Below are 144,179 nucleotides of genomic sequence, written 5' to 3' on the forward strand. Positions count from 1 at the left end.
ACAGAGCATGTCAAATCCAAAACACCAAATATCAGAAAAAAAAGGACTCCAAAACCTAAAATAAAATTGTTGGAGGAGAAGCGTAAACTTGCCAATATGCCATTTACGACACGGAGTGGAAAGGAACGGCTGAGGCCCTGGCCTATGTTCATGGCTAGTGGTTCAGCTTCACATGAGGATGGAAGCACTCAGCCTCTCGCTAGAAAAATGAAAAGACTCAAGCTGGCAAAAGCAGCACAGCAAAGAACTGTGCATTCTTCGAAATCCCAAATCCACAAGGAGAGTCCAATTGTGTCGGTTGCGATGCCTGACCTTCCCAACACTGGACGTGAAGAGCATGCGCCTTCCACCATTTGCACGCCCCCTGCAAGTGCTGGAAGGAGCACCCGCAGTCCAGTTCCTGATAGTCAGATTGAAGATGTCAGTGTTGAAGTACACCAGGATGAGGAGGATATGGGTGTTGCTGGCGCTGGGGAGGAAATTGACCAGGAGGATTCTGATGGTGAGGTGGTTTGTTTAAGTCAGGCACCCGGGGAGACACCTGTTGTCCGTGGGAGGAATATGGCCGTTGACATGCCAGGTGAAAATACCAAAAAAATCAGCTCTTCGGTGTGGAGGTATTTCACCAGAAATGCGGACAACAGGTGTCAAGCCGTGTGTTCCCTTTGTCAAGCTGTAATAAGTAGGGGTAAGGACGTTAACCACCTCGGAACATCCTCCCTTATACGTCACCTGCAGCGCATTCATAATAAGTCAGTGACAAGTTCAAAAACTTTGGGTGACAGCGGAAGCAGTCCACTGACCAGTTAATCCCTTCCTCTTGTAACCAAGCTCACGCAAACCACCCCACCAACTCCCTCAGTGTCAATTTCCTCCTTCCCCAGGAATGCCAATAGTCCTGCAGGCCATGTCACTGGCAATTCTGACGAGTCCTCTCCTGCCTGGGATTCCTCCGATGCATCCTTGCGTGTAACGCCTACTGCTGCTGGCGCTGCTGTTGTTGCCGCTGGGAGTCGATGGTCATCCCAGAGGGGAAGTCGTAAGCCCACTTGTACTACTTCCAGTAAGCAATTGACTGTTCAACAGTCCTTTGCGAGGAAGATGAAATATCACAGCAGTCATCCTACTGCAAAGCGGATAACTGAGGCCTTGACAACTATGTTGGTGTTAGACGTGCGTCCGGTATCCGCCGTTAGTTCACAGGGAACTAGACAATTTATTGAGGCAGTGTGCCCCCGTTACCAAATACCATCTAGGTTCCACTTCTCTAGGCAGGCGATACCGAGAATGTACACGGACGTCAGAAAAAGACTCACCAGTGTCCTAAAAAATGCAGTTGTACCCAATGTCCACTTAACCACGGACATGTGGACAAGTGGAGCAGGGCAGGGTCAGGACTATATGACTGTGACAGCCCACTGGGTAGATGTATGGACTCCCGCCGCAAGAACAGCAGCGGCGGCACCAGTAGCAGCATCTCGCAAACGCCAACTCTTTCCTAGGCAGGCTACGCTTTGTATCACCGCTTTCCAGAATACGCACACAGCTGAAAACCTCTTACGGCAACTGAGGAAGATCATCGCGGAATGGCTTACCCCAATTGGACTCTCCTGTGGATTTGTGGCATCGGACAACGCCAGCAATATTGTGTGTGCATTAAATATGGGCAAATTCCAGCACGTCCCATGTTTTGCACATACCTTGAATTTGGTGGTGCAGAATTTTTAAAAAAACGACAGGGGCGTGCAAGAGATGCTGTCGGTGGCCAGAAGAATTGCGGGACACTTTCGGCGTACAGGCACCACGTACAGAAGACTGGAGCACCACCAAAAACTACTGAACCTGCCCTGCCATCATCTGAAGCAAGAAGTGGTAACGAGGTGGAATTCAACCCTCTATATGCTTCAGAGGTTGGAGGAGCAGCAAAAGGCCATTCAAGCCTATACAATTGAGCACGATATAGTAGGTGGAATGCACCTGTCTCAAGCGCAGTGGAGAATGATTTCAACGTTGTGCAAGGTTCTGATGCCCTTTGAACTTGCCACACGTGAAGTCAGTTCAGACACTGCCAGCCTGAGTCAGGTCATTCCCCTCATCAGGCTTTTGCAGAAGAAGCTGGAGACATTGAAGGAGGAGCTAACACGGAGCGATTCCGCTAGGCATGTGGGACTTGTGGATGGAGCCCTTAATTCGCTTAACAAGGATTCACGGGTGGTCAATCTGTTGAAATCAGAGCACTACATTTTGGCCACCGTGCTCGATCCTAGATTTAAAGCCTACCTTGGATCTCTCTTTCCGGCAGACACAAGTCTGCTGGGGTTGAAAGACCTGCTGGTGACAAAATTGTCAAGTCAAGCGGAACGCGACCTGTCAACATCTCCTCCTTCACATTCTCCCGCAACTGGGGGTGCGAGGAAAAGGCTCAGAATTCCGAGCCCACCCGCTGGCGGTGATGCAGGGCAGTCTGGAGCGACTGCTGATGCTGACATCTGGTCCGGACTGAAGGACCTGACAACGATTACGGACATGTCGTCTACTGTCACTGCATATGATTCTCTCAACATTGATAGAATGGTGGAGGATTATATGAGTGACCGCATCCAAGTAGGCACGTCACACAGTCCGTACTTATACTGGCAGGAAAAAGAGGCAATTTGGAGGCCCTTGCACAAACTGGCTTTATTCTACCTAAGTTGCCCTCCCACAAGTGTGTACTCCGAAAGAGTGTTTAGTGCCGCCGCTCACCTTGTCAGCAATCGGCGTACGAGGTTACATCCAGAAAATGTGGAGAAGATGATGTTCATTAAAATGAATTATAATCAATTCCTCCGCGGAGACATTGACCAGCAGCAATTGCCTCCACAAAGTACACAGGGAGCTGAGATGGTGGATTCCAGTGGGGACGAATTGATAATCTGTGAGGAGGGGGATGTACACGGTGATATATCGGAGGGTGATGATGAGGTGGACATCTTGCCTCTGTAGAGCCAGTTTGTGCAAGGAGAGATTAATTGCTTCTTTTTTGGGGGGGGTCCAAACCAACCCGTCATATCAGTCACAGTCGTGTGGCAGACCCTGTCACTGAAATGATGGGTTGGTTAAAGTGTGCATGTCCTGTTTTGTTTATACAACATAAGGGTGGGTGGGAGGGCCCAAGGACAATTCCATCTTGCACCTCTTTTTTCTTTTCTTTTTCTTTGCATCATGTGCTGATTGGGGAGGGTTTTTTGGAAGGGACATCCTGCGTGACACTGCAGTGCCACTCCTAAATGGGCCCGGTGTTTGTGTCGGCCACTAGGGTCGCTAATCTTACTCACACAGTCAGCTACCTCATTGCGCCTCTTTTTTTCTTTGCGTCATGTGCTGTTTGGGGAGGGTTTTTTGGAAGGGACATCCTGCGTGACACTGCAGTGCCACTCCTAGATGGGCCCGGTGTTTGTGTCGGCCACTAGGGTCGCTAATCTTACTCACACAGCTACCTCATTGCGCCTCTTTTTTTCTTTGCGTCATGTGCTGTTTGGGGAGGGTTTTTTGGAAGGGACATCCTGCGTGACACTGCAGTGCCACTCCTAGATGGGCCCGGTGTTTGTGTCGGCCACTAGGGTCGCTAATCTTACTCACACAGCTACCTCATTGCGCCTCTTTTTTTCTTTGCGTCATGTGCTGTTTGGGGAGGGTTTTTTGGAAGGGCCATCCTGCGTGACACTGCAGTGCCACTCCTAGATGGGCCCGGTGTTTGTGTCGGCCACTAGGGTCGCTAATCATACTCACACAGCTACCTCATTGCGCCTCTTTTTTTCTTTGCGTCATGTGCTGTTTGGGGAGGGTTTTTTGGAAGGGACATCCTGCGTGACACTGCAGTGCCACTCCTAGATGGGCCCGGTGTTTGTGTCGGCCACTAGGGTCGCTTATCTTACTCACACAGCGACCTCGGTGCAAATTTTAGGACTAAAAATAATATTGTGAGGTGTGAGGTATTCAGAATAGACTGAAAATGAGTGTAAATTATGGTTTTTGAGGTTAATAATACTTTGGGATCAAAATGACCCCCAAATGCTATGATTTAAGCTGTTTTTTAGTGTTTTTTGAAAAAAACACCCGAATCCAAATCACACCCGAATCCGACAAAAAAAATTCGGTGAGGTTTTGCCAAAACGCGTTCGAACCCAAAACACGGCCGCGGAACCGAACCCAAAACCAAAACACAAAACCCGAAAAATTTCAGGCGCTCATCTCTATCATTTATACCCACCTGTCGACAGGACCCCCTACAGTGGAAAGCTGACAAATTCCGTTTGCATAGACAACTCAAGCTTAAAGAACACTTTGCTAAACATACGGGGCTACCTAAGGAAGATACTGAGATCCCAGCTAAATTACAAAAAATTCTGCCAAAATCGACGTTTGAGCCACAAACGCAGAATGCGTCCATACGGACATTTATGCGACTACTGGAAGATGAGACTGATGCATTTATAGCTTCTGCGCCTGTGCACAGATATAATCTGTCAAAAGTGGAAAAGCAAGCGCTGGATAAATTATCATCACAAAAGGATCTTATATTTAGGCCCGCCGATAAGGGCGGTGCCCTGGTTATACAAAATGTTATTGATTACAAATTTGAAATTGAGAGGCAGCTCTCAGATTTGAATACCTACTGTCGATTACCTGCTGATCCTACTAACAGATTTAAAGAGGAGTTAGTGTGTAAGCTTGATGATGCAGTAGCGTCAGGCTTAATTTCTAGTGAATTACGCAATGCATTGGTCCCGAAGTTTCCGGTTACCCCAGTGTTGTATACTACACCCAAGATACATAAAAGTATGGTTAATCCACCAGGCCGCCCTATAATTTCGGCTACCAATGCATTGTTTCAACCGTTAGCTATATATCTTGATTCTCTGCTGCAGCCTTGTATTCAGTCGCATCCGAGATTTTTACTAGATACTACCTCTTTGTTGCGTAAATTGTCAAGTTTGCCAAAATTTGAGCATGATGTTGTATTGTGCAGTGTAGATGTACAAAGCTTGTACACTGTCATTCCCCATGACCTTGGTTTGGATGCGATGTATCAATTTCTTTGTGGACACCCTGACTATAAGGGACCAGATGTATCACTGTGTGTAGAATTGTTACGATTAATCCTTACAAAAAATTTCTTTCTATACGATGGTCGTATTTATCTCCAGCAAACTGGGTGTGCGATGGGGTCCTCTGTGGCCCCATCGTACTCAAATATATACATGTTTTCGGTTGAACAACAAATCTTTTTTGAGGATCCTGCCATTACAGATAACATAGTTATGTATTGTCGGTATATCGACGATCTCTTGATATTGTGGAAAGGATCAGAGGATAGCTTGGCAGGGATCATTGACAATCATAACAAATGTGACCATCCTATCAAATTGACCTATACCATGAGTAAACAAGCAATTAACTATTTGGATGTGTGTATATCTATCATTAATGGTACTTTGCACACATCATTATTCAGTAAACCGACGGACCGCAACAATTTACTCCATTTTCAAAGTTTCCATCCTGCCCCCCTTAAATCTGGACTTCCGTATTCCCAATTATTGAGAATACGTAGAATTACGTCGGATCCAGAACAAGCAGAATTACAAATGAACAACATGGTGGCCAAATTTCAGGCACGGGGTTACCCCATAGACCTCCTTCTGGAAGCTAAGAGTAAAGCGCTTATGACGGAAAGGTCACATCTGGTATGTGGTCAATCTAAGAAATCAACACAACCTAATATTATCCCATGGGTAGGTCAATACAGCCCAGTAAGTGCTGGGATCAATCACATCTCTAAAAAACTGTGGCATATTGTACAGAGTGATCCCGATTTAAATTTGCAACAAACCAAACTTATGTCCTGTTACACACGACGTAAAAATCTTAGAGATTTCTTGGTGAAAACCGACATTACCTCCAATTCAGTGGTATCCTCTGGTGCTATCCCCAGGGGATGCATTAGATGTACGTGCACCACGTGTCAATTTCTTGTCGGTGGCAATACTTTTCAGCATCCCTTATCAGGGCGCACCATGTATATTAATCACACTTTAACATGCAATTCGAGGTATGTTGTGTACCAACTTATGTGCCCCTGTGGGCTGTCATACGTGGGCAAAACTGAACGTATGTTCAAGGAACGTATGGCAGCCCACAGGTCAGCTATAAAAATGGCTATTGCTAAGGGGTCTAGTGACCAACCGGTGGCCAGGCATTTTTCTCAGGCACGTCATCCACTAGTATCTGTTCGATACAGGATGATTGATCATGTCCCGGCACCGCTTAGAGGTGGGGACCGTGGCCTGAAATTGCGGCAGTTGGAGACACGCTGGATCCATCGACTTGGTACTATGTATCCAAGAGGCCTTAACGAGCAATTGGGCCTCAACTGCTTTATTTAATTATCTGACCCTCTAATGTAGGTCTGCCTGTCCATGCTTCATATTGAGTTATAAATTTTTTCCTTAGTGGTCCTTTATATTCTCAGCATATGATCGGTATTATTGTATGGTTCTATATTAGGATATATATCTTTTGGAATATTTATGGACCCATGCATAGATCCAGGATTCATTATGTTGTACTGTATGGTGTAAGCATTGATGTTAATTTGCACCGAATCATGTTTTATTATTAAGCGCTAGGTATAATACCCTGTGATGTCTTTGTTTGATGTACTATGGAGCTGCCGCTGTGTTAAGCAGGTTCATTGTTACTAAGGTTGTCATGGTGACGGGCACTGGTCGTTGACGCGGTATACGCTGACGTCAGCAAGATGCGCGTACGGAGCGGGCGGGTGTCCCGGCGTCCGGACGCTACTCCACACCTGGGTGATTGCACTTGGTATATAGGTAAGTCAGTTTATTTTACATGTTGACCTGATGAAAATGCCCAAATAAAGGCATTGAAACGTTGTTCTTCAACTATGCATTGACTCTGAGTTCTTTTGTCGCCTGGAGTGCCGCACCAAACATATGCCTATTTGAATCCATGTGAGGGCACCCGGCGCAGCATTTTTACTAATGGGAGAGACGGACCTTCTGTTGGCTATATATATATATATATATATATATATATATATATAAATATATATTTTTTTTTAGATTATATGCAGTATATATATATATATATATATATATATACACTGCTCAAAAAAATAAAGGGAACACTGAAACAACACATCCTAGGTCTGAATTAATGAAATACTCTTATTAAATACTTTGTTCTTTACATAGTTGAATGTGCTGACAACAAAGTCACACAAAAATTATCAATGGAAATCAAATTTATTAACCCATGGAGGTCTGGATTTGGAGTCACACTCAAAATTAAAGTGGAAAAACACACTACAGGCTGATCCAACTTTGATGTAATGTCCTTAAAACAAGTCAAAATGAGGCTCAGTAGTGTGTGTGGCCTCCACGTGCCTGTATGACCTCCCTACAATGCCTGGGCATGGTCCCGATGAGGTGGCGGATGGTCTCCTGAGGGATCTCCTCCCAGACCTTGACTAAAGCATCCGCCAACTCCAGGACAGTCTGTGGTGCAACGTGGCATTGGTGGATGGAGCGAGACATGATGTCCAAGATGTGCTCAATTGGATTCAGGTCTGGGGAACAGGCGGACCAGTCCATAGCATCAATGCCTTTGTCTTGCAGGAACTGCTGACACACTCCAGCCACATGAGATCTAGCATTGTCTTGCATTAGGAGGAACCCAGGGCCAACCGCACCAGCATATGGTCTCACAAGGGGTCTGAGGATCTCATCTCGGTACCTAATGGCAGTCAGGCTACCTCTGGTGAGCACATGGAGGGCTGTGCGGCCCCCCAAAGAAATGCCACCCCACACCATTACTGACCCACTGCCAAACCGGTCATGCTGGAGGATGTTGCAGGCAGCAGAACATTCTCCTTGGCATCTCCAGACTCTGTCACATCTGTCAAATGTGCTCAGTGAGAACCTGCTTTCATCTGTGAAGAGCACAGGGCGCCAGTGGCGAATTTGCCAATCTTGGTGTTCTCTGGCAAATGCCAAACGTCCTGCATGGTGTTGGGCTGTAAGCACAACCCCCACCTGGGGACGTCGGGCCCTCATACCACCCTCTTGGAGTCTGTTTCTGATCGTTTGAGTAGACACATGCACATTTGTGGCTTGCTGGAGGTCATTTTGCAGGGCTCTGGCAGTGCTCCTCCTGTTCCTCCTTGCACAGAGGCGGAGGTAGCGGTCCTGCTGCTGGGTTGTTGCCCTCCTACGGCCTCCTCCACATCTCCTGATGTACTGGCCTGTCTCCTGGTAGCGCCTCCATGCTCTGGACACTATGCTGACAGACACAGCAAACCTTATTGCCACAGCTCGCATTGATGTGCCATCCTGGATGAACTGCACTACCTGAGCCACTTGTGTGGTTTGTAGACTCCGTCTCATGCTACCACTAGAGTGAAAGCACTGCCAGCTTTCAAAAATGACCAAAACATCAGCCAGAAAGCATAGGAGCTGAGAAGTGGTCTGTGGTTACCACCTGCAGAACAACTCCTTTATTGGGGGTGTCTTGCTAATTGCCTATAATTTCCACCTGTTGTCTATTCCATTTGCATAACAGCATGTGAAATTGATTGTCAATCAGTGTTGCTTCCTAAGTGGACAGTTTGATTTCACAGAAGTATGATTGACTTGGAGTTACATTGTGTTGTTTAAGTGTTCCCTTTATTTTTTTGAGCAGTGTATATATATATATATATATATATATAGCAAAGAGAATTCGTCCGGCACTCCACTCCCAATGCTTACAGCTGCTGCGGTGCCCTCCCAGCCAGAGACAGAAAGTCCTTGGTTTACACAGCAAGTAGTAAGGGCGGCACTCAATCCAGGCTTTTTTACTTGATAAAGGTAAACTTTATTAGGCCAACATGTTTCGGGGAGTGCACCCCGTCCTCAGGGCCAGACAACCCACTAAACACATAATACAAGACTTATATAACAAAAGACAAGACACACACTAATGCTGATCGTACTCACCTGCTCCACGGCGCCGCCGCCCGCCAGCTCGTCCGGCCGCACTCCTGCGTCGCCTTCCGATGACGTCACGGCGCGCCGCGTCACAGGCAGAGTACCCATAGCAACCGAGCGATGCTCCGCTCGGCCACCTAACGGGGAGGCAATAAAAACAGATGTAACATGGATACATACATAGGATAAAAACAAGAGTGTACAAATCAATCCTAGGCAAATACAGGTAGTAAAGAACTAGATCATTGCAAATACTAGATTAGTTTATGCAATACTGGCAAAAACATATTCAAAATACTGTCATAAAATAGTAAATAGACTGCATGCAATGCTAGTATAGTTAAACATGCCTGTAATGCCTAATGTGGAGCTAGAGAATTAAGTTACAGATTTTATTAGAGATTTTTTGATATTCAGAGGAAACACTGCAAACCCAGATTCTCATTAAGACCACCGGGTGACAGTGTGCCCAATTTAAAGATCCACCTAGATTCTTTTTGTAACAGTAATCTGTCTCTATTCCCACCCCTGATCATACGGGGAACATGGTCTATCAAGATGGCTCTAATGCTGGCTATCCTATGGCCCAACAGTACACAATGGCGAGCAAAAGGTTGCTCGCTATCCTTATTTTCAAAGGCCTTTTTTATGGCACTTCTGTGGAGGGCCATCCTCTCACGAAACTGCCGAATGGTCTTGCCAACATAGGCAAGACCACATGGGCACGTGAGGAGATACACCACATGAGTAGTAGTACATGTTAAGCGGTGTTTAATGGGAATTTTACAACCCGTGGAGGGATGATTAAAGGAAGTGCCTACCATAAGTGTGTTACATGTGGCACATCCCAAACAGCGGTAACAACCCAACTTAGCTCGCAGGAAGTGGGATTCTCTATTAGTGGCCAGCTCAGTAATGTCTAGTTTAATTATGCGGTCACCTATGTTCCTACCTCTGGTGTGACTAGGTAATAACACCGTGTTCTCCATGGAAGACATGGCCCCATCAGTTTGTATTATGGGCCACATTTGTTTAGCTTTTCTTACTATTTGTCTGCTCTTGGTGGTGTATTTGTTAACCCAAGGGAACACTTCTCTACTACGTTGTATGCGAGCTTGACTGGACTGCAAAGCCTGCTGTCTGGTCATGTCTAAGACACGTTGTTTGGAGACCTCCAGGTCCCCCATGGGGTAACCCCTTTCCCCAAACCTGTGTTTACTATGAAACACAGGTTTGGGGAAAGGGGTTACCCCATGGGGGACCTGGAGGTCTCCAAACAACGTGTCTTAGACATGACCAGACAGCAGGCTTTGCAGTCCAGTCAAGCTCGCATACAACGTAGTAGAGAAGTGTTCCCTTGGGTTAACAAATACACCACCAAGAGCAGACAAATAGTAAGAAAAGCTAAACAAATGTGGCCCATAATACAAACTGATGGGGCCATGTCTTCCATGGAGAACACGGTGTTATTACCTAGTCACACCAGAGGTAGGAACATAGGTGACCGCATAATTAAACTAGACATTACTGAGCTGGCCACTAATAGAGAATCCCACTTCCTGCGAGCTAAGTTGGGTTGTTACCGCTGTTTGGGATGTGCCACATGTAACACACTTATGGTAGGCACTTCCTTTAATCATCCCTCCACGGGTTGTAAAATTCCCATTAAACACCGCTTAACATGTACTACTACTCATGTGGTGTATCTCCTCACGTGCCCATGTGGTCTTGCCTATGTTGGCAAGACCATTCGGCAGTTTCGTGAGAGGATGGCCCTCCACAGAAGTGCCATAAAAAAGGCCTTTGAAAATAAGGATAGCGAGCAACCTTTTGCTCGCCATTGTGTACTGTTGGGCCATAGGATAGCCAGCATTAGAGCCATCTTGATAGACCATGTTCCCCGTATGATCAGGGGTGGGAATAGAGACAGATTACTGTTACAAAAAGAATCTAGGTGGATCTTTAAATTGGGCACACTGTCACCCGGTGGTCTTAATGAGAATCTGGGTTTGCAGTGTTTCCTCTGAATATCAAAAAATCTCTAATAAAATCTGTAACTTAATTCTCTAGCTCCACATTAGGCATTACAGGCATGTTTAACTATACTAGCATTGCATGCAGTCTATTTACTATTTTATGACAGTATTTTGAATATGTTTTTGCCAGTATTGCATAAACTAATCTAGTATTTGCAATGATCTAGTTCTTTACTACCTGTATTTGCCTAGGATTGATTTGTACACTCTTGTTTTTATCCTATGTATGTATCCATGTTACATCTGTTTTTATTGCCTCCCCGTTAGGTGGCCGAGCGGAGCATCGCTCGGTTGCTATGGGTACTCTGCCTGTGACGCGGCGCGCCGTGACGTCATCGGAAGGCGACGCAGGAGTGCGGCCGGACGAGCTGGCGGGCGGCGGCGCCGTGGAGCAGGTGAGTACGATCAGCATTAGTGTGTGTCTTGTCTTTTGTTATATAAGTCTTGTATTATGTGTTTAGTGGGTTGTCTGGCCCTGAGGACGGGGTGCACTCCCCGAAACATGTTGGCCTAATAAAGTTTACCTTTATCAAGTAAAAAAGCCTGGATTGAGTGCCGCCCTTACTACTTGCTATATATATATATATATATATATATATATTAGAGATGAGCGGGTTCGGACCCCTGAGATCTGAACCCTACTGAACCTCCCTACCCGAGTCTGGATCCGAGGCAGGCTCGGGTTTTCCCGCCTGACTCGGAAACCAGAACGAGGCAAAACGTCATCAACCCGCTGTCGGATTCTCGCGGGATTTGGATTCCATACAAGGAGCCACGCGTCTTGTGCTGCTCAGTCCAGTGTAGTCAGTGTCTTATGCTGCATCAGTCCAGCCAGTCACAGTGTTGGTGTCCTCTGCTGCTATACTGTATGTCCCCAGTGCTGCTGTATAAGTACCTTGCAGTTTTGCTGTGTTGTCTTGCATCAGACCAGGGGTAGTGTCTCTTGTGCAGCATCATTTCAGTGACCAGTCACAGTGGTGGTGTCCTCTGCTGCCACCACTGTGACTGGTCACTGGACCAGTCACTGGCGTATAATACCAGTGATACTGCCGTATAATTCCTGTGATATTGCCGTATAATTCCTGTGATACTGGCGTATAATTCCTGTGATATTGCCGTATAATTCTCGGAATACTGGCGGATAATTCCTGTGATATTGCCATATAATTCCTGTGATATTGCCGTATAATTCTAGTGATATTGCCATATAATTCCCGTGATATTGGCGTATAATTCCTGTGATATTGCCATATAATTCTCGGAATACAGGCGTATAATTCCTGTGATATTGCCATATAATTCCAGTGATATTGCCATATAATTCCCGTGTTACTGGCGTATAATTCCTGTGATATTGCTGTATAATTCCTGTGATATTGCCGTATAATTCCAGTGATATTGCCATATAATTCCAGTAATCCTGCCATATAATTCCAGTGATCCTGCTGTATAATTCCATATAAATCCATATAATTCCGTATAAATCCAGTCCAGAGGTGCTGCCATACAAATTCAGTGGTGCTGTCCTGTGCTATATATTATTTACTCCAAATAAAGGAATTATTAATATTTAATCCAAATAATTTTGACAGGGTTTGCCCTGTGAGGTGTAGGGGTACGCTCTCCTGTGCCGCATATTGGGGGTGATTCCGAGTTGTTCGCTCGCTAGCTGCTTTTAGCAGCATTGCACACGCTAAGCCGCCGCCCTCTGGGAGTGTATCTTAGCTTAGCAGAATAGCGAACGAAAGATTAGCAGAATTGCGAATAGAAATTTCTTAGCAGTTTCTGAGTAGCTCGAGACTTACTCACAAATAGCGATCAGTTCAGTCAGTTTCATTCCTGGTTTGACGTCACACACACGCCAAGCGTTCAGCCATCCACTCCCCCGTTTCTACAGACACTCCCGCATTTTTCCCTGACACGCCTGCGTTTTTACGCACACTCCCTGAAAACGGCCAGTTTCCGCCCAGAAACACCCACTTCCTGTCATTCACACTCCGATTACTTCAACGATGAAAAATCTTAGTTCGGACGTGAGTAAATCTACTAAGTTTTGTGCTAAAATACTAACCGCATGCGCACTGCGAACCATGCGAATGCGCATTTTTTCCTTAATCGCTCTTTTGCGAAAATCGGCAACCAGCGAACAACTCAGAATGACATTGACCCCCATTGTGTTATATAGCTTCAGAAAAATAATGGAAAACAAAAATTTGGAGGATAAAATAGGGATAGATCAAGAACTACTTCCACCTAGTGCTGAAGCTGCTGCCACTAGTCATGACATAGATGATGAAATGTCATCAACGTCGTCTGCCAAGGCCGATGCCCAATGTGATAGTAGAGGGCATGTAAAATCCAAAAGGCCAAAGTTCAGTAAAAAGACCCAAAAAAAGAAATTGAAATGGACTGAGGAGAAACGTAAACTTGGCAATATGCCATTTATGACACGGAGTGGCAAGGAACGGCTAAGGCCCTGGCCTATGTTCATGACTAGTGGTTCAGCTTCACATGATGATGGAAGCCCTCATCCTCCCACTAGAAAAATGAAAAGAGTTAAGCTGGAAAAAGCACAGAAAAGAACTCTGCGTTCTAAGATGGTATCACAAATCCCCAAGGAGAGTCCAAGTGTGTTGGCGGTTGCGATGCCTGACCTTCCCAACATTGGATGGGAAGAGGTGGCTCCTTCAACCATTTGCACGCCCCCTGCAAGTGCTGGAAGGAGCACCCACAGTCCAGTTCCTGATATTGAAATTGAAGATGTCACTGTTGAAGTACACCAGGATGAGGATATGGGTGTTGTGGCGCTGAGGAGGAAGTTGACAATGAGGATTCTGATGGTGATGTGGTTTGTCAGGCACCGGGGTAGACACCTGTTGTCTGTGGGATGAAGAAGCCCATTGGGATGCCTGGGCAAAATACCAAAAAAGCAACCTCTTCGGTGTGGAATTATTTCTCCACAAATCCGGACAACAGGTGTCAAGCCGTGTGTTGCCTGTGTCAAACTGTAATATGTATGTCAGGTTCGGTTTTACTTGTGTCCCCGGAGGGGGCGCTAGTGGGTCAGTGGAGGTAGGATGGAAGAAGTGAGGAGGCTGGATTGGGTTTCTGCGCATCAGCGCAATGGTGTTTTATTAACATAAAAGTTCACACAATAAGGCAGCAGAATAACGTGCAGGAATAAACAATAAAAAGTATGCAATGGAAATGGTGCAGCTTGGAAGCTGAGAGTCTATGGAGGAAATGGTAATGATGGATAAGTTCACTGGTGTGAGAACCAGAATGGTTTAAAACGTGGAGCCAGCAGAGATGGTAATACATGTGTAGCAAACCTGGTAGCAGATGCAGGAGACTCAGGTGGAAGTCCACAGTGTAGTTCGTTAGGCACAGGCAGCTAGCAAGCTGCTTCACAGGTGAGGTGATGGAATGCACCTGGAGAGAGTCTCTACTGCTGAGGCTGAAGCACACAGTGGTTGTAGATAGGTGTGGAGCCAAATACAAATGCAGGGATTGCTGATGCTTGTAGTTCCACGGAAATGCAGGAAGGTAACCAGGAACACGGAGGAACAGGTAGGTAACCAGGAACATGGAGGAATCCAGGCACATGGGTCGCAGGAGTGACACAAAGTTCAGGACAACCACAGGCTCACCCTGCAGCTCCTGATATACCCCCTGGTGTGCAGACATTGGTTGGAGTGGGAAAAGGAGGTGCGGCCAAGCTCCGGATTGGCCGCCGTACTCTGACCGATGGAGACTGTCATGGCGGCGCCCATGCCGTGGCCCGGCGGGAACGCGGCACGCTCACACGCCCACCGTCACAGGAGCGCTCCTAGGCCCAGGATGACATCTGGCGGCAGAGGAGCGGACGACAGCAGAACGTAGGGACCCCGGACGGAGTCCGCACCGACGGACAGATGTGGCTGTGGTGAGTCGATTCCTGACAGTACCCCCTCCTTTATGGGTGGGCACTGAACACCCACGTGGCTTGGAAGGATGAGTTCTGTGGAAGACACGGACCAACCTTGGAGCATGGACATCTGACGAATTCACCCAACTTCTCTCCTCAGGACCATAACCGGACCAGTCGATAAGGTATTGTAGACGACCGTACCGGCAACGGGAATCCAGAATCTTCTCTATCTCGAACTCCACGCCCCGCTGAGTTCGCACTTTGGGGCCGACTGGAAGAGCTCTTTGGAAGCGATTCAGGACTAACAGTCTGAGGAGAGAGACATGAAAGGCATTAGGTATTCGTAGAGAAGGTGGTAACTTGAGCTTGTAGGCCACAGGACTGATGACTCTTTCGATGGAAAAGGGACCGATGAAACGTGGTGCAAATTTCATCAACGGGACTCTAAGACGGAGGTTCCGGGTGGAAAGCCAAACCTTGTCACCAGGTTTCAGGCTAGGAACTGCACGTCTTTTGCGGTCAGCAAAGAACTTATACCGGCTAGAAGCCTTCTTGAGAGAAGCATGAATCTTCCTCCAGGTTGAAGAGAACAGACTCAAGACAGCAGTGGCAGCAGGAACATCAATGTGAGGAAGTTCTTGAAAATCTGGAACACGGGGATGTTGTCCATATACAGCAAAGAACGGAGTTGTTTCTGTAGCAGTATGGTAGCGGAAATTGTGGGCAAATTCAGCCCATGGGAGCAGGTCCAACCAGTCATCTTGAGAAGACGAAACATAAAGTCTTAAAAAGGTTTCTAACTCTTGGTTTACCCTCTCCGTCTGCCCATTCGTCTGAGGGTGGTAGGCTGACGAAAACTTGAGGTTGACTTGCATGGCAGAACAAAGGGCTCTCCAAAATCTTGCCACAAACTGAACTCCACGGTCAGATATAATTTCAGTGGGTTGTCCATGTAAGCGGAAAATCTCCCGTAGGAAGATTTGGGCAAGCTTTGGTGCGGAAGGAAGACCCTGGAGTGGTACAAAATGGGCCATTTTGGTAAACCTATCAACCACAACCCAGATGGTATTGAATCCTTGAGAAGAGGGAAGGTCAGAGATGAAATCCATGGACAAGTGTGACCAGGGACGGCTAGGAACAGATAATGGTTGTAACTGACCTGCTGGAGATTGTCGAGGAGTCTTGTGCTGCGCACACTTCGGGCAGGATGCCACGAAATCTTTGATGTCAACTTTCATCTTCGGCCACCAGTATGTCTCAGAGAGGAACTTGAAAGTTTTCAGGACACCAGGATGCCCAGTGAATTTGGACTGATGAGCCCAAGACAGCAACTTGGAACGGAGTTCTGGGGAAACAAAAGTCTTACCAGGAGGTGGAGCAGGAGAAACTTGAGACGAAGCAAATACCACTGGACTCAGGATGGAATGCGGAACCGAGTCGGACGTCTTTTCTTCGGACTCCATAGATCGGGATAAAGCGTCTGCCTTGATATTCTGAGAACCTGGGCGGAAATGAAGCTTAAAGTTAAAACGAGAGAAGAACATAGCCCACCGGGACTGGCAAGGATTGAGGCACTGGGCTGCCTTCAAATAAAGCAGATTTTTATGATCCGTATAGATGTTGAACGGAAATTTGGCCCCTTCCAGGAGATACCTCCATTCCTCAAGGGCCAGCTTGATCGCTAGTAGTTCTTGATCTCCAATGGAATAGTTAGCTTCTGCAGGGAGGAATTTATGAGAATAAAATCCACAAGGGTGAATCTTCCCATCAGTTCCCTTCTGGGAGAGAACAGCTCCAACTCCTACTGTGGAGGCATCCACCTCCAACTCGAATGGCTTGTTTACATCCGGTTGAGACAGAACTGGAGCAGACATAAAGGCCAGCTTGATCTTTTGAAATGCCGCTAAAGCTTCTTCTGACCAGTTGGAATGATCTGCCCCTTTCCGAGTTAAGTTGGTAATAGGAGCGATGAGAGTTGAAAATCCTCGGATAAACTTCCTATAATAATTGGCGAATCCCAGGAATCGCTGAATAGACTTGAGACTACTTGGAATGGACCAATTGGCAATGGCTTCCAACTTTGTCGGGTCCATCTGGAGATCCGATCCGGAAATTATATACCCCAGGAAGGGTATGGAGGGAACTTCGAAGGTACACTTGGATAATTTGCCGTAGAGACGGTTCTCACGAAGACGTCGGAGGACCTCACGGACTTGCAGACGATGAGAAGAGAGATCTTGGGAGAAGATGAGGATATCATCCAGGTAAACTACGAGGTATTTGTACAGAACGTCACGGAAGATTTCATTAACAAAGTGCTGGAACACTGCTGGGGCATTGCTCAACCCGAATGGCATTACCAGGTACTCGTAATGACCATCTCGAGTATTAAAAGCTGTCTTCCATTCGTCACCACTACGGATTCTGATGAGGTTGTAGGCACCGCGGAGATCTAACTTGGTGAAGATGCGGGCTCCCTTAACTCTATCAAACAATTCAGTGATGAGTGGTAATGGATAACTGTTTTTGATGGTAATGTCATTGAGACCCCGGTAGTCAATGCATGGACGTAATTCTCCATCCTTTTTTTTAACAAAGAAGAAGCCCGCACCAGCGGGTGAAGATGAGGGACGGATAAATCCTTTCTGTAAGTTCTCCCTGATGTAGTCGCTCATCGCCTCAGTTTCAGGAACGGATAACGGATAGGTACGCCCCCTTGGTGGTTTCTTGCCGGGAATGAGGTCAATGGGACAAACCCACTCTCTATGGGGCGGCAGAACATCAGCGGCCTTTTCACTGAAGACGTCAGAGAAATCTTGGTAAGCTGCAGGAAGATTTGACTGGGTTTTGACTTCAGAAGACTTGATAGGACAAACTTGGGCTAAGCAGGACTGGCGACAATGCGAACCCCAGGAAGTGAGTTGTAACGTAGACCAATCAATCTGCGGATTATGTAGTTGGAGCCAGGGCATTCCCAACACGATCTCCTGGGTTGCCTGAGGAATAACTAAAAACTTTATTAATTCAGAATGCTTGAACCCGACTCCCAGAACCACTGGTCTGGTTTGGTGAGAGATATTCCCCTTGGAGATTCGGCTACCATCTACTGCAGTGATGTAGACTGGATATGAGAGTCCGCAGATAGGCAAACTAAACTTATCTACCGCAGCTTGAGTGATGAAGTTTCCTGCGGCTCCACAGTCCACTAACGCAGATGCAGACTGAAGACCATCTGTAGTCTCTAAAGTCACAGGAAGAATGAGGTCTTGGTTTGAAGGAGCTTGTCTAGAAGATCCCAACTCAAGGCAGAACCAGAGAGCAGTGAGATAATGTAGGCAACCTTGGATCTTGACGTGGGGAAATTGTGTGATAATAATTCAAACTGGATTTCACATTGGTTAAGGAACCCGCGACATAACTTCGGACTGCCATCATATTTGCTAGGCATGGGCAGGTGCAAGCGTGACACTGGAGCTGATGCAGCCGGCGTAGAAGAACTCACAGCACTTGCAGGTGCTGGGGTAACTGGAACTGGAGTAGCAAGTACACTAGGCAGGGTTTGCTGTAGTGTATCAATCCAGGAGGACATCCCTTGCAGAAACTGGAACATCTGCTGCTGCACAGCCTCTTGACCATCCAAGCGGGAGACCAGATTTTGTAAGGCCCCTGACCCCACACTCTGACCACCGTCTGAGTCCATCGGTCCTGAACTTACTGTCAGGTTCGGTTTTACTTGTGTCCCCGGAGGGGGCGCTAGTGGGTCAGTGGAGGTAGGATGGAAGAAGTGAGGAGGCTGGATTGGGTTTCTGCGCATCAGCGCAATGGTGTTTTATTAACATAAAAGTTCACACAATAAGGCAGCAGAATAACGTGCAGGAATAAACAATAAAAAGTATGCAATGGAAATGGTGCAGCTTGGAAGCTGAGAGTCTATGGAGGAAATGGTAATGATGGATAAGTTCACTGGTGTGAGAACCAGAATGGTTTAAAACGTGGAGCCAGCAGAGATGGTAATAAATGTGTAGCAAACCTGGTAGCAGATGCAGGAGACTCAGGTGGAAGTCCACAGTGTAGTTCGTTAGGCACAGGCAGCTAGCAAGCTGCTTCACAGGTGAGGTAATGGAATGCACCTGGAGAGAGTCTCTACTGCTGAGGCTGAAGCACACAGTGGTTGTAGATAGGTGTGGAGCCAAATACAAATGCAGGGATTGCTGATGCTTGTAGTTCCACGGAAATGCAGGAAGGTAACCAGGAACACGGAGGAACAGGTAGGTAACCAGGAACATGGAGGAATCCAGGCACATGGGTCGCAGGAGTGACACAAAGTTCAGGACAACCACAGGCTCACCCTGCAGCTCCTGATATACCCCCTGGTGTGCAGACATTGGTTGGAGTGGGAAAAGGAGGTGCGGCCAAGCTCCGGATTGGCCGCCGTACTCTGACCGATGGAGACTGTCATGGCGGCGCCCATGCCGTGGCCCGGCGGGAACGCGGCACGCTCACACGCCCACCGTCACAGGAGCGCTCCTAGGCCCAGGATGACATCTGGCGGCAGAGGAGCGGACGACAGCAGAACGTAGGGACCCCGGACGGAGTCCGCACCGACGGACAGATGTGGCTGTGGTGAGTCGATTCCTGACAATGTAGGGGTAACGACGTTAACCACCTAGGAACATCCTCCCTTATACGTCACCTGCTGCGCATTCATCAGAAGTCAGTGTCAAGATGTGAAACTTTGGGTAAGAGCGTAAGCAGTCCACTGACACCTAAATCCCTTCTTCCTATTGTACCCAAGCTCCTGCAAGCCACACCACCAACACACCATGTCCCTGGCAAGATTGACGAGTCCTCTCCTAAACAGGATTCCTCGGGAGGATCTTTGAGTGGTACGCCTGCTGTTGCTGTTGCTGCCGCCACTGCTGTTGTTGCTGCTGGGAGTCGATCGTCATCCAAGTGGGGAAGTCGGAAGACCACTTGTACTACTTCAACTAAGCAATTGACTGTCCAACAGTCCTTTGTGAGGAAGATGAAATATGACAGCAGTCATCCTGTTGCAAAGCGGATAACTGAGGCCTTGACACTTATGTTAGTGTTAGACGTGCATCCGGTATCCGCCATTAGTGCAGTGGGATTTAGACAATTGATGGAGGTATTGTGTCCCCATTACCAAATCCCATCTAGATTCCACATCACTAGGCAGGCGATACCGAGAATGTACAGAGACGTCAAAAAAAGTGTGGCCAGTGTCCTAAAAAATGTCGTTGTATCCAGTGTCCACTTATCCACAGACATGTGGACAAGTGGAACAGGGCAGACTAAGGACTATATGACTGTGACAGCCCACTGGGTAGATGTATTGCCTCCTGCAGCAACAACAGCAGCAGCGGCACCAGTAGCACCAACTCGTTTCTGAGCAGGCTACGCTGTGTATCACACCGCTGACAATCTCTTACAGAAACTGAGGGACATCATCGCGCATTGGCTTACCCCACTTAGACTCTCCTGGGGATTTGTGATATTGGACAATGCCACCAATATTGTGCGTACATTGCAACTGGGAAAAATTCCAGCACATCCCATGTTTTGCACATACAATTATTTTGACAGGGGTGTACAGGAGATGCTGTCGGTTCCCCGAAAAATTGCAGGGCCACTTTCAACATTCTGCCACTGCATGCCGAAGACTGGAGCACCAGAAAACACTCCTGAACCTGCCCTGACATCAACTGAAGCAAAAGGTGGTAACGAGGTGGAATTCAACACTCTACTGTATATGCTTCAGAGGATGGAGCAGCAGGAAAAGGCCATTAAAGCCTATACATCCACCTATGATATAGGCAAAGGAGGGGGAATGCACCTGACTCAAACGCAGTGGAGAATGATTTTCATCTTGTGCAAGGTTCTCCAACCCTTTAAACTTGCCACACGTAAAGTCAGTTCAGACACTGCCAGCTTGAGTTAGGTCATTCTTTTGCAGAGGCAGCTGGAGAAATTAAAGGAGGAGCTAAGACGGAGCGATTCCGCTAGGCATGTGGGACTTGTGGATGGAGCCCTTCATTTGCTTTGCCAGGATTCAAGGGTGGTCAATCTGTTGAAATCAGAGCACTACATTTTGACCACCGTGCTCGATCCTAGGTTTAAAGCCTTGTATCTCAGTTTTCCGGCAGACACAAGTGTGCAGAGGTACAAAGACCTACTGGTGAGTAAATTGTCAACTCAAGCGGAATGTGACCCGTCAACAGCTTCTCCTTCAATTCTCCCACCACTGGGGCTGCAAGGAAAAGGATAAGATTTCCTAGCCCACCCGCTGGCGGTGACACTTTCGTGTTTTGGTTTTGGCTTGGTATTGCCAAAACCACCCTTTCGTGTTTTGGTTTTGGATCTGGATGATTTAAAAAACAAACATACATAAAAACAGCTAAAATCACAGAATTTGGGGGTAATTTTGCTCCTACGGTATTATTAACTTCAATAACATTCATTTCCACTCATTTACAGTCTTTTCTGAACACCTCACAATATTGTTTTTAGGCCTAAAAGTTGCACCGAGGTGGCTGTATGACTAAGCTAAGCAACACAAGTGTGCGGAACAAACACCTGGTCCATCTAGAAGTGGCATTGCAGTTGCAGACAAGATGGCATTATTCAAAAACTAGTCCCCAAACAGCAAATGATGCAAACAAGATAAAGAGGTGCAATTATGTAGCTGGATGGCCAAGCTAAGCGACACAAGTGTGCAGCACAAACATCTTGCCCATCTAGGAGTGACACTGCAGTGTCAGACAGGATGGCACTTTTCAAAAACTAGGCCCCAAACAGCACCTCATGCAAAGATGTAGAAGAGGTGCAATGAGGTAGCTGTATGTCTAAGCCAAGCGATACAAACAATTGGCCCATCTAGGAGTGGCACTGCAGGGGCAGATATCCAAAAAAGGCCCCAAACAGCACATGATGCAAAGAAGAAAAAAGGTGCACCGAGGTTGCTGTATGACTAAGCCAAGCGACACAAGCAATTCCAACTGGAATTATACGTCCAAATCACTGGAATTAATTGTCAAAATCACTGTAATTATACGTCCAAATCACTGGAATTATTTGGCAAAATCACTGGAATTATATGTCCAAATCACTGGAATTAATTGGCAAAATCACTGTAATTAATAATTATACGTCCAAATCACTGGAATTATACTGCAAAATCACTGTGATTTTACATGCCCTCTACTATCACAATGGGCATCGGCCTTGACAGACAACGTTGATGGCTTTTCATCGTCTATGTCATGGCTAGTGGCAGCAGCTTCAGCACTAGGTGGAAGTGGTTCTTGATCTTTCCCTATTTTATCCTCCAAATGTTTGTTCTCCATTATTTTTCTGGAGTTATATAACACAATATGCGGCACAAGAGAGCGTACCCCTACAGTTCACAGGGCAAACACTGTAAACATTATTTGGATTAAATATTAATAACCCCTTTATTTGGAGTAAATAATATACAGTAGTAGTATACGGCAGTATCACAGGAATTATACGGCAATATCACAGGAATTATACGCCACTATCACAGAATTATACACCAGTATTCAGAATTATATGGCAATATCACAGGAATCATACGGCAATGTCACAGGAATTATACGCCAGTATCACAGGAATTATATGGCAGTATCACAGGAATTATACGCCAGTATTCCGAGAATTATATGGCAATATCACAGGAATTATACGGCAATATCACAGGGATTATACACCAGTATCACAGGAATTATATGCCAGTATTCCGAGAATTATATGGCAATATCACAGGAATTATACGGCAATGTCAAAGAAATTATACGCCAGTATCACGGGAATTATATGGCAGTATCACGGGAATTATACAGCAATATCATAGGAATTATACGGCAGTATTCCGAGAATTATACGGCAATATCACAGGAATTATACGCCAGTATCACAGGAATTATACAGCAATATCATAGGAATTATATGACAGTATTCCGAGAATTATACGGCAATATCACAGGAATTATACGTCAGTATCACGGGAATTATATGGCAATATCACTGGATTTATACGGCAATGTCACAGGAATTATACGCCAGTATCACGGGAATTATACAGCAATATCTCGGGAATTATACGGCAGTAACACTGGATATATGGCAGCAGAGGACACCACCACTGTGACTGGTCACTGGACTGATGCTGCACAAGAGAGACACTATCCCTGGTCTGATGCAAGACAACACAGCAAAACTGCAAGGGACTTATACAACAGCCAGCAGCACTGTGGTCATATAGCAGCAGAGGACACCAACACTGTGACTGACTGGACTGATGCAGCATAAGACACTGACTACACTGGACTGGACTGAGCAGCACAAGACAGCACTAGACTCGCCACCCCACTTTCCCGCCCCCACACAGACACTGAGGACGGAGACACGTCCTCTCACTACACTCTCCGAGACTGGAGTGAAAATGGCCGCAACGTGCGGCTCCTTATATGGTATCCAAATCCCGCGAGAATCCGACAGCAAGATGATGACGTTTTGCCTCATTCGGGTTTCCGGGCTCGGGACGTGGAGTGCGGTAGGGTTCGGTTCTCAGAGAACCGAACCCGCTCATCCCTAATATATATATATATATATATATATATATATATATATATATATACATATATAAAATCTGTGGTGGTGTACATGCTGTTTGTCCTGTTGGGTCTGAAAAACATGACATTGACATATACACAGTCATGTGTGTGATGTTTTAAGTCAATAAATCGACCGTTTCTTCACAAATCCTGGAGTGCCATGCTATATGCTCATAAGCCACCCAGCTTTTCAAAAGTATACACACACATATATATATATATATATATATATATATATATATATATATTATATGTCTATCTCATGTCCATAATTTTTTAGTTACTAATTTACTGCCGATCATCACATAAAGAAATTGAGGGATATGGGGATTAGAAATGACTGTTCAATTAGCATATTTTACCATCAAAGCGTGAGTACCATCCACAGAGAACCCGAACATGCATACTCATCTGTAATACAATACATTTTGTTTTCCTTTCTGTTACCCTGAAGCTCCTCAATGAGGCCTTTCTATTAACCCCTCCTATACCACCAGGTGTTGGGCATTATGCTTCTACGTGCAGTCATGCCTCAGGCCTGTGGGACATTTTAGGTGGGCAGAGAGCCCTTGCCGCAAGTGACTCTGGACATTCGGCCCAGGTCACTTTATGTGCCCTAAAGTAAACAGGTAATAGCCTGAGTCTCTGTTGAGTGATCAGTGCATTAGGCCCAGGTCACTCTTGAGCTGTAATTTGGCAGGCCAAAGGTCTGAATCTCCTTATAAATGACTCTGGGCATTAGGTCACTTCCCATTGGTTTTCAAATCAGACAGGCACAACCAGTGGTGCAAGTAGAAAAAAAGTCTTAAAGGTACTGTGTTCCTATAAAATGGGCATGGCCAAATGCTACATGGGGCATGGCCAATGAAAATGGGAGCGTGGTACACATATGGGGGGGGCCAGATACACATATGACCCACAGTGCCAGATACACAAATGGCCCCACAGTGCCAGATACACAAATGGCCCCACAGTGCCAGATACACAAATGCCCCCACAGTGCCAGATATACATTGCCCAAGTGTCAGATACACATTGCCCCACAGTGTCAGATACACAAATACCCCAATGTTAGATACACATTGCCCCACAGTGCCAGATACACAAATGCCCCCACAGTGCCAGATATACATTGCCCCACAGTGAGAGATACACGTTGCCCCCACATACACTGCCCCAGGCCGCTGACACTGTGACTGTTAAAATAGTATATACTACACCTCAGGCAGTCAGGCTCCCCTCCGAGAGATGAGCCTGCTCCAGTGCTCTGTTCTCCTAACGCGGTACCCCCTGCAAGTTGCCACTGCGCTGATCAAGGAGAGAGTGAGACTGAGAGAAGTGCCCAGCCAGCCCCCAGTGTCTTCTGTGCTCCCACCGCGCTAGCCGCAGGAGCGTGCTTACATCATGATCACGCTCCAAGCAGGCTGGGAAGGGGAGGCACTGAGGAGGAGGCTCGGCAGCGTCGGCGCACAGCGGCAGCAGTAAAGGGAAACAGCGGCTTTGAGCGCACTGAGAGGCGGCCCGCCGGCTAAATTCTTAATGATACGCCGTATACCCGCGTACCCGCCCACTTGCACCGCTGGGCACAACTCATGAGCCATACCAAATAAAGTGACTTTGTGCATTAGGCCCATGTCACTGTACTATTAAATAGGCAGGCACTAAGCATGAGGCTAATTGACTCTGGGCATTAGGCCAAGGGTAATCAGTATAAATTTGGTAGGGCAGTGTCCTAATAATGGGGGTCATTCCGAGTTGTTTGCTCGTTATTTTTTTCTCGCAACGGAGCGATTAGTCGCTAATGCGCATGCGCAATGTCCGTAGTGCGACTGTGCCAAGTAAATTTGCTATGCAGTTAGGTATTTTACTCACGGCATTACGAGGTTTTTTCTTCGTTCTGGTGATCGTAGTGTGATTGACAGGAAGTGGGTGTTTCTGGGCGGAAACTGGCCGTTTTATGGGAGTGTGTGAAAAAACGCTACCGTTTCTGGGAAAAACGCGGGAGTGGCTGGAGAAACGGAGGAGTGTCTGGGCGAACGCTGGGTGTGTTTGTGACGTCAAACCAGGAACGACAAGCACTGAACTGATCGCACTGGCAGAGTAAGTCTCGAGCTACTCAGAAACTGCACAGAGAAGTCTTTTCGCAATATTGCGAATCTTTCGTTCGCAATTTTGGTAAGCTAACTTTCACTCCCAGTAGGCGGCGGCTTAGCGTGTGCATAGCTGCTAAAAGCAGCTTGCGAGCGAACAACTCGGAATGACCACCAATAACCTTTGCAGTAGCACAGTTAATTTGCAAAGTGTGCAATTAGGGGACATTGGGACAGATGTATTAAGCCTGGAGAAGTGATAAAGCAGTGATAAAGCAGTGATAAATGCAAGCTGAAAAGCATAATCCAATCAGCACCTAAATGTTAATTTACATATTGGAGCTGATTGGCTGGTGCGTTATCACCTTGCATTTATCACTGCTTTTTCACTGCTTTATCACTTCTCCAGGCTTAATACATCTGCCCCATTGTGCCTACTATTATTAAACTTGGATAGTAGACCCAGTCAAATTGAGTAGGTTTTGTATCACTACTCTTATTGCTATCTCATGGCAGGTCAGCAAGTTGTGGGCATTGCAGAACAAAAAATAAATAATAGAGGTGGATGGTTGCGCTGTAAGGATTTGTGCAAGCCTGGGGGTAGTCTGGGAGTTCCCTGCAAACTCCAAACAGTAAAAATGCACTAAAAATGGTAAAGTGACTACTCCCACTTTGGCGCTAATCCAATGCTATACTTTTTGCAGGAACTTCTATTTTCTCAATAAAATGTAATGTACCGGCTTGATGTGAATAAAATATAAATTTAATACTACACAATGATTAAAAGTGAGACAAAAACAGAACCCAACATGGGAAACAGAGTCCTACCAAGATGATAATCGGAGCCGCAGGTGTTATGAATGCAAGGTATTTCCCGGGAACAATACCCTGCATGTGGCTCCGTCAGGCGTGTTCCCCAGTGGTCTCTTTCACAGTCAAGGATGTCCAGAAGCACAGGAAAGTACTGGAAAGCAGGTGCCGACGCGTTTCGGGACATCAAAGTCCCTTTTTCAAGGCTGTATACAGCCTTGAAAAAGGGACTTTGATGTCCCGAAACGCGTCGGCACCTGCTTTCCAGTACTTTCCTGTGCTTCTGGACATCCTTGACTGTGAAAGGGACCACTGGGGAACACGCCTGAGGGAGCCACATGCAGGGTATTGTTCCCGGGAAATACTTTGCATTCATAACACCTGCGGCTCCGATTATCATCTTGGTAGGACTCTGTTTCCCATGTTGGGTTCTGTTTTTGTCTCACTTTTAATCATTGTGTAGTATTAAATTTATATTTTATTCACATCAAGCCGGTACATTACATTTTATTGAGAAAATAGAAGTTCCTGCAAAAAGTGTAGCATTGGATTAGCGCCAAAGTGGGAGTAGTCACTTTACCATTTTTAGTGCAAGTTGTGGGCATTGTTTGTTACTACTCTAGTAATTAGAGATGAGCGGGTTCGGTTCTCCGAGATCCGAACCCTCCCGAACTTCACCTATTTTACACGGCTCCGAGGTAGCCTTGGATCTTCCCGCCTTGCTTGGTTAACCCGAACGCGCCGAACGTCATCATCCCGCTGTCGGATTCTCGCGAGATTCGTATTCTATATAAAGAGCCGCGCGTCACCGTCATTTTCACTCGTGCATTGGAGATTGAACGGAGAGGACATGGCTGCGTTCTCTTCCTGAAAAGCTCCGTAATCTGTGCTCAGTGTGCTGCAAACATCTGTGCTCAGTGTGCTGCAAATATCTGTGCTCAGTATGCTTTATTGTGGGGACTGGGGACCACCAGTATAATAGTAGTACAGTACAGTAGGCCATTGCTGTATCTTGCAGCTCTGTGTCACTGCAAGTATCCATTCCATATCTGTGCTGCATTATTGTGAGCAGTATATAGTAGGACAGTGCAGCATTTTGGTGACCAGCAGTATACATATATAGTACAGTACAGTAGGCCTTTGCTGTATCTTGCAGCTCTGTGTCACTTCTAGTATCTTGATCAGTGCTCAATATCTGCTGCATTGTTGTGACCAGTATGTATACTGTACTGTGCGACGTGTGTTACACACCTGGTGATTACTGATTATACATCCTGTAATCTGTACTGAGCGATGTGTGAGATAGACCTGGGGATTATACACCCTATATTATTATTATTATTATTATCCTTTATTTATATGGCGCCACAAGGGTTCCGCAGCGCCCAATTACAGAGTACATAAATAATCAAACAGGAAAACAGCAACTTACAGTTGATGACAGTATAGGACAAGTACAGGGTAAATAAACATAGTTACATCAGCAGATGACACTGGAATAAGTATCAGGTGGCTGAAGACTGCTGGATGTGGTACAGTTGAAGATGTAAGACAAAGGATAAGCACATGAGGGAAGAGGGCCCTGCTCGTGAGAGCTTACAATCTAAAGGGGAGGGGTAGACAGACATGGGTGACACAGATGGGGTACATAGAGAACGTGGAACAGAGGGTTAGGATGAGATTTGGCTTGGTTTGGTGAAGAAGTGGACCCCCAGAAGGCACAAGTCAATACTTAACATTGCAACATTTTACTGGGCTATGCAGGAGAAAATTAAAAATAGGGGGAAGAAAAAAAAAGAATCGATAACTTCTACCGCTTTCAAAAAGGTCAATGGAAGCTGAAATAATGGACAACTACTTCATGGAAGCCAGATACAGTATACCAAACAGTACTTAGCAGAGTTAGGAATGAGTGCTTATGAAATACAGTAACATTTTGTCATAATATTTCAGAAACTGCATGGCTGGTCTCTTGCACTCGTTTGCTCTAATACACCACCTGCTTTAGGATTTATATTCAAAAACATTATGGGAGTAATTCCACGTTGATCGCAGCAGGAATTTTGTTAGCAGTTAGTAAAAACCATGGCCCTCATTCCGAGTTGTTCGCTCGCAAGGCGATTTTAGCAGTATTGCACACGCTAAGCCGCCGCCTACTGGGAGTGAATCTTAGCTTCTTAAAATTGCGAACGAAAGATTAGCAATATTGCGATTACACATCTCGTAGCAGTTTCAGAGTAGCTTCAGACTTACTCGGCATCTGCGATCAGTTCAGTGCTTATCGTTCCTGGTTTGACGTCACAAACACACCCAGCGTTCGCCCAGACACTCCTCCGTTTCTCCAGCCACTCCCGCGTTTTTTCCGGAAACGGTAGCGTTTTTTCCCACACGCCCATAAAACGGCCTGTTTCCGCCCAGTAACACCCATTTCCTGTCAATCACACTACGATCTCCTGAGCGAAGAAAAAGCCGTGAGTAAAAATCCAAACTTCATAGCAAATTTACTTGGCGCAGTCGCAGTGCGGACATTGCGCATGCGCACTAAGCGGAAAAACGCTGCGATGCGAAGAAATTTTCCGAGCGAACGACTCGGAATGACCTCCCATGTGCACTGCAGGGGAGGCAGATTTAACATGTGCAGCGAGAGTTAGATTAGAGTCTAAATTGCAGTGTAAAAATAAAGCAGCCAGTATTTTACTCTGCACAGAAACAAAATAGCCCACCCAAATCTAACTCTCTCTGCAAATGTTATATCTGCCCCACCTGCAGTGCACATGGTTTGCCCAACTGCTAACAAAATTGCTGCTGCGATCAACTCAGATTACCCCCTATGTCTCCATAATCCCAAAAACGTCAGTCTTCTTGGAAAGTGGTTTGTTCCTTTGTAAGGGAAAGAGAACAAATGTTCTCAAACAACGGTTTCTCAATTTCTTTTTCCTCTGGGAAGGGATTGTGGATTCGCAGAAATATCTGAGCATTTCTGTAATCAGAAAGCAGCGACTTTCTACAAATGTTTACGAATAATTCCAGTGATTTTGTCATTTTCTTCCAGTGATTTGGACCAATAATACCATTGATTAGAACGAATAATTCCTGTGATTTTGTCATTTTCTTCCAGTGATTTGGACCAATAATACCATTGATTAGAACAAATAATTCCTGTGATTTTGTCATTTTTTTCCAGTGATTTGGACCAATAATACCATTGATTAGAATTAATAATTCCTGTGATATTGAGGTGTTTGTGTCGCTTAGCTTAGCCGTCCAGAGACCACTGTGCACCTCTTTTTCTCTTTTCTTTGCATCATGTGCTGTTTGGGGACTATTTTTTTAACTGCCATCCTGTCTGACACTGCAGTGCCACTCCTAGATGGGCCAGGTGTTTGTGCCGCCCACTTGAGTCGCTTAGCTTAGTCATCCAGCGACCTCGGTGCACCCCGGGCGAAGGCACTGCTTGCCCGCACCAAGAACCGCTCCTGCCTATAAGTTAGGATTAGGCACTGCACTGCTGTTTTGTTGTCTCCTTATAGGGATCTGTGGGAGAGTGGATTGAAGAATTGACAAGATCCGCCACTATGAGAACCTCCGAGTTTGTCTCTCTCTTTTTTTCTACGTATTTCTTCCTAATGTGTGGACTGCAGGCCTATCACTATGGTGCAAGTTTGAGCTCTCGCCTGGTGCGTGAGTACCCATAGGTACAGAGCCGGCCTTAGACATAGGCAAACTAGGCAAATGCCTTGGGCATTTGGTATGCCTAGGGGCACAAGCAGCTTCTGCTGATTAAAATGATATGCAGCATGCCTATATTCTATGTGTGACTGAGGCTGTATCTGCATATGAAATGCTATGTTACAGTGTATTCCTGGAAATCATTAACATAGCATTTCATATGCAGCTACAGTCACAGTTGCACACAGAATATAGACATACCACATATCATTTTAATCAGCAGAAGCTGCTTGTGCATTCTAGCCACATAGTAATGCAAATAATGCAAATAAAGGCACCCAAAGTTAGCAGAGCTGCCAGCTGACTCACGCCAGGCTCCTCCTGCTGCATGGCGTATTGAGGCAAGATGTATGAGGACACATCTGTATCCAAGCAGAGGCAGAGGTCACAGTTTTGGCGGCCATGTGTGTGATGTGTACGGGTGCGTTGGTTGTGCAGTAGTGTTCGGCATATTTGCAAGGGGCATTATGTGTGTGAATAAAGTTGCACTACTGTGTGGCATAATTTGAATTGGGGGTACTATTGTGTGGCCATGCCCCTTCCCAGCAAGAACACGCCTCTTTTTGGACTGTGCACCAAATGCGCAATGTGCCTATTTAAAATATAGGGGGAAGGAACACCAAAATTAGGACTGCTATGGGTGAGGGGTGATGGTGCTGGGAAATGGGTGCAGGGTGAGAGGAGGAACTAGAGGCAGTGCTAGGAGGCACCAGCCAAAATCTTGCCTAGGGCCGGCTCTGCATAGGTAAAACCCATAGGAATCTGAGGCCAAAACTGTTAGTATTATTTCCACTACTTTCAGATTGGTAGGGTGCTGCGGTCGGCTCTGTATAGGGTGGTACTAATGTGTTGTCTTTTCTCCTTGGCCCTACTCCTTCATGTCTGTGTCCAGCCTGCATACCATTCGGCCTGAAGGTGAGGGGTTGCAATGCAAGGTAGGCCACCAGACTACCGCAGGCAACACCCCACAATGCACCTCTTACAGCCCTAAAAAAACAAAAACAAATATTGTCTGCAATCCAGAAAAGAAAAATCCCCTTCCATCCTATTGCAACAAATGTGTCTGGTGATTTACCCTGCTGTGTGTGTGTGTGTGTGTGTGTGTGTGTGTGTGTGTGTGTGTGTGTGTGTGTGTGTGTGTGTGTGTGTGTGTGTGGGGGGGGGGGGGGGGGCACCTGTGAATGGGGGCCCAGGGACGACCGCACCTGTCACTATTCCTTTAATTTAGCTCTGCTTGGAAGTATAAGGTTTTTAAAATTACTGAGTATTACATGTTAAAAAGAAATGGAAGATGAATAAATATATTTAATAAAAAAGCAGGTTGCATGATGTTCATGTGATACTCTCCAAAGCTCTGGCTGTCAGAACCTTGACCCCCACTATAGGGTCCTAAGGGGCGGTAGTGCACCAGTTGCTGACAGCTCAGGCTCTGTCTGGTGACACCCGATGCACCCTCCATATCCCCCCTGCGCATTGGGGGTAATTAAGTCCAAAAAGGGGGCATGGCCTAACATAAAGGGTTATGGCCTTGCTGGAAAACCAACATGATCACTGTGGGGGTGTGCCCAGCATCCCTGGAGATGCTGGTCTGCCCAAGAGACTCTGCCTGCACTGCAAGCTACAACTCTGTGACAGGAGCCAAGTGCTGCAGGATAATGTCACACTATAGCACCTGTCTCATGTCACTGAGGAGGAGCTGGCATGTTGGCGTCACCCCCTCCGAGGGTAACACCTGGGTGCGACCCGCACCTCCATAGTGATGCCACTGGGATAAGGGAATGCAATGTTAGGGGGCAATTACCACAAGTCTGCTGCATTTTTACTTCAGCTGCAAAGCCAAACATTCTTAATGTTTGCCTATGAAGATGCCCATGATGAAGACCTGGGGAGTGGAAAGGGCATAAAGCTAAAAAAATTAAAGGAGGTCGCTGCCACCAGTTGTCTTAGAATCTGGACAACATTTGAATTTGCTCTATGTATATATATATATATATATATATATACAAACAGAAAGTTCAGCACTCACCAAAGCAAGCTCACTTATTTTCACAACATCAATAAACAAATGATGGGGGTTTAGTTAGTGAATTGGCCAATGCACGGAAGCCTGCAAACCGCTCGCCAAGGTACCCCATCTTCATGCAGGTCCTACACTATCACAGAGTCTCAAAAATTAAAACCTAGCAACTGTATCACATAATATAGCTGCAAATATGCCCACTTGGTTTACTGTGTATCTGCCAAATACTCCATGGCTTTTAAAGGTACACTAGTCACCTGACCACTGGCTGATAAATTACTAAAGAACAGCTGACTCAGGTTTAAGATAATTGGGCTTGCATAGGGGTGCATGAACAAAGCTTGTGGCTACAGTTAATATGAGTTAACCAAAGATTAACCCTACAATATACCAACAAATATAAAACCTAACTAAACCCCCATCATTTGTTTATTGATGTTGTGAAAATAAGTGAGCTTGCTTTGGTGAGTGCTGAACTTTCTGTTTGTATATTTTTAAGTAGGTTGCCATGGGCTACATGCACCCCACCCTATGAGTGCTGAGTGCAGACACTGCACCCCGCATCTGGGGTGGTGAGTGCTGTGGTTTCATATTTGTTGGTATATTGTAGGGTTAATCTTTGGTTAACTCATATTAACTGTGGCCACAAGCTTTGTTCATGCACCCCTATGCAAGCCCAATTATCTTAAATAGGGAGGCCAAGCCCGGGCCGTTTTTTCAATCCCGGGATTCGGGATTGAAAAACAATCAATCCCGGGATTCCCGGGATCCCGGGATTGCAGTAGGGATCAGTGAAGAAGGGTGTAGGGATCAGCACTGGAGGGTAGGTAGCGGTGCGGGAGGGTGTAGGTAGCGGCGGGGAAGGGAGGGAGGGTGTAGGTAGCAGTGCAGGAGGGTGTAGGTAGCTGGGCGGGAGGGTGTAGGTAGCGGTGCGGAGGGTGTTGGTAGCTGGGCGGGACGGTGTAGGTAGCGGTGCGGAGGTTGTAGGTAGCTGGGCGGGAGGGTGTAGGTAGCGGTGTGGAAGTTGTAGGTAGCTGGGCGGGAGGGTGTAGGTAGCTGGGCGGGAGGGTGTACAGTAGGTAGCGGGGAGGGTTGGTAGCGGCGCAGGAGGGAGGCTGGGTGTAAGTAATAACACTTACTATTAGGTGGGCGCCATCCATGGACACACTGAACGCGGCGGCATTTCAAATGAAGCGCCGGCCGCCAGCCAACCAGAGCTGGCGGACCAGCAGCCATCAGGGAAGCGGCCGCAGCAGTCGCTCCTGATTGGCTGCCGCGGCAGCTTCCCTGATTGGCTGCCGGTCTGCCAGCTCTGATTGGCTGGCGGCCGGCGCCACATTTGAAGTGTCGCCGCGTTCAGCGTTCGTCTATGGCTGCCGCCCGCCTAAGTGTAAGTAGTATTACTTACACACACTCCCTCCCGCACATGCGCAGTGCAATCCCGTGAATCCCGGGATTGGATGCTCCAATCCCGGGATTCAAATCCCGGCATTTTTGGGCCCAAATCCCGGGATCCCGCCGATCCCGATCCCGGGATTGGCCTCCCTAATCTTAAACCTGAGTCAGCTCTTCTTTAGTAATTTATCAGCCAGTGTCAGGTGACTAGTGTACCTTTAAAAGCCATGGAGTATTTGGCAGATACACAGTAAACCAAGTGGGCATATTTGCAGTTATATTATGTGATACAGTTGCTAGGTTTTAATTTTTGAGACTCTGTGATAGTGTAGGACTTGCATGAAGATGGGGTACCTTGGCGAGCGGTTTGCAGGCTTCCGTGCATTGGCCAATTCACTAACTAAACCCCCATCATTTGTTTATTGATGTTGTGAAAATAAGTGAGCTTGCTTTGGTGAGTGCTGAACTTTCTGTTTGTATATTTTTAAGTAGGTTGCCATGGGCTACATGCACCCCACCCTATGAGTGGTGAGTGCAGACACTGCACCCCGCTTCTGGGGTGGTGAATGCTGTGTTTTTATATTTGTTGGTATATATATATATATATATATATATATATATATATACAGGTTGAGTATCCCATATCCAAATATTCCGAAATACGGAATATTCCGAAATACGGACTTTTTTGAGTGAGAGTGAGATAGTGAAACCTTTGGTTTTTGATGGCTTAATGTACACAAACTTTGTTTAATACACAAAGTTCTTAATAATATTGTATTAAATGACCTTCAGGCTGTGTGTATATAAGGTGTATATGAAACATAAATGAATTGTGTGAATGTAGACACACTTTGTTTAATGCACAATATTATAAAATGTTATAAAAAATATTGGCTAAAATTACCTTCCGGCTGTGTGTATAAAGTGTATATGTAACATAAATGCATTCTGTGCTTAGATTTAGGTCCCATCACCATGATATCTCATTATGGTATGCAATTATTCCAAAATACGGAAAAATCCCATATCCAAAATACCTCTGGTCCCAAGCATTTTGGATATACACACACCACTAATGGGTGCTCTTTAGAAGATATACAGTGTAATGAATTATTCGTATTACTGGCTATTGTGGCCGCAGGTGCGCAGGGGCAGTGAATGGGACAGGTGTTAATTTGCCTCACTGCAGACTTGGGGCCTAATTCAAGGTTGATTGCAAAAGCAAAATCTTCCTCTAATGGGCAAAACCATGGCCCTCATTCCGAGTTGTTCGCTCGGCGCTAATTTTAGCAGAATTGCTAATAGGCTAAAATCCTGCAGTTCTGCGCATGAGTATGCATCTCAGGGGGCACGCGCTAAGCAAATTTACACAAAACTATGCTATTTTACTCACAGGCGAGCGAAGCTTTTCAATCGCTCTGCTGATTGACAGAAAGTGGGAGTTTCTGGGGGGAAACTGGCCGTTTTCAGGGAGTGTGCTAAAAAACGCAGGCGTGCCAGGTAAAAACGCAGGAGTGTCTGGAGAAACGGAGGAGTGGCTGTTCGGACGCTGGGCATGTTTGTGACGTCAAACCAGGAGCTAAACGGACTGAGGTGATCGCAATCTAGGAGTAGGTCTGGAGCTACTCAGAAACTGCAAGGAAATTGCTTTCGTTAGCAATTCTGCTAATGGCCCTCATTCCGAGTTGTTCGCTCGGTATTTTTCATCGCATCGCAGTGAAAATCCGCTTAGTGCGCATGCGCAATGTTCGCACTGCGACTGCGCCAAGTAACTTTACTATGAAGAAAGTATTTTTACTCACGGCTTTTTCTTCGCTCCGGCGATCGTAATGTGATTGACAGGAAATGGGTGTTACTGGGCGGAAACACGGCGTTTCAGGGGCGTGTGGCTGAAAACGCTACCGTTTCCGGAAAAAACGCAGGAGTGGCCGGAGAAACGGTGGGAGTGCCTGGGCGAACGCTGGGTGTGTTTGTGACGTCAACCAGGAACGACAAGCACTGAAATGATCGCACAGGCAGAGTAAGTCTGGAGCTACTCTGAAACTGCTAAGTAGTTAGTAATCGCAATATTGCGAATACATCGGTCGCAATTTTAAGAAGCTAAGATTCACTCCCAGTAGGCGGCGGCTTAGCGTGTGTAACTCTGCTAAATTCGCCTTGCGACCGATCAACTCAGAATGAGGGCCTATATTAGCAGAATTGCTAATCTTTTGTTAGCAATTGCTAATCTTTCGTTAGCAATTCTGCTATGCTAAAATACACTTCCAGAGGGCGGCGGCTTTGTGTTTGCATTTCTGCTAAAAGTAGCTAGCGAGCGAACAACTTGAAATGAGGGCCCATGTGCACTGCAGGTGGGGCACATATAACATGTGCAGAGAGAGTTAGATTTGGGTGGGTTATTTTGTTTCTGTGCAGGGTAAATACTGGCTGCTTTATTTTTACACTGCAATTTAGATTTCAGTTTGAATACACCCCACCCAAATCTAACTCTCTCTGAAGTACCCCCACACGCGGTGCGTAATGTGTTAGGTGTGTTTACCTTGAGATCTGCATCGGTTACTTCACTCCGGTGCAGAGAGGTGAGAATTGTGGGAACACTTGAAGACACGCTGACTCAGGTTTAGTCTCAAAAGGAATTAGTTTTTATTAGAGGGTCGGCAGAAGTTAAGCAACACACTTATCGGAGACTTTTCAACAGATCATTACATATGTATAAAGCATACAGTGAATTAGCAAAAAGCACTACCCTGCGTATTGACTATGGCAAATCACGATATAATGCGGGATAACATTTACTAAGGCAATATACAAGTCTAATATTTACTATCACAAATAGCAATGGCTAAATAGCATGCGCAGACTGTATCACGGTTTTCCTAAGCATACGCACCACATGACAATGTGCTTTTCAACACATTAGCATTTGCGACAATAATGGACCATAACTCATTCAATATCATAAATACATCAAAACACCTCAATAATATGCACCAGCAATATTATAACATTCAATAAATCAAACAATATACCTGGATATATGTCGGGTACTTGTTATGAAACTAGCGTCCTGCAAAAGTGTTCCTCCTCTACCTGTGCACAGGTTTTTTTTTGCAAAGGGTCACTGCATGAGCAATTAAAGTTAGGTGGTGTCACTCCGCAATGGCAAAGGGGAAATAGCAGGAATGTTCCTTTTCCTGGAATATGCAAATAAGGAGAAGTGGCAGAATAGCATGCAGTAACACGCTGTACAATGGACCATTGGATAGCAATGTAAATGTTGGTGTATAAATGTACAATGTATATTGTCTCTCACTATGGGCAAAGATGGGAGGACTCCGTTAAATAAGGAGGTGAAGTTATACCGGCTAAAGGCTTTCCCTTAAATGTACCAAGGTACGGGGCATATCGGTTACTCGCGGCTGAAGAATGCGGTCTTCCTTTTACATCCGGTCTTGATCTGGCACACTTCGGTGGTCACTGAGCAGTTGCCCGGACCTCTGCTGCAGTGCGGTCCACAGGGCTACTCTCTTTGGACACCTGAGCAGTTGCCTGGGCCTCCGCTATGCTGTGAGTCACGGGGCTGCTTTCTTCTTGATGAGGCTGTAACTGCAACTGTGTCTTTAAGTGCAATAGTGTCTTTAAGGCAAACTGCGTTCTAATACAGGGCGGGTTCCCTATGCAGGCTTACTTCTCTGCTGGCATGCAGGCTGGCTCTTGCAAAACTGTGTTTTAACTAGTGATGAGCGGGTTCGGTTTCTCGGGAACCGAACCCCCCCGAACTTCACCCTTTTTACACGCGTCCGAGCCATACTCGGATTCTCCCGTATGGCTCGGTTAACCCGAGCGCGCCCGAACGTCATCATCCCGCTGTCGGATTCTCGCGAGATTCGGATTCTATATAAGCAGCCGCGCGTCGCCGCCATTTTCACTCGTGCATTGGAAATGTTAGGGAGAGGACATGGCTGGCGTCCTCTCCGTTATTGTTAAACTTGATTATGCATTATTGCTTAATTGTGGGGAGGGCTGGGGAGCAGCTGTATAATATAGGAGGAGTACAGTGCAGAGTTTTGCTGATCAGTGACCACCAGTTATCCGTTCTCTGCCTGAAAAAAACGCTCCATATCTGTGCTCAGTGTGCTGCATATATCTGTGCTCACACTGCTTAATTGTGGGGACTGGGGAGCAGCTGTATTGTATAGCAGGAGTACAGTGCAGAGTTTTGCTGACAGTGACCACCAGTATACGTTGTCTGCCTGAAAAACACTCCATATCTGTGCTCAGTGTGCTGCTTTATTGTGGGGACAGGGGACCACCAGTATAATATTATATAGGAGGAGTACAGTGCAGAGTTTTGCTGACCAGTGACCACCAGTATATAATATATAGCATTACGGTACAGTAGGCCACTGCTGTACCTACCTCTGTGTCGTCATTAAGTATACTATCCATCTAGATTCTATACCTGTGGTGCATTTCAGTTGTGCAGTTTGCTGACACAGTGACCACCAGTATATATAGCAGTACGGTACGAAGGCCACTGCTGTACCTACCTCTGTGTCGTCATTAAGTATACTATCCATCTACATTCTATACTTGTGGTGCATTTTAGTTTTGCAGTTTGCTGACACAGTGACCACCAGTATACTATATATAGCAGTACGGTACGGAAGGCCACTGCTGTACCTACCTCTGTGTCGTCATTAAGTATACTATCTATCTACATTCTATACCTGTGGTGCATTTTAGTTTTGCAGTTTGCTGACACAGTGACCACCAGTATACTATATATAGCAGTATGGTACAGAAGGCCACTGCTGTACCTACCTTAGTGTCGTCATTAAGTATACTATCCATCTACATTCTATACCTGTGGTGCATTTTAGTTTTGCAGTTTGCTGACACAGTGACCACCAGTATACTATATATAGCAGTACGGTACGGAAGGCCACTGCTGTACCTACCTCTGTGTCGTCATTAAGTATACTATCCATCTACATTCTATACCTGTGGTGCATTTTAGTTTTGCAGTTTGCTGACACAATGACCACCAGTATACTATATATAGCAGTACGGTACGGAAGGCCACTGCTGTACCTACCTCTGTGTCGTCATTAAGTATACTATCCATCTACATTCTATACCTGTGGTGCATTTTAGTTTTGGAGTTTGCTGACACAGTGACCACCAGTATACTATATATAGCAGTACGGTACGGAAGGCCACTGCTGTACCTACCTCTGTATCGTCATTAAGTATACTATCCATCTACATTCTATACCTGTGGTGCATTTTAGTTTTGCAGTTTGCTGACACAGTGACCACCAGTATACTATATATAGCAGTACGGTACGGAAGGCCACTGCTGTACCTACCTCTGTGTCGTCATTAAGTATACTATCCATCTACATTCTATACCTGTGGTGCATTTTAGTTTTGCAGTTTGCTGACACAGTGACCACCAGTATACTATATATAGCAGTACGGTACGGAAGGCCACTGCTGTACCTACCTCTGTGTCGTCATTAAGTATACTATCCATCTACATTCTATACCTGTGGTGCGCCTCTCTTTTTCTTTGCATCATGTGCTGTTTGGGGACAATTTTTTTGAAGTGCCATCCTGTCTGACACTGCAGTGCCACTCCTAGATGGGCCAGGTGTTTGTGTCGGCCACTTGTGTCGCTTAGCTTAGTCACACAGCGACCTTGGTGCAAATTTTAGGACTAAAAAATAAGAATTTACTCACCGGTAATTCTATTTCTCGTAGTCCGTAGTGGATGCTGGGGACTCCGTCAGGACCATGGGGAATAGCGGCTCCGCAGGAGACAGGGCACAAAATTTAAAAGTTTGACCACTAGGTGGTGTGTACTGGCTCCTCCCCCTATGACCCTCCTCCAAGCCTCAGTTAGGATACTGTGCCCGGACGAGCGTACACAATAAGGAAGGATTTTGAATCCCGGGTAAGACTCATACCAGCCACACCAATCACACCGTACAACTTGTGATCTGAACCCAGTTAACAGTATGTTAACGTAGGAGCCTCTGAAAAGATGGCTCACAACAATAAACAACCCGATTTTTTTGTAACAATAACTATGTACAAGTATTGCAGACAATCCGCACTTGGGATGGGCGCCCAGCATCCACTACGGACTACGAGAAATAGAATTACCGGTGAGTAAATTCTTATTTTCTCTGACGTCCTAGTGGATGCTGGGGACTCCGTCAGGACCATGGGGATTATACCAAAGCTCCCAAACGGGCGGGAGAGTGCGGATGACTCTGCAGCACCGAATGAGAGAACTCCAGGTCCTCCTTAGCCAGGTATCAAATTTGTAGAATTTTACAAACGTGTTCTCCCCTGACCACGTAGCTGCTCGGCAGAGTTGTAATGCCGAGACCCCTCGGGCAGCCGCCCAAGATGAGCCCACCTTCCTTGTGGAGTGGGCATTGACAGATTTAGGCTGTGGCAGGCCTGCCACAGAATGTGCCAGTTGAATTGTGCTACAAATCCAACGAGCAATCGTCTGCTTAGAAGCAGGAGCACCCAGCTTGTTGGGTGCATACAGTATAAACAGCGAGTCAGATTTTCTGACTCCAGCCGTCCTTGAAATATATATTTTCAATGCTCTGACAACGTCCAGCAACTTGGAATCCTCCAAATCGCTAGTAGCCGCAGGCACCACAATAGGCTGGTTCAGGTGAAACGCTGATACCACCTTAGGCAGAAAATGAGGACGCGTCCTCAATTCTGCCCTGTCCGAATGGAAAATCAGATATGGGCTTTTATACGATAAAGCCGCCAATTCCGACACTCTCCTGGCTGAAGCCAGGGCCAGTAGCATGGTTACTTTCCATGTAAGATATTTCAAATCTACCGATTTGAGTGGCTCAAACCAATGGGATTTGAGAAAATCCAAAACTACATTGAGATCCCACGGTGCCACTGGGGGCACAACCGGGGGCTGTATATGTAGTACTCCTTTTACAAAAGTCTGGACTTCAGGAACTGAAGCCAATTCTTTCTGGAAGAAAATCGACAGGGCCGAAATTTGAACCTTAATGGACCCTAATTTGGGGCCCATAGATAATCCTGTTTGCAGGAAATGTAGGAATCGACCCAGTTGAAATTCCTCTGTCGGGGCCTTCCTGGCCTCACACCATGCAACATATTTTCTCCAAATGCGGTGATAATGTTGTGCAGTCACCTCCTTCCTGGCTTTGACCAGGGTAGGGATGACCTCTTCCGGAATGCCTTTTTCCCTTAGGATCCGGCGTTCAACCGCCATGCCGTCAAACGCAGCCGCGGTAAGTCTTGGAATAGACACGGTCTCTGCTGAAGCAGATCCCTTCTTAGAGGTAGAGGCCACGGATCTTCCGTGAGCATCTCCTGAAGTTCTGGGTACCAAGTCCTTCTTGGCCAGTCCGGAGCCACTAGTATCGTTCTTACTCCCCTTTGCCGTATAATTCTCAGTACCTTGGGTATGAGAGGCAGAGGAGGGAACACATACACTGACTGGTACACCCATGGTGTTACCAGAGCGTCCACAGCTATTGCCTGAGGGTCTCTTGACCTGGCGCAATACCTGTCCAGTTTTTTGTTGAGGCGGGACGCCATCATGTCCACCATTGGTCTTTCCCAATGGACTACAATCATGTGGTGAACACTGCTGACAGTGCTATCACATGATTTTCCGCCCAGCGAAGAATCCTTGCAGCTTCTGCCATTGCCCTCCTGCTTCTTGTGCCGCCCTGTCTGTTTACGTGGGCGACTGCCGTGATGTTGTCCGACTGGATCAACACCGGCTGACCCTGAAGCAGAGGTTTTGCCAGGCTTAGAGCATTGTAGATTGCTCTTAGTTCCAGTATATTTATGTGAAGAGACGTTTCCAGGCTTGACCACACGCCCTGGAAGTTTCTTCCTTGTGTGACCGCTCCCCAGCCTCTCAGGCTGGCATCCGTGGTCACTAGAACCCAGTTCTGTATGCCGAATCTGCGGCCCTCTAACAGATGAGCACTCTGCAACCACCATAGCAGAGAGACCCTTGTCCTTGTCGACAATTTTATCCGCTGATGCATCTGCAGATGCGATCCGGACCATTTGTCTAGCAGATCCCACTGAAAAATTCGTGCATGGAATCTGCCGAATGGAATCGCTTCGTAAGAAGCCACCATTTTTCCCAGGACTCTTGTGCATTGATGCACAGACACTGTCCCTGGTTTTAGGAGGTTCCTGACGAGTTCGGATAACTCCCTGGCTTTCTCCTCCGGAAGAAATACCTTTTTCTGAACAGTGTCCAGAATCATCCCTAGGAACAGCAGACGTGTCGTCGGGATCAGTTGGGATTTTGGAAAATTCAGAATCCACCCGTGCTGTTGGAGCACTACTTGAGTTAGTGCTACTCCGACCTCCAGCTGTTCTCTGGATCTTGCCCTTATCAGGAGATCGTCCAAGTAAGGGATAATTAATACGCCTTCTCTTCGAAGAAGGATAATCATTTCGGCCATTACCTTGGTAAAGACCCTGGGTGCCGTGGACAATCCAAACGGCAGCGTCTGAAACTGATAATGACAGTTTTGTACCACGAACCTGAGGTACCCTTGGTGTGAAGGGCAAATTGGGACATGAAGGTAAGCATCCTTGATGTCCAAGGACACCATAAAATCCCCTTCTTCCAGATTCGCTATCACTGCTCTGAGTGACTCCATCTTGAACTTGAATCTTTGTATGTACAGGTTCAGAGATTTCAGATTTAGAATAGGTCTTACCGAGCCGTCCGGCTTCGGTACCACAAATAGCGTGGAGTAATACCCCTTTCCCTGTTGTAGAAGGGGTACCTTGATTATCACCTGCTGAGAATACAGCTTGTGAATGGCTTCCAATACCATCGCCCTGTCTGAGGGAGACGTTGGCAAAGCAGATTTTAGGAACCGGCGAGGGGGAGACTTCTCGAATTCCAACCTGTAACCCTGAGATACTACCTGCAGGATCCAGGGGTCCACCTGCGAGTGAGCCCACTGTGCGCTGAAATTCTTGAGGCGACCCCCCACCGCCCCTGAGTCCGCTTGTAAGGTCCCAGCGTCATGCTGAGGCCTTTGCAGAAGCCGGGGAGGACTTCTGCTCCTGGGAAGGGGGTGCTTGCTGCAGTCTCTTACCCTTTCCTTTGCCTCGGGGCAAATATGAATGTCCTTTTGCTCGCTTGTTCTTATAGGAACGAAAGGACTGCGGCTGAAAAGACTGCGTCTTTTTCTGCTGGGAGGGGACTTGAGGTAAAAAGGTGGACTTCCCGGCTGTTGCCGTGGCTACCAAATCCGATAGACCGACCCCAAATAATTCCTCCCCTTTATACGGCAATACTTCCATATGCCGTTTGGAATCCGCATCGCCTGACCACTGTCGTGTCCATAGACTTCTTCTGGCAGATATGGACATCGCCCTTACTCTTGATGCAAGAGTGCAGATATCCCTCTGTGCATCTCGCATATAAAGGAATGCATCCTTTAATTGCTCTATAGTCAATAAAATACTGTCCCTATCCAGGGTATCAATATTTTCAGTCAGGGAATCCGACCAAGCCACCCCAGCACTGCACATCCAGGCTGAGGCGATTGCTGGTCGCAGTATAACACCAGTATGTGTGTATATACTTCTTAGAGTATTTTCCAGCCTCCTATCAGCTGGATCCTTGAGGGCGGCCGTATCAGGAGACGGTAACGCCACTTGTTTGGATAAACGTGTGAGCGCCTTGTCCACCCTAGGGGGTGTTTCCCAGCGCGCCCTAACCTCTGGCGGGAAAGGCTATAACGCCAATAACTTTTTTGAAATTAGCAGTTTTTTATCAGGGGTAACCCACGCTTCATCACACACGTCATTCAATTCCTCTGATTCAGGAAAAACTACAGGTAGTTTTTTCAGACCCCACATAATACCCCTTTTTGTGGTACTTGCAGTATCAGAGATATGCAAAGCCTCCTTCATTGCCGTGATCATATAATGTGTGGCCCTACTGGAAAATACGTTCGTTTCTTCACCGTCGACACTAGATTCGGTGTCCGTGTCTGGGTCTGTGTCGACCGACTGAGGCAAAGGGCGTTTTACAGCCCCTGACGGTGTTTGAGACGCCTGTACAGGTACTAACTGGTTTGCCGGTCGTCTCATGTCGTCAACCGACTTTTGCAGCGTGCTGACATTATCACGTAATTCCATAAACAAAGCCATCCATTCCGGTGTCGACTCCCTAGGGGGTGACATCACCATTACCGGCAATTGCTCCGCCTCCACACCAACATCGTCCTCATACATGTCGACACACACGTACCGACACACAGCAGACACACAGGGAATGCTCTGATAGAAGACAGGACCCCACTAGCCCTTTGGGGAGACAGAGGGAGAGTTTGCCAGCACACACCAAAGCGCTATAATTATATAGGAACAACCTTATATAAGTGTTGTTTCCTTATAGCTGCTTAAATATATATAATATCGCCAAAAAATGCCCCCCCTCTCTGTTTTTTACCCTGTTTCTGTAGTGCAGTGCAGGGGAGAGCCTGGGAGCCTTCCTAGCAGCGGAGCTGTGTAGGAAAATGGCGCTGTGTGCTGAGGAGATAGGCCCCGCCCCCTATTCCGGCGGGCTCTTCTCCCGGTTTTTCTGAGACCTGGCAGGGGTGAAATACATCCATATAGCCTCATGGACTATATGTGATGTATTCTTTTTAGCCAGAAAGGTATTAACATTGCTGCCCAGGGTGCCCCCCCCAGCGCCCTGCACCCTCAGTGACCGCCGGTGTGAAGTGTGCCTGAGCGCAATGGCGCACAGCTGCAGTGCTGTGCGCTAACTCATGAAGACTGAAAAGCCTTCAGCCGCCAGTTTCTGGACCTCTTCTTACTTCGGCATCTGCAAGGGGGTCGGCGGCGCGGCTCCGGTGACCCATCCAGGCTGTACCTGTGATCGTCCCTCTGGAGCTAGTGTCCAGTAGCCTAAGAAGCAAATCCATCCTGCACGCAGGTGAGTTCACTTCTTCTCCCCTAGGTCCCTCGTTGCAGTGAGCCTGTTGCCAGCAGGACTCACTGAAAATAATAAAACTATCAAAACTTTTACTCTAAGCAGCTCTTTATGAGAGCCACCTAGATTGCACCCTGCTCGGACGGGCACAAAAACCTAACTGAGGCTTGGAGGGGGAGGAGCCAGTACACACCACCTAGTGGTCAAACTTTTAAATTTTGTGCCCTGTCTCCTGCGGAGCCGCTATTCCCCATGGTCCTGACGGAGTCCCCAGCATCCACTAGGACGTCAGAGAAATAATATTGTGAGGTGTGAGGTGTTCTTCAGAATAGACTGGAAATGAGTGGAAATTATGGTTATTGAGGTTAATAATACTATGGGATCAAAATGACCCCCAAATTCTATGATTTAAGCTGTTTTTTAGGGTTTTTTGAAAAAAAAACACCCGAATCCAAAACACACCCGAATCCGACAAAAAATTTTCAGGGAGGTTTTACCAAAACGCGTCCGAATCCAAAACACGGCCGCGGAACCGAATCCAAAACCAAAACACAAAACCCGAAAAATGTCCGGTGCACATCACTAGTTTTAACTGTAGGCTATGTGTGCTGGGCTCACCCCTCTGGGCTGCAGGGCTGCTGCTGGTACTGGGCTCACAGATGCCAGTGGCAAACGCAGGATTTGCATGGGGTTTTTCCCAAAACTGGGTGGAGCCAATCACGGGGGTGGGGACTGAGGTGACGCAGTATATGCTGGGTCCGTAAAACTAGTGTGTCCATGTGTGTGTGTGTGGGTGTGTGTGTGTGTATATATATATATATATATATATATATATATATACATATCTACACATATATATACCGTATATACACCTATATATATATATATATATATATATACATATACACATATACATAGCATATTAAACATGCATACATATACATACAGTACACATATATATACACATGTATATATATCATATGTGTGTGTGTTTATATGTATGTATATACATGTGCATATATGTATGCACATGGATATACTGTATATGTACTATAATTAAAATAAAGTAAACTTTTATTAAGCACTTACAAGTGCCACCAGGAAGACAGCAGGCTGCAGAGGATGCTAGACAGCCATTAACAATACTCTTGCAGCTAAAAAAAATATATATATATATATATATATTTTTTTTTTTGGTGGAGGGGGGTTTTTGGGTGCTCGGAAACCCCCCCCCCCCCCTGGGTGCGCCACTGGATGCTGTAACACATATTGGGGATAACTGCTTCCCAAAATGGGACCTCCCTTGGCTGCCATGAACCCTCTTCCCTGCAGGGCTTCCCTTCTTATATTAGCCTGTGCTGCTGAACTCTATTAGCTGTTTCACAGTGAGGTCTTCTCCTGCTGCTGCTGCAGTCTAACTCTTAAATGCAGGGCTGCTCTTTCACCTGGGATTCCTCTCTGGTGGCTATTAATATGGCCGCTCACCTCTTAGTCCCAGTTGTGAGCCACATGTAAAGGCACCTCAGACCTGCTACTGTCAGTCTCTGTGCATCTGTACCAGGGCCTGCAGTCTCCCCGCTGCTGTCACTCTTACCCCCCGGGACTTCCCACGGAGCACAGCCACCGCTGTCCATGCTGCCCCACGCCGTGTGCTCCTGTATACACAGACCGCCAGTTGCACTTTTCTCCTCACAGTGTTCCACTTGCACACACTTTAGCACACTTTTGTCTACAAAAGCAGGAGCTCCTCTCCCCTGTCCTTTCTAGGGCAAGGTTCCATTCTCCCTCCATGCAAGCAGCCAATCAGGCAGGAGACCACAGGCTACCTGGATACATTGTTTTAGATGTGGGCTGCCTTAACCCTCTGTTAAACTCTTTAGCTTTGGCCTGCAGGTCTGTCTCAATATAAAAGGGCAGGCTGAGATCTGTAGTGTCACAGCTGTATGCTGCATGCCTCTAGATCACACAGGGGCATGCTGGCATTTGCGGTGCCACAATCCACTTTCAGGGGTGCCACATCTCTGCACATGTTATATCTGCCCCATGCAGTGCACATGGTTTTGCCCTTTAGAGGAAGATTTTGCTTTTACAATCAATCTTGAATTAGGCCCTTAGTGCCCGTATTATGCCACATAAGTCTTATAGTAGTAATTATTCTACATTATTGATTTGTAATTATTTTTAATAGAGATGAGCGCCTGAAATTTTTCGGGTTTTGTGTTTTGGTTTTGGGTTCGGTTCCGCGGCCGTGTTTTGGGTTCGAACGCGTTTTGGCAAAACCTCACCGAATTTTTTTTGTCGGATTCGGGTGTGTTTTGGATTCGGGTGTTTTTTTCAAAAAACACTAAAAAACAGCTTAAATCATAGAATTTGGGGGTCATTTTGATCCCAAAGTATTATTAACCTCAAAAACCATAATTTACACTCATTTTCAGTCTATTCTGAATACCTCACACCTCACAATATTATTTTTAGTCCTAAAATTTGCACCGAGGTCGCTGTGTGAGTAAGATAAGCGACCCTAGTGGCCGACACAAACACCAGGCCCATCTAGGAGTGGCACTGCAGTGTCACGCAGGATGTCCCTTCCAAAAAACCCTCCCCAAACAGCACATGACGCAAAGAAAAAAAGAGGCGCAATGAGGTAGCTGTGTGAGTAAGATTAGCGACCCTAGTGGCCGACACAAACACCGGGCCCATCTAGGAGTGGCACTGCAGTGTCACGCAGGATGGCCCTTCCAAAAAACCCTCCCCAAACAGCACATGACGCAAAGAAAAAAAGAGGCGCAATGAGGTAGCTGTGTGAGAAAGATTAGCGACCCTAGTGGCCGACACAAACACCGGGCCCATCTAGGAGTGGCACTGCAGTGTCACGCAGGATGTCCCTTCCAAAAAATCCTCCCCAAACAGCACATGACGCAAAGAAAAAAAGAGGCGCAATGAGGTAGCTGTGTGAGTAAGATTAGCGACCCTAGTGGCCGACACAAACACCGGGCCCATCTAGGAGTGGCACTGCAGTGTCACGCAGGATGTCCCTTCCAAAAAACCCTCCCCAAACAGCACATGACGCAAAGAAAAAAAGAGGCGCAATGAGGTAGCTGACTGTGTGAGTAAGATTAGCGACCCTAGTGGCCGACACAAACACCGGGCCCATCTAGGAGTGGCACTGCAGTGTCACGCAGGATGTCCCTTCCAAAAAACCCTCCCCAATCAGCACATGATGCAAAGAAAAAGAAAAGAAAAAAGAGGTGCAAGATGGAATTGTCCTTGGGCCCTCCCACCCACCCTTATGTTGTATAAACAAAACAGGACATGCACACTTTAACCAACCCATCATTTCAGTGACAGGGTCTGCCACACGACTGTGACTGATATGACGGGTTGGTTTGGACCCCCCCCAAAAAAGAAGCAATTAATCTCTCCTTGCACAAACTGGCTCTACAGAGGCAAGATGTCCACCTCATCTTCACCCTCCGATATATCACCGTGTACATCCCCCTCCTCACAGATTATCAATTCGTCCCCACTGGAATCCACCATCTCAGCTCCCTGTGTACTTTGTGGAGGCAATTGCTGCTGGTCAATGTCTCCGCGGAGGAATTGATTATAATTAATTTTAATGAACATCATCTTCTCCACATTTTCTGGATGTAACCTCGTACGCCGATTGCTGACAAGGTGAGCGGCGGCACTAAACACTCTTTCGGAGTACACACTTGTGGGAGGGCAACTTAGGTAGAATAAAGCCAGTTTGTGCAAGGGCCTCCAAATTGCCTCTTTTTCCTGCCAGTATAAGTACGGACTGTGTGACGTGCCTACTTGGATGCGGTCACTCATATAATCCTCCACCATTCTATCAATGTTGAGAGAATCATATGCAGTGACAGTAGATGACATGTCCGTAATCGTTGTCAGGTCCTTCAGTCCGGACCAGATGTCAGCATCAGCAGTCGCTCCAGACTGCCCTGCATCACCGCCAGCGGGTGGGCTCGGAATTCTGAGCCTTTTCCTCGCACCCCCAGTTGCGGGAGAATGTGAAGGAGGAGATGTTGACAGGTCGCGTTCCGCTTGACTTGACAATTTTGTCACCAGCAGGTCTTTCAACCCCAGCAGACTTGTGTCTGCCGGAAAGAGAGATCCAAGGTAGGCTTTAAATCTAGGATCGAGCACGGTGGCCAAAATGTAGTGCTCTGATTTCAACAGATTGACCACCCGTGAATCCTTGTTAAGCGAATTAAGGGCTCCATCCACAAGTCCCACATGCCTAGCGGAATCGCTCCGTGTTAGCTCCTCCTTCAATGTCTCCAGCTTCTTCTGCAAAAGCCTGATGAGGGGAATGACCTGACTCAGGCTGGCAGTGTCTGAACTGACTTCACGTGTGGCAAGTTCAAAGGGCATCAGAACCTTGCACAACGTTGAAATCATTCTCCACTGCGCTTGAGACAGGTGCATTCCACCTACAATATCGTGCTCAATTGTATAGGCTTGAATGGCCTTTTGCTGCTCCTCCAACCTCTGAAGCATATAGAGGGTTGAATTCCACCTCGTTACCACTTCTTGCTTCAGATGATGGCAGGGCAGGTTCAGTAGTTTTTGGTGGTGCTCCAGTCTTCTGTACGTGGTGCCTGTACGCCGAAAGTGTCCCGCAATTCTTCTGGCCACCGACAGCATCTCTTGCACGCCCCTGTCGTTTTTTAAAAAATTCTGCACCACCAAATTCAAGGTATGTGCAAAACATGGGACGTGCTGGAATTTGCCCATATTTAATGCACACACAATATTGCTGGCATTGTCCGATGCCACAAATCCACAGGAGAGTCCAATTGGGGTAAGCCATTCCGCGATGATCTTCCTCAGTTGCCGTAAGAGGTTTTCAGCTGTGTGCGTATTCTGGAAAGCGGTGATACAAAGCGTAGCCTGCCTAGGAAAGAGTTGGCGTTTGCGAGATGCTGCTACTGGTGCCGCCGCTGCTGTTCTTGCGGCGGGAGTCCATACATCTACCCAGTGGGCTGTCACAGTCATATAGTCCTGACCCTGCCCTGCTCCACTTGTCCACATGTCCGTGGTTAAGTGGACATTGGGTACAACTGCATTTTTTAGGACACTGGTGAGTCTTTTTCTGACGTCCGTGTACATTCTCGGTATCGCCTGCCTAGAGAAGTGGAACCTAGATGGTATTTGGTAACGGGGGCACACTGCCTCAATAAATTGTCTAGTTCCCTGTGAACTAACGGCGGATACCGGACGCACGTCTAACACCAACATAGTTGTCAAGGCCTCAGTTATCCGCTTTGCAGTAGGATGACTGCTGTGATATTTCATCTTCCTCGCAAAGGACTGTTGAACAGTCAATTGCTTACTGGAAGTAGTACAAGTGGGCTTACGACTTCCCCTCTGGGATGACCATCGACTCCCAGCGGCAACAACAGCAGCGCCAGCAGCAGTAGGCGTTACACGCAAGGATGCATCGGAGGAATCCCAGGCAGGAGAGGACTCGTCAGAATTGCCAGTGACATGGCCTGCAGGACTATTGGCATTCCTGGGGAAGGAGGAAATTGACACTGAGGGAGTTGGTGGGGTGGTTTGCGTGAGCTTGGTTACAAGAGGAAGGGATTTACTGGTCAGTGGACTGCTTCCGCTGTCACCCAAAGTTTTTGAACTTGTCACTGACTTATTATGAATGCGCTGCAGGTGACGTATAAGGGAGGATGTTCCGAGGTGGTTAACGTCCTTACCCCTACTTATTACAGCTTGACAAAGGGAACACACGGCTTGACACCTGTTGTCCGCATTTCTGGTGAAATACCTCCACACCGAAGAGCTGATTTTTTTGGTATTTTCACCTGGCATGTCAACGGCCATATTCCTCCCACGGACAACAGGTGTCTCCCCGGGTGCCTGACTTAAACAAACCACCTCACCATCAGAATCCTCCTGGTCAATTTCCTCCCCAGCGCCAGCAACACCCATATCCTCCTCATCCTGGTGTACTTCAACACTGACATCTTCAATCTGACTATCAGGAACTGGACTGCGGGTGCTCCTTCCAGCACTTGCAGGGGGCGTGCAAATGGTGGAAGGCGCATGCTCTTCACGTCCAGTGTTGGGAAGGTCAGGCATCGCAACCGACACAATTGGACTCTCCTTGTGGATTTGGGATTTCGAAGAATGCACAGTTCTTTGCTGTGCTGCTTTTGCCAGCTTTAGTCTTTTCATTTTTCTAGCGAGAGGCTGAGTGCTTCCATCCTCATGTGAAGCTGAACCACTAGCCATGAACATAGGCCAGGGCCTCAGCCGTTCCTTGCCACTCCGTGTGGTAAATGGCATATTGGCAAGTTTACGCTTCTCCTCCGACAATTTTATTTTAGGTTTTGGAGTCCTTTTTTTCTGATATTTGGTGTTTTGGATTTGACATGCTCTGTACTATGACATTGGGCATCGGCCTTGGCAGACGACGTTGCTGGCATTTCATCGTCTCGGCCATGACTAGTGGCAGCAGCTTCAGCACGAGGTGGAAGTGGATCTTGATCTTTCCCTAATTTTGGAACCTCAACATTTTTGTTCTCCATATTTTAATAGGCACAACTAAAAGGCACCTCAGGTAAACAATGGAGATGGATACTAGTATACAATTATGGACTGCCTGCCGACTGCAGACACAGAGGTAGCCACAGCCGTGAACTACCGTACTGTACTGTGTCTGCAGCTAATATAGACTGGTTGATAAAGAGAAGATGTCTATGTAACTATGTATGTATAAAGAAGACTGAAAAAAATCCACGGTTAGGTGGTATACAATTATGGACAGACTGCCTGCCGAGTGCAGACACAGAGGTAGCCACAGCCGTGAACTACCGTACTGTACTGTGTCTGCAGCTAATATAGACTGGTTGATAAAGAGAAGATGTCTATGTAACTATGTATGTATAAAGAAGAATGAAAAAAAACCACGGTTAGGTGGTATACAATTATGGACGGACTGCCTGCCGAGTGCAGACACAGAGGTAGCCACAGCCGTGAACTACCGTACTGTACTGTGTCTGCAGCTAATATAGACTGGTTGATAAAGAGAAGATGTCTATGTAACTATGTATGTATAAAGAAGAATGAAAAAAATCCACGGTTAGGTGGTATTACAATTATGGACGGACTGCCTGCCGAGTGCAGAGACACAGAGGTAGCCACAGCCGTGAACTACCGTACTGTGTCTGCTGCGACTGGATGATAAATGATATAAAAAATATATATATATCACTACTGCAGCCGGACAGGTATATATTATATATTATATAATGACGGACCTGCTGGACACTGTCTGTCAGCAGAATGAGTTTTATTTTTATAGAATAAAAAAAAAAAAACACACAAGTGAAGTCACACGACGAGTGTTTAACTTTTTCAGGCAATCACAATATAAGTATACTACTAACTATACTGGTGGTCAGTGTGGTCAGGTCACTGGTCAGTCACACTGGCAGTGGCACTCCTGCAGCAAAAGTGTGCACTGTTTAATTTTAATATAATATGTACTCCTGGCTCCTGCTATAACCTATAACTGGCACTGCAGTAGTGCTCCCCAGTCTCCCCCACAATTATAAGCTGTGTGAGCTGAGCAGTCAGACAGATATATATAATATTATATATAGATAATAGATGATGCAGCACACTGGCCTGAGCCTGAGCAGTGCACACAGATATGGTATGTGACTGACTGAGTCACTGTGTGTATCGCTTTTTTCAGGCAGAGAACGGATATATTAAATAAACTGCACTGTGTGTCTGGTGGTCACTCACTATATAATATATTATGTACTCCTGGCTCCTGCTATAACCTATAACTGGCACTGCAGTAGTGCTCCCCAGTCTCCCCCACAATTATAAGCTGTGTGAGCTGAGCAGTCAGACAGATATATATAATATTATATATAGATAATAGATGATGCAGCACACTGGCCTGAGCCTGAGCAGTGCACACAGATATGGTATGTGACTGACTGAGTCACTGTGTGTATCGCTTTTTTCAGGCAGAGAACGGATATATTAAATAAACTGCACTGTGTGTCTGGTGGTCACTCACTATATAATATATTATGTACTCCTGGCTCCTGCTATAACCTATAACTGGCACTGCAGTAGTGCTCCCCAGTCTCCCCCACAATTATAAGCTGTGTGAGCTGAGCAGTCAGACAGATATATATAATATTATATATAGATAATAGATGATGCAGCACACTGGCCTGAGCCTGAGCAGTGCACACAGATATGGTATGTGACTGACTGAGTCACTGTGTGTATCGCTTTTTTCAGGCAGAGAACGGATATATTAAATAAACTGCACTGTGTGTCTGGTGGTCACTCACTATATAATATATTATGTACTCCTGGCTCCTGCTATAACCTATAACTGGCACTGCAGTAGTGCTCCCCAGTCTCCCCCACAATTATAAGCTGTGTGAGCTGAGCAGTCAGACAGATATATATAATATTATATATAGATAATAGATGATGCAGCACACTGGCCTGAGCCTGAGCAGTGCACACAGATATGGTATGTGACTGAGTCACTGTGTGCTGTGTATCGCTTTTTTCAGGCAGAGAACGGATTATAAAGTAAACTGCACTGTCCTCACTAGTAAACTCTCTCCACTCAGTCTCTACACTTCTACAGTAACAGTACTCCTCCTAGTCAGCTCCAGTAAATCTCTCTCAGTCTCTTATAATCTAAATGGAGAGGACGCCAGCCACGTCCTCTCCCTATCAATCTCAATGCACGTGTGAAAATGGCGGCGACGCGCGGCTCCTTATATAGAATCCGAGTCTCGCGATAGAATCCGAGCCTCGCGAGAATCCGACAGCGTCATGATGACGTTCGGGCGCGCTCGGGTTAACCGAGCAAGGCGGGAAGATCCGAGTCTGCTCGGACCCGTGAAAAAAACCATGAAGTTCTGGCGGGTTCGGATTCAGAGAAACCGAACCCGCTCATCTCTAATTTTTAAGCAATTTTTTCCAATACAACAACTTTTAGGCAGAAGGTCACTGTATGGAACACCTCTCTATTACCACAATCCCCATCATCTAGAGAGGCCAGTAAGTTCTGCAGCCAGGTCTCCTTCAAAATTAAATGAATTATAATCTTTAATAAAATCAAATCTTTTCATTATTATTTTTTCATCAGTTTAAAAAAAATGGGCTGAAGCTACATTTCCATCTCCATATTGGTGGTCATTCCCAGTTGATCGCTAGCTGAATTCGTTCGCTATGCAGCGATGAGGCAAACAAATGGCACTTCTGCGCATGCGGCGCAATGCGCACGCGCGACGTACTATTACAATGAACGATGTCGTTTCACACAAGTTCTAGTGAAGCTTTTCAGTCGCACTGCTGGCCACAGAGTGATTGACATGAAGTGGGCATTTCTGGGTGTCAACTGACTGTTTTCAGGGAGTGTTCGAAAAAACGCTGGCGTGCCAGGAAAACGCAGGCATGGCTGGGCGAACGCAGGGTGTGTTTGTGACGTCAAAACAGGAACTGAACAGTCTGAAGTGATCGCAAGCGCTGAGTAGGTTTTGAGCAACTCTAAAACTGCATAAAAAAACTTAGCCACTCTGTGATCCTTTCGTTCGCACTTCTGCTAAGCTAAAATACACTCCCAGTGGGAGGCGGCATAGCGTTTGCACGGCTGCTAAAAACAGCTAGCGAGTAATCAACTTGGAATGACCACCCTTATACAAATCCATTTACTGTATGGCCCCCACATATTTTATTTCTATTTTTAAGTCTCAATTCTTATATTGTACTCTTTATCAATAAAATAAATTCTTCTTACTCGTAGTTATTATATTATTCTAATCAAATTTAGGGATTGATATGTCAAGCAGTGGACCAATGGAGATGCAACCAATTAGCTTTTACCTATCATGGGCCCTCATTCCGAGTTGTTCGCTCGTTGCCGAGTTTCGCTATATATATATATATATATATAAAAGGAACTTGTCTCTAAATCTGTTATCGTTTAGTTACTGTGTGTTGCGCAAAAGGACTTGGCTTCTATGTATTTATATTGTATTAGCTCTCTCTCTGCTCCTCTCTCTCCCGCTTCCTCTCTCCCACTCCCTCTCTAACCATCTCTCTCACTCCCTCTCCCTCTCTCGCCGTCTCACACTCTCACCTTCTCACCCTCTCTCTCCCTCCCTTCCCTTTCTCTCTTCCTTTTTACTTTAAAATTGTAACAACTTGCATTTGTTGGCTCTCACAGCACATATCCTGTGAGGCCATGCCCCTTTTCTGGGAGCACGTGTGCTATCAGCACATGAAACTATAACTAGCTTCACTAAACACCCATTTCTGGGAGCGCACGCAAATATAACTAGTTACACTAACCACCCTCCCTTCCCCTATTATGGTGCCCCCCCCCTTTAATTTTCTTCTGGATCCACCTCTGCATGCACATATCTACTAGTACCTAGAGAGACAGTGTTAAGTCCATACAACTCTATCATTGTAAATGTAAGAAAGTGTGCTAGGTTGCTGTGAATAGCGGTAGGGAACATACAGTATAGCTATAGAAGTACATATGGGTACAGGTATCCAGATGATAGACAGACAGTGTCTAGTTAGACAATCAATAGATAGACACCATGGGCAATATTTACTAATATTCGTGTTTTGGCCGTTTTGAAGGGTGTTTGAACTCGAATGGTATCGGGTGCATTTTACTGCAACTTTTTGAATCCTGATACGATCATTCACTAAGCTGCCAAGTTTTGCACAATCGTTTTTTCCGATGTCAATGTGATTCGTAATATCAGGCAGTGTTTTACGGGAGTGATGAGTAAAACACTGCCTGACAAAACACAAGGAATCCCGGCCGGATCTGTGAGATCCTTGCAGGGCTTCATTGTGTACCTTAAAAAGTTGATTAAAGTCTTTAAAAAATCTGAAAAAAATTGCGTGGGGTCCCCCCTCTTAAGCACAACCAGCCTCGGGCTCTTTGAGCCGGTCCTGGTTGAAAAAATATGGGGGGAAAAATGACAGGGGTTCCCCCATATTTAATCAACCAGCACTGGGCTCTGCGCCTGGTCCTGGTTCCAAAAATACGGGGGACAAAAAGCGTAGGGGTCCCCCGTATTTCTGAAACCAGCACCGGGCTCCACTAGCTGGGGAGATAATGCCACAGCCGGGGGACACTTTGATATCGGTCCCTGCGGCCGTGCCATTAAAACCCCAACTAGTCACCATTGGCCGGAGTACCCTGGAGGAGTGGGGACCCCTTCAATCAAGGGGTCGTCCCCCTCCAGCCACCCAAGGGCCAGGGGTGAAGCCCGAGGCTGTCCCCCCCATCCAAGGGCGGCGGATGGGGGGCTGATAGCCAAGTGTGAAATAGTGAATATTGTTTTTAGTAGCAGTACTACAAGTCCCAGCAAGCCTCCCCTGCAAGCTGGTACTTGGAGAACCACAAGTACCAGCATGCGGTGGAAAACCGGGCCCGCTTGTACCTGTAGTACTCCTACTAAAGAAATACCCCAATAAAAACAGGACACACACACCGTGACAGTACAACTTTATTACATACATGCACACCAACATACACACATACTTACCTATGTTCCCATGAGGCTCGGTCCTCTTCTCCATGTAGAATCCTAGGGGTACCTGTTGAAAAAAATTATACTCACATAATCCAGTGAAGAATCCGGCCTTTGAATAATCCACGTACTTGGCAAAAAAAAAACGCAAACCCGACCACGCACTGAAAGGGGTCCCATGTTTACACATGGGACCCCTTTCCCCGACTGCCAGGACCCCCCCTGACTCCTGTCAAAGAGGGTCCCTTCAGCCAATCAGGGAGCGCCACGTCGTGGCACCCTCCTGATTGGCTGTGTGCTCCTCTAGTGTCTGTCAGGCAGCACACGGCAGTGATACAATGTAGCGCCTATGCGCTCCATTGTAGCCAATGGTGGGAACTTTGCGGTCAGCGGTTGACCGAAAGTAACCTCACCGCTGACCAAGTACGTGGAAATCTTGCAGATAAATCTGATGTGCTTTTGGTCAGCATGCGATGCACTCGCATTCGATCATCCGCTACCACCCGATTTCCGGTCATAAGGGTCATGAGATAAATCGCAGGATTGTATGCGCATTGAATGCACAAAAAAAAAATGCACTTTTGATGAGCTTCAAGGGAAATCGGGCCTGATATCTTGTCGAATGCAATAGCGCAAGTGTATGGGTACCATAAGACATCTGCTGTGAGTATCGAATTTCCAAGTGAGCATGCCCCTGTGTAGCCGGTCAAAGGGGAGAAGGAAGAAAGCAGAGTTTCTGCTTTTGAATCATTTAACCCTTATCACGGCTCTGATTTATAAAATAGCGCAGAACCGAGTATAGGAGGCAGATCCAATGAGAGAACTCTGGAACTATAGCAGCAGAAGGTCAGAAGAATATATATAATATACTGTAAATGCAGAGACAGTTAACGAAGCCGATTGCTACTTCCATGTGTGTGTGAATAAATCACATTGAACACAGGTGAGCGCGTCCGTCTTCAGTACTAAAACTCTTGCTAAAAAATAAAAGATAGTGGGAGGCAGGATGGCGCAGTAAGAGGGTCCCCTGATGCCTTAATTATGCTGAGGCATTGCAAGGGCTTTGCACTCCTCTGCTGCCAATCTGCATGCCCACTAGGGAAAGGAAAAATGTACCTCAGGCTTATGTAGCCAGTTGTAATGTGGTGGAAAGTAACTCAGCCGGCTGTCATGAGTGTGGGGAACGGAGAGCGGGGTAGCCACTAGTGTGCAGCGGCAGCCCCACTGAGATCGCTTCACCAGAGGCTTCATCAGTCGGAATGACTAGATTGCTTAAATTAGCTGAACATCGCTCAGTGTGTAAGGGTGCCGGTAACAGAGATGTGCACAATCTAGCAGGTCGCTCATTTCACCGCTGGGTGAAATGAGCACCCCTACCCTATTGCTAAGTGTGTAGGGGTGCCGGCGTCAGCGATGCGCACAATCTAGCAGGTCGCTCATTTCACCACTGGGTGAAATGAGCGCCCCCCCCCCCCCCCCCGCTCAGCACATCGCGTTGTGCTGAGCGGGAGCAGAGATGTGTGCTGAGCGGTCTGAGTTATGATCGCTCAGCACACATCTCTCCTGTCAGAACTGGAATTAGCATGTGGTGTCTTATCTATCGATTGTCTAAGTAGACACTATCTAATATACCACACCCCATAAATGCAGGTGCTATTATCATGTAGCATAGGACCTCAAGAGCAGAGATGCATTGGCAAGCTGGTGAAGGTTGCAAATGTTTGTATGCAAATGTCTGTAACTAAGATCTCTGCTGACGTCCACAAACAAGCGGCTCCAGCACGTCAAGCGGGCTGAGATTGACAGTGGCTGCCGCTACAGAACAAGCGTGAGGAGGTTGTCATTTGCCGCTGTGCACAGCGAGAGACCCCTAAACGTTTATCTATATAGCCGCGGCGGTAAGCTGCATATCTACAAAATAGAACCAGAAGGGTTATATATTAATGCAAGTATCTTAATTTATAAACGCACCTGAACAAATTAGCGCAATCAGTAATTTTTCTTTTTGTATTTTGAGTTTCTGAGATAAGGGAGTGAGGCTCACTCCCAATCTCATTAACTAAATTTAGCTGCGTGGACACAGATGCGGTTGGACTGATATTTGCAGCTTTGATTATAATAAGTTGCTCAATCTTGATATTATAGAACTCTGAATACGTTTTTTGGGGAATTTCTATACTAGGAATTCCCCCTCCTCCAGACTTGAGATCACTGCTCTCTGAGACTCCATCTTGAATTTGAATTCCCTCAAGTAGGGGTTCACTGACTTTAGGTTTAATATTGGCCTTACCGAACCGTCCGATTTCGGTACCACAAACAGGTTTGAGTAATAACCCTTGTGTTTTAGGTAAAGTGAAACTAATACAATGACATTCTCTTGAACCAATTTTTGAATGGCTTCCGGTAAGATGACTTTCTGTCAGCGAAGCTGGTAAGCCTGATTTGAAGAATCTGTGAGGTGGGAGTTCATGAAACTCCAGTCTGTATCCCTGGGCAACAATATCCTTTACCCAGGGGCTAGGCATGATGACGCCTAAACGTGACTGAAAGCTTTTAGTCTCACTTCCACCTGCCCGACCTCGAGGCTGGGAGGTCCACCGTTATGCTGAAGATTTTGAGGAAGCAGAACCTGGTTTCTGTTCCTGGGAACCTGATGGTGCAGGTTTTCTGGACTTTCCACAACCTCCTCTAAAGAAGGTGGGCGGGGGCTTGGATTTTTTAAATTTTGCGTCCCCAAACAGAGCCTGACCTGTGAAGGGTAGGTTCTCCACGCTTCTCTTGGATTCTGCATCCGCAGTCCATTGGCGTAGCCAAAGTCCTCTGCGCACCAAGACAGCCATAGAGGTAGCCCATGCATTCAGCATGCCAAGGTCCTTCATGGCCTCCACCATGAACCCTGCAGAATCCTGTATGTGACGCAAGTACAAATCAATGTCACTCCTATCCGTAGTATCCAAGTCCTCTAGCAATGAGTATGACCACTTTATTATGGCTTTAGAAATCCACACACAAGCAATAGTGGGCCTTAAAGCTATGCCAGTAGCTGTGTATAGTGATTTGAGTGTAGTCTCAATCTTGCGGTCAGCCGGCTCTTTTAAGGCAATTGAACCAGGAACAGGTAAAACCACCTTTTTTGACAACCAAGATACAAAGCGTCAACTATAGGGTGGGGGGTCCCACTTTTTTCTGTCCTCCTCAGGGAAAGGGAAAGCAATGAGAACCCTTTTTGGTATCTGGATTTTTTTTCTCTGGGTTTTCCCAGGATTTTTCAAACACGGGAAGGTAAGCGAGGATTTCTTACTTTCTTTAGTGATGTGCACCGGAAATTTTTCGGGTTTTGTGTTTTGGTTTTGGATTCGGTTCCACGGCCATGTTTTGGATTGGCAAAACCTCCCTGAAAATGTTTTGTCGGATTCGGGTGTGTTTTGGATTCGGGTGTTTTTTTACAAAAAAACCTCAAAAACAGCTTAAATCATAGAATTTGGGGGTCATTTTAATCCCATAGTATTATTAACCTCAATAACCATAATTTCCACTCATTTCCAGTCTATTCTGAACACATCACACCTCACAATATTATTTTTAGTCCTAAAATTTGCACAGAGGTCGCTGGATGACTAAGCTAAGCGACCCAAGTGGCCGACACAAACACCTGGCCCATCTAGGAGTGGCACTGCAGTGTCAGACAGGATGGCAGATTTAAAAAATAGTCCCCAAACAGCACATGATGCAAAGAAAAAAAGAGGTGCAATGAGGTAGCTGTGTGACTAAGCTAAGCGACCCAAGTGGCCGACACAAACACCTGGCCCATCTAGGAGTGGCACTGCAGTTTTCTAGCGAGAGGATGAGTGCTTCCATCCTCATATGAATCTGAACCACTAGCCATGAATATAGGCCAGGGCCTCAGCCGTTCCTTGCCACTCCGTGTCGTAAATGGCATATTGGCAAGTTTACGCTTCTCATCAGACGCTTTTCATTTTGATTTTTGGGTCATTTTACTCAACTTTTGTAGTATACTTGACGACACAGAGGTAGAGCAGTGGACTACTGTACCGTACTGCTATATATTATATACTGGTGGTCAGCAAAATTCTGCACTGTCCTCCTACTATATATACTGCGCACAACTAAAATGCACCACAGGTATGGATGGATAGTATACTTAACGTCACAGAGGTAGGTAGAGCAGTGGCCTACTTTACCGTACTGCTATATATTATATACTGGTGGTCAGCAAAATTCTGCACTGTCCTCCTACTATATATACTGCGCACAACTAAAATGCACCACAGGTATGGATGGATAGTATACTTGACGACACAGAGGTTGGTAGAGCAGTGGACTACTGTACCGTACTGCTATATAATACTGGTGGTCACTGGTCAGCAAAATTCTGCACTGTCCTCCTACTATATACTACAATGCAGCACAGATATGGAGCGTTTTTCAGGCAGAGAACGTAGATATTTTCAGCACACTGAGCACAGATATTTGCAAGCACACTGAGCACAGATATTTGCAGCACACTGAGCACAGATATTTGCAGCACACTGAGCACAGATATTTGCAGCACACTGAACACAGAAACTGAGAGAACGCTGCACGTCCTCTCCCTATCATCTCCAATGCACGAGTGAAAATGGCGGCGACGCGCGGCCCCTTATATAGAATACGAATCTCGCGAGAATCCGACAGCGGGATGATGACGTTCGTGCGCGCTCGGGTTAACTGAGCAAGGCGGGAGGATCCGAGTCTGCCTCGGAACCGTGTAAAATGGGTGAAGTTCTGGGGGGTTCGGATTCCGAGGAACCGAACCCGCTCATCGCTACTTTCTATAAAAAATAAGATTCCTCCACCCTCTCAGGTACCTTCTCAGTAATGTGCAAAACATCCCTAATGGCTTCAATCATTAGTTGCACCCCTTTAGCAAGGGATGCACCCCCCCCCCTGCATATCTCCATCACCGTCCCCTTTATCAGAGTCGGTATCAGTGTCAGCTTGCATTATCTGGGCAAGGGTACACTTTTGTGGGTATGTGGGTGGGGTTTTTGATGAATTAGTGGGGGCCAAATACTGCAAACCCTCCACAGATTTCCTCAAAAACTGCTTCTCTTTCTCAGTATGTGACATCCTTGTAGAAATCTGGAATATAATTCCCCTTAAAGAATCCACCTATGCGGGTTCGGATTTGGAAGGCTGAGAAAGCATATTGCAGTCCTGAGTACAGGGAATAGACTCCTCGGGAGAAGATAAACACTCTGCAGTGCAGGACACAGAGTCCTTGGACATGGTAATGTGGAATATACACACTTACACACACACACAGGAAAATGTCAGATACAGTTTCCTCCTGAGTACCTTTAGAGAGTCACAGAGTATAAGGAGCCAGCCACACAGCGCCCCTGTGGGCAGTTATTATGATAAAAGCCCAGCGCTGCCTAACCAACCTTAATAGGTTAATTAGTACTAACAACACACTCCCCACCTGTCTATAACACCCTGGTACCGCGGAGGATAACTGGAGTTATGTGGAGGGCACCGCTCCCTGTCAGCGACTTGCTTCCTATGTCTGCAGGGAGAAAATGGCGCTGATGAGTGCTGGATCCGCTCTGAGGAGAAACTCCGCCCCCTGTAATGGCGCGCGGCTTCCCTCACAATTTGACTATAATGGCCGGAGATCTTATATGCTAACAACGGGATTAGCCCCTATTAGCTGCTTTTACCAGTTTAGGGTGATTGCGCTGGCCCAGGACGCCCTTCCAAGCACCTACACTGTGTGTTGCTGAGCCTTCATGGAGCGCAGCCTGTCAGAGCTGCGCTCCCACCCTTGTGCCGCCATACCCACTGGCGACCCGCTAACCGGGATGCAGGCGCTGTACTCACCACTCTTCTATCTTCTGGCTCTTTTAGGGGGTGGCGGCCGTGCTGCAAGAGTGAGCGGTCGCCTCGTGGTCTTGCGATCAGCACCCTCAGGAGTGTCCTGGCAGCCAGCGGAGATAGAGAACCATTAACTTCAAGAGTTGGTTCCTACTCCCCCCCTAAGTCCCACAAAGCAGGAAGGCTGTTGCCATCAGCCTTCCTGTACCTAATGCTCTATTAAAACAAAAAAAGCTAAGAAAACTCCTAAGAGCTCTCCTAGCTGTGACCGGCTCCTCCGGGCACATTTTCTAAACTGAGTCTGGTAGGAGGGGCATAGAGGGAGGAGCCAGCCCACACTATTAGTCTCTTAAAGTGCCCATGGCTTCTAGTGGACCCGTCTATACCCCATGGTACTAAAATTTACCCCAGCATACTCTAGGACATAAGAGAAATATATTTAAACTATGTGTGTTTAAATTTTCTTATTCTATTAATCTTTGTAATGCTGGCCGGCATTTGTAATATATATATGTGTAATATTCATATTTTTTTTAAATGAAATATCCACACCAGATTGAATAAGCGCATTCTCTTTATTTTTGTGGTTTGGTTTTGAGATAAAAGGGTTGAATACCAATTACCCTTGTGAGACTGCTGCATTTAATTTGGTCAGCCACAGCACCAGGAAAATTGTGCTAGCTAGAGGATTGTCTTATTAATAAACATCATTACTTTATCCCAGAACTTCCTAATCTTTCTACGTTCCCACATATAATGATAAAAGGATGCTTGTGAACCTTTACAATTTAAACAATTACCCGATATTCCCGGGATAATGTGTTTTATTTGGCTCTGAGAAATATATGCCCTATGTAGTGTTCGTAAATGTACTTCTTGTAACAAGGTTGAATGTAATATTTTTTCAGTTTTTTTCTGTATATTTGAGAAGAATAGTAGATGATGTAATTTAAAGTATGTCCTCTGTCCATTTCCTTACACATTTAGATCACAATTTCTCAGGAGTAGAAGGCAACAACTCTGTGTATAAATATCTTTTTTTATAAGGTTGAGTACCACACAACTGAAGTAGGGATTGCAATTTATCAGGAGTGTCTGGTGCATTCATGGGCAAAGAAGTGGTTTGAATAAAATGTCGGGATTGTAAATACATGTAAAATTCTTTTTGTGAAATATTGAACTTTGAACGTGGTGACAGAAAAGAATATACATTTCTGTCAGGATCAAACACATTTTTAATAGCACTGATCCCTTTCAACCTCCATTTAAGAAATAAAGCATTCTCTAATCCTGGTGGAAAAGACGGGTTACCCTAAAATGTAGAGTATTTGGAGACATTGTGTCGTCTACCTAGTTTGGAGTTTATTTGAAGCCAAGCAAAGTACAGTATGTATCCTTAAACAAAACATTATTGAGAGCAATAGGAGGTAATTCAGAATGTGGAACATGTAGGAGAGCAGCTAAATAATAAAGAAATACTAGGGCTTCTTCTAGATCAGGAATTGTGTATGAATTAGAGCCTGTGAGCCAATCTGTGATATATCTAAAAAAAACACTGCATCTGTAAATGCTAGGATATTCGGTACTCCCAATCCTCCTTTTTTACTCAAAAACAATTTAGACCTAGCAATACAGGGTTTCTTCCCCTGCCAAATGAAACCAGAAAATAGATGTGTGACAATCTGAGAATCTGAACTGGACATTTTTATTGGAAGCATCTGAATGAGATATGCCAGATATTTAATTTTGAAGAGTGCTGCATGAAATTGGGACAAACATTGTGGGAGAGTAGAAGAATTACCTTTACCCGGTATATATAGTACTTCAGATTTCTGAATATTAATGCGGTATGCTGCAATTGAGCCAAATTGACAAAGTAATATTAATAAATTTGGCATAGAGTTGTCAAGATCCGAGATATATAGTAGCATATCATCAGCAAAAAGACAAATTTTTGGTGTTAACGTTCCTATCTAAATACCACTAATTCCCATATGTTTACGTATGGCAATAGCTAGTGGTTCAAGGGCCGAGGCGAATAATAATGGTGATAATGGGCAGCCTCGTCATGTGCCTTTCTGAACCATGAAAGGAGAAGGGTGATAAGAAGAGAGAAGTGGCATTCCATCATGGGATGTGCGATAAACATGCCCATTGCTCTTGCCTCGTAGACCAGTGAGGGTCTGGAAAATTAGTGATTTCAAATGATTTGGTTTACTGTGATAGAAGCTCCTGCTATATACTATACACTCGGATTTCTCATTTGCAGGAAGCCTGAACAGACACAACTACATTAGTAGGAATACAGCACATGTCATGTTGAGTTCAGCAACTGTAGCTGGTGTTCTTGGAAATAAATGACAAGACAATAACATAGGGCGATTTAGTTTAGTAATTTTGACCTTCCAAGGAGCACAGGAATTTTCAATAATCTTCTCATATTTAGTCATCACTGAAAACACCCGCAAACAATAGTACTTTATGCAGCTTACACACTAAGGTACTTTAGCTGATAGAAAGAGAAGATTTCTTGCTTGATCTGGCCAGTCATGCAGCTGTGGTAGCAGTGTGAGCTTGTGAATCATAGATTAGTTTTAAGATTGCAAGGAATCTGGAAAATGTCCATCAGAGTATCTTCACTATTGTGAAGCCAGGCCTATAATATATTCTACATTGATCCCATCCATGGTAAGTCATGATCTGAATGGGAACTGGAGCTTGGTCATGTTCAATTATTCACTTGTTAATTTTAATTACTTGTTAATTTGAATTACCCACATATGTAATTTGCAGATGCGTGCATCTTATTTGGCAGTTAGACTGTCTGCTTTGTGTCTTATTGCCAGATGCTGATGTAGGAAAAGCAGCTGAGATACCTCAACAAGGTTCTCTTTTTTTGGACAGGGGAAAATTACATGAAAATAACTCTTTGAGGGTCCGGCTGTAAATTCCTTGAGTTCTTGATAGACAATTAGATTCCTTGATAGACAATTATTTTTTCATTCATCTTGTGCACTACAGCAATTGTCTACTTGGTTTTCAAGGGACCAATTTCCAGTGTGTAGCCTAAAAACGGTTCTGGTATGAATGGTTGACCATGTTAAGGTCGACAGTCAGAAGGGTGACCACTATTTGTCGACATTGACATGGTCGACATGGACAAATAGAGGACACATGAAAATGGTTGACACAGGACAGGTCGACACACAAAAAGGTCAACATGGATTTTTGAATTGTTTTTGGTGTCATTTTTTTCGTAACATGACCAGGAACCCCAATTAGTGTACCATGTCCCCTTGCATGCAGTGGGTAAGGTGCCTCACTGTGCTTGGTAAAGGTTACTATTCCCAATCGTAGTCCATGTGGATGAGAGTATGAAAAAGTTTAAAATCTAATTTATTTTTAAAAAAGCCATGTCGACCTTTTCTTATGTCGACCTGTCCTGTGTCAACCATTTTCATGTGTCGACAATTTGTCCATGTTGACTATGTCAGTGTCGACCAATGGTGGTCGACCTAGTGACTGTCGAACCTAAGTAGGGTCAATCTGCCAAACGGATACCCCTAAAAACACCCCAGAAGATTAGATGACTACAGCTAGCATACATTGTTGATACCCAACAGGTTGACTATATGCATTTGTGTGATTTGCACAATATTCTGGAATCTGCATAGTATAAATTATCAGGAATTGAGGTTTATACCATCATTGACAGAGGTGGTAGCTGGTTGGGTTGTTGGCTACTGATGTGCATTCTGGTAAGCCTCATCCTTTCTCCCTCCAGTCTCTAAATCTCTCTGCACAATTTGCATTTGCCCCTCCTTCAGCGATCATGGTTTTCCTAAGGTGAACAACTGCATTTTCTGGAAGAATTTACTTCTAGTGTAAATGAAGTCCCTCATGTATATGATCCTTTTTAAATTTTCAAATGCATGTATAGAAAGCTCTTTATATGTACCTTTAATTAACTTGGTTTTTGCCGCTAAGTTAGGATCCGAGAATGTTGAATCTGAGCCACAAATCTCTAGTTTTAATATATTATATTTATTTAGGGGGTTGTTCCAAAATCAGTGAAGGTAATTGTAAGGTAACTATTTTAGCACTTGTGCTGGATTTACACTTACAGTCGCTTTGTAACTTGTAATATTTTATGTTCCTTCTTGTGTGCCAAATACTGTTGTCATCAAAAGCACAAGTGACACAGGGAGCTAAAAACAGTTGCAATATCCCCATCACTGACAACTTCAGCCTCACACATTTCTATGTGCGTGCCGTCATAGCAACAAATGAGATTAGCAAGTTTAAAAATGGATTTAAAATGTGAGTATAATTCTCCACTTCATTTTGCAAAGCTATAAATGACATGACTAATAAATACAAGTTGTTCTTTGAGATGGAAAGGATAACACTATGGTAATATCATATGACCCCTAAGAAATATTGTCCATATTTCAGAGGCATAGAGAGGTTATACTTAGTCCAATGAAATATACCTGACCCCCTTCCCAGTAAATTTGTAATTCTGATAATCACACTATTTTGTCTTGAGTATATGACATGCCTTATTAATTTCTGGTATGATTGTGGTCAAATTTTGGGGATTCCTCTGTTCTCAGTGACTTCTGTACCACATATAGCTGTAACAAAGGATGCCAAAAAATATAGTTACATGAATTATGCTAACCATACTGAAAGTAAGCATGTCTTCCACATAGGTATCTGCTAAAATATGCCATGGACCAGCAATAAAAGGAGTGCCAGGAGTACGCTCCGGGTCCAACTACGAGCTGCATGGTGAGTACCCAGATTGTTCTGAGGAAGCTTTAGACGTCTCTGCAAGATGCCATTCCTGGCATCCTGCAAGCCAAATGCAGGTGCCATGGGCAGTGACGGTGTTGCCCCCTGGGCGATGGAACTGATCGCACACACCTAATTATGGCCAGGGCTGCCATCAAAAATCAAAAGGGCCCAGTACAAATGAAAAAGGCACTTGCTTGCTTGGTTCCTCCGCCCAAAGATGGGATTGGGGCATCTGGGGAGCAGAGACACAGATATGGTGAAAGTAGAGAGGAGAGGGCAGATACATAGATGTTGGGAGGGGGCAGAGACAGTTGTGGGGAGGGAACAGAGGCAGAACTAGTAAAGGGGACAGTGGGACAGACTGTATAGGAGAGAGGGGCAGAGGTATCTCACAAACCCACAATTCCATCTTCAGTGCAGTGCACACTATATCTGGCCAGGGAGAGCAGGAGGGAAAGAGAGGAGGAGGTGGAGCAACTATGGAGGAAGAATTGAGGCATAATCTGGTCCTGTTGCAGGTGCTTCCGATTCACAGTATCAGAAGATCAGGATCCCTGCGCTGATGCTGCAATGATGGACAGATCTAAATATCCAACATTTTGTCTACCATGGCTAGAAGAGGAAGAGACAATGGAAACATGAATGGGCCAGTGCTGGGTTCTTCTGTTCCCCCTTCCTGGGCTCAGGTGCAGGGGCCTTACCTTATCACACATGCACATAAGGGAGGCTATTGTGCGCGCGCTGCCCCACTGTGGGGGTCATTCCGAGTTGATCGCTCGCTGGCTACTTTTTGCAGCTGTGCAAACGCATAGTTGCCGCCCATGGGGGAGTGTATTTTCGCTTTGCAAGTGTGCGATCGCATGTGCAGCCGGGCGGTACGAAAAAGTTTTTTGCAGTTTCTGAGTAGGTCTGAACTTACTCAGCCCTTGCGATCACTTCAGCCTGTCCGGTCCCGGAATTGACTGCAGACACCCGCCATGCAAACATCTGGACACACTGCGTTTTCCCTACCACTCCCAGAAAACGGTTTGTTGACACCCATAAACGCCCTCTTCCTGTCAATCTCCTTGCGATCGGTTGTGTGAATGGATTCTTCGCCAGAAGCATTGCACAGCAACGATGCTGTTTGTACCCGTACGACGCGCGTGCGCATTGCGGTGCATACGCATGCGCAGTTTTGCCATTTTTTTAACTGATCGCTGGGCTGAGAAAATCGGCAGCGAGCGATCAACTCGGAAAGGACCCCCTATATCGTCACACTTGTTGCCATTGCCCTTGCTTTGCAATCTCAAAACAGAGCACTTGCAAGGTGGAAAAGCACCTGTGCTGGGAAAAAATCTATTTAGTGCTCATTGTGTAACAGGCTTAATATACCTGTTTGATAACACTGCTGACCTATAATGATTGGAAAGAAGTCCACTTTGAACTAAAGCCTAGATATTCTTGTAACAGATAAACTCAAACAGAATTTCTGTAAAATATTGTAACCATTTTCTTACCACCAGCTTGTTATAGGACCCCCATGTCATAGCATAGCATACTTGATACATTTTCAGCAGTCTGTCCTTCATCACTCAAGCAAAGTGTCATAATTCTGTGTACTGCTCTTATAAGAAGAAGATTTATAAAATGCACTCACAGACGTAATTCCTGTGCACTGTAAATTCAGTCTAATTAATTGCAGGGAGTCGCTTCTGTTTCTTTTTATGTGAGGTTGATGATGTCATGTTTAGGGCTGTTAAACTAAATACTTGTATAAGAAGATCTACCGGGTAAGGATGGGCCGGCATGCTAAAAGCAATAGGATTTAAACAAAAGGAAACTTTTATATTGTGAAGATGGAAAGGTGTGTTCAGAACATGTAAAGTATACAGTAGAAATTCATTAGTACTGCTGTATATAAAGCCAGAGGGTACCCTCTAATTAATGCAAAATATTTAACCCTTGTATTGCTACAATGTCCATCAGATGACATTCATTAGTAAACGCAGGAAGGCTAGGGAAGCTTATAAAGTTGATACAGTATGTTTTGTTTCCAATTTTGGGCTATTGTGTATGGTATCCAGTCTCAAGCACTGGTGGTTTCTGTAGGCTTACATGGAAGAGGCAAACAAGCAATCTTTTCTTAAGCACATACAGGTTAATTAATAAGGAGGAAGTGCTTGAAAGTTTTCCCGTAAGGAAGGGTCCAATATTGCTTCCAAAACTCACAAAGAAATGAAGCCCAGGGCTGGAGAGGAAGGGTCTCACTGCTCTTCTCTTTTGTCAGCAATACTTAAGCGAAATGCCGCTGATGAGTGAAAACGTCTTTCTTCACTTCTGCATCTTGAGTTTAAAAGAAATCCTACTTTAGAAGATCAAGCTAAACTATTTGTGTGCACTAATAATGATGTAGTTGTGTTTATTGACCATGAGGGCTCTATATATGGAACCTTTCCACTCTCTACAAGCAGCTTCATTCTTGGCAGCACAATGCAAGTCTATGAAAATCAGGAGAATTATTTCTGTAAAGCAGCTATGTGCATAGTGTTCTAATGAGACAGAGGTACTACAGCAGCTGTGACCAGTGGCAGAGTATAATACTGATGAATGGATCTAATGTCAGGGCCCTGAACTATTGGGAGACCAAATATGCCTCTTCTAAGCACCAGGCGCATGTTTACTATGAAATACAGTATATAAATGATGGCAATCATTATATTAGGGGATCAGTAGGATCAGTGCCGTAACTAGACATTTTAGCACTGTGTGCAAGAAACATCATCGGCACCCCCTATATTTAAAACAGGGCCAGTATGCGCTGTAGGCGTGCGTCACAAATATAGGGGCATGGCTTTATGGGGAAGGGGCATGGCCACAAAATAATACCAATTCATATTATGGTGTACAGTAGTCTCCATTATTCATATTACGTCGCACAGTAGCGCCACTTACACACGTTACACCAGATGGAGCACCTTTTATACAATACACCAGGTAGAGCCCCTGTCACACATTACGGCAGGTAGAGTCCCCTTTTACACATTACGGCAGGTAGGGTTCCTTTTTACACAGCAAGGCAGGTAAAGTTACCTTTTACACAGTACGGCAGGTAAAGTCACCTTTTACACAGTACGGCAGGCAGAGTCCCCTTTTACACAGTACCGCAGGTAGAATCCCATTTTACACAGTACCGCAGGTAGAGTCCCCTTTTACACAATACCGCAGGTAGAGTCCCCTTTTACACATTACGGCAGGTAAAGTCACCTTCTACACAGTACGGCAGGTAAAGTCACCTTTTACACAGTACGGCAGGCAGAGTCCCCTTTTACACAGTACCGCAGGTAGATTCCCATTTTACACAGTACCGCAGGTAGAGTCCTCTTTTACACATTACGGCAGGTGGAGTCCCCTTTTACACATTACGGCAGGTAAAGTCACCTTTTACACAGTACCAGTACGGCAGGTAGAGTCACACATTACGGTGTATCTATAAACCCCACCCTCACCCTCAGATATCCTGAATTTGCCCCTGTGCCTGCCCCTCTTCCCCTATTCCCTCCTCTCCCACGCTGTGCTGTTTATGCTGAGTGACTTTACCTTATGTCCCTCCAGACTGCTGGAGCTGGGGGAGTGTGCGGCTCTCAGCTTACACGGTACCGGCACTGTAGCTCAGATCAGTCTGCACACAGAGGAGCCCGACGCTGCTGAAAGGACGGGGGCCGGGCAATACTGCTCGCACCTCAGCATTTCCATGAGGGATGGGGGAGGAGGGAGGGGGTCCGGGCATTACAGCTCGCTGCTCAATGTGTTACTGGGGGCATGGGGTGGCCATTACTCGCGCTCAGTGTAACCTCGAGGCAGGGGGTCGGCCAATACCGCCCATAGCTGCATTGTAAGCAGCAGCTTGGGTGGGAGGGATTGGCTCCCAACACTCCAGAGACAGCACTGACTAAAGTAGTGAATGATCTATTCACTGTGAAGTTTAAAGGCCATTACTCACTTCTCATTCTTCTAGATCTCTCTGCTGCTTTTAACACTGTTGACCACTCTCTTCTCATACAAACACTGCAGTCCCTTGGTCTTCAGGGCACGGCCCTCTCTTGGTTCCTATCCTACCTATCTAATTGCTCTTTCAGTGTCCACTTCTCTGAATCCACCTCATCTTCGCTACCTCTTTCAGTTGGAGTACCACAAGGCTCGGTCTTAGGTCCTCTGCTTTTCTCAATCTATATCTCATCTCTTGGGAAACTAATCAGTTCTTTTGTATTTCAGTATCATCTGTATGCAGATGATACTCAAATCTACCTATCCTACCCTGATTTGTCTCAATCTGTATTGGGTCAGGTCACTGAATGCCTCTCTGCCATTTCATCTTGGATGTCATCTCGCCACCTCAAACTTAATATTTCCAAAACAGAGTTAATTATATTTCTACCAGCCAATAGCAGTTACCAACCTGATATTTCTATCACTGTTGAGAACTCTACAATCAACCCTACCCCACAAGCTCGCTGCCTAGGTGTCATACTTGACTCAGAACTGTTCTTTGCTCCCCACATTCAAACAGTCTCAAAATTATGTTACATGCATCTAAGAAATATATCCAAAATATGATCATACCTTACACAAGACACTGCTAAAACCCTAATCCATGCTCTCATTATCTCCTGCTTTGATTATTGCAATAGTCTTCTTACTGGTCTAACTAATGAGAGACTCTCACCATTATTACAATCCATTCTGAATGCAGCTGCGAGGCTAATATTCCTCGCTAGACGTTCATCTTCTGCAGACCCACTTTGTCAGTCCCTCCATTGGCTACCGGTATTCTACCGTATTCAATATAAAATACTGTTACTTACATACAAGGCTATTAACCATACTACACCATCATACTTCTCTTGGCTTATCTCAAAATATCTCCCAACCCAACCCCTTCGCTCCTCACAAGATATATGTCTCTCATCCACACTCATTACTTGCTCCCATGCACGATTACAGGACTTTCTGCGGGCTGCACCCACTCTGTATAATGCCCTACCACGCACAATAGACTCTCCTCTAGTCTTCACACCTTCAAGCATTCCCTGAAAACTCACCTATTCAGACAAGCTTATCAAATTCCTGAACCGATCACATTACCTTCATAGGTTTCCTATCCACTGATATCCCCACAGTACAGTACACACATATCCCCCACATATTTTCTTTCTTCACACTCCCGTCCTCTTGACCCTGGTTCATCACTGCTGTGATGTGATATCATGCAGCCCACCAAGAACCTTTGCAATATGGTGGACAACTACTGTATGCAATAGATAGCACCTATCCTCGTGTATCAATGCTTATTACCCCATAGATTGTAAGCTTGCGAGCGATGCCCTCCTACCTATATGACTGTTTGTTTTTAACTGGTTTTGTCTGCTAATTGTGTCCAGTTGTAAAGCACAATGGAATTTGCTGTGCTATATAAAAAACTGTTAATAAAGAAATAAATAATAAAAATTGTCGAAGCTTAGTCTGATATTCAGGGAGCTGTCAAATATAGATTATGGTGGCGGCTGGTTGCGCCCCAGGTCATCCTGCGCTGTGTGCGAGGCACACAGCGCACATACCTAGTTACGGCCCTGAGTAGGATGATCACTCTTGTCACCAAGCTGCTTATTGTTGCTGTTCCGTTTATTGGGGGTCATTCCGACCCGTTCATTTGCTGCGTTTTAACGCAGCAGAGCGAACGGGTCCCTGCTGAACATGCGTCGGGGCGGTAGTGCACCGGCGCATGCAGGACGGCCGAAGGTCATAGCAGGATAGCGATCTCCTCTGCCTGATTGACAGGCAGAGGCAATTGTTGGGTGGGAGGGGGCGAAACGGCGGCGTTTGGCCACCATTTCGTAGGCATGGTCCGGCCAATGCAGGCGTGGCCGGACCGAACGGGGGGCGGGCCGCAGAGGCTGTGTGACGTCATACGCAGCCACTGCGGGCCAGGGAGCGAGGAGTAGCTCCCGGCCAGCACGCTAAAGCTGCGCTGGCCGGGAGCTACTCTTGAAGTGCAAAGGCATCGCCGCTGTACGATGCCTTTGCACTTCTGCGAGGGGGGCCGGACTGATATGTGGGGTGGACTAGCCCCGTGCTGGGCGTCCCCCCGCATGTCAGGAAAGATGAATGTAGCTGTGCTAAATTTTGCACAGCTACGATCAACTCGGAATGACCCCCATTGTTGCTTATTGCTGCTGTCCTGTATGGGTGTGGTATGGAGGGTCAACCCAGGGTCGAAACTAGGATTTTCGTCACCCGGGCCAAGGCTGCAATTAGCCCCCCCCCCCCCCAAAAAAAAAAAAAAAAAACGCACCACACACACACACATTATCACACTAATTGCCATATATTTACAAAAAAGTGGATACTATTAGACTATATTGCCCCCCTGTGTGCCCCAAATGCCCTAAGCATCTGTCATATGGCACACGGCAGCGTGTTCCCCACGTATCCACGGGTGTGGTATTGAAAGTCGACAGTAACTAGGTCGACAATGTCTAGGTCGACCACTATTGGTCGACAGTAACTAGGTCGACAGGGTCAAAAGGTCGACAGGGTCAAAAGGTCGACATGTTCTAGGTCGACAGGTCAAAAGGTCGACATGGATTTTTAATGTTATTTTGGTGTCATTTTCTTCGTAGAGTGACCGGGAACCCCAATTAGTGCACCACGTCCCCTCGCATGGCTCGCTTCGCTCGCCATGCTTCGGGCATGGTGCCTTCGCTTCGCTCGGCACAGATTACCGTTCCAATCGTAGTCCACGTGGATCGTTAAGTATGAAAAGGTTAAAAAAAAGAAAAAATTGTGAAAAACTCATGTCGACCTTTTGACCTGTCGACCTAGAACATGTCGACCTTTTGACCCTGTCGACCTAGTTACAGTCGACCAATAGTGGTCGACCTAGACATTGTCGACCTAGTTACTGTCGACTTTCAATCCGGATCCCGTATCCACTGTGTGTCCCAGATGTGCTTAGCTTCTGTCACATGGCCTCCCTAACAGCGTCTTCCACTACATGCCCCGTTTGTCCCCATACATTGCACGACGTAACTGCACTGCATCATTACACTACATCACTATACTACATCACAAATATCCCCCTATATGCCACATTGCACTACATCACTACACTACATACCCCTATACACTGTACTACATTACTACACTATAACCCCTTATACGCTGCACTACATGTTCCTATACACTGCACTACATACCATATATACTACACTACATAACTACACTACAGACCCATTCCCCACAATAACATTACAACATCTTACTGACTCTACATAAGCTTACCTTGAGTAAGGTGTGTCTTTAATTCTTAGCTCCTATGTGCTACTATTGAAATCCATAGTTTAAATTAGGGCAGCATGGAGTGTGCTCGGTGGATGAAGGGGGGCGGGCCACCTGGTTCACATCAGCAGCAGCAGCCCACGGGTGGCTGGTCCTGGAGCAGGGACCAGCCGCCATATAATAAAGGTCACTTGCAGAGGAGACAGGGCGTAGCAGAGATTGCAGGGTGGGAGGCAGGGCGTAGCAGAGATTGCACTGACACTGCTGGCCGCCTCTTCTCTGGCCGGGCCGCCTGCTAGTGACTTCAGCAGGCTGCCAGAGAGCTGAGACATCGCAGCAGTGCCTGAACCTTGAACTGGTGGTGAGTGACAGCTACGGCTGTGAGAGGCAGACTCGGGAGGTGCGGCAACACCTCCATCGCGGGTCCGCCTCTCACAGCCGTGAGCTCCAAGTTATGTATACCACTGCTGCTGCCGGGTCTGCCATCTGTTCTCTTGCTCTCTCTGCGCCCCCCAGAATGCTGCGCCCAGGTCACGTGCCCCCCTAGCCCCCCCTAGTTACGGCCCTGGTCAACCACACTTAGGTCGACAGTGTCTAGATCGACAACTATTGGTCGACAGTAACTAGGTCAACAGGGATTCTAGTGTGTCACTTGGGGTAAGTATCACGTGGAAAGTTACAATTTACAGGTATTAGGGAGTAAGTTTCCCTGGCAATTCACAATATAGTTCAAATTACAATTGGCATAGACATTAATTACTAGTGATGAGCGGGTTCGGTGTCCGAGAAACCGAACCCACCCGAGCTTTACCTTTTTTTACACGGGTCCGAGCAGACTCGGATCCTCCCGCCTTGCTTGGCTAACCCGAGCGCGCCCGAACGTCATCATCCCGCTGTCGGATTCTCGCGAGATTCGGATTCTATATAAGCAGCCGCGCGTCGCCGCCATTTTCACACGTGCATTGAGATTGATAGGGAGAGGACGTGGCTGGCGTCCTCTCCGTTTATATAGTTAATTATTAATAGTATACTACACAGTTGATCTGATTGCTTAGCTTATTGTGGGGAGGATTGGGGACTGGGGAGCAGCTGTTAGGAGGAGTACAGTGCAGAGTTTTGCTAGTTTTTTATCCGTTCTCTGCCTGAAAAAAACGCTCCATACCATATCTGTGCTCAGTGTGCTGCATGATATATATCTGTGCTGAGTGCTCACACTGCCTAATTGTGGGGACTGGGGAGCAGTTATAGCAGGAGTACAGTGCACAGTTTTGCTGACAGTGACCACCAGTATACGTTTGTCTGCCTGAAAAACACTCCTGTGGTGGCTTTTTTTTATACTAGTTTAGCAGTCTGCTGACAGTGTCCACCAGGTCCATTATACTGTATATAGCAGTACGGTAGGCCACTGCTGTACCTACCTCTGTGTCGTCACTCGTCGTCCATAAGTATACTATAGTATCCATCCATCTACATTGTATACCTGTGGTGTCTTTTTTTTTTATACTATAAACGCAGTCTGCTGACAGTGTCCACCAGGTCCATTATACTGTATATAGCAGTACGGTAGGCCACTGCTGTACCTACCTCTGTGTCTTCACTCGTCGTCCATAAGTATACTATAGTATCCATCCATCTACATTGTATACCTGTGGTGTCTTTTTTTTTTATACTATAAACGCAGTCTGCTGACAGTGTCCACCAGGTCCATTATACTGTATATAGCAGTATGGTAGGCCACTGCTGTACCTACCTCTGTGTCGTCACTCGTCGTCCATAAGTATACTATAGTATCCATCCATCTACATTGTATACCAGTGGTGTCTTTTTTTTTTTTATACTATAAACGCAGTCTGCTGACAGTGTCCACCAGGTCCATTATACTGTATATAGCAGTACGGTAGGCCACTGCTGTACCTACCTCTGTGTCATCACTCGTCGTCCATAAGTATACTATAGTATCCATCCATCTACATTGTATACCTCTGGTGTCTTTTTTTTAATACTATAAACGCAGTCTGCTGACAGTGTCCACCAGGTCCATTATACTGTATATAGCAGTACGGTAGGCCACTGCTGTACCTACCTCTGTGTCGTCACTCGTCGTCCATAAGTATACTATAGTATCCATCCATCTACATTGTATACCTGTGGTGTCTTTTTTTTTATACTATAAACGCAGTCTGCTGACAGTGTCCACCAGGTCCATTATACTGTATATGGCAGTACGGTAGGCCACTGCTGTACCTACCTCTGTGTCGTCACTCGTCGTCCATAAGTATACTATAGTATCCATCCATCTACATTGTATACCTGTGGTGTCTTTTTTTTTATACTATAAACGCAGTCTGCTGACAGTGTCCACCAGGTCCATTATACTGTATATAGCAGTACGGTAGGCCACTGCTGTACCTACCTCTGTGTCATCACTCGTCATCCATAAGTATACTATAGTATCCATCCATCTACATTGTATACCTGTGGTGTCTTTTTTTTTTTATACTATAAACGCAGTCTGCTGACAGTGTCCACCAGGTCCATTATAGTGTATATAGCAGTACGGTAGGCCACTGCTGTACCTACCTCTGTGTCGTCACTCGTCGTCCATAAGTATACTATAGTATCCATCCATCTACATTGTATACCTGTGGTGTCTTTTTTTTTATACTATAAACGCAGTCTGCTGACAGTGTCCACCAGGTCCATTATACTGTATATAGCAGTACGGTAGGCCACTGCTGTACCTACCTCTGTGTCATCACTCGTCGTCCATAAGTATACTATAGTATCCATCCATCTACATTGTATACCTGTGGTGTCTTTTTTTTTATACTATAAACGCAGTCTGCTGACAGTGTCCACCAGGTCCATTATACTGTATATAGCAGTACGGTAGGCCACTGCTGTACCTACCTCTGTGTCGTCACTCGTCGTCCATAAGTATACTATAGTATCCATCCATCTACATTGTATACCTGTGGTGTCTTTTTTTTTTATACTATAAACGCAGTCTGCTGACAGTGTCCACCAGGTCCATTATACTGTATATAGCAGTACGGTAGGCCCCTGCTGTACCTACCTCTGTGTCGTCACTCGTCGTCCATAAGTATACTATAGTATCCATCCATCTACATTGTATACCTGTGGTGTCTTTTTTTTTTACTATAAACGCAGTCTGCTGACAGTGTCCACCAGGTCCATTATACTGTATATAGCAGTACGGTAGGCCACTGCTGTACCTACCTGTGTCGTCACTCGTCGTCTATAAGTATACTATATTATCCATCCATCTACATTGTATACCTGTGGTGTCTTTTTTTTTTTATACTATAAACGCAGTCTGCTGACAGTGTCCACCAGGTCCATTATACTGTATATAGCAGTACGGTAGGCCACTGCTGTACCTACCTCTGTGTCATCACTCGTCGTCCATAAGTATACTATAGTATCCATCCATCTACATTGTATACCTGTGGTGTCTTTTTTTTTATACTATAAACACAGTCTGCTGACAGTGTCCACCAGGTCCATTATACTGTATATAGCAGTACGGTAGGCCACTGCTGTACCTACCTCTGTGTCGTCACTCGTCGTCCATAAGTATACTATAGTATCCATCCATCTACATTGTATACCTGTGGTGCCTTTTAGTTGTGCGCATTAAAATATGGAGAACAAAAATGTGGAGGTTAAAAAAATAGGGAAAGATCAAGATCCACTTCCACCTCGTGCTGAAGCTGCTGCCACTAGTCATGGCCGAGACGATGAAATGCCATCAACGTCGTCTGCCAAGGCCGATGCCCAATGTCATAGTACAGAGCATGTAAAATCCAAAAAACAAAAGATCAGTAAAATGACCCAAAAATCAAAATTAAAAGCGTCTGAGGAGAAGCGTAAACTTGCCAATATGCCATTTACGACACGGAGTGGCAAGGAACGGCTGAGGCCCTGGCCTATGTTCATGGCTAGTGGTTCAGCTTCACATGAGGATGGAAGCACTCATCCTCTCGCTAGAAAAAAGAAAAGACTTAAGCTGGCAAAAGCACAGCAAAGAACTGTGCGTTCTTCGATATCACAAATCCCCAAGGAGAGTCCAATTGTGTCGGTTGCGATGCCTGACCTTCCCAACACTGGACGGGAAAAGCTTGCGCCTTCCACCATTTGCATGCCCCCTGCAAGTGCTGGAAGGAGCACCCGCAGTCCAGTTCCTGATAGTCAAATTGAAGATGTCAGTGTTGAAGTACACCAGGATGAGGATATGGGTGTTGCTGGCGCTGGGGAGGAAATTGACAAGGAGGATTCTGATGGTGAGGTGGTTTGTTTAAGTCAGGCACCCGGGGAGACACCTGTTGTCCGTGGGAGGAATATGGCCATTGACATGCCTGGTCAAAATACAAAAAAAATCAGCTCTTCGGTGTGGAATTATTTCAACACAAATGCGGACAACAGGTGTCAAGCCGTGTGTTGCCTTTGTCAAGCTGTAATAAGTAGGGGTAAGGACGTTAACCACCTCGGAACATCCTCCCTTATACGTCACCTGCAGCGCATTCATCATAAGTCAGTGACAAGTTCAAAAACTTTGGGCGACAGCGGAAGCAGTCCACTGACCAGTAAATCCCTTCCTCTTGTAACCAAGCTCCCGCAAACCACACCACCAACTCCCTCAGTGTCAATTTCCTCCTTACCCAGGAATGCCAATAGTCCTGCAGGCCATGTCACTGGCAAGTCTGACGAGTCCTCTCCTGCCTGGGATTCCTCCGATGCATCCTTGAGTGTAACACCTACTGCTGCTGGCGCTGCTGTTGTTGCTGCTGGGAGTCGATGGTCATCCCAGAGGGGAAGTCGGAAGACCACTTGTACTACTTCCAGTAAGCAATTGACTGTCCAACAGTCCTTTGCGAGGAAGATGAAATATCACAGCAGTCATCCTGCTGCAAAGCGGATAACTAGGCAGCCTGGGCGGTGAGAAACGTGGTTCCGGTATCCATCGTTACTTCAGAGCCAACTAGAGACTCGATTGAGGTACTGTGTCCCCGGTACCAAATACCATCTAGGTTCCATTTCTCTAGGCAGGCGATACCGAAAATGTACACAGACCTCAGAAAAAGAGTCACCAGTGTCCTAAAAAATGCAGTTGTACCCAATGTCCACTTAACCACGGACATGTGGACAAGTGGAGCAGGGCAGACTCAGGACTACATGACTGTGACAGCTCACTGGGTAGATGTATTGCCTCCCGCTGCAAGAACAACAGCGGCGGCACCAGTAGCAGCATCTCGCAAACGCCAACTCGTTCCTAGGCAGGTTACGCTTTGTATCACCGCTTTCCAGAATACGCACACAGCTGAAAACCTCTTACGGCAACTGAGGAAGATCATCGCAGAATGGCTTACCCCAATTGGACTCTCCTGGGGATTTGTGGCATTGGACAACGCCAGCAATATTGTACGTGCATTACATCTGGGCAAATTCCAGCACGTCCCATGTTTTGCACATACCTTGAATTTGGTGGTGCAGAATTATTTAAAAAACGACAGGGGCGTGCAAGAGATGCTGTCGGTGGCCAGAAGAATTGCGGGCCACTTTCGGCGTACAGGCACCGCGTACAGAAGACTGGAGCACCACCAAAAACACCTGAACCTGCCCTGCCATCATCTGAAGCAAGAGGTGGTAACGAGGTGGAATTCAACCCTCTATATGCTTCAGAGGATGGAGGAGCAGCAAAAGGCCATTCAAGCCTATACATCTGGCCACGATATAGGCAAAGGATGTGGAATGCACCTGACTCAAGCGCAGTGGAGAATGATTTCAACGTTGTGCAAGGTTCTGCAACCTTTTAAACTTGCCACACGTGAAGTCAGTTCAGACACTGCCAGCCTGAGTCAGGTCATTCCCCTCATCAGGCTTTTGCAGAAGAAGCTGGAGACATTGAAGGAGGAGCTAAAACAGAGCGATTCCGCTAGGCATGTGGGACTTGTGGATGGAGCCCTTCATTCGCTTAACCAGGGTTCACGGGTGGTCAATCTGTTGAAATCAGAGCACTACATTTTGGCCACCGTGCTCGATCCTAGATTTAAAACCTACGTTGTATCTCTCTTTCCAGCAGACACAAGTCTGCAGAGGTTCAAAGACCTGCTGGTGAGAAAATTCTCAAGTCAAGCGGAACGTGACCCGTCAACATCTCCTCCTTCACATTCTCCCGCAACTGGGGGTGCGAGGAAAAGGCTACGAATTCCGAGCCCACCCGCTGGCGGTGATGCAGGGCAGTCTGGAACGAGTGCTGACATCTGGTCCGGACTGAAGGACCTGCCAACGATTACTGACATGTCGTCTACTGTCACTGCATATGATTCTCTCACCATAGAAAGAATGGTGGAGGATAATATGAGTGACCGCATCCAAGTAGGCACGTCAGACAGTCCGTACGTATACTGGCAGGAAAAAGAGGCAATTTGGAGGCCCTTTCAGAAACTGGCTTTATTCTACCTAAGTTGCCCTCCCTCCAGTGTGTACTCCGAAAGAGTGTTTAGTGCCGCCGCTCACCTTGTCAGCAATCGGTGTACGAGGTTACTTCCAGAAAATGTGGAGAAGATGATGTTCATTAAAATGAATTATAATCAATTCCTCCGTGGAGACATTCACCAGCAGCAATTGCCTCCAGAAAGTACACAGGGACCTGAGATGGTGGATTCCAGTGGGGACGAATTAATAATCTGTGAGGAGGGGGATGTACACAGTGAAAGGGGTGATGAATCGGACGATGATGATGAGGTGGACATCTTGCCTCTGTAGAGCCAGTTTGTGCAAGGAGAGATTGATTGCTTCTTTTTTGGTGGGGGCCCAAACCAACCAGTCATTTCAGTCACAGTCGTGTGGCAGACCCTGTTGCTGAAATGATGGGTTCGTTAAAGTGTGCATGTCCTGTTTATACAACATAAGGGTGGGTGGGAGGGCCCAAGGACAATTCCATCTTGCACCTCTTTTTTCTTTCATTTTTCTTTGCGTCATGTGCTGTTTGGGGAGTATTTTTTTGAAGGGCCATCCTGCGTGACACTGCAGTGCCACTCCTAGATGGGCCAGGTGTTTGTCGGCCACTTGGGTCGCTTATCTTAGTCACACAGCTACCTCATTGCGCCTCTTTTTTTCTTTGCGTCATGTGCTGTTTGGGGAGTATTTTTTTGAAGGGCCATCCTGCGTGACACTGCAGTGCCACTCCTAGATGGGCCAGGTGTTTGTGTCGGCCACTTGGGTCGCTTATCTTAGTCACACAGCTACCTCATTGCGCCTCTTTTTTTCTTTGTGTCATGTGCTGTTTGGGGAGTATTTTTTTCAAGTGCCATCCTGTCTGACACTGCAGTGCCACTCCTAGATGGGCCAGGTGTTTGTGTCGGCCACTTGGGTCGCTTATCTTAGTCATACAGCTACCTCATTGCGCCTCTTTTTTTCTTTGCGTCATGTGCTGTTTGGGGAGTATTTTTTTGAAGGGCCATCCTGCGTGACACTGCAGTGCCACTCCTAGATGGGCCAGGTGTTTGTGTCGGCCACTTGGGTCGCTTATCTTAGTCACACAGCTACCTCATTGCGCCTCTTTTTTTCTTTGCGTCATGTGCTGTTTGGGGAGTATTTTTTTCAAGTGCCATCCTGTCTGACACTGCAGTGCCACTCCTAGATGGGCCAGGTGTTTGTGTCGGCCACTTGGGTCGCTTAGCTTAGTCACACAGCTACCTCAGTGCAAATTTTAGGACTAAAAATAATATTGTGAGGTGTGAGGTGTTCAGAATAGACTGAAAATTAGTGGAAATTATGGTTATTGAGGTTAATAATACTTTGGGATCAAAATGACCCCCAAATTCTATGATTTAAGCTGTTTTTTAGGGTTTTTTGAAAAAAACACCCGAATCCAACAAAAAATTTTCGGTGAGGTTTTGCCAAAACGCGTCCGAATCCAAAACACGGCTGCGGAACCGAACCCAACACCAAAACACAAAACCCGAAAAATGTCCGGTGCACATCACTATTAATTACACAGTTGCTCCTCAGTAGTTTTTATTTCGCTGGAACGCTTCTGGGTAACCTATTCTCTACTGTAAAGCTTAGAAGTAGTTATCACAATTTATAATAACACTTTGTGCATACAATACACATTACCACAAAACATTACAGAATGTATTATCCACCACCAACAATCTTAACGAACTAATAAAAGCAACAAAAGTAATAACATAGATATTGCATTACTAGTGGGGCCCCATTTACTTGTTTATGTCCATTAAATAGTTCATGTTGGGACTTACGGTTCTGGAGCCCATGTGAGGAAACGCTGATTACTGCAGCTCTCCTGCACCCTCTGCAACCGGAGCCCACAGAGCCGCATCCCTGCAGCTCAGTAATCTGTGCTCAGTGTGCTGCAAATATCTGTGCTCAGTGTGCTGAAAATATCTACGTTCTCTGCCTGAAAACGCTCCATATCTGTACTCAGTGTGCTGCAAATATCTGTGCTCAGTGTGCTTTATTGTGGGGACTGGGGACCACCAGTATATAATTATACTTATAGTAGTACAGTACAGTAGGCCATTGCTGTATCTTGCAGCTCTGTGTCACTGCAAGTATCCATTCCATATCTGTGCTGCATTTTTGTGAGCAGTATATATATTATTACAGTGCAGCATTTTGGTGACAAAACAGTATATAGTTGTGTACAGTAGGCCATTGCTGTATCTTGCAGCTCTGTGTCACTGCAAGTATCCATTCCATATCTGTGCTGCATTTTTGTGAGCAGTATATATAGTATTACAGTGCAGCATTTTGGTGACCCAACAGAATATAGTTGTGTACAGTAGGCTATTGCTGTATCTTGCAGCTCTGTGTCACTGCAAGTATCCATTCCATATCTGTGCTGCATTTTTGTGAGTAGTATATATAGTATTACAGTGCAGCATTTTGGTGACAAAACAGTATATAGTTGTGTACAGTAGGCCATTGCTGTAGTATCTTGCAGCTCTGTGTCACTGCAAGTATCCATTCCATATCTGTGCTGCATTTTTGTGAGACGTATATATAGTATTACAGTGCAGCATTTTGGTGACCCAACAGTATATAGTTGTGTACAGTAGGCCATTCCTGTATCTTGCAGCTCTGTGTCACTGCAAGTATCCATTCCATATCTGTGCTGCATTTTTATGAGCAGTATATATAGTATTACAGTGCAGCATTTTGGTGACCCAACAGTATATATTTGTGTACAGTAGGCTATTGCTGTATCTTGCAGCTCTGTGTCACTGCAAGTATCCATTCCATATCTGTACAGCATTTTTGTGAGTAGTATATATAGTATTACAGTGCAGCATTTCGGTGAGCCCACAGTATATAGTTGTGTACAGTAGGCCATTGCTGTATCTTGCAGCTCTGTGTCACTGCAAGTATCCATTCCATATCTGTGCTGCATTTTTGTGAGCAGTATATATAGTATTACAGTGCAGCATTTTGGTGACCCAACAGTATATATTTGTGTACAGTAGGCCATTGCTGTATCTTGCAGCTCTGTGTCACTTTAAGTATCCGTTCCATATCTGTGCTGCATTTTTGTGAGTAGTATATATAGTATTACAGTGCAGCATTTTGGTGACAAAACAGTATATAGTTGTGTACAGTAGGCCATTGCTGTATCTTGCAGCTCTATGTCACTGCAAGTATCTATTCCATATCTGTGCTGAATTTTTGTGAGCAGTATATATAGTATTACAGTGCAGCATTTTGGTGACCCAACAGTATATAGTTGTGTACAATAGGCCATTGCTGTATCTTGCAGCTCTGTGTCACTGCAAGTATCCATTCCATATCTGTGCTGCATTTTTGTGAGCAGTATATATAGTATTACAGTGCAGCATTTTGGTGACCCAACAGTATATAGTTGTGTACAATAGGCCATTGCTGTATCTTGCAGCTCTGTGTCACTGCAAGTATCCATTCCATATCTGTGCTGCATTTTTGTGAGCAGTATATATAGTATTACAGTGCAGCATTTTGGTGACCCAACAGTATATATTTGTGTACAGTAGGCCATTGCTGTATCTTGCAGCTCTGTGTCACTTTAAGTATCCGTTCCATATCTGTGCTGCATTTTTGTGAGTAGTATATATAGTATTACAGTGCAGCATTTTGGTGACAAAACAGTATATAGTTGTGTACAGTAGGCCATTGCTGTATCTTGCAGCTCTATGTCACTGCAAGTATCTATTCCATATCTGTGCTGAATTTTTGTGAGCAGTATATATAGTATTACAGTGCAGCATTTTGGTGACCCAACAGTATATAGTTGTGTACAATAGGCCATTGCTGTATCTTGCAGCTCTGTGTCACTGCAAGTATCCATTCCATATCTGTGCTGCATTTTTGTGAGCAGTATATATAGTATTACAGTGCAGCATTTTGGTGACCAACAGTATATAGTTGTACAGTACATTATGCCATTGCTGTAGTATCTTGCAGCTCTGTGTTACTGCAAGCATCCATTCCATATCTGTGCTGCATTATTGTGAGCAGTATATAGTAGGATAGTGCAGCATTTTGGTGACCAGCAGTATACATATATAGTACAGTACAGTAAGCCATTGCTCTATCTTGCAGCTCTGTGTCACTTCTAGTATCCTGATCAGTGCTCAATATCTGCTGCATTGTTGTGACCAGTATGTATACTGTACTGTGCGGCTTGTGTTATACACCTGGTGATTATACATCCTGTAATCTGTACTGAGCGATGTGTGAGATACACCTGGGGATTATACACCCTATATACTGTACTGCGTGATGTGTGAGATACACCTGGGGATTATACACCCTATATTATTATTATTATTATTATCCTTTATTTATATGGTGCCACAAGGGTTCTGCAGCGCCCAATTACAGAGTACATAAATAATCAAATAGGAAAACAGCAACTTACAGTTGATGACAGTATAGGACAAGTACAGGGTAAATACACATAGTTACATCAGCAGATGACACTGGAATAAGTATCAGGTGGCAGATGACTGCTGGATGAGGTACAGTTGAAGATTATTAAAGTAAGACAAAGGATAAGCACATGAGGGAAGAGGGCCCTGCTCATGAGAGATTACAATCTAAAGGGGAGGGGTAGACAGACATGGGTGACACAGATGGGGTACATAGAGAACGTGGAACAGAGGGTTAGGATGAGATTTGGCTGGGTTTGGTGAAGAAGTGGACCCCCAGAAGGCACAAGTCAATACTTAACACTGCAACATTTTACTGGGCTATGCAGGAGAAAATTAAAAATAGGGGGGGGGGGGGAATCGATAACTTCTACCGCTTTCAAAAAGGTCAATGGAAGCTGAAATAATGGACAACTACCTCATGGAAGCCAGATACAGTATACCAAACAGTACTTAGCAGAGTTAGGAATGAATACTTATGAAATACAGTAACATTTTGTCATAATATTTCAGAAACTGCATGGCTGGTCTCTTGCACTTTTTTGCTCTAATACACCACCTGCTTTAGGATTTATATTCAAAAACATTATGTCTCCATAATCCCAAAAACGTCAGTCTTCTTATAAAGTGGTTTGTTCCTTTGTAAGGGAAAGAGAACAAACGTTCTCAAACAACGGTTTCTCAATTTCTTTTTCCTCTGGGAAGGGATTGTGGATTCGCAGGAATATCTGTAATCAGAAAGCAGCAACTTTCTACAAATGTTTATGAATAATTCCAGTGATTTTGTCATTTTCTTCCAATGATTTGGGCCAATAATACCATTGATTAGAACGAATAATTCCAGTGATTTTCTCATTTTCTTCCAGTGATTTGGACCAATAATACCATTGATTAGAACTAATAATTCCAGTGATTTTGTCATTTTCTTCCAGTTATTTGGACCAATAATACCATTGATTAGAACAAATAATTCCTGTGATATTGAGGTGTTTGTGTCGCTTAGCTTAGCCGTCCAGCGACCACAGTGCACCTCTTTTTCTCTTTTCTTTGCATCATGTGCTGTTTGGGGCCAATTTTTTTAAGTGCCATCCTGTCTGACACTTCCGTATATGTCCAGTGGTACTGCCATTTGATATAATTCCCGACATTACTGCCATTTTAATTCCAATGATTTTGTCATTTTCTTCCAGTGATTTGGACCAATAATACCATTGATTAGAACGAATAATTCCAGTGATTTTGTCATTTTCTTCCAGTGATTTGGACCAATAATACCATTGATTAGAACGAATAATTCCTGTAATATTGAGGTGTTTGTGTCGCTTAGCTTAGCCGTCCAGCGACCACAGTGCACCTCTTTTTCTCTTTTCTTTACATCATGTGCTGTTTGGGGACAATTTTTTGAAGTGCCATCCTGTCTGACACTGCAGTGCCACTCCTAGATGGGCCAGGTGTTTGTGCCGCCCTCTTGGGTCGCTTAGCTTAGTCATTCAGCGACCTCGGTGCAAATTTTAGGACTAAAAATAGTATTGTGAGGTGTGAGGTGTTCAGAATAGACTGGAAATGAGTGGAAATTGTGGTTATTGAGGTTAATAATACTATTGGATCAAAATTACCCCCAAATTCTATGATTTAAGCTGTTTTTGAGGGTTTTTGGAAAAAAAACACCCGAATCCAAAACACACCCAAATCCGACAAAAAAATTTCAGGGAGGTTTTGCCAAAACGCGTACGAATCCAAAACACGGCCGTGGAACCGAATCCAAAACCAAAACACAATTTATTGCATATACAGGATGAATGCTCTGGTTGGTCATCGAAAGGGCCCATAGACTCGGCCCCCCACGCTCTTCACCTAGCAGCAGACCTTGTGTAGTTATATTCAAGTGTTTGAATTTTGTCCACAAGGAGGCGATATGGACAGCCTCCAGAAAGTACAGAAATCTGCAATGGAAGGGTAGCCTTTTGGCTATTTTCCAGGATTACTCCGCGGAGGTCTCCCGTGCACGACATGAATTCACCCCCCTCTGCTCGCGCCTAGTCAAGGCGAATAAGAAATTTGCTTTGCTTTTCCCTGCCAGATTACATCTCTTTGAAGGATTTTACAAATTTGGCGGACGCAGAGACGTACGTCTTGGAGGCTGGCGAGGCCAGTGATGACTCTTCTCTGATTAACGACGCTCCAGACCGGGATGGCTGAGTATAACTCTGAGACTCTTACTTACCTCATGCGTTGATTACAAGGCTGCCTGATAGATTGTGGATCGTTGCAGGTGTTCGTTTTACCAATTGGATCCTGACCCCATTCAGCTGTTTGTTCTGCTTGATTTTTGCTGGACATTCCTTGCTCCTTTTATTATTTTTCTGATAAAATGCTATCTTCCCTATACTGCTCATTTCTACATAGTAGGGATAATTTTCGTTGTTATTCTCATAATGCTCTGTGTGCTCTGATGTTTTCTAATTTTCCTATTATCATGTTTATATTTTTTTTCATAAGTTGCCGAGGGTGGGTAAGGGTGCCCCCCCCCGTCCCCATTATTTTTCTCAGGATTTCATTTTTCTTGCTGGCGCTGCAGCTGTCTAGTGCAGCTTCAGTGCTTGCTGGAACCGGTTGTTCTGATTGCTCTGAAGGTATGTTTGTCCTCCGCAGGACTTTCTCCCATTGTGTTACTGTTATGTTCTCTGTTTTCTATGTGTTTTTGTCCCCCTTTTTTCTCTTTCTTCTTTCCCTCCCCCTTCTTCCTCCATGTGTTGACCCCTGTTCGTCCAATGGTTCTCTATTAGCAGCTATGGGTGATAATGTTATTTTATATGCTCGGCACATGTTTATACAGCAGCATATTCACACATACCTAGGAATTGTTGTTTCCCATATTACTTTGATGTATGGCTAGTCTGTATATTGGCAGGCACGTGGAATGGGGGAGGCATCAACTCTCCTGCTAAATGCAGAAAGATTTTACTTTATCTTTGAAAACTGCGAGTTGATGTCATCTTCCTACAAGAGTCTCACCTTATGCCTACTGAGGTGGTTAAACTAAATACTATGGGCTGGTCTGTGGTGGTGGCCTCCTCCTCTTTTTCTTCTAAAGCTCAGGGAGTAATTATTTTGGCTAGACACACTGTCCCTCTTTCTGTCCATACAGTTTTGGATGATGCCAAGGGTCGCTATGTGATTGTTGATGTCACACTGGATAATACTAGATTTTTACTGTGCAATATTTATTCTCCCAATCATTATTCCAAGCAGTTTTACTCACATATTATTACTAAAATGCTTAGCCACACTGAGATTCTAATAATTCTCGGTGGAGATTTTAACATATTTCTCTAACGTCCTAAGTGGATGCTGGGGACTCCGTCAGGACCATGGGGTTTAGCGGCTCCGCAGGAGACAGGGCACAATAATAAAAGCTTTAGAATCAGGTGGTGTGCACTGGCTCCTCCCCCTATGACCCTCCTCCAAGCCTCAGTTAGATTTTTGTGCCCGGCCGAGAAGGGTGCAATCTAGGTGGCTCTCCTGAGCTGCTTAGAATAAAAGTTTAAGTTAGGTTTTTTATTTTCAGTGAGTCCTGCTGGCAACAGGCTCACTGCTACGAGGGACTTAGGGGAGAGAAGTAAACTCACCTGCGTGCAGGATGGATTTGCTTCTTAGGCTACTGGACACCATTAGCTCCAGAGGGAGTCGGAACACAGGTCTCACCCTGGGGTTCGTCCCGGAGCCGTGCCGCCGACCCCCCTTGCAGATGCCGAAGTTGAAGAGGTCCAGAGGTCCGTAAACAGGCGGCAGAAGACTTTCAGTCTTCATAAGGTAGCGCACAGCACTGCAGCTGTGCGCCATTGTTGTCGGCACACTTCACACCAGCGGTCACTGAGGGTGCAGGGCGCTGGGGGGGGCGCCCTGGGCAGCAATGTATTATACCTTTTTTATGGCTAAAATACATCACATATAGCCCTTGAGGCTATATGGATGTATTTAACCCCTGCCAGATCTCACAAACTCCGGGAGAAGAGCCCGCCGTTTTAGGGGGCGGGGCCTATTCTCCTCAGCACACGGCGCCATTTTCCTGCTCAGCTCTGCTGTGAGGAAGGCTCCCAGGCTCTCCCCTGCACTGCACTACAGAAACAGGGTTAAAACAGAGAGGGGGGGCACTTATTTGGCGATATGATTACATATGTGAAAATGCTATAAGGGAAAACACTTGTATAAGGGGTTGTCCCTGTATAATTATAGCGTTTTTGGTGTGTGCTGGCAAACTCTCCCTCTGTCTCCCCAAAGGGCTAGTGGGGTCCTGTCCTCTATCAGAGCATTCCCTGTGTGTGTGCTGTGTGTCGGTACGTGTGTGTCGACATGTAGGAGGACGATGTTGGTGAGGAGGCGGAGCAAATTGCCTGTATTGGGATGTCACTCTCTAGGGAGTCGACACCGGAATGGATGGCTTATTTAGGAATTACGTGATAATGTCAACATGATGCAAGGTCGGTTGACGACATGAGACGGCCGGCAAACAAATTAGTACCTGTCCAGGCGTCTCAGACACCGTCAGGGGCTTGTAAAAACGCCCATTTACCTCAGTTGGTCGACACAGACACAGACACGGACACTGACTTCAGTGTCGACGGTGAAGAAACAAACGTATTTTCCTTTAGGGCCACACGTTACATGTTAAGGGCAATGAAGGAGGTGTTACATATTTCTGATACTACAAGTACCACAAATAAGGGTATTATGTAGGGTGGGAATAATCTACTTGTAGTTTTTCCTGAATCAGATAAATTAAAGTGTGTGATGATACGTGGGTTTCCTCCGATAGAAAATTATTGGAGGTATACCCTTTCCCGCCAGAAGTGAGGGCGAGTTGGGAAACACACCTTAGAGTGGATAAGGCGCTCACACGCTTATAAAAACAGTGGCGTTACCGTCTCCAGATACGGCCGCCCTCAAAGAGCCAGCTGATAGGAAGCTGAAAAATATCCTAAAAAGTATATACACACATACTGGTGTTATACTACGACCAGCAATCGCCTCAGCCTGGATGTGCAGCGCTGGGGGGGCTTGGTCGGATTTCCTGACTGAAAATATTGATACCCTTGACAGGAACAATATTTTATTGACTATAGAGCATTTTAAGGATGCATTTCTATATATGCGAGATGCGCATTCTGGCATCAAGAGTAGATGTGATGTCCATATCTGCCAGACGATGTTTATAGACATGACAGTGGTCAGGTGATGCAGATTCCAGACGGCACATGGAAGTATTGCCGTATAAAGGGGCGGTCCATCGGACCTGGTGGCCATGGCAACAGCTGGAAAATCCACTTTTGTTACCCCAAGTCACATCTCAGCAGAAAAGGACACAGTCTTTTCAGTCTCAGTCCTTTCGTACCCATAAAGGCAGGCGGGCAAAAGGCCAGTCATATCTGCCCAGGGTTAGAGAAAAGGGAAGAAGACTGCAGCAGGCAGCCCATTCCCAGGAACAGAAGTCCTCCACAGCTTCTGCCAAGTCCGCAGCATGACGCTGGGGCCATACAAGCGGACTCAGGTGCGGTGGGGGGTCATCTCAAGAGTTTCAGCACGCAGTGGGCTCACTCGCAAGTGGACTCCTGGATCCTACACGTAGTATCCCAGGTGTACATTGGAAATTCGAGACGTCTTCCCCTCACAAGTTCCTGAAGTCTGCTTTACCAACGTCTCCCTCTGACAGGGAGGCAGTATTGGGAAAAAATTCAAAGGCTGTATTCCCAGCAGGTGATAATCAAAGTACCCCTCCTACAACAAGGAAAGGGGTATTATTCCACACTATATTGTGGTACTGAAGCCAAACGGCTCGGTGAGATCTAAAAGATTTGAACAATTACATACAAGGGTTCAAATCAAGATGGAGTCACTCAGAGCAGTGATAGCGAACCAGGACGATATGGGGTCACTGGATATCAGGGACGCTTACCTACATGTCCAAATTTTGCCCTTCTCACCAAGGGTATCTCAGGTTCGTGGTACAGAACTGTCACTATCAGTTCAGACGCTGCCGTTTGGATTGTCCACGGCACCCCGGGTCTTTACCATGGTAATGGCCGAAATGATGATTCTTCCTAAAAGAAATATGGTCGCTTTCCTGATAAGGGCAAGGTCCAGAGAACAGTTGGCGGTCGGAGTAGCACTATCTCAAGTAGTTCTACGACAGCACGAGTGGATTCTAAATATTCCAAAATCGCAGCTTTTTCCGACGACACGTCTAATGTTCCTAGGAATGATTCTGGACACAGTCCAGAAAAGGATGTTTTCTCCCGGAGAAGAAGGCCAGGGAGTTATCCGAGCTAGTCAGGAACCTCCTAAAACCAGGAAAAGTATCAGTGCATCATTGCACAAGGGTCCTGTGAAAAATGGTGGTTTTTTACAAAGCGATCCCATTCGGTAGATTTCACGCAAGAACCTTTCAGTGGAATCTGCTGGGAAAATGGTCCGGATCGCATCTTCAGATGCATCAGCGGATAACCCTGTCTCCAAGGACAAGGGTGTTTTCTTCTGCGGTGGCTGCAGAGTGCTCATCTATGAAAGGGCCGCAGATTCGACATTCAGGACTGGGTCCTGGTGACCACGGATGCCAGCCTGAGTCGCTGGGGAGCAGTCACACAAGGAAAAAATTTCCAGGGAGTGTGATCAAGTCTGGAGACTTCTCTCCACATAAATATACTGGAGCTAAGGGCAATTTACAAGGCTCTAAGCTTAGCAAGACCTCTGCTTCAAGGTCAGCCGGTATTGATCCAGTGGGACAACATCACGGCAGTCGCCCACGTAAACAGACAGGGCGGCACATGAAGCAGGAGGGAGAAACTGCAAGGATTCTTCGCTGGGCGAAAAATCATGTGATAACACTCTCAGCAGTGTTAATTCCGGGAGTGGAAAACTGGGAAGCAGACTTCCTCAGCAGGCATAACCTCCACCCGGGAGAGTGGGGACTTCAGCGGGAAGTCTTCCACATGATTGTAAACCGTTGGGAAAAACCAAAGGTGGACATGTTGGCGTCCCGCCTGAACAAAAAACTAGACAAATATTGCGCCAGGTCAAGGGACCCTCAGGCAATAGCGGTGGACGCTCTGGTAACACTGTGGGTGTACCAGTCAGGGTATGTGTTCCCTCCTATGCATCTCATACCAAAAGTACTGAGAATCATAAGAAGGAGATGAGTAAGAACGATACTCGTGGTTCCGGATGGGTCAAGAAGGACTTGGTACCCGGAACTTCAAGAGATGCTCACGGAAGAACCGTGGCCTCTACCTTTAAGAAAGGACCTGCTCCAGCAGGGGCCTTGTCTGTTCCAAGACTTACCGCGGCTGCGTTTGACGGCATGGCAGTTGAACGCCGGATCCTGAAAGGGCATTCCAGATGAAGTCATCCCTACCCTGGTCGAAGCCAGGAAGGATGTAACCGCAAAAACATTTTCACCGCATTGGCGAAAATATGTTGCGTGGTGTGAGGACAAGAAGGTCCCTACAGAGGAATTCCAACTGGGTCGTTCCTACATTTCCTGAAAACAGGACTGTCTATGGGCCTAAAATTAGGGTCCATTAAGGTTCAAATTTCGACCCTGTCGAATTTCTTCCAGAAAGAACTGACTTCAGTGCCTGAAGTTCAGACGTTTGTAAAAGGGGTACTGCATATACAGCCTCCTTTTGTGCCCCAGTGGCACCTTGGGATCTCAATGTTGTTTTGAGTTTCCTAAAGTCACATTGGTTTGATCCACTCATCACTGTGGAATTAAAATATTTCACATGGAAGGTGAAGATTCTATTAGCCCTGGCTTCAGCCAGGCGTGTGTCAGAATGGGCGGCTTTACCATATATAAGCCCTTACTTAATTTTTCATTCTGACAGGGCAGAATTGAGGACTCGTCCTCAATTTCTCCTTAAGGTGTTTTCTGTTTTTCACATGAACCAACCTATTGTGGTACCTGCGGCTACTAGGGACTTGGAGGACTCCAAGTTACGTGACGTTGTCAGGGCCCTGAAAATATATGTTTCCAGGACGACTGGAGTCAGAAAATCTGACTCGCTGTTTAGCCTGTATGCACCCAACAAGATGGGTGTTCCTGCTTCTAAGCAGACGATTGCTCGCTGGATTTGTAGTACAATTCAGCTTGCACATTCTGTGGCAGGCTTGCCACAGCCAAAATCAGTAAAAGCCCATTCCACAAGGAAGTGGGCTCATCTTGGGCGGCTGCCCGAGGGGTCTCGGCTTTACAACTTTGCCGAGCTGCTACTTGGTCAGGGGCACACCCTGACTGAGGAGGACCTGGAGTTCTCTCATTCGGTGCTGCAGAGTCATCCGCACTCTCCCGCCCGTTTGGGAGCTTTGGTATAATCCCCATGGTCCTGACGGAGTCCCCAGCATCCACTTAGGACGTTAGAGAAAATAAGAATTTACTTACCGATAATTCTATTTCTCGTAGTCCGTAGTGGATGCTGGGCGCCCATCCCAAGTGCGGATTGTCTGCAATACTTGTACATAGTTATTGTTACAAAAATCGGGTTATTCTTGTTGTGAGCCATCTTTTCAGAGGCTCCTTCGTTGTTATCATACTGTTAACTGGGTTCAGATCACAGGTTGTACGGTGTGATTGGTGTGGCTGGTATGAGTCTTACCCGGGATTCAATATCCTTCCTTATTATGCACGCTCGTCCGGGCACAGTATCCTAACTGAGGCTTGGAGGAGGGTCATAGGGGGAGGAGCCAGTGCACACCACCTGATCCTAAAGCTTTTATTATTGTGCCCTGTCTCCTGCGGAGCCGCTAAACCCCATGGTCCTGACGGAGTCCCCAGCATCCACTACGGACTACGAGAAATAGAATTATCGGTAAGTAAATTCTTATTTTTCCTCCCCTAATAAGTCCCCTCCCCCTCGCTCAACCCCCTCGATGCCGAGGGTTGGTATTCCCTATATTTGTTCCCAACTGTCATTGGTGGATGTGTGGTACGCTTGCTACCTGTTGGAGGGGGAATTTACGTGTCTCTCAGCTGCACATCACACATTATCAAGAATTGATTATCTGCTGCTTTCTGAATCTCTTTTTTCTAAAGTAGCTGACTCCCAGATTGAAGATATTTGTATCTCCAACCACACCATATGCTGGATGAAATTTGTACTTCTATCTGAGAGGGCCCCTTTTCGCTCCTGGCACTTCCCTTCCCATTTAAGTAACCCTTTGAAGTTTCGCTCCTCGTTAGAAGCAGCGTGGCTAGAATATCATACCCATTATGGTGAGGCTTTACGTGATAACCCCGCTTTATATTGGCAGGCGTCTAAATCGGTTATCAGAGGACACATCATGTCTTATAGTAAACAAAGGGACTTAGACTTGAACTCACAATATTTGGAGGCCCAATCGGCTCTAACTCACTCATTTCAGGTATTTAAATCCTCCCCCTCCCCTTCCTCAAGAGACCGATACCTTACACAAAAAAACATTATTTGACACTCTACTCTCTCAGATGGAGGCCAAATACTCATTTTCAAGGGATTGTGGTATCTACAGATATGGCAATAATTCTGGCAAACTCTTATCTCGTTTGTTAAAAGGCAGACACCCTAAAGTGGTCATTCATTCTCTACTAACCCAGGATGGTGACAGAGAACGCACCTCAGCTGAGATTGCTGAGGTACTACAATCCTTCTATACTGATCTTTATTCACACCCTGTTATTAATCAAGTGCATAAGTCCAACTTTTGGGTTACTACTGACCTGCCCCAGATGTCAGAGACACACTGTGCCTCATTACTCACGCCTAAAACAGTTGAGGGGGTTTCAGCAGTGATAGCGGGGCTTAAGACTGGGAAGACCCCGGGCCCAAATGGCTTCGCCAGTGATTACTATATAATTATTTCCCCTCGACTGTGTGAGCCCCTTTTTGTGCTATTTAATTCCTTCTTGCAGAGTGACCCTTTGCCACAATATTTTAACTCTGCAGTTATAAAAGTCATCCCGAAACCTGGACAGGATCCTGAACTTCCTAGTTCTTACTGTCCAATTTCCATATTGAACACTGATTATAAATTGTTCACTAAAATCCTCTCTGATAGGCTCAAATTTGTTGTTCCAGACATAGTCCACACTGATCAGACCGGATTTGTATGGGGTAGACAATCAGTTAGTAATATACGGAAGGTTTTGGCTGTTATGCAGGTCCTTTTAGTCCTCCGGGGTCACCGACACCAATGTCTAGTTATCCCTTGATGCCGAAAAGGCATTTGACCTGGTCACATGGGACCACCTGTATGAAACACTATGGCGGTTTGGTGCCCCTGACGACTTTGTCTCATTAATATCCTGTTTATATGAGTCCCCGTCTACTCAAGTTTTAGGGAATGGTGTCCTTTCTCCCCCATTTCTTATTCAGAGTGGTACACGGCAGGGATGCCCCTTATCGCCTTTGCTCTTTGCTTTAGCCTTGGAACCCCTTGCTGTATCACTGAGAAATTCTACCAGTTTTACAGGTATTCAGATTAAGGATACCACAGTCAAATTGACGTTATACGCCAACGATATGCTCCTCTTTATTTCCATTCCCAAAATTTTCTCTTTAATTGAGATATTTGGCTCATTTGCGGGGTACAAAATTAATATTTCTAAATCCGAGCTTCTTCTTCTCTCAGGTTATTCCTCTCTTTTCTCTTCACACCCTGTTTTGTCCAGATTTCCGATAATCCAGAATAGCCTTCGATATTTAGGTGTTCATATCCCCACTTCCCTTGCAGATTTGTATACGGCTAATTTGGGTACCATACTATCTAAGGTGGCTAAAATTCTTGCGGATTGAACGTCCCTGCCCTTGTCACTAATGGGTTGAGCGGAAGTCATTAAAAGTGTAGTCTTTCCCAAGATCTCTTATTTCCTCCTTATGCTCCACATTGCCCTCCGTAGTAAAGATGTACTTTTTCTTCAACAGTGCTTCACAACATTTTTGTGGGTGGGTAAAAGACAGAGAGTCCCCTATGCCAGGTTACAATTATTGTATGAGGAAGGCGGTTTGGGAATCCCGGACCCTGTTCTATTTAGTAGGGCCGCGATGTACCATTATATTACGGATTGGCTCTGGGGCAGGTCGGTATTTATAAACTTGTCACTTGAACTTGCCATCTTCCATCCCTTCTCCACTGCAGCACTTCTTCACACACCTAAACCCCAACTTCCATCCAAGATTACACATAATATTTATTTTGGCATTCCTATCAAGCATGGCAGACTACTCATATTAAAGCTGGTAGACGACCTAACGCTTCTCCTCACACTACATTTTGGGGCAACCCCAGCTTCCTCCCTGGCTTTGATAATGCACATTTCCTGAATTGGAGAGAGAAGGGGATTGCGGCCATCAGAGATATCTATGACCCAGGAGGTACTTCTTTGTTGTCTTTTTCTGATCTCCAGTTAAAATATTGCATCTCCCATCCGGAATTCTTTATGTATTTACAAGTGAGACATTTTGCTCAGTCCCAACCCTCCTCTATGCCCCCTGAGGCCACCACAGATCCGCTACGTACATTAATGGTGCTCACCAAAGATTGCCCTTACCGTCTTAGTTACTTCAGGTCCACTTTTAGGGTCTCCTTTAGAGACCGGCTCTGGGAGACAGCGTTGTCTCCCTGGTCCAGAGATATTCCCAATATGGGATCTGGTGCTGACCTGCTGGATAATATTATACCCGCTTTCAGATTTCTGTACTCAGCCTCTTTACAATAAGTTCATCTACAAACTCTTCAAAGAGCATATATAGCACCCAACCAGAGAGCGCACATGGTCCCAGATGATGATGGCTGTTGCATCAAATGCACTGTGAGTAGCACCACTATGTTTTACAACTTCTGGTCCTGTCGGAAAATATCTCGATTTAGGCATAAGGTGGTTGCTTATCTTAACTGTACCTTTCAACTCCAGCTAGTTAATAATCCGATGGCATGTTTATTTCTCGATTTTAGAGAATGGTCCTTAGGTCCAGAGGAAAGGAATATTGTTCCGGTGCTATCTGTTATTTTGACAATAGCAAAGAAACAAATCCTTAATCATTGGATCAAACCGTCTACCCCCTCTCTAATGGCGGTTAAACATATGACCCTTAGAATCCTCTACTTCGAGAGGCGTGCCTCTCATCCTGATATAGAATCAGGGGTTAGACGGTTTGCCAAAAAATGGGAAAGGTATATTGGTACTCTGGACCCTGCAGTACAAGAGTATATTTATAAACTTTTTGAGACCACTAGATGGTACCTGTACAGACAACTTGATGGTGTTTCTTAAATTACCTGTGCCTATTTATTACTCTCTCTCCAGAGTTTACTGATGCTCTTTGAGTCATGAAAATATAATATATTATGTTATGATTTGTACTATGTCTGATTTTACAAGTATACCGAGCTTACTCTCTTCCTGATGCCGTTTATTATGCTCATGTACCATCTCTAGCCAGTTGATCTTCTGTGGAAAAAGAATAACAGTAACTTATGCCCTCAGAACAGCAGCTCGGGCTACAATCACAAGAGCACTACTCCTTAATCACACCAAACACAAACAGAGAACGGTTCCCGAGCGTTATTCTTTATTGATATAAACTTCCATCTGACGAAATTCGACCACAAGTATCCTCAAAAAGAAAGGGATAATATGGCTACATCAGTTATCAATTTATCCAATATTCTCAGGTAAATACGAGTCCACCACTGACCTGTGATTCAGGCCCTATATTCACATAAAGGTTTCTTTTTCACTCTTCAACCTCTTTCAATCAGAACACATTACTTGTCCCATTAGTGTGTGGCTCACCTTAAATCAGTGCCCTATGTTCACATAAGGGTATCTTTGATCCGGACTCCACAGATTTGGAATAGAAGTGAAGACTCATTCACATCGCAGCAAACACCAGTAAAAATGATGTATATACTTCATTGGTATTAAAAATAATTTAATAAAAGGTATATAAAGATAATACATAAAAAACAATACAGCATATCATATTCCCATAAATTTCGATAGGACCATACACCACCTCACAACCCTCAGATGGAAAAAAAATAAGATTTTACTCACCGGTAAATCTATTTCTCGTAGTCCGTAGTGGATGCTGGGACTCCGTAAGGACCATGGGGATTAGCGGCTCCGCAGGAGACTGGGCACAACTAAAGAAAGCTTTAGGACTACCTGGTGTGCACTGGCTCCTCCCACTAAGACCCTCCTCCAGACCTCAGTTAGCATACTGTGCCCGGAAGAGCTGACACAAATATGAAGGATTTTGAATCCCGGGTAAGACTCATACCAGCCACACCAATCACACCGTATAACTCGTGATACTATACCAAGTTAACAGTATGAAATATAACTGAGCCTCTCAACAGATGGCTCAACAATAACCCTTTAGTTAGGCAATAACTATAAACAAGTATTGCAGACAATCCGCACTTGGGATGGGCGCCCAGCATCCACTACGGACTACGAGAAATAGATTTACCGGTGAGTAAAATCTTATTTTCTCTGACGTCCTAAGTGGATGCTGGGACTCCGTAAGGACCATGGGGATTATACCAAAGCTCCCAAACGGGCGGGAGAGTGCGGATGACTCTGCAGCACCGAATGAGCAAACTCTAGGTCCTCCTCAGCCAGGGTATCAAACTTGTAGACTGTTGCAAAAATGTTTGAACCCGACCAAGTAACAGCTCGGCAAAGTTGTAAAGCCGAGACCCCTCGGGCAGCCGCCCAAGAAGAGCCCACTTTCCTCGTGGAATGGGCTTTTACAGATTTAGGGTGCGGCAGTCCAGCCGCAGCATGTGCAAGTTGAATCGTGCTACAGATCCAGTAAGCAATAGTCTGCTTAGAAGCAGGAGCACCCAGCTTGTTGGGTGCATACAGGATGGTGCATACAGGATAAATAGCGAGTCAGTTTTCCTGACTCCAGCCGTCCTGGAAACATATACTTTTCAGGGCCTTGACTACGTCCAGTAACTTGGAATCCTCCAAGTACCAATTAGCCGCAGGCACCACAATAGGTTGGTTCACATGAAAAACTGATACCACCTTAGGAAGGAATTGGGAACGAGTCCTCAATTCCGCCTTATCCATATAAAATACAGATAAGGGCTTTTGTATGACAAAGCCGCCAATTCTAATACACGCCTGGCCGACGCCACGGCCCACAGCATGACCACTTTCCACGTGAGGTATTGTAGCTCCACGGATTTAAGTGGCTCAACCCAATGCGACTTCAGGAAATCCAACACCACGTTGAGATCCCACGGTGCCACTTGAGGCACAAACGGGGGCTGACTATGCAGCACTCCCTTAACAAAAGTCCGAACTTCAGGCAGTGAAGCCAGTTCTATTTTGGAAGAAAATCGATAGAGCCGAAATCTGGACCTTCATGGAACCCAATTTTAGGCCCATAGTCACCTCTGACTGTAGGAAGTGCAGAAATCGACCTAGCTGAAATTTCTCCTTTGGGGCCTTCCTGGCCTCACAGCACGCAACATATTTCCACCATATGCGGTGATAATGGTTTGCGTTCACTTCTTTCCTAGCTTTAAATAGCGTAGGGATAACTTCCTCCGGAATGCCCTTTTCCTTCAGGATCCGGCGTTCAACCGCCATGCCGTCAAACGCAGCCGCGGTACGTCTTGGAACAGACAGGCCCCCTGCTGCAGCAGGTCCTGTCTGAGCGGCAGCGGCCATGGGTCCTCTGAGATCATTTCTTGGAGTTCTGGTTACCAAGCTCTTCTTGGCCAACCCGGAACAATGAGTATAGTTCTTACTCCTTTCCTTCTTATTATTCTCATTACCCTGGGTAAGAGAGGCAGAGAAGGGAACACCTACACCGACTGGTACACCCACGGTGTTACCAGAGCGTCCACAGCTATCGCCTGAGGGTCCCTTGACCTGGCGCAATATCTTTGTAGCTTTTTGTTGAGGCGGGACGCCATCATGTCCACCTGTGGCCTTTCCCAACGGTGTACAATCATTTGGAAAACTTCTGGATGAAGTCCCCACTCTCCCGGGTGGAGGTCGTGTCTTCTGAGAAAGTCTGCTTCTCAGTTGTCCACTCCGGGAATGAACACTGCTGACAGTGCTAACACATGATTTTCTGCCCATCGGAGAATCCTTGTGGCTTCTGCCATCGCCATCCTGCTTCTTGTGCCGCCCTGTCGGTTTACATGAGCGACCGCTGTGATGTTGTCTGACTGGATCAGCACCGGCCGGTGTTGAAGCAGGGGTCTAGCCTGACTTAGGGCATTGTAAATGGCCCTTAGTTCCAGAATATTTATGTGTAGGGAAGTCTCCTGACTTTTCCATAGCCTTGGAAGTTTCTTCCCTGTGTGACTGCCCCCCAAGCCCCGAAGGCTGGCATCCGTGGTCACCAGGACCCAGTCCTGTATGCCGAAACTGCGGCCCCCTAGAAGATGAGCACTCTGCAGCCACCACAACAGCGACACCCTGGCCCTTGGAGACAGGGTTATCCGCCGATGCATCTGAAGATGTGACCCGGACCACTTGTCCAACAGATCCCACTGGAAAATCCTTGCATGGGACCTGGCGAATGGAATTTCTTCGTAAGAAGCTACCATCCTTCCCAGGGCTCGCGTGCATTGATGCACCGACACCTGTATACGTATTAGGAGGTCTAGAGACGACAACTCCTTGGACTTCTCCTACGGGAGAAACCATTTTTATCCTGTTCTGTGTCCAGAACCATACCCAGGAACAGTAGACGCGTCGTAAGAACCAGCTGCGACTTTGGAATATTCAGAATCCAGCCGTGCTGTTGTAGCACTTCCCGAGATAGTGCTACTCTGCCGAACAACTGCTCCCTGGACTTCGCCTTTATAAGGAGATCGTCCAAGTACGGGATAATTATTTCGGCCATTACCTTGGTAAATACCTCGGTGCCAGGGACAGACCAACGGCAACGTCTGGAATTGGTAATGACAATCCTGTACCACAATTTTGAGGTACTCCTGGTGAAGAGGGTAAATAGGGACATGCAGGTAAGCATCCTTGATGTCCAGTGATACCATGAAATTCTCCAGGCTTGCAATAATCGCCCTGAGCTATTCCATTTTGAACTTGAACCTTCGTATATAAGTGTTCAAGGCTTTCAATTTTAGAATGGGTCTCACCGAACCGTCTGGTTTCGGTACCACAACATTTTGGAATAGTAACCCCGGCCTTGTTGAAGGAGGGGTACCTTGATTTCACCTGCTGGAAGTACAGCTTGTGAATTGCCGCCAGTACTACCTTTCTCTGAGGGCAGCAGGCAAGGCTGATGTGAGGTAACGGCGAGGGGCAGTCGCCTCGAACTCCAGCCTGTATCCCTGTGATACTATTTGCAGAACCTAGGGATCCACCTGTGGGCAAGCCCACTGGTCCCTGAAGTTCCCGAGACGCGCCCCTACCGCTCCTGTCTCCACCTGTGGAGCCCCAACGTCATGCGGTGGACTCAGAGGAAGCGGGGGAAGATTTTTGATCCTGGGAACTGGCTGCTGGTGCAGCTTTTTCCTTCTTCCCTTGTCTCTGTGCAGAAAGGAAGCGCCCTTGACCCGCTTGCTTTTCTGAAGCCGAAAGGACTGTACCTGAAAATACAGTGCTTTCTTAGGCTGTGAGGAAACCTGAGGTAAAAAAATTTCTTCCCAGCTGTTGCTGTGGATACGAGGTTCCTGAGACCATCCCCAAACAATTCCTCACCCTTATAAGGCAGAATCTCCATGTGCCTTTTATAGGCAGCATCACCTGTCCACTGCCGGGTTTCTAATACCCTCCTGGCAGAATGGACATTGCATTAATTCTGGATGCCAGCCGGCAAATATCCCTCTGTGCATCCTTTATATCTAAGACGACGTCTTTAATATGCTCTATGTTAGCAAACTATTATCCCTGTCTTAGAGTATTAATATTATCTGACTGGGTATCAGACCACGCTGCAGCAGCACTATTTATGCTGAGGCAATTGCAGGTCTCAGAATATAACCTTAGTGTGTATATACAGACTTCAGGATAGCCTCCTGCTTTTTATCAGCAGGCTCCTTCAAAGTGGCCGTATCCTAAGACGGCAGTGCCACCTTTTTTGACAAACGTGTGAGCGCCTTATCCACCCTAAGGGATATCTCCCAACGTGACCTATCCTCTGGCGGGAAAGGGTACGCCATCAGTAACTTTTTAGAAATTACCAGTTTCTTATCGGGGGAACCCACGCTACTTTACACACTTCATTCATTCATCTGATGGGGGAACAAAACACTGGCTGCTTTTTCTCCCCAAAAATAAAACCCCTTTTATGCGGTACTTGGGTTCATGTCAGAAATGCGTAACACATTTTTCATTGCCGAGATCATGTAACGGATGTTCCTAGTGGATTGTGTATATGTCTCAACCTCGTCGACACTGGAGTCAGACTCCGTGTCGACATCTGTGTCTGCCATCTGAGGTAACGGGCGCTTTTTTGAGCCCCTGATGGCCTTTGAGACGCCTGGGCAGGCGCGGGCTGAGAAGCCGGCTGTCCCACAGCTGTTTTACGTCATCCAGCCTTCTATGTAAGGAGTTGACATTGTCGGTTAATACCTTAGACCTATCCATCCACTCTGGTGTCGGCCCCACAGGGGGCGACATCCCATTTATCGGCCTCTGCTCCACCTCCACGTAACCTTCCTCATCCCACATGTCGACACAGCCGTACCGACACACAGCACACACACAGGGAATGCTCTGACTGAGGACAGGACCCCACAAAGTCCTTTGGGGAGACAGAGAGAGAGTATGCCAGCACACACCAGAGCGCTATATAATGCAGGGATTAACACTATAACTGAGTGATTTTTCCCCCAATAGCTGCTTGTATAAACAATATTGCGCCTAAATTTAGTGCCCCCCCCCCCTCTTTTTAACCCTTTGAGCCTAAAAACTACAGTGGAGAGCCTGGGGAGCTGTCTTCCAGCTGCACTGTGAAGAGAAAATGGCGCCAGTGTGCTGAGGGAGATAGCTCCGCCCCTTTTTCGCAGACTTTTCTCCCGCTTTTTTATGGATTCTGGCAGGGGTATTTATCACATATATAGCCTCTGGGGCTATATATTGTGATGATTTTGCCAGGCAAGGTGTTTATATTGCTGCTTAGGGCGCCCCCCCCCCCCAGCGCCCTGCACCCATCAGTGACCGGAGTGTGAGGTGTGCATGAGGAGCAATGGCGCACAGCTGCAGTGCTGTGCGCTACCTTGGTGAAGACTGAAGTCTTCTGCCGCCGATTTTCCGGAACACTTCTTGCTTCTGGCTCTGTAAGGGGGCCGGCGGCGCGGCTCCGGGACCGAACATCAATGGCCGGTTCCATGCGGTCGATCCCTCTGGAGCTAATGGTGTCCAGTAGCCTAAGAAGCCCAAGCTACCACCAGTTAGGTAGGTTCGCTTCTTCTCCCCTTAGTCCCTCGCTGCAGTGAGTCTGTTGCCAGCAGATCTCACTGTAAAATAAAAAACCTAAAATATACTTTCTTTCTAGGAGCTCAGGAGAGCCCCTAGTGTGCATCCAGCTCAGCCGGGCACAAGAATCTAACTGAGGTCTGGAGGAGGGTCTTAGTGGGAGGAGCCAGTGCACACCAGGTAGTCCTAAACCTTTCTTTAGTTGTGCCCAGTCTCCTGCGGAGCCGCTAATCCCCATGGTCCTTACGGAGTCCCAGCATCCACTTAGGACGTCAGAGAAATATAGGGTAGCGATCTACAGTGAACAAATTGAGACAAATAACAATTAAGTAATATCCCAAATATCCACCAATCCTCTAGTGGGTGGTGATGCCTATATAGGGAATGATAGCCGCAATCTCACCAACGCGTTTCAGAACAGGTGTTCCTTCCTCAGGGTGTGGGGTGGTAATGGCCCTGTCGGTACCTTATATCCCCCCCAAACATGATCACGTTTCTAAACAGCCAATGAGACCTTCTCCCATTGAAAAACCATAATCCTTACTATATATATGTAACAAACTATTCTTATAAGGAACACATTTAACATACATATCCAGGACTGTAAATTCCTATTTTCAATTATACATACATATTCAGATATCATCGATATTACATCAATTGGTTAGCAGTAATTTGTGTACTGGCATGGGATTAAATGTATTTTCCATTCTAAACAACTATACATAGTCCCATTTCCACTGGTGTTTGTGTCGCTTTTTCCTTGTAATCTAGTACCCATAGTACCCTATTCCTTATACATCAAGTGTCCTCACATCCGGCATCAGAGCGGTTGCCATAGTAACCGCACGTCCGTTTGTTGTTATCACATACACGCCGCTAAAGTCCTAAAGATGGGAAACGGGTTCTCTGTACTTCCGTCCTTTGGAACACAACCTGGAAGTAATCAGCTCCCTCCGTGGACCGCATCGGCATCTGTTACTATTACTCTCCCGTTTTGAAATCAATCTGAGTAGTATTCATTTAGATCTCAAACAGACCATAGATTTGGCCACACAATATCAAATACTCCATACATATTTCGGTCGTATTAACCCTCCACGATAGTCCAAGGGTTAGTACATGTAAAGAATTTTTTTTTTATTAATACAGTTATTGTTATAATATTCTTTTCTTCAACATACATATCAACCCCATTAGGTATCTACATAAATCTTGAGCACTGCTCTTTATTGATGTTTAGTCAAAACATATATCTTTGGCAGGGATCCTTTAGTAGTATAAGATACCTCTTTTATCCCCCTACCAAAATGGTGAATTAATTGAGTAACATTTTACAAAAACCATTTCGTTTCGAACTCGACATTCAGGTCTCTTGGGACCAACGTTTGAAGCTCATAGATTTTTCTCATTTCTGCACGTGCCAATTTTGCCTCTCCATTATTGTTTCGCCAATCTGATGATATATTCATGATACCACAAAAACTGACCAAATGTTTTATTTTATACTCGTGTTTGACCTTAAAGTGAGAAGATACATTATGGGTATCCAGGCCTTTCCCAATATTCCGCACATGTTCTGCCATGCGGATTTTTAAAGGGCGTGTAGTACGACCTACATATTGGGAACCACAGAAGCATTCCAAAAGGTAAATACAGTTCCTGGTATCACATGTGATGAAATCCTTAATAGGATAAATAACATTCGTTTGTGTGGATCTATAAGTGGTAATTTTACTTTCCTTACTTTTGCATGATCTACACATAGTGCACATTCCGCACCGATAGAATCCTTTTGATTTAACTCTAGTGGTGCGTATCTGCCTAGGTATAGCACTCCTAACAATATTATCCTCTATATTTTTTGCCTTCCGATATATAAAGGAAGGTTTTCTTTCCACATGATCATGATTTTTAATACCAATGAAGTATATACATCATTTTTACTGGTGTTTGCTGCGATGTGAATGAGTCTTCACTTCTATTCCAAATCTGTGGAGTCCGGATCAAAGATACCCTTATGTGAACATAGGGCACTGATTTAAGGTGAGCCACACACTAATGGGACAAGTAATGTGTTCTGATTGAAAGAGGTTGAAGAGTGAAAAAGATACCTTTATGTGAATATAGGGCCTGAATCACAGGTCAGTGGTGGACTCGTATTTACCTGAGAATTTTGGATAAATTGATAACTGATGTAGCCGTATTATCCCTTTCTTTTTTAGGATACTTGTGGTCGAATTTCGTCAGATGGAAGTTTATATCACTAAAGAATAACACTCGGGAACCGTTCTCTGTTTGTGTTCAGTTGATCTTCTGGCTATCTCTAGCTTTTACTCATTCCCATTGGAGTTATATTTGCCTGGTCTTTGTCTTGTCTTCCCCCTCATGTCTTTCCCTCTCCCCTCCTCGTTTCTCCCCTTCTCTGACCTTTCATGTGTATTTATATTTTTCCTGGTTATGTCGACTGATAGACCACTGTGTATGCATTTTCTTATTTAAACTGATGTCAGACACATGTATGGCCTATCCATGTTATCGATTTGGCTCAAGATTATTTTTTCTTGTCATAATTATTGTCAGGATATAATTTTATACATCTGCTGATTCTTTCAATGATTCCTGACATAGCCACATACTGCCTTTTTCAGATTGTACAAGTCTTTTTCAGTCATGTATTCCTGATCATGAAGGTCCTTTATGTTTTTGTATTTTTGGAAAACCAAATAATAATTGTCAATTTAAAAAAAAAAAATAGTTCATGCTGCAGCACTCTTTTCTCTACTATAAAGCTTAGAAGTAGTTATCACAATTTATAATAAAACTTTGTTCATGCAATACACATTACCACAAAACATTACAGAATGTATTATCCACCACCAACAGTCTTAACGAACTATTAAAAGCAACAAAAGTAATAACATAGATATTGCATTACTAGTGGGGCCCCATGTACTTGTTTATGGACATTAAATAGTTCATGTTGCAGAACTCATTCATAATAGCTATAGCTCCTTATTCAGTGATCACAGTTTTGAGAGTTCAGTCATATATAAAATATGTAGCTCTTGCAAGACTAGACTGACTGAAATACAAAGAGCAAGGCCACAGTCAGACAGTCTTGCTACCCTGTAACTACCTCCGTATAACTTCTGTGACAAAAGTATCTGTCCTTAGCTGGCAGTTTCCCTGTATAGCTTTGTGACAGTGATGTCTATAAATTGCGAGTCGAGAGAGAGGAAGTACTGTATCACTATGCTCCCTGCAATGCTGATGCTCCTTTAGCTGCAGATTAACAACTGTAGTCAATTAATGGTGTCTTTGGATAAAACTATCTGCTGATTGGAATTGCATTTATAAAGTACTTATGCAGCTTTATGTTCCAAAACTATGCTTGCCTGTAGCATTTGAGCTAAGGTACAATGTAAGCAGCTGAACTGTCTTTTGTCCCTGAGGAAGCTTGTGATGTGTGGCTAGTGCAGCAGTGTTACCGACCTGTGTTACAAGGTTTAGGTTGGCCTCAATTAACCATCATAAGCTGACCTCTGCCTGCAGCTGCAGCAAGACACTGTCCTCCCACCATCTGTTACTCCAAAGCAGGGCTACCTCCAAGGCTGCCCTTCAAAAGGGAGGGTAGGCTGCGTGGCCTAGTTTCAAGCTACACAGCCAGTAGAGCCCATCACTTTTCTGCTCTGTCAGATGCCTGTCAGCCAGCACCATTAGAAGCAGTGGGATCCCCACAGGAGGCTGGTATTACTGATTGGCCACTACAATAAAGATCTCCGGTCACCGGGAATAGAATCTGGCTTTTCATAAGCTGTACAGCAATCCTGTCACACACCAGCAGCTGCCTCTGCTCCAAATTGCTGCTCTGAGTCCTCCTAAGATGGCTGCTGCCCAACTGCCATCTGTCTCTGAAGATGGCTGCAACTGCCACTGCACAAGCTGTCTCTCTCTCTCTCTGGGATCAATACGCCTGTTGCTTATTGGTCAGTGTCCCCATGCCAGACACAGCACTCAAGGCACAGGTAGCCCTATCCCTGCTGTAAGTTTAATAGTGTCCAGTCAGGGATGCATTCAGCAGGGGAAGGGGCACAAAAGTCACACTATAGCTCGTGGCAGCTATGATGGGGTGCCACATTCTCCACACGTGCTGGCTTCACTGGGTGCTTAGTCCCTTATTAAACACTGACACCAATGCATGTTGTGGCCACAGAATGGCTGACGACATACCCCACTGTTACCAATGTATAAGGGGCATAACATGCAGGGCATCTTATGCGTTTATATCTATATATACCACTACAACAGATCAGGTGTGTATATATATATATATATATATATATATATATACAGTATAAATATAAATAAGGCACTCCACAGTAAATGTACAAGGGGAGAAGGTTCTTTTGGTGGGCTGCCACATACATACCTACTAGAATGATGCGTGTCCCCACACATCTGACATTTCCCACATACAATAAAAAAATTGGCCTTTAACATTTCATTAACAGTTTTCATAGATCAAAAAGCGGTAAATTAATGCAGTCTCTGTACGACACACATACTGGATTCTCTCTATATCTATGAAACAATTCAGGCCTCTTCACTTGAATCGGATACTATAGTACATATACCAGTCTGGCTGATTCAATCTCTGTAGCTTAGAGATAATGTGCCTCTAGTACTGTGTTCTGACCTTCTGATGACTGGGGTAGATACCTCCCCCCTAACCTGGGAATGCTCAATACAAAGCTGATCACCACATGCCAAGGATATCTCTTCAATGGGTTCTGGGTCTGACCATTGTACCGAGTTCAGCACAACTGCACCGCTCATGAATGTTAGAAGATCTATGGGGTCATGCAATGGAACACCCTCCGGGGTTTCCTGTCCTTCTGTCACAGACAAGTCCTGTTCTTCCTCAGGAATTTGTGCAATACAGCACTTGAGTTGATCACGAGACACAGCACTGATCGGTCCCCCTGAGTCTCAGCACACTTCATAAGTATATTGCTCACCTTCCAGTACACTGATCACGATGTAAGGCAAAGGTTCCCACATGGTATCCAGTTTGCTATAGCAATGATTCCGCTTCCTCCAGACAATATCTCACACTTTTAGAGGCGCAGGCTGGATTTGTGCATTGTAGTCCCTCTCTTGACGCTGGTGAACAATTTCTACTCTCTTTTCTACGATGACTCAAGCTATTTTGATCCTCCATTGATGCTTATGGACCCAGTCAGTTTGAAACTTTTCAGGATGGGTCGCTGGGGAATTCAACTCCAAGTCTTGTGGTAGTTAGCTCTGTCGGCCGAACATGAGATAATAAGGTGTAAATACCATGGAACAGTGTTCAGTATTATTATACAGTTAAGTGGGCTCAGGCAATAGGGTTGTCCACTTGGCCTGATCTTCTTAACATTCTAATAATAGTTTGATTAGCTCGCTCACACAATCCATTTTCCTGTGGATGGTAAGCTGTGGTTCTAGTTTTGCGACAGCCATAGTAAGAACAAAGTTCAGAGAAGAGTTGTGACTCAAAGGATGGGCCTTGGTCGGTGAGAATACAGTCTGGATACCTATATGGTCTGACAAAGTGTTTGAGAAATAGTTCGGCAGTGGACTTCGCAGTGAGATCTTTGGCTGGAACCACCACCAGGAACTTACTGTAATGATCGGTCATAGTCAGAGTATATTGATAATCGCTGGTACTGGGCTCAAGTTTGATATGGTCCATAGCGACAATCTGCAATGGATATTGACTCTTGATCAGGTGTAGAGGGTCCTTCTGATTAAGATTAGGATGTCTCTTAAGGTTGCATGGCACACAGTCTCAGCACCATTCCTCGATGTCATCCCTCATGCCGATCCAGAAATATCTTCTCCTTAATACTGCTTCCATCTTTTGGGTTCCAAAGTGCCCCGATTTATCATGATAGGCTTCAAGCAGGAAAGTGGCCCTATCTCTTGGACCTATAACTTGAGTTAGTCTGATGAGTTCTGGAGTCTATGCTAAATGTGCACTTGAAGGCCACGGTTCAGTTGAATGTGGTCACGATGCCTCAACATTTTCACTAGCTCCGGATCTGCTTTGGCTCGTTGGCTTTTGTTCACCTAGCGTTGCCGTCATAGTAAGGCCATAAGTTCTTTCAACACTGGACTTTGCTGCTGGATTCCTGCCCAGTCAGTAGTGGAGGCGTCACACTGAAGGCCCTCAGAATGCATATTGGTTGACACAGACAAGGGGTCTGAAGTGACAGTCCTCTCCATTCTCGAGGGTTTGAACATTGGAATAATCAACATCTTCATTTATGTCCCCACTTTCCTCAGTCACATCTGTAGTGGGTAGCCGGGACAGGGTGTCAGCATTACCGTTTGACTTTCCACTTCTATAGGACACAGTGTAACTGAAATTGGCCAGATGGGATACCCATCTCTGTTCAAGGGCTCCTAACCGAGCAGTATCTAGATGAGCCAAAGGATTATTATCTGTCATGATGATAAACGGCGTGGCAGCTAGATAGTCTTTACATTTTTCAGTGATGGCCCAGACGAGAGCAAGCAATTCCAGCTTAAAGGTGCTGTCATTTTCACCATTCCACTCAGTCCTGCGCAGGCCCCTACTGGTGTATGCAATAACTCTCTCATGCCTGTCCTGTTGCTGAGACAGCACAGCCTTCAGTCCCCAGTGACTGGCATCAGTATACACCTGAAAGGGTTTGTCATAATCAGGGTAGGCAAGTAAAGGAGCTTCGGTCACTGAAGTCTTCAGCTTGTCAAAAGCCTGTTGTTGTTCTTTGCTCCAATTAACAAAAGATGACCCTTTCCTTTCAAGGCCAGATCTGCCCCTTAAGAGTTCATGTAATGGGGCGGCCACTTCTGCAAAGTGTTCTATGAAGCGTCGGTAGTAGCCAACAAATCCCAGAAAGCTTTGAACGTCTTGGACTGTTCTGCGTACCAGCCAACCCTGAACAACTTGGATTTTTTCCGGGTCAGGCATCACTCCTTCGGCGCTGACAACATGACCAAGATACTATACTTGTGGCTTGAGTTTCAGCCCGGATTTGGCTAATAATCTAAACACTTCCTCCAAGTGCTGCAAGTGCTCTTCATAATTTTTTGAAAAGATGATAACATCATTGAGATACAGCAATACCATTTCGAAATTGTGGTGCCCGTGGCAGCGTTTTATAACCCGTTGGAATGTAGCTGGTGCATTACAGAGCCTGAAGGGCATCCTCTTGAATTCAAATGAGCCCATTAGGGTCATGAAAGCTGTTTTCTCCCTGTCCTCTGGGGCAATTTGAATCTGCCAGTATCCACTGGTAAGATCTAGTGTGTAGAAGAATGCCGCCGTCTTCAGGGCTGTCAGGGACTCCTCAATTCGAGGGAGTGAATAGGCATCTTTGTGTGTCACAGCATTTCATTTGTGATAGTCTATGCAAAAACAAAGACTTCCATCTTTTTTTTCACAATCACCACCGGAGCCACCCAGGGGCTTTGGCTTTCACAAATATCTCCAGCTTCCTGCATCTCTGCGATCATGTTTCGTACAGGCTGATACAGTGCTGGCAGTAAAGGATGGTGTCGCTCTTTAATTGGAGAAGTTGTTCCTCTAGGGATATGGTAATACACATTCTCTGCCTTCCCAAAGTCGGAAGGATACTGACTAAAAGCCATAGCGTTCCTGCGTACCACCTGCAGCACACCTTCTCTCCTGTCATCGGGAGTATCCGCATCACCAATTTGTATCTCGACCCACCATGAAGTCTCTTCAATTATCTCCGGCAGTTTTCCCACTGCAACCCCATTTTGGGCTATATTCACACCTTGTCCCACGATATCCTGAAGTCTACTTGGCTTACTTTCGCCACTGGGTAATGCTTGTAGAGTCATATGGGGTAATTATGCAGATTCAGTAGGCGCACAGGCACTATTCCATGTTTTACGGTTGCCAATGTTCTCGCCACAGCAAAGGGTTGTTGTCCATCATAGTCGCAGGATTCTATCAAGGCCTCATAGTTGCGTCCAAGGGGGCCAATCTTCGTCTTACACCAGACCACATGCTCGGAGTTGGGCTTTAACAGGACAGGCTGCCGATCTGTGATTCTAGCCTTCCCCATCTCCCGCCGGCCATTAGTAAATCTCCTCTGCTTCTCTAGCAATCGTACCATCTGTTGTAAAGCCTCTTGCTCCCTAGGAGTAGTGGTTCTCATTTCACCATGCAAAGCTTCCACCAACTCATCGGGGCAGTTCCTCAGGACATTCATGCCCAAGATCACAGGAGGTAGATATATGTTAGATGGAGTTGGAACTAGACACCCCTGTCTATACAACTTGGCTTTACCAATCACCAGATCCGGTTCCCAATAACCGCGATATGCGATTGGCTGTCTGTTGCTGGCCAGTAGATGGAGCCAGGTAACTGGTGGAGTAAAAATAGCAGTTTCTTCCCAGTGCAGGAGAAACTCTGTGAGTCAAATGGTCATCACTTGAGAGCCAGTGTCCAGAAGCGCTGTTGTTTCCACTCCATTGGCCCAAATCTTCAGATGTGGATATTCATCAATGTACCTGGGCCACCACTCCTGCGATGATGGACCTATTAATAATCTTCCTCCCGAGGATCGGTCCCTTGCCTCGGGGTCTCGTGGTTTAAATTAACATTAGGACAATTTCTCTCAATATGTCCACTCTAATGACAATCTCTGCAAAATGACCTCCCCATAGAGTCGAATTGATTGGTCATCCGTCGGCATGACTCCCTGGGTACATCCCAGCCAGGGAGACTCCTTTCACTGCGCCCTTGGCGCCACTCCCAGGATCGCCCTTGATCTTGACCTCATCCTAGCTCTTCCAACCCCTGATCCACCTGAGCCAGCTTCAGTATTATTTCTGTAAACTTGCTTCCAAGAAGGATTACAGGATCTGACCCAGTTGGTGTTTGGGCCTGTTGGAGGACTGCTCCTCTCTGTGTCAGGGTTTCAAGCCTGATGCACAGTTTAGTGTCATTGGACCCTTCATCCTCAAGTTTTTCAGATAATGTGTCATCTTCGGCATCATCACTTTGATTGAATCCGAGTATTTGCCAAACATTTTCTTTAAACTCGGAGAAGGAGCTATTTGGCTGTTGCCATTTCCACATTCGCAGTTGTGAAGGAATCACTTACCCCTGTGCTCCTTCTACAAACAGGTTGACTAGAGTCTTATTGGCCTGCCCAACCTCCCGGGCATCGAGAGCTTGAACTGTTTTCATAGCCTCCTGCAGCCCAAGAGCAAACTCCCGCAACAATTTGTTGGGTTTCTGTTTCCTGGTGTAAAGGCGACTTTTCAACTCCGCCACCATCTTTGAATCGAATATGCCCGCCAGTTTCTTGAATATGCACTCTACTGTCTCCTTTTCACTATCTTCCCTGGCCTTGACCTCACGCAATGCATGGCCCTTCAATTGTCCCATTAATATCTCAACTTGCTGTTTCTCACTCAGTGGGTATAAACGAAACATTGAGTACATTTTATCCTTAAACTCTTTAAAGGTGGTCATGCAAGAAAAGTGTATGTTTCCAGCATATGTAGGTAACCATGGGGCCCCAAAATAATATGGCATGGTGATAGGTGATGCCATTGTGGTAGTAGTCAAGCTTTCCCGCCTGGGAGATGCGGGCAGAAGCCTCCGGCCTGACGTTGATGCGGGAGTCCGTGAGTCAGGCATCTTGGGGTAAATTTACTAAGGTGGGAGATTTTTAGAACTGGTGATGTTGCCCATAGCAACCAATCAGATTATATCTATTATCTGCTAGAAGCAGCTAGGTAAATGGTAAGTAGAATCTGATTGGTTGCCATGGGCAACATCACCAGTTCTAAAAATCTCCCACCTTAGTAAATTTACCCCCTTGTACGTATCCTGTTCGTGGACGTAAATTGCGACACTTATGGTAAATATCACGAGGAAAGTTATACTTTACAGGAAAGTATTAGGGAGTAAGTTTCCCTGGCAATTCACAATATAGTTCTGTGACAGGACGGTACCGTACGAAAGCACTCGCCGCTTTTGCGTCCCTTTGGCTGCGCACAGAATGGAAGGTCAAGCCGCACGAGGCCTGACCACATAGGGGATTCCCGCTTACCGTCAGTAACCGCCTGTTACTGACTCCACCCACTGCGCTGTGGGCGGGTTCTCGCTGCCACCACCAAACTCCTAACCTGCCGTGGCGTTTGGAACCACGGTTCTGCTCTGTATGTGCCGACGCACTGCCTTACCACAGCTGTGTGGTGCTGACGTATCCCCACTAGCCACTTGCTAGGCCTCTACCGGTAGCTGGCGGAAGGCGGAGCTTGGAGACGTTAGGTGCTTCCCTGGACAGCTGGAGGACGGGGCTAGGTTTGGCCTAACCCTGTTGGTCACAAGATGAAGCAGTCTTCTTGAGGCAATGATGTTTATTTGCTCAATGATAACCTTTAAAAAGGCTCCTCCCTATTGCTAGGGGCAACAGCATACAATCAGATGTTTTCAGCAGAATCAGATGGTATAATACACACTCCTATGGGCCAACTGCCCTCCTTTTATCCCTCTCCAAGACCCCTTACCACAGGGGGTAAGCCCGCCCTGTGGTGCACAACCAATCAATGTTTACCCATGAGCTGTGCATGCCTTGGTCTCATGTACAGCTTACATTGTCCCCTATGGACAGTGGGGAGTGGTCGGTCTCCTTTGACTCTCCCATCTTGGAGGATCAGGATACGCCCCGGTGCCGTTCAGTCTATGTTGGGGGGAAGTTTTCCCTCCTAAACTGACTTCCAGAAACCTGCCCGGGACCTAGCCCACTGGCTGCAGCCTGGATTTGGGCTCCAGAGCTGGGCAGCCTGGCTCCCCGGTCCAGGTTTCTAGGCCACTACGGGTGATCTCCATGGAGCTCCAAGAAACCACTCAGCTTGTTTCATAGCTGAGCTGCTTCTCTTTCTCCCTGTGCCCCTTGGAAGTGTGAGGCTGGATGGGAAAGCATTCCGTTTTTAGGGAAAAGGTCTGGGAGAATCCATCAGCCTGCACAGCCATGGATTCCCCCCTCCTGGGACACACAACCAAGTAAGTGCAATTTACCTTTAAATACATTACATTTAAATCACACTGTACATGTTATACATTTAAATACACTCTGAGCCTGCACAGGCTCCACATACCTAGGCACTGCAGTGCCTTACAACACACTGTACTTTCTATTATTTTTTACACAATGTCTGGTTTGTGGAATACTGTGTCCTAGTCCTGCAGCCTGGCTGCTAGGACCCTGTCTGTGCTGGCTCCCCTAGCCCTGCAGCCTGGCTGCTAGGGCTCTCTCAGTGCTGGAGGTATGGGGCTGGCTTCCCCCACCCTCCAGCCTGCCTGCCTGCCTGCCACTGGGGTCCAGGGAGCTGGCTCTCCCTGTCCCCCCAGTGTGGCACTACTCAGTGGCCTCACCGCACAGTGCGGCGCACCCCCCTTTTCCGAAGCCCAGCGGTCTGGGACACTTGTCCCGGCCGCTGTAGCTCTGTCTTGTTTCAGCGCTGAGGTGCCGGGAGCGTAGCTCCCGGACCCCAGCGCTCACCATACTAATTATACCGATGCTGCTAGGGAGCCAGCTAGCCCGGTCCCCCATGAGCGGCGCTGACTTGTGGCCTCGCCGCAGCGTCCGGCGGGGAGCCGGGCTGCGGCGCACCCCCCTTGCCGCCCAGCAGCCCGGGACGACGTGCTGAGGTGCCGGGAGCAGAGCTCCTGGCCCCCAGCGGTGGCTCTCCCTTCTCCCCGGCGCACACACTCCAGTGCGCCCGACGCTGCACCGACCGCTGCCGGGAGCGGAGCTCCCGGACTCCGGCGGTCAGCGGCTCCCTCTCCCCCGGCGCGCACACACTGCTGAGCGCGTCGGGGGCTGTCCTCACTACCGTGGTCTCCGGAGAGGTCCGGGACCACGGCACAGGTTAAAGGTACATTTCTACAGTTTTTATAAACACGGCGCCTAGCGCCCACACTATGTTTTTAAATCTGGCACCAAGCGCCCATTGTCTTTTAAAATGGCGCCGGGCACTAGGGGTTAACCCCTTCAGTGCCGCGGCGGCCATTTCCCTCGTGGCTGGGGCTCTCCGGCCACACTCCTCCCCCCCCCTTCAAGCGGGTCAACCAGGGACCCATGTCCCAACGATTTGGGTCCTGGTCCCGCAGTCCGTTGGGGTGAAGGGAACGCTACCTGGGGGGTGTAGGCTACGGCCTAGACAGTTTATCCCTAGTGTAGTGGGCCTCTCTTCGTGGGTGCACAATGTTCAAATAGTCCACCTGAAGTCCAAGTTCAAGGCTACACCACAAAAGTCTGTCCAATTTCCCCAAGGTAGGTTGCAGCCACCTAACAGGTGGGTGGTAAGTCACCATGGTGGGGGGCTGGTTCCAAACAAGTGCCACCCACGGCGTCCCAATTGTGGCATACCCCACCTCCCACAATAGCAGTATACTGCTCAACCAGGCCACAGGGTGCTCCTGCCCATATGGCTCTTTCTGGCTCGGTACTGCTCCCAGTCCGTGCAGTGGCAATAGTTCGTAACACACAGTCCTGGTCAAGAATGTACGCCATCAGCACTGGAGCGGGTACCCGAGCCTCCTTCAATGACTGGAATGCCAACTCGCAAGCGGGTGCAAAGTCCACTGACTTGGGAATGCCCTTCCTAGCCATCTCTGTCAAGGGGTTCACTACAGGACTAAAGTCAATGACAACATGTCCGTAGGGCCTTACAGGTTCTAAGGTCAGTACCGGTCTGGGGAATGTGGGTCGGGGACAGCCTCTGGTTGCCTCCACCCCCTCTGGTTTGGCCCTACCCCTGTCTCCTCCCACATGGTGCCCCAGGCACTGCAACTCCGTCATACCTAACTGGCAACTGTCTGCCCTAACCGTCAGACCTGCCCTCCCATCCTCCTCTGTTGACCTATGACTCGGGAAACCTACCCTGTCACCTAGGCCTACTCTTCCCTCCTCGTCCGCTACCTGTGCCACAGGGATGGCGGCCAGACCACCAGCCTCTGGATCCTGTGTGGCATCCACTACAGGAAGGCTGCGTGTCTTCCCTGATCTACTGCGCACGGGCAGGGGACCTGCTATGTCCACAGCAACTTGCTGCAAGGGTTCTCCTATGGGCAGAGGCCCAGAGACAACACAACCGCTGGAGTGCCCCGGCTGCCAACGCATGGCACCAGCCTTACAGTTGGCCTGGGCGTCATCCGACATTCCAGACCAGGGTAAGCTCTGTGTCAGGCACTTCAGGGTACGGTCTGTCTCCGGGTTACTGTCCAAAGGGGTTTCACTGGCAACCGACACCGGTTGCGCAGGAAAGTTCCCTGGGGGGACCAGTTGGACACATTCCCTATCTGGTCTATCCCCTCCCACTTTCCTGGCTACCCTGTACCTTAACCCTTCCCGCCAGGACAAACTTCCTGCCCCAACCCTGTCAAGGCCTCTGCCAGAGTGGCGCCTCATGCCTTTCGGGAATGGGTCAGAGAGTTGAGCCTCCCTAAACTCCTGCCTGTGGCCCTCAATCTCTCCTAAATTGGGACACTGTACAGGGGGATCTAGGTGGGGACTACTAGGGTCAGTCTGGTAGGGGTCAGTCATGGAAAAATCAGTGTGGTTTCTCATACTCACCGCCGGAGTTGGCAAACCACTTGGGTCAGGAGCATCATTAGGCACCCCCACAGGATCAAACGAGCTGGAACCGACATCCTCTGCGTTGCTAGTGGACGTAGGCATACCAGAGGCAAAAGGCATGCGGGGTCGATGTGCTGATCTAGCCGCTGTAATCTTTTCCTCTGGGCTGGTTGATGCTGTGGTTGGCTGTGCTGGCAGTTGTCTAGCAGCTGTAGTCTTTTCCTCTGGGCTGGGCTGTGCTGGAGTAGCTGATGTCAACGGTGGGTTTGGAACTTGGCACCGGGGAATGGCGCCAACAAACGTAGTGACGATCCCACCACCCAGATCATTTCCTAGGACCACATCAGTTGGGAGACCATCCTTGACGGCAACTTCTCGCAACTCTGGTCCAGCTCCCCAGTCCAGGTAGACTCTTGCCATGGGAACCGCTTTCTCTGTTCCTTCTGCCAGGGTGACCGTGGCAGTGCGACCCTGCAATACTGCAGCAGGATCTATAAGGTGGGGGCTCACCACAGTGATTGAGGCCCCAGAGTCTCTTAGGCCTTCCCCCTGCAGGGGTCTCACGTGGACCGGCTGCAGGTGCCTCCACATGTTGTGTAGGGGCTGTTTGGCCATGCAGGTGACTCTCTCCGCAGAGTGCACCTGTCTCTCGCCACACTCCATCGGACTGACTGGAGGGGGAACAGTCTCTGTAGGCTCATCTCCTCTCGTCAAACAAGCGAGCCGGGCTCCAGCACTCGGATTTGGGGCACGAGTCTGGGGTGCTTGGGATGCAGAACAGTTCATCCTCAGATGTCCGATTTTCCCACAGCCGTAGCACTTCTTCTCCAGTCGTGGCACTGATGATCTCTGATTAGTTGCAGGGACGCTGCGGTGCGGTTGCTGGCCAAGAGCACCCGGGTTGGAAGATGCTTGTCTTTGGGGGTGATGAGCTGAAGAGGGGGGTCCCCTTGGTGGTGCAGTCTTTTGGAGCTGGCTGCTGGCTGGGCGCTTCTGCCCCTGCGGCCGAATTGCCACATACTTGTCTGCTAACTGGGCAGCCATCTTTAAGCTGGGTGGCTCCCGATCTAGCACCCACTCCTTCACTTCTTGGGCGCACCTGCGGTAGAACTGCTCCCTGGAGATCAGGTCGATCAGTGCGTCCCATGTAGTGGCTTCCGAATCCTTCACCCACTTCACCACGTACTGCCGCAGCTGGGTGGCGAACTGCTCATGGGTGCTGCTAGGATTCTTGGGCAAGTCTCTGAACTTCTTCCTGTAAGACTCTGGAGTGATGAAGAATCGCTGGAGGAGGGCCTTTGCGACTTCGTCGTAGTTCCCACAGTCCTCCGTGGCCACTCCTCGATAGGCCTCCAAGGCCTCTCCATGCAGAGTGGGCACAAGGTGTCTCACCCACTCTGACTTGGGTAGATCGTGTAGTTTACAAGTCCTTTCAAAAACTTGCAAATGTCCATCAATGTCCCCATCACTGTCTGCAAACTTGGCAAACTGAATACGTCCCGATCTGTGTACAACAGCTGACAACGGCTCCCGGGGTTCCACAGCCTGTGGTGCCCGCTCATCACGCCACATCTGGATGATGATCAAGCGCTCTTGCTCCGTTGCCCTTTCCCCCAATTCCGCTAGCCGATTTGCTAGGGTATCCGGGCCGCCACCCCTGGGACGTTGGGATCCTGGCCCTGCTAGGGATTGCTGGGAAACATTGCTGCGGTGAGAGAGGGTGGGGCTTGTGGTTCTCACCGGTTCCTTACGAAGGTCCACTGTTGGGCCGTCCTCTGCGATGCTGATGCCATCAGTGCTTTCCACCTCCACCCGATGGGATTCCTCCCAGCTCCTGAGCGCCGCCTTCATGACGCTTCTGGACGCGTTGGAAGGGATATCCACACCCTTCTCCTGGCACACGATCTCCAGATCATCCTTGGACATTCCGCTGAATTCCGCCATCTTGTGCGTTCTCCTGCGCTGCAGTTACTCCTCTCCTGAGTAACTCGGCTTCTCCAATCGGGTGATGAAAAGCTGCCTGGGAATATCCCACCACTATGCCACCAATTTCTGTGACAGGACGGTACCGTACGAAAGCACTCGCCGCTTTCGCGTCCCGTTGGCTGCGCACAGAATGGAAGGTCAAGCCGCACGAGGCCTGACCACATAGGGGATTCCCGCTTACCGTCAGTAACCGCCTGTTACTGACTCCACCCACTGCGCTGTGGGCGGGTTCTCGCTGCCACCACCAAACTCCTAACCTGCCGTGGCGTTTGGAACCACGGTTCTGCTCTGTATGTGCCGACGCACTGCCTTACCACAGCTGTGTGGTGCTGACGAATCCCCACTAGCCACTTGCTAGGCCTCTACCGGTAGCTGGTGGAAGGCGGAGCTTGGAGACGTTAGGTGCTTCCCTGGACAGCCGGAGGACGGGGCTAGGTTTGGCCTAACCCTGTTGGTCACAAGATGAAGCAGTCTTCTTGAGGCAATGATGTTTATTTGCTCAATGATAACCTTTAAAAAGGCTCCTCCCTATTGCTAGGGGCAACAGCATACAATCAGATGTTTTCAGCAGAATCAGATGGTATAATACACACTCCTATGGGCCAACTGCCCTCCTTTTATCCCTCTCCAAGACCCCTTACCACAGGGGGTAAGCCCGCCCTGTGTGCACAACCAATCAATGTTTACCCATGAGCTGTGCATGCCTTGGTCTCATGCACAGCTTACATTGTCCCCTATGGACAGTGGGGAGTGGTCGGTCTCCTTTGACTCTCCCATCTTGGAGGATCAGGATACGCCCCGGTGCCGTTCAGTCTATGCTGGGGGGAAGTTTTCCCTCCTAAACTGACTTCCAGAAACCTGCCCGGGACCTAGCCCACTGGCTGCAGCCTGGATTTGGGCTCCAGAGCTGGGCAGCCTGGCTCCCCGGTCCAGGTTTCTAGGCCACTACAGGTGATCTCCATGGAGCTCCAAGAAACCACTCAGCTTGTTTCATAGCTGAGCTGCTTCTCTTTCTCCCTGTGCCCCTTGGAAGTGTGAGGCTGGATGGGAAAGCATTCCGTTTTTAGGGAAAAGGTCTGGGAGAATCCATCAGCCTGCACAGCCATGGATTCCCCCCTCCTGGGACACACAACCAAGTAAGTGCAATTTACCTTTAAATACATTACATTTAAATCACACTGTACATGTTATACATTTAAATACACTCTGAGCCTGCACAGGCTCCACATACCTAGGCACTGCAGTGCCTTACAACACACTGTACTTTCTATTATTTTTTACACAATGTCTGGTTTGTGGAATACTGTGTCCTAGTCCTGCAGCCTGGCTGCTAGGACCCTGTCTGTGCTGGCTCCCCTAGCCCTGCAGCCTGGCTGCTAGGGCTCTCTCAGTGCTGGAGGTATGGGGCTGGCTTCCCCCACCCTCCAGCCTGCCTGCTTGCCACTGGGGTCTAGGGAGCTGGCTCTCCCTGTCCCCCCAGTGTGGCACTACTCAGTGGCCTCACCGCACAGTGCGGCGCACCCCCCTTTTCCGAAGCCCAGCGGTCTGGGACACTTGTCCCGGCCGCTGTAGCTCTGTCTTGTTTCAGCGCTGAGGTGCCGGGAGCGTAGCTCCCGGACCCCAGCGCTCACCATCCTAATTACACCCACGCTGCTAGGGAGCCGGCTAGCCCGGTCCCCCATGAGCGGCGCTGACTTGTGGCCTCGCCGCAGCGTCCGGCGGGGAGCCGGGCTGCGGCGCACCCCCCTTGCCGCCCAGCAGCCCGGGACGTTCGTCCCGGCTGCCGCGGCTGGCCACCTCCGACGGGCAGAGGCGCCGGGAGCAGAGCTCCCGGCCCCCAGCGGCGGCTCTCCCTTCTCCCCGGCGCGCACACTCCAGTGCGCCCAGGGCTGCACCGACCGCTGCCGGGAGCGGAGCTCCTGGACTCCGGCGGTCAGCGGCTCCCTCTCCTCCGGCGCGCACACACTGCTGAGCACGCCGGGGGCTGTCCTCACTGCCGTGGTCTCCGGAGAGGTCCGGGACCACGGCACAGGTTAAAGGTACATTTCTACAGTTTTTATAAACACGGCGCCTAGCGCCGACACTATGGGGTAAATTTACTAAGCTCCCGATTTTGACCGAGATGCCGATTTTTCATCAAAGTGTCATCTCGGTAATTTACTAAGCAATAATCACGGCAGTGATGAGGGCATTCGTAATATTTTGAAGTCCTAGGAAAAAAATCACGAATGAATACACCATCGGTCAAAACGCGGCTGTTTAAGTATGAATCTCGGTCATTTACTAAGAAGTGCAAAGCAAAAAAACAAACAAACACTGCCGTGAAAAATTACAACTCGTAAAAAAGTGCTAAAAAAAACCAGACCTTTTTTTTTTATTCGTGATTGGATAGGCATGCACGGATCCATGAGATCCGTGCATGTATATCAGTGGGAAGGGGTGGGAAAGTGCTTATTTTTTCAAAAAAAATTGCGTGGGGTCCCCCCTCCTAAGCATAACCAGCCTCGGGCTCTTTGAGCCGATCCTGGTTGCAGAAATATGGGGGAAAAATTGACAGGGGTTCCCCCATATTTAAGCAACCAGCATCGGGCTCTGCGCCTGGTCCTGGTTCCAAAAATACGGGGGACAAAAAGAGTAGGGGTCCCCCGTATTTTTAAAACCAGCACCGGGCTCCACTAGCTGGACAGATAATGCCACAGCCGGGGGTCACTTTTATATAGTGCCCTGCGGCCGTGGCATCAACAATCCAACTAGTCACCCCTGGCCGGGGTACCCTGGGGGAGTGGGGACCCCTTCAATCAAGGGCCCCCCCCCCCCCCAGCCACCCAAGGGCCAGGGGTGAAGCCCGAGGCTGTCCCCCCCCATCCAATGGGCTGCGGATGGGGGGGCTGATAGCCTTTGTTGTAAAAGAAAAGATATTGTTTTTAGTAGCAGTACTACAAGTCCCAGCAAGCCTCCCCCGCATGCTGGTACTTGGAGAACCACTAGTACCAGCATGCGGCGGAAAAATGGGCCCGCTGGTACCTGTAGTACTACTACTAAAAAAATACCCAAATAAACACAAGACACACACACCGTGAAAGTATAATTTTATTACATACATACACACATACATACATACTTACCTTATGTTCCCACGCAGGTCGGTCCTCTTCTCCAGTAGAATCCAAGGGGTACCTGGGAACTTTCTGCTCAGCGGTGACGTCACTTTAGGTCAACCGCAGGGCAGAAAGTTCCCAGCATTGGTTACAATGTAGCGCATAGGCGCTACATTGTAACACTGCCGTGTGCTGCCTGTCAGTTAGGACAGGAGCACACAGCCGATCAGGAGAGTGCTACAACGTGGCACTCCCTGATTGGCTGAAGAAACCCACTTAGACATCAGTCAGAGTGGGTTTCTGGCAGTCGGGAAAAGGGGATCCATGTGCAAACATGGGTCCCCTTTTAGTGCGTGGCTCGGGTGTCCGTTTTGTTATTTTTTTCAAGTACGTGGATTACACCTGGATTCCCCGAGGACCCTGGACCCCTGGATCTCGTGAGTATAATTTCTTCAACAGGTACCCCTTGGATTCTACTGGAGAAGAGGACCGACCTGCGTGGGAACATAAGGTAAGTATGTATGTATGTGTGTATGTATGTAATAAAATTATACTTTCACGGTGTGTGTGTCTTGTGTTTATTTGGGTATTTTTTTAGTAGTAGTACTACAGGTACCAGCGGGCCCGTTTTTCCGCCGCATGCAGGTACTTGTGGTTCTCCAAGTACCAGCATGCGGGGGAGGCTTGCTGGGACTTGTAGTACTGCTACTAAAAACAATATCTTTTCTTTTACAACAAAGGCTATCAGCCCCCCATCCGCAGCCCATTGGATGGGGGGGGGACAGCCTCGGGCTTCACCCCTGGCCCTTGGGTGGCTGGGGGGGGGACCCCTTGATTGAAGGGGTCCCCACTCCCCCAGGGTAGCCCGGCCAGGGGTGACTAGTTGGATTTTTGATGCCACGGCCGCAGGGCACTATATAAAAGTGACCCCCGGCTGTGGCATTATCTGTCCAGCTAGTGGAGCCCGGTGCTGGTTTTAAAAATACGGGGGACCCCTACTCTTTTTGTCCCCCGTATTTTTGGAACCAGGACCAGGCGCAGAGCCCGATGCTGGTTGCTTAAATATGGGGGAACCCCTGTCATTTTTTTCCCCATATTTCTGCAACCAGGATCGGCTCAGAGAGCCCGAGGCTGGTTATGCATAGGAGGGGGGACCCCACGCATTTTTTTTTTATGATTTTACATTGTTTAATTTTTTTACAAAAAAAAATGAACCCCAGCACGGATCACACAGATCCGGCCGAGATTCATTGTAAAAAAAAACGGCAGTGTTTTGCTAATCACTGCCGTAAAAATAAAAAATAAAAACACGAATGACATCGACATCGGAAGAAAAGAAAAACCCGAATACGACAGCTTAGTAAATTAGTCGTAATAAATTCAAAAAGTTGCAGTTTTACACTTTCGATGTCATTCGTGATTGAACTTTGACCTTTTTCCGAAAATTACGAATGTTAGTAAATTTACCCCTATGTTTTTAAATCTGGCGCCAAGCGCCCATTGTCTTTTAAAATGGCGCCGGGCACTAGGGGTTAACCCCTTCAGTGCCGCGGCGGCCATTTTCCTCTTGGCTGGGGCTCTCCGGCCACAAGTTCAAATTACAATTGGCACAGACATTAATTACCCAGTTGCTCCTCAGTAGTTTTTATTTAGCTGGAATGCTTCTGGGTAACCTTTTCTCTACTATAAAGCTTAGAAGTAGTTATCACAATTTATAATAAAACTTTGTTCATGCAATACACATTACCACAAAACATTACAGAATGTATTATCCACCACCAACAGTCTTAACGAACTAATAAAACCAACAAAAGTAATAACATAGATATTGCATTACTAGTGGGGCCCCATGTACTTGTTTATAGCCATTAAATAGTTCATGTTGCAGAACTCATTCATAATAGCTATAGCTCCTTATTCAGTGATCACAGTTTTGAGAGTTCAGTCATATATAAAATATGTAGCTCTTGCAGGACTAGACTGACTGAAATACAAAGAGCAAGGCCACAGTCAGACAGCCTTGCTACCCTGTAACTACCTCAGTATAACTTCTGTGACAAAAGTATCTGTCCTTAGCTGGCAGTTTCCCGGTATAGCTTTGTGACAGTGATGTCTATAAATTGCGAGTCGAGAGAGAGGAAGTACTGTATCACTATGCTCCCTGCAATGCTGATGCTCCTTTAGCTGCAGATTAACAACTGTAGTCAATTAATGGTGTCTTTGGATAAAACTAGCTGCTGATTGGAATTGCATTTATAAAGTACTTATGCAGCTTTATGTTCCAAAACTATGCTTGCCTGTAGCATTTGAGCTAAGGTACAATGTAAGCAGCTGAACTGTCTTTTGTCCCTGAGAAAGCTTGTGATGTGTGGCTAGTGCAGCAGTGTTACCGACCTGTGTTACAAGGGTTAGGTTGGCCTCAATTAACCATCATAAGCTGACCTCTGTCTGCAACTGCAGCAAGACACTGTCTCTGCTCCTCCCACCGTCTGTTACTCCAAAGCAGGGCTACCTCCAGGGCTATCCTTTAAAAGGGAGGGTAGGCTGCGTGGCCTAGTTTCCAGCTACACAGTCAGTAGAGCCCATCACTGTTCTGCTCTGTCAGATGCCTGTCAGCCAGCACCATTGGAAGCAGTGGGATCCCCAGAGGAGGCTGGTATTACTGATTGGCCGCTACAATGAAGATCTCCGGTCACCGGGAATAGAATCTGGCTTTTCATAAGCTGTACAGCACTCTTGTCACACACCAGCAGCTGCCTCTGCTCCAAGTTGCTGTTCTGAGTCCTCCTAAGATGGCTGCTGCCCAACTGCCATCTGTCTCTGAAGATGGCTGCAACTGCCACTGCACAAGCTGTCTCTCTCTCTCTGGGATCAATACGCCTGTTGCTTATTGGTCAGTCAGTGTCCCCATGCCAGACACAGCACTCAGGGCACAGGTAGCCCTATCCCTGCTGTAAGTTTAATAGTGTCCAGTCAGGGATGCATTCAGCAGGGGAAGGGGCACAAAAGTCACACTACAGCTCGTGGCAGCTATGATGGGGTGCCACATTCCCCACACATGCTTGCTTCACTGGGTGCTTAGGGGGTCCTTCAGAGTTGATCGCTAGCTGCCGGTGTTCGCAGCGCAGCGATCAGGCTAAAAATCGGCACTTCTGCGCATGCGTATGGTGCGCACTGTGCACGTGCGATGTACTTTCACAAAAGCCGATGCAGTTTTACACAAGCTCGAGCGATGCTTTTCAGTCGCACTGCTGATCTTGAGTGATTGTCAGGAAGTGTGTGTTTCTGGGTGGTAACTGACCGTTTTCGGGGAGTGTGCTGAAAAACGCAGGCGTGCCAGATAAAAACGCAGGAGTGGCTGGGGAAATGGGGGAGTGGCTGGCCGAATGCAGGGCGTGTTTTTGACGTCAAAACAGGAACTAAATAGTCTGAAGTGATCGCAAGGTAGGAGTAGGTCTGCAGCTACTCTGAAACTGCACAATCTTTTTTTGTAGCAGCGCTGCGATCCTTTCATTCGCACTTCTGCTAAGCTAAGATACACTCCCAGAGAGCGGCGTCTTAGTGTTTGCACTTCTGCTAAAAACAGCTAGCGAGCGATCAACTCGGAATGAGGGCCTTAGTCCCTTATTAAACACTGACACCAATGCATGTTGTGGCCACAGGATGGCTGACAACATACCCCACTGTCACCAATGTATAAGGGGCATAACATACAGGACATCTCACGCGTTTATATCTATGTATACTATTACAATAGATCAGGTGCATATATATATATATTAGTGATGTGCACCGGAAATTTTTCGGGTTTTCTGTTTAGGTTTTGGATTCGGTTCCGCGGCCGTGTTTTGGATTCGTACGCGTTTTGGCAAAACCTCCCTGAAAATTTTTTGTCGGATTCGGGTGTGTTTTGGATTCGGGTGTTTTTTTACAAAAAACCCTCAAAAACAGCTTAAATCATTGAATTTGGGGGTCATTTTGATCCCATAGTATTATTAACCTCAATAACCATAATTTACACTCATTTTCAGTCTATTCTGAACACCTCACAATATTATTTTTAGTCCTAAAATTTGCACCGAGGTCGCTGGATGGCTAAGCTAAGCGACACAAGTGGCCGACACAAACACCTGGCCCATCTAGGAGTGGCACTGCAGTGTCAGACAGGATGGCACTTCAAAAAAATAGTCCCCAAACAGCACATGATGCAAAGAAAAAAAGAGGTGCACCAAGGTCGCTGGATGGCTAAGCTAAGCGACCCAAGTGGCCGACACAAACACCTGGCCCATCTAGGAGTGGCACTGCAGTGTCAAACAGGATGGCACTTCAAAAAAATAGTCCCCAAACAGCACATGATGCAAAGAAAAAAAGAGGTGCACCAAGGTCGCTGGATGGCTAAGCTAAGCGACCCAAGTGGCCGACACAAACACCTGGCCCATCTAGGAGTGGCACTGCAGTGTCAGACAGGATGGCACTTCAAAAAAATAGTCCCCAAACAGCACATGATGCAAAGAAAAAAAGAGGTGCACCAAGGTCGCTGGATGGCTAAGCTAAGCGACCCAAGTGGCCGACACAAACACCTGGCCCATCTAGGAGTGGCACTGCAGTGTCAGACAGGATGGCACTTCAAAAAAATAGTCCTCAAACAGCACATGATGCAAAGAAAAAAAGAGGTGCACCAAGGTCGCTGGATGGCTAAGCTAAGCGACACAAGTGGCCGACACAAACACCTGGCCCATCTAGGAGTGGCACTGCAGTGTCAGGCAGGATGGCACTTCAAAAAAATAGTCCCCAAACAGCACATGATGCAAAGAAAAAAAGAGGCGCACCAAGGTCGCTGTGTGACTAAGCTAAGCGACACAAGTGGCCGACACAAACACCTGGCCCATCTAGGAGTGGGTCTGCAGTGTCAGGCAGGATGGCACTTCAAAAAAATTGTCCCCAAACAGCACATGATGCAAAGAAAAAAAGAGGGGCACCAAGGTCGCTGTGTGACTAAGCTAAGCGACACAAGTGGCCGACACAAACACCTGGCCCATCTAGGAGTGGCACTGCAGTGTCAGACAGGATGGCACTTCAAAAAAATAGTCCCCAAACAGCACATGATGCAAAGAAAAAAAGAGGTGCACCAAGGTCGCTGGATGGCTAAGCTAAGCGACCCAAGTGGCCGACACAAACACCTGGCCCATCTAGGAGTGGCACTGCAGTGTCAGACAGGATGGCACTTCAAAAAAATAGTCCCCAAACAGCACATGATGCAAAGAAAAAAAGAGGTGCACCAAGGTCGCTGGATGGCTAAGCTAAGCGACACAAGTGGCCGACACAAACACCTGGCCCATCTAGGAGTGGCACTGCAGTGTCAGGCAGGATGGCACTTCAAAAAAATAGTCCCCAAACAGCACATGATGCAAAGAAAAAAAGAGGCGCACCAAGGTCGCTGTGTGACTAAGCTAAGCGACACAAGTGGCCGACACGAACACCTGGCCCATCTAGGAGTGGGTCTGCAGTGTCAGGCAGGATGGCACTTCAAAAAAATACTCCCCAAACAGCACATGATGCAAAGAAAATGAAAGAAAAAAGAGGTGCAAGATGGAATTGTCCTTAGGCCCTCCCTCCCACCCTTATGTTGTATAAACAGGACATGCACACTTTAACGAACCCATCATTTCAGCGACAGGGTCTGCCACACGACTGTGACTGAAATGACTGGTTGGTTTGGGCCAACACCAAAAAAAAAGCAATCAATCTCTCCTTGCACAAACTGGCTCTACAGAGGCAAGATGTCCACCTCATCATCATCCTCCGATTCCTCACCCCTTTCACTGTGTACATCCCCCTCCTCACAGATTATTAATTCGTCCCCACTGGAATCCACCATCTCAGGTCCCTGTGTACTTTCTGGAGGCAATTGCTGGTGAATGTCTCCACGGAGGAATTGATTATAATTCATTTTGATGAACATCATCTTCTCCACATTTTCTGGAAGTAACCTTGTACGCCGATTTCTGACAAGGTGAGCGGCTGCACTAAACACTCTTTCGGAGTACACACTGGAGGGTGGGCAACTTAAGTAAAATACAGCCAGTTTGTGCAAGGGCCTCCAAATTGCCTCTTTTTCCTGACGTGCCTACTTGGATGCGGTCACTCATATAATCCTCCACCATTCTTTTCTTTCAATGGTGACAGAATCATATGCAGTGACAGTAGACGACATGTCAGTAATCGTTGCCAGGTCCTTCAGTCCGGACCAGATGTCAGCACTCGCTCCAGACTGCCCTGCATCACCGCCAGCGGGTGGGCTCGGAATTCTTAGCCTTTTCCTCGCACCCCCAGTTGCGGGAGAATGTGAAGGAGGAGCTGTTGATGGGTCACGTTCCGCTTGACTTGACAATTTTCTCACCAGCAGGTCTTTGAACCTCTGCAGACTTGTGTCTGCCGGAAAGAGAGATACAACGTAGGTTTTAAATCTAGAATCGAGCACGGTGGCCAAAATGTAGTGCTCTGATTTCAACAGATTGACCACCCGTGAATCCTGGCTAAGCGAATTAAGGGCTCCATCCACAAGTCCCACATGCCTGATGAGGGGAATGACCTGACTCAGGCTGGCAGTGTCTGAACTGATTTCACGTGTGGCAAGTTCAAAGGGTTGCAGAACCTTGCACAACGTTGAAATCATTCTCCACTGCGCTTGAGTCAGGTGCATTCCCCCTCCTTTGCCTATGTCGTGGGCAGATGCATAGGCTTAAATGGCCTTTTGCTGCTCCTCCATCCTCTGAAGCATATAGAGGGTTGAATTCCACCTCGTTACCACCTCTTGCTTCAGATGATGGCAGGGCAGGTTCAGGAATGTTTGGTGGTGCTCCAGTCTTCGGCACGCAGTGGCTGAATGCCGAAAGTGGCCCGCAATTCTTCGGCCCACCAACAGCATCTCTTGCATGCCCCTGTCGTTTTTTAAATAATTCTGCACCACCAAATTCAATGTATGTGCAAAACATGGGACGTGCTGGAATTTGACCAGATGTAATGCACGCACAATATTGGTGGCGTTGTCCGATGTCACAAATCCCCATGAGAGTCCAATTGGGGTAAGCCATTCTGCGATGATGTTCCTCAGTTTCCGTAAGAGGTTGTCAGCTGTGTGCCTCTTATGGAAAGCGGTGATACAAAGCGTAGCCTGCCTAGGAACGAGTTGGCGTTTGTGAGATGCTGCTACTGGTGCCGCCGCTGCTGTTCTTGCTGCGGGAGGCAATACATCTACCCAGTGGGCTGCCACAGTCATATAGTCCTGAGTCTGCCCTGCTCCACTTGTCCACATGTCCGTGGTTAAGTGGACATTGGGTACAACTGCATTTTTTAGGACACTGGTGACTCTTTTTCTGATGTCTGTGTACATTTTCGGTATCGCCTGTCTAGAGAAATGGAACCTAGATGGTATTTGGTACCGGGGCCACAGTACCTCAATCAAGTCTCTAGTAGCCTCTGAATTAACGATGGATACCGGAACCACGTTTCTCACCACCCAGGCTGACAAGACCTGAGTTATCCGCTTTGCAGCAGGATGACTGCTGTGATATGTCATCTTCCTTGCAAAGGACTGTTGGACAGTCAATTGCTTACTGGAAGTAGTACAAGTGGTCTTCCGACTTCCCCTCTGGGATGACGATCGACTTTCAGCAGCAACAACAGCAGCGCCAGCAGCAGTAGGCGTTACACTCAAGGATGCATCGGAGGAATCCCAGGCAGGAGAGTACTCATCAGACTTGCCAGTGACATGGCCTGCAGGACTATTGGCTTTCCTGTGTAAGGTGGAAATTGACACTGAGGGAGTTGGTGGTGTGGTTTGCAGGAGCTTGGTTACAAGAGGAAGGGATTTAGTGGTCAGTGGACTGCTTCCGCTGTCATCCAAAGTTTTTGAACTTGTCACTGACTTATGATGAATGCGCTGCAGGTGACGTATAAGGGAGGATGTTCCGAGGTGGTTAACGTCCTTACCCCTACTTATTACAGATTGACAAAGGCAACACACGGCTTGACAACTGTTGTCCGCATTTGTGTTGAAATAATTCCACACCGAAGAGCTGATTTTTTTTGTATTTTGACCAGGCATGTCAATGGCCATATTCGTCCCATGGACAACAGGTGTCTCCCCGGGTGCCTGACTTAAACAAACCACCTCACCATCAGAATCCTCCTTGTCAATTTCCTCCCCAGCGCCAGCAACACCCATATCCTCATCCTGGTGTACTTCAACAGTGACATCTTCAATTTGACTATCAGGAACTGGACTGTGGGTGCTCCTTCCAGCACTTGCAGGGGGCGTGCAAATGGTGGAAGGCGCAACCTCTTCCCGTCCAGTGTTGGGAAGGTCAGGCATCGCAACCGACACAATTGGACTCTCCTTGGGGACTTATGATTTAGAAGAACGCACAGTTCTTTGCTGTGCTTTTGCCAGCTTAAGTCTTTTCATTTTTCTAGCGAGAGGATGAGTGCTTCCATCCTCATGTGAATCTGAACCACTAGCCATGAACATAAGCCAGGGCCTCAGCCGTTCCTTGCCACTCCGTGTCGTAAATGGCATATTGGCAAGTTTACGCTTCTCATCAGACGCTTTAAATTTTTATTTTTGGGTCATTTTACTGAACTTTTGTTTTTTGGATTTTACATGCTCTCTACTATGACATTGGGCATCGGCCTTGGCAGACGACGTTGATGGCATTTCATCGTCTCGGCCATGACTAGTGGCAGCAGCTTCAGCACGAGGTGGAAGTGGATCTTGATCTTTCCCTATTTTAACCTCCACATTTTTGTTCTCTATTTTTTAATGTGTGGAATTATATGCCAGTATCAATAGCAATGGCCTACTACTATATATACTGCGCACAACTGAAATGCACCACAGGTATGGATGGATAGTATACTTGACGACACAGAGGTAGGTACAGCAGTGGCCTACTGTACCGTAATGCTATATATTATATACTGGTGGTCAGCAAACTGTGCAAAACTTAAATGCACCACAGGTATGGATGGATAGTATACTTGACGACACGGAGGTAGGTACAGCAGTGGCCTACTGTACCGTAATGCTATATATTATATACTGGTGGTCAGCAAACTGTGCAAAACTTAAATGCACCACAGGTATGGATGGATAGTATACTTAACGACACAGAGGTAGGTACAGCAGTGGCCTACTGTACCGTAATGCTATATATTATATACTGGTGGTCAGCAAACTGTGCAAAACTTAAATGCACCACAGGTATGGATGGATAGTATACTTGACGACACAGAGGTAGGTACAGCAGTGGCCTACTGTACCGTAATGCTATATATTATATACTGGTGGTCAGCAAACTGTGCAAAACTTAAATGCACCACAGGTATGGATGGATAGTATACTTGACGACACAGAGGTAGGTACAGCAGTGGCCTTCTGTACCGTACTCCTATATATTATATACTGGTGGTCAGCAAAATTATGCACTGTACTCCTACTATATACTACAATGCAGCACAGATATGGAGTGTTTTTCAGGCAGACAACGTATACTGGTGGTCACTGGTCAGCAAAACTCTGCACTGTACTCCTCCTATATAATACTGGTGGTCCCCAGTCCCCACAATAAAGCAGTCTGAGCACAGATATATGCAGCACACTGAGCACAGACATGGAGTGTTTTTCAGGCAGACAACGTATACTGGTGGTCACTGTCAGCAAAAATCTGCACTGTACTCCTCCTATATAATACAGCTGCTCCCCAGTCCCCACAATTAAGCAGTGTGAGCACAGATATATGCAGCACACTGAGAACAGATAAGGAGCGTTTTTTTCAGGCAGAGAACGGATAAAACTGGGGGTCACTGATCAGCAAAACTCTGCACTGTACTCCTATATTAATATACAGCTGCTCCCCAGTCCCCACAATTAAGATATAAGCAAGCACAAATATTTGCATCAACAATGAATAAACAGAGAGGACGCCAGCCACGTCCTCTCCCTAACATTTCCAATGCACGAGTGAAAATGGCGGCGACGCGCGGCTGCTTATATAGAATCTGAATCTCGCGAGAATCCGACAGCGGGATGACGACGTTCGGGAGCGCTCGGGTTAACCGAGCCATACGGGAGAATCCGAGTATGCCTCGGACCCGTGTAAAATGGGTGAAGTTCGGGGGGGTTCGGTTTCCGAGGAACCGAACCCGCTCATCACTAATATATATATATATATATATATATATATATATATATATATATATAAATACACAGTATAAATATAAATAAGACACTCCAGAGTAAACGTACAAGGGGAGAAGGCGCCAGGAAAGGTCATAAACAATTCTTGCGACACAGAAGGCTGGAAGTGGTCATCGCTGACATCAGATGCCCTCATTAAAAACTCCTGGGCATGCCTGTGTTTTTTCAGATACACACAGAAAACCTCAGGTTTCCGTCCAGAAACGCCGGCTTCCTGTCAGTCAAACAGCGTCTCATGATGTGTCAGTCAAACAGCGATCATGATGTGTATGCATTTTCTGTCGCTATTATTACTGGCACGTGCACAATACGAATGTGGCGCATGCGCAGATGTTCAATAATCGACCAGATTGCGATTTGCAAATTTTGCAATCCTTACTACATAAAGTCCCATGTTTGAGGAGGAAAAACGGGTAGGCCCATACTCATACTCATGTGGAGCCACTGGCATATCTATAATGGGTGCGCACACACTGCACCCATTTCTTCTTCACTTACCTTTCCAGCGTCCATCGGCGACTTTGTATGGGCCCCCTCTTCTCCCGTAGCCATCACCGCTGCTACTAGCGCACTGAGCGCTAGAGACTCTGGTACAGTGCCAGAGTCTACAGCGCATGCGCAGGACTCTGGAAAAATGGCGCAGCGGCCATTTTTCAGAGTCCTGCGCATGCGCTGTAGACTCTGGCACTGTGCCAGAGTCTCAGCGCTGAGAGCGCTAGCAGCGGTGGTGACGGCTACAGGAGAGGAGGGGGCCCACACACGGAGTCTGCACACAGGTCCCTTCCACTCTAGAGACGCCGCTGTGTGGAGCAGTGTAAACTGTACTCTTCATTAGTGTAAACGTGCAAGAAATAATTATCAGAAAAAGAGAAAAAAAAAATGTCCTTGGTACATATAATAGGTACTTACTGAGAAAGGATAACAAAAAAAAAAAAAACACAGCATAGACCAGCAAACAATAATAACCGAGAACGAGGGAAAGAAAATACTAAAAGGGGGGTAGCTTAGTCCAAGGGATCGTACAGAGCCGGCCCTAGGCATAGGCAAACTAGGCAAATGCCTAGGGCATTTGGAATGCCTAGAGGCACAAGCAGCTTCTGCTGAGTAAAATGATATGCAGAATACCTATATTCTGTGTGCTGTGACTGCAGCTCTATCTGCATACAAAATGCATTACTAATGTGCGGCATCATGTGTATAAGGTGTACTACAGTACTTGGTGGTGAAACGTATAGAAAGGGCACTACTGTGTGGTCTAATGTGAATAAACACCAATATGGTGTGGTGTAATGTGAATAAGGGGCACTACTGTGAGGAGTAACGTGGTACTACTGTGTGATGTAACGTGAATAAGAGACACTATTGCATGATACAGTATAATGTGAATAAAGTTGCAGTACTGTGTGGCGTAATTTCAACTGGGGGTATTATTGTGTGGCCATGCCCCTTCCCAGCAAGAACACGCACCGTTTCAGGCTGTGCACCGAATGTGCACACTGTTCCTATTTAAAATGTAGGGGGTAGGAGCACCAAAATGAGGACTACTACGGGTGATGGTGTTGAGAAAGGGGTGCAGGGTCAGAGGCGGAACTAGCGTCTGTGCAAGGGGGCACCAGACAAAATCTTGCCTAGGGCATCATATTGGTTAGGGCCGGCTCTGGGAGCGTATACATATGTTTTATATCTACTGCTGATTTACACAAAGTCAGTGGCGTCACAAGAGGGGTGCGGGGGGTGCGGCCCGCTCCCAGGTGTCACACGCCGAGGGGTGACACCAAAATGCCTGCTCCTGCTCAGTGACAGGAGCCGAGTGCTGCACTGTTACATTATGTGCAGCACTCAGCTCCTGTCACTGTGTAGGAGTCAGAACTGCAGTCAGAGCACTCTCCGGGAGGCAGCGCACACCTCCCGAACCCAAGTGACTAAAAAAACGGGTGTCGGTTGGGACATGAAGCCCAGCCCCCCTTGGAGCCCCGCCCTTACCACAAAGCACCGCCCTTTTTCGGACACCCAAGCAGCTAAAACGGGAGCTGGACTGTGAAGCCCAGCCCCTTGAGTGAAACTCCGCCCCTTTCAGCAAAGCTCCATCCCCTTTTTCTTACCGCCGCACCGGGTGTCAAGGAGGTAAGTGGCGCCTCTGCACAAAGTACTTGTACTTTAATATCAGTACCTTGTTTTTGTCTACTGTTTTTACTTCTCTCTGTTCAATGGAAAGTTCGAATGCTTTGATATGTGATTAAAGAAGAATCATATTGTATTAATGTAACTAAAGCAAATGTCTAAAAATGTTCAAGCACTTTTTCATATTGTAAACTCTATTGGTTCAATGCTTCAATAAACAAACTGTAAAAAAAATGTTTAAAGAAATCAGTGTGCTATGACTATGACTATCGGTGTGCTATGACTATGTCAGGAGGCCGGGATGGGTTGGGTATGGCTTACCGGCTGCTGGAATCACGGAGGTCAGCATCCCAACGCCGGGATTCTGGACGCAGAATGCTGGCAGGGGTGTGTGAGCGCAACAAAGCCCCTTGCAGGTTCGCCACAGGCTCTATTCCCACTCTATTGGTGTCGTGGACACCCACGAGTGGGAATAGTCCCTGCTAGTCGGCATATCGACTGTTGGGATTCGGAGCAGGCGGGGTGTAGGGGCCGGTATTGTGACTGATGGTCTCCTGACCGCCGGTCACATATTTACATACCGACAGGATTTGCTAAGGATTTCACAAATAAGCACTGAGGCTAAACACTGGAGCAAGATACTGGAGACTATACACCTCTCTTATATATGGTAGATTAAATGTTATAGTCAAATGAGACATCATGTTTGACCTGTCTTCCTCTTTAAATCACAAGCAGTGCAGCATGCATGCTCCTAAGGCGCCACTGCTGCCTACAGCCATAGGTGCCTGCAACGGTGAAGGTCAGCCAGATAGCCCCTGCAGATACGCCAGAGAAAACTATAATGGTGCCCATATACTAGCACCAGCCATATTGGACCTGCAGCAACTCTAGGACACCCATGTCACCGGACCCGTTAAGTGAATGAGCCTATCAAAATAGTATATATAGTCCAGTGGCGTGCGGTGAGGTCAGTGGCTGGTGAGGCTCTACAGCCATAATGTCTGCCAAATCCTGCCGATGACCCTACCGCCACCGCTGCCCGCTATTGCCTCTGAGCCGCTGCCAATGGCTTACAAACTCGCCCACCATTAACTGACCAAGCCCTCCGCCACTAATTTGCATCTCAGTCCAATGCCACCAATGCCCGCTGCCTGCCTGCTCCATCAAACTTGTGATATATTGTAAATTTTTATAGAAAAAAAAATGAGTGTTTGGGACTGGAAAAGGAGTGGGAGGAGGACATGAATGCAATTTTGTTGTCCAGGGCTTCCATTAACTTAATGGAAAAGGGTCTGAATGAGTTAAAAAATGTACAAAAAAAATGCGTGAGGTCCCCCCCCCCCCCCCCCTAAGTATAACCAGCCTCGGGCTCTTTGAGCCAGTCCTGGTTGTTTAAATACAGGGAAAAAATAGGACAGGGGTTCCCCGTATTTAGACAACCAGCACCGGGCTCTGAGTCCAGTCCTGGTTCCAAAAACATGGGGGACAAAAGATGTAGGGGTCCCCCGTATTTTTAAAACCAGCACCAGGCTCCACTGGCCAGGGAGATAATGCCACAGCCGGGAGACACATACACATTTATGGAGGTCCCTGCAGCCGTGGCATAACCCCCCCAACTAGTCACCCCTGGCCGGGGTTCCCTGGAGGAGTGGTGACCCCTTAAATCAAGGGGTCCCCCCCTCCAGGCACCCAAGGGCCAAGGATGAAGCCCGAGGCTGTCCCCAGCACCCCTGGGCGGTGGGTGCCGGGCTGATAGCCAGAAGTGTTTAAAACAGAGGAATATTGTTTTTTGTTGTGGAACTACAAGGCCCAGCAAGCCTCCCCCACTTGCTGCTACGGGGAAATAACGGGCCCGCTGGTACCTGTAGTTCTACAACAACAAAAATACCCAAATAAAAACACAACACACACACCTGAAAGTAAAAATTTATTAAAACACACTTACACACTCACACATACTTACCTACATCCCATGCAGATCACGTCCACTTGTCCATGTAGAATCCAATAGGGGTACCTGAACAAATGAGAGAGAGATTACTTACCTACATCCCACGCTGATCACGTCCACTTGTCCATGTAGAATCCAATAGGGGTACTTGTAAAAATGAGAGAGAGATTACTTACCTACATCCCACACCGATCACGTCCACTTGTCCATGTAGAATCCAATAGGGGCACCTGTAAAAATGAAAATTATACTTACAAACTTTGTTCTAATTCAGAGGAGGGGGGGGGGGGGAGAGAGAGAGACAGCATAGAGAGACGCGGGGCAGTAGGGAGGGCATAGAGACGCGGGGTGGTAGTGAGGGCTTAGAGACGCGGGGTGGTAGGGAGGGAATAGAAAAATGCGGGGCGGCAGGGAGGGCATAGAGAGACGTGGGGCGGCAGGGAGGGCATAAAGAAATGCGGGGCGGCAGGGAGGGCATGGAGAAACGTGGGGCGGTAGGGAGGGCATAGAGAAACGCGGGGCGGTAGAGAGGGCATAGAGAAACGTGGGGCGGTAGGGAGGGCATAGAGAGATGTGGAGCAGTAGGGAGGGCATAGAGAGATGCGGGGCGGTAGGGAGGGCATAGAGATGCAGAGCGGTGGAGAAAGCATAGAAATCAGGGTGGTAGAGAGGGCATAGAGACGCGGGGCAGTACGGAGGGAGAGACGGGGGGAAGTGGTGACACCCTGACCACGTGCACATCACTGGGTTGGGGTGGGGGTGTGTTACTATGAGTGCCCACCAGAGCTCTCTCCTGGCCCAAAGCTTGCACCAGACACCGCACAGTGGAGCACTCACCCGTAAAATCTGTGCAGCGTCCAAACATCACCTCCCCGCAGCGGCACCCGCTCTGCCTGTTCCTTCTCCATCACTTTGTCATCCAGGCACAGGCAGCAGGTCAGGTGCTGGGATGTGGAGTCCAGGGATCTGGGCACGCCGGTGGCGGTGGCACGTGGCAGTGACATCACGCGCGGGGGAGAAGGCGCGGGGTCCACATGAGTATGTGGCGCAGGGAGGGCTATGAAAGCCTTCCACTGCGCCGCTATCACAAACAGCCCGCAGCGCAGCAGTAGTTGTTACACTGGCGCCGCGGCCGGAGAGTGGGGGTGTTAATGCCGGAGGGGCAGGGGGCACAGACAGCAGGGCCTAGGAGACTGAGAGACGCAGACAGACAGAGTCAAACACACACACACTAACTTCACTTACCAGACGCTGGCTGCTCCAGACGCTTCCACTTCTGTGCAGGTCGTTTACATGTTCCCCCGTACAGCACTGGCAGTGACAGCCGGATATAGTCACTGTCAGTGCTGCCCAATCACATTGCCCCTGCTGTTCTGCGGCACTTACACAGGTGCCGCTTGCATTACTTTTATCAATGGGCTTTTACAGCTCTTTGCTTGGCCCCGCCCCCTGTCCGCCCCCTGCTTCCGCCCGCTTACAGTGCACAGCGGGAGGCACTGTTATCGGTGCCGCACAAAAGCCTTTAAAGAGCAATTTTACATTTGAAAACATTAACATGATATAAAAAAGATACTTATGACACACATTATGTGTCATATCTATCTTCTTTGTATTCTTTTAATCAGGAATGACAGGGGAGGCACTTCCTCCCCTGCCTCCCCTGACTGCACGTCCCTATATATATATATAAAAACACTCACCTCTTACCTGAGTAGATACCCTACCATCATGCACCCACTTGGGTGAGAATGTGAGTGCCGGCCTTTCACTTCACCCATGGGTAAGGGGTGTGTTTACATTAACCCTTTCTGTGCACCTCCTATTGCAACTATTGAGTGCTGTCTTTGACTTATATATACATAGTTCTCTAATCTCTAGGAATCTGAAGAAGCGGACATGACTGGGGAGGAAAAAATGACAACTACCACAATGAATGCCTTACCTTGACTTGTGTACTATTTCCAGACGCTTCCTGCTCTTATAAAAACAAATGAGGTAAGGCTACTACTGCATGCAGTAATGTGAAATACCTGAATGTATTTGTGGTGAGAAAAGAGAAAGACCATTCCTACGTTGTATGTGCAACTACTAAGAAAGCAAAAGCTTTAACTCCAGACATTAGAAGATATTTTCCAGCCTACCGGTTCTGCCAAACAGAGACATGGTTATAATACTCGTCACCATTTGATTGTGAATTTCAAACAACTTGTCCACACTCTTTATTATCAGGAAGTATTAAATATACCTAGAAGTAATCATAGTTGTATTTATGTAGTTCATTGGTTATAAAGATGTCTTGCATGTTCTGTATGGCTCTGGAAATTTCTCCATTAGAATGCCAAAAGAGAACTACTGTAGCAAGGGTTGGGAAATGTGGCACAATATTGACTAAAGAGAATGTACCATGGGTTTATTATTACTTACACATTATTATTTGTTCTAGTTTATATACTCATTAATTGCAAAGAGTCTTTTCTGATTCTTTTGAGTTTTAAAGGTACATATTTCATAAATGTATTATTATTCTTCTTAAGGATGAAGATGCCGGCACCAGAAGTCGCCTTTGGCTTTGTCTTCATTCCAACATACACAGCATTTATCCTTGTTGAATGATTTGTTTAAAAAATATTGCGCATAGGTGATGCTCCACCTAGTGGCTGCTTCTTGAATGTAAGAAATAACAGTGCCTTCACAATTAGCGGGAGGCCCTGGAGAGGTGCTAATGTGACTTTCATTTTTTTAAATGCACAGGTGAAAATATTTTATGAGAAAAATAATGTTATCAGTTTCTACATGTATGACGAGAGTATTTTAATACTAATAAGCCTATTTAACATAAGGTGAAAATCTGATACCCTAGCGTACACCAGCAGGTAGGGCTTAGTAAAAAGAGAGAAACCCTTTTGCTGGTGAATAAAACAAAGGCCCTCATTCCGAGTTGTTCGCTCGCAAGCTGCTTTTAGCAGCATTGCACACGCTAAGCCGCCGCCTACTGGGAGTGAATCTTAGCTTAGCAAAATTGCGAACGAAAGATTCTCTAAATTGCGAATAGAAATTTCTTTGCAGTTTCTGAGTAGCTCGATACTTACTCTGCCACTGCGATCAGTTCAGTCAGTTTCGTTCCTGGTTTGACGTCACAAACACACCCAGCGTTCGCCCAGACACTCCCCCGTTTCTCCAGCCACTCCCGCGTTTTCCCAGAAACGGCAGAGTTTTTTCACACACACCCATAAAACGGCCAGTTTCCGCCCAGAAACACCCACTTCCTGTCAATCACACTCCGATCACCAGAACGAAGAAAAAACCTCGTAATGCCGTGAGTTTAATACCAAACTTCTTAGCAAATTTACTTGGCGCAGTCGCAGTGCGAACATTGCGCATGCGCAATTAGCGGAAAATCGCTGCGATGCGAAGAAAATTACCGAGCGAACAACTCGGAATGAGGGCCAAAGTCAGGTGTCATTACTGAAGACGCCCACATATGTGACTGCGATGGAAAGTTGACTGTCAACATAGTAAGACCGAACTCAACGCTGCCAGCTTGTATTACCAGAGAACAAATTATCTCTTTTCTGTCCTGTCATAACATTTCTTGATACATTTTCTATATTGAATGAGTTGTAGCTATCCAATGAGAAATCAGCTGTCATTTCAGCAATGCAGAAATATGACTCACTGCGCCATGACGACTCCACTCAGCTAAAAATATTGACCAAATCCAAGTTTAATGAGAAACTAGCTGTGATTTTATGCATGATTTTTTAATTAGTTTTTATTTATTTATTAACAGTTATTTATAACCCTTCTCTGCATCAGAGCTGCTATGCTGTTTCAGCAGTTCTCCAGCAGAGGTCATCAAATGAGTAATGACAGCTGCTGTTCTCTAAATAGTAATCTACTAGCTGGAGACAAAGGGAATTAAACACTCATTAGCACAACAGCTTTCATTCATAATAATACAAATTATTATCTAGAAAAATCTGGTAAAACGTTTGAAGATAATTTCTATAAATGTGTTTCATTAATCCTTTATAAACAAATATAACATAGTTTAAATAGGGGCATTTTTTACAACATGCTTGAAAATGTGTGCATGTATAACTAAGTACATCCAGCTGAGTTGGCTTTGAAACTGGTCATTTGATCAGTAAATATGACACTTCTAACTTTGAGCTAAACAATAATATCTTAAAACAAATTATGTTTTCTACTTGTTGATAGGGACAAAAGGGATTCATGTCAACCTTTCCTAAAGAAGGTTCTGACTCATTGGTTAAAAGTAAACCCTGTGTAAGGTGCCATCCTGATAGCGAATGATTTCTTGAAAAATTTTGCACAATTAAATTTCACTATGGCACAGGCCTTTTAACGAGGTAAAAAGTTTGGCAACACAACCATCAAGTTCCAGTTTTGTGCTCGATCACTGTGCGCATGGCAATTTGGTCTGTATTTGTAAATTACATGTTTTGATATTGTATAGTCTACAAATAGACCTGGCACAATGCTGGTACCCATATAGGCAATTCTGATCTGGACACTGCTGGCCTAAATCCATTGCAGCAAAATGTGAAAATCTGATTTTGTCTTTACTTCATAACCATAATTAAATTATTTTATACTCAACCGACCACCTTCCTGCTGATTAATGGGACTATTGGTACTAGTCTAACTATGTCTAGGGTAACAAGGCAGGGTTGCCCCATATCACCCTTATTCTTCAGTTTGACCTTGGATCCTATGCTCAGAGCGTTACAGAATTGGTCACTATTTTGTGGGATTCAGATTGGAAGAGAAGTTGTCAAGATTTCAGCCTTTGTGGATGATGTCTTATTATATGTGTCAGATCCAAGGAGGACCCTTGAACCCCTAATGGAAACACAGAAAGGGTAGTGGACAAGTGGAAAAATCTCCCATCAGAGGTGGTAAAGGCTAAGACAGTAGAGCAATTTACACATGCATGGGATATCCTTACAAAAAAATAAGGATCAAATAAGGTTTGAGGTAAAAATATGGTAAAAAAGGGACAGACTAGATGTGCCAAGTGATTCTTATCTGCCATCACATTCTATGTTTCTATATCTATTCATTGTTCCTTTTTAAACACTCCACTAAAATATGACACGATAACAACCGGGCTTGCACAATAGAAAGACCAAATCCCATCCCTAACTATATAGGTTTTGTTGTGACCACTAGAAAATTCTATTAAAATGATTGCTGCAATGACATATGTTGAGCTTTTTCTTAACATATTCCATAGAACATATCTGTCTCCTCACCGTAGGTTCCCGCTGACCACAGCGCACCTTAAGGCAGCATTTTGTGCTGCACCCAAATGTATGAACGGCGTGTTAACGCCGTATGCACTGGCCGCCGCGCGCCCCTGCCACTTACCGCTTCCCCGCAGTAGTGAACGGGAGACAAAGAGCAGAGGCAATGTATGATTGCCTCTGCTGTCCCTTTTCGTCTCCTGAAGTCGCCGGTCCGGAACGCCTCCTCTGGGCAGGCGGTGTGTTGCTAAAGCATTTGTTTTGGTTTTTTTTTGTCCTTTAAAGAAGCTTTATTGGTCTCCGCCTCCACGTTTCCCCTTTGGCCTCTGACGTCAATCCACACGCCTCCTCACTGCCCAGCACCTTGCGGCGTCTTTACAGCTGAACCGCGCATGTGCCGCCTCACTCTGCAGGGCTCACTGGGAGCTGAGGTGACGGCTCATGCGCGCTACTGCAGCTTGCGGCGAGAAGTCTGGCCGATGTGGGAGGACGCGTATCACAGGACAGGTGACATAGCGCCCTCCCACATCGGAGGGGGCCAGTGTAATACATTGTGGCGCAGGATCCGGCTCTATCACCACGATAATGTGGTGATACAGCCCCAGGCAATAACATCCGTTAGGACGTTTTTCATACATCTGCCCCCAAATATGGAATTACGCCACTCACCATTTGGTAACATACTTACCTTTGACGCCTGAATGTCCTATCTTCTGAATTCTACCCAGAGGCTCCCATGTGGCAAAGGTAGTACGTTTTTTATTATTGGTTATATCAGCAGTTGCCAAGAAATATATTTTACAAATCTGGATACTACAAACCATACCTTTATTTTCACTTTTTCTAGAAAAACTATTTCATGTTTTTGGGATTGGCTAGAAGCTTCGCTGAAAAAAGAGAAGTTTACGGAACGCTTTTTTTACGCATGGGAGAGTTACATTGACACTCTTTCCCAACTACTTAGGGAACAACTGTGGAAATCTTTCAGAAAACATTATCATATGAAACACAAATATACTCCCATGACCCCCTAATTCACGTGGGTGAAACTTCTTTACTCCTATCACCTACCTATATCTGACTTTAATATTTGTTTATACTTCACATATTGCTACTGTAATACATGTCAAACTGGTGACCATAAGAAAACGATTCAATTTGCATGCCATAGTGAGTTGCAAGATGTGGCTAGTTCTTGATAGGCAACATCCAGTGGTGGATCCTGGAGGGAGTGTGGCAATCAGTACAACCACTCCCCATGAAACACATCTCCTTGAGGCAGCTGTGACCTCCCTCTCCTCTTGAGGCTGAGAGCTTGGTCCCGAGGAGGAGAGGGAGTGCACAACTATCCATAAATTAAGGTGTGTATGTATGTATGTATGTATGTATGTATGTATGTATGTGTGTGTGTATGTATGTATGTATGTATGTATGTATGTGTGTGCGTGTTATGATGGGCAATTGCCTTGATAGCCTTCCCTGGATCCACCATTGGTGACATCTGCTATTGTCATTGTCATCCTTTTTTGTAACTTGCACTACAGTAGGTATTGAGAACTTACAAATGACATATCCCCTGACAGGTGCATAGACATATGTATTTATGTTCCTGTCTTTATAGGTAACATGGACACCCATATTGTACTTTTGAATATGCCCTTCTTCCCCTAATCTGCCTATTCATTTATAAGAAGCAATTGGTGGTAAACGCAAGATGCGATTAGCTGTGTATATGGCTGCAAACATAAGTCTTGCTGTGTATGCATGGACAGATGTAGAATGCATATGTGACACAGCAAAAACACTTTACATGCAACCCAACATGTACCCATGTAAGGATTATGGGTTTATCAGAGCATCCTGTAAGTTATGTTCTTTTTATGTTCTGTTATAGTTCCGCCATCTGACCAAAAGTGTATACACACACACTTCTACCACAGCTAGGGGTTTTCAAAATCATAGAAATACACTTGAACTCTGTACGCTGGTCTACTGTAGTGTGATTTTAGAGTCCCTAGGATGTAGGGTTTGGGGAAAATGAGGTATCCAATCTGATCAATCAAGCAATCTATCATCCAAGAGCAGTCTTGCTTATAATCATTTTTCAGTTTAAATAATGGAGGTTAATGAGAACATACTATTTTTCATGTGACTTCTGCACAGGG

The sequence above is a fragment of the Pseudophryne corroboree genome, chromosome 1 (assembly GCF_028390025.1).
Source record: "Pseudophryne corroboree isolate aPseCor3 chromosome 1, aPseCor3.hap2, whole genome shotgun sequence".
In the NCBI taxonomy this organism is placed as follows: domain Eukaryota; kingdom Metazoa; phylum Chordata; class Amphibia; order Anura; family Myobatrachidae; genus Pseudophryne; species Pseudophryne corroboree.